The sequence below is a fragment of the Pseudogymnoascus verrucosus genome, assembly GCF_001662655.1.
Source record: "Pseudogymnoascus verrucosus strain UAMH 10579 unplaced genomic scaffold scaffold_64, whole genome shotgun sequence".
In the NCBI taxonomy this organism is placed as follows: Eukaryota; Fungi; Ascomycota; class Leotiomycetes; order Thelebolales; family Thelebolaceae; genus Pseudogymnoascus; species Pseudogymnoascus verrucosus.
In genome coordinates this window covers 1-125,041 of record NW_017263715.1, presented here as the reverse complement: position 1 = coordinate 125,041, position 125,041 = coordinate 1, and the positions used below count along the sequence as shown (strand labels likewise).

Here is a 125,041-nt window from a genome sequence, read left to right as displayed (position 1 = left end):
TGGTTCTTTTGGTGCTCGCTCTGTGCCTTATGAGCTATTTCTATTTTGTATTTGTACCTTTATATACTTTTATAGCTTTATACCTTGAAACCGTATATTTATATATAGATCTGGCTAGAAGTCTGTTCTCTTTCTCTATACCGCTTTGATCAATATACTCCGAGCACTAACTAACTAACTAACTAACTAACTAACTAGCTACTCAGACCAACTCCTTGTATGCGCCGAACTTCTCGAAGCAGCCCTATTTATCTGTTTTAGGTCGCAGCTTGTCTATTCCAAGTATCAGAGTATCTGAGTATCACATATTGTCCACAATTGTCCAGCCAGTCTAGGGGCAGAGCAACAGGGGACAAGCATCCCCGTACAGCATCCAGTACTACACCACCACCAGTACGCCGTCAATGCTCTGCCTGCACCTGCATCAACTACCAAAAATCACACCCAACCACCTCCCCAACCAGTTAGCAAGTTAGACCAACTTGGACCTGTTAGACCAGTTAGACCACTTAGACCAGGCCGACGGGGATCATCGACCTCTTCGAAACCATCATTCATCCCATCTTCGGCATCCTCGTCTCAGCCCCCATATATCCCACCCCCCCCATCCCCCTCGCTCGTCTTCGCTAGTACGGCCGCTCTGCCGTTTGTCGTCGTGCTTCTCTCTCCTCCAAAAAAAAAGACTGACAAGTAAAATCTTGACTTCTCGTCATCATCCCTTGATCCTCTTCATCCTCTTCTATCCTCACCGTCAAACTCGAACTGTTCGCGACAAGAGTTTCACTCGCTCTGCGCTACCGATAATACTGTAACTCGCAAAACCCACAGTTGGCACGTCAGCCCCGCCCATTCAAACCCCGCACCAGGGTCCGGGAGCGTCCGCCATCACGAAAGACATCGAAAATCAATCAACAATCTGGCCCCCTACATCAAACCGTCGTCGATTGAACATTTGAACCTATTCTTTATTCGGCTGGGAACTCGCTCGGGATTACAGCACAAAGGTACGAGGAAAGTCGAGGCCCGCTTCCGGGTTGAAACGCTTTCCCATCCCTTGTTTCCCCCCGTCGATGTGCTGTGTTTTGGGCTCTCGTGTTGGGACTTCCTCTCGTTCCTGGCGGATAGTTGGAAATCATATACTGACTCGTTGGCATGGAATAGGCACACAGAAATCAAGTCAAATCATATCACAACCCTACCATTATTACTACGGACTTAATCTAAAGCTTCTATTATACCCGCTGTAACGTTGGCGAGCTCGAAAGCGTTGGCGCCCAACCGACGAATTGCCAGCAAAGCACGATCCGAGGGGCAGCTCTATTGTTAACAACACTCCGGCGAAACTACCAACAAAGAAGCGCACAAGGCGATAATAGTATTTGGTTCGCCGCTGAAGCTGGGCCACCCTCTGTCGTAAGCTTCGTTGCAACTTCAGCAACTCGAACCACGGTATATACCAAGTAATCGACTTTAATCTGTCAAGATGGCGACCCGCGCACCCAATCCCACGGGATCGAGAAAGATTTCGTTCAATGTCAGCGAGCAGTACGATATCCAGGATGTTGTTGGAGAGGGCGCATACGGTGTTGTCTGGTATGTAATGTCCAGACGCTGCGACGAAGGTGAAGTTGTTAACATTAATCCTCCAGCTCGGCGCTTCACAAGCCATCCGGACAAAAGGTTGCGATCAAGAAGATTACCCCATTCGACCACTCCATGTTCTGTCTGCGAACCCTCCGCGAGATGAAGCTCTTACGATACTTCAACCACGAGAACATCATCTCCATATTAGACATCCAGAAGCCGCGAAGCTACGAGACCTTCACCGAAGTCTACCTGATCCAGGAGCTCATGGAGACGGACATGCACCGCGTGATCCGCACCCAAGACCTCTCCGACGACCACTGCCAGTACTTCATCTACCAGACCCTGCGCGCCCTGAAAGCCATGCACTCCGCCAACGTCCTCCACCGCGATCTCAAGCCCTCCAACCTCCTCCTCAACGCGAACTGCGACTTGAAGGTCTGTGATTTCGGCCTGGCTCGCTCGGCGGCCTCGCAAGAAGATAACTCGGGATTCATGACGGAATATGTGGCTACGCGCTGGTACCGGGCGCCGGAGATCATGTTGACGTTTAAGGAGTACACCAAGGCTATTGATGTCTGGAGTGTGGGTTGCATTCTCGCTGAGATGCTGAGCGGGAAGCCTCTATTCCCAGGAAAGGATTGTAAGTTTTTCCCTGTTTTTTTACTATCCTCCTTGATCACTGTAGCTAACACAATCCCACAGACCACCACCAACTGACCCTCATCCTTGACGTCCTCGGCACCCCAACCATGGAGGACTACTACGGAATCAAGTCCCGCCGCGCGCGCGAGTACATCCGCTCCCTCCCCTTCAAGAAAAAGGTCCCCTTCAAGTCCATGTTCCCCAAGACCTCCGACCTAGCCCTCGACCTCCTCGAGAAGCTCCTCGCCTTCAACCCCGTCAAGCGCATCACCGTGGAAGAAGCCCTCAAGCACCCCTACCTCGAGCCCTACCACGACCCCGAGGACGAGCCGACCGCCGCGCCTATCCCGGAGGAGTTCTTCGACTTTGATAAGAACAAGGATAACCTGAGCAAGGAGCAGCTGAAGCAGTTGATCTTCAACGAGATCATGCGGTAGTTTATGCACGGACTGGATGGATGGCTGGGCTGGGCTGGGCTGGGCTGGCGCCATGGGAAATCGGGATGGATGGATGGAGAACAAAGGGCGATGAAAGCTCGGGTTGGAATATTGATATTGCTGGACGGCCGCTACGCTCCCCCCTACTTCTCATTTTTTTGGTATTCTTGCGGGGGATGGAGATTGTGGTTGGGTTGTGATTAACGAGCGCCGCCGAGGGGGTTCATTTAGCATAGATCTCTTTTTATTTTATCCTCAACGGAGTCCCCACCCAATCGGACGTTTTATTTTTCGAATCTATGGAAATGGGAAGAAAGGAGAGACCACCAGCCACTTGGGGGGCAGAAAAAGATTGAACTGATGTTTTGCTGCGTCCTGCGCAAGTTACACAGTATAGCAGGGCAGATGGGAGCGTTGGTTGGTTGGTAACGAAAACGAACATATGCGAGAAATGGCAGCCTGTAGTATCTCTTTCCCCCAATGAATGACACATATCATCTCATGCCTCCTATATACGAGTAATATTGCCAACATAATCTCACCCCTATATCAATCATTCCAACCCCACCATAAACCTCCCAATCGCCTCCCCCACCCCCTCCGGACTCGGCACCTCCGCACAAACATCCGCCTCAAACCCAAACTCCCTCCTCAAGTAATCCCTCGTCGTAGGCCCAATAGTAGCGACATACGTCTGTCGCCTCCCCCTCCTGATCCCGCACCCGCCTCCCCTCTCCCCTGTCTTCACGCGGCCCGTGTCTTCGTCTAGTAATCCTAGTTCTCGTAAGGCGGCTTCGCACCCGGTGGGGGAGAAGACTACTACCCATCGCGTTTTGGCGGAGGAAGAGGAGGAGAGGATGGAGGCGAAGGCGGTGGGGAAACTGGATTGTGTGGTCGTGCCGTAGACTTCTAGCTCGTCGACACGGATTCGTTCGGTGGGTGGGAGGGAATCGCTCATGAGTGTCTTGGGGATTATGTCACGCCTGTTGTCGCCGACGAGAAAGAGGAGCGGAGGCCGTGGCTTGGGGGCGGAGGGGAGGTAGTGAGTGAGCATGTATCCGGCGAGGGCTTCGCCGTTCCCGGTCTCCGAGCCGTGGATTTGGAGGGGGGGTGTGGAGGGGATGGAGCGCAGGGCGCGGGTGGTGGCGGGGCCGACGGTGTAGATTGGGGTTGTGGAGAGGGAGGGCCAGGTGGTGTCGTCGGTGGAGGAGGGGGGACCTGGGGGGTTGAGGGGGTTAGCTGGCTGTTGGCTCGGAGCTGGGAGATGGGGGTGCTGGGCGAACCTTCAGCGACTAGACTTGCGAATGCCTCGACGGCGCGCTGGGATGTAAAGATCATCCCTCCATACGTTCCCTCATCACCGCTATCGTTTATCCGCCGCGAGCGAAGCAATTGGCGCACTGTATCTAGACCTGGCTCCAGGAGCTTATGTTCGAGGACCGGGACGAAAGTCGGTGCGAGGTCTTGGCCTGCGAGTTTGGTAGCGGAGAAGAACTCTTCATACCCGTCGTGGGGTGTTGATTTTGTCTTGAGGAGGAATATGGGAATTGATCCCGTATCTGGGGATGTGGTAGTCATGGTTGGATTGAGGCATTGTGGAAGCAGCCAGCCCGAGGTGATAGTGGGGAGGCAGGTGATGGAGGGGATAATCGGCGATAAGAAATTTGGGCGGAAGGTTCCGCCGTGCTTTTGTATTACAAACCTCGATGGTCTGGTCAGCGCGAATGCTTTCGTTCTCGTTCGTCTGTTACTTTTGTAAATATATACCGCTCGCACACTTTCATTTAGGGTTTTTATTCATTCATTTATTTGGTTTCTGATTTGATTATCTGTGTACTAGAGTAGAGGATGGCAGAGCCTGCACAGAGCGCCAGCGCGCCGACAAAGGATGCGCTGGTGACGCCGCCGTCGACACCTGGCGCGGTGCCGAAAAAGTACCCCAAGGGTGTCGTGTTGGGGAAAGATGGGAAGCCGTATGTACCCTTAAGAACCTGCCTGCTATATGCAGGCGTATCTATTGGATTGGATGCCTGGGTGCATGTGCAAATAGCTAACACTACCCAGTTGCCGTTCCTGTACCTCCTTCGCCGCCTGGTCCGCAATGGCCGCCACCGAAACCTCCAATTCCCCAGCTACGAAGGGCAAAAGCACAAAAATCCCCGCTGCCCTACCTGACGATTGCCCTCCCGATGTCGAAGCCCTCGGGCGCGCCTCCTGGACGCTCCTGCACAGCATCACCGCAGCGTATCCGGAGAAGCCGACACTCGCTGAGCAATCCAGCGCCATGTCCTTCGTGAAGTCGTTCGGGAAGCTATACCCGTGTACCTGGTGCGGTGAGGACTTTCAGAAATATATGGAGCGCGAGAAGGTGCGGGTGGGGAGCAGGGATGAGTTTGGGAGGTGGATGTGCGAGGCGCATAATGATGTGAATGTCAAGCTGGGGAAGAAGACTTTCGATTGCGATAAGTGGGAGGAGAGGTGGAGGACGGGGTGGAAGAATGGGAGGTGTGGATAAATGGGAAGCCAGGAACAGGGTGCTGGTGGTGTATGATATATGGCTGTGTATGCATTTACAATGGCGTTCAGGGAACCAGTGTATCTGGTATGGGATGGAGTTTTTGTTCCTTGTTTACATAGATGGCGCCCCCGCGGGGAATCCCTACTCACCTGCCTGGATATGGCTTTATAGTAACAATCCGAGAAATATTCCCCTTTCAATGCAGCAGCACAGAATCACAGGTGGGCAATTATTGACGGTGACACGGTTGTGTGGGCTGTATGTAGTAGGTGAGACAATGGTTTCTGTGGTGCTGGATAGTAAGAATGATACATGCCCCTCGTTATAATTTCTTTTGGGAACTATTATGATAAATATCTAGATGAGACTCTCAGTTATCTAAATCATGGCTCAGACATTGAGAATCTCTTATTCAGCCTCAATAGCTAAGCTTTTTTTTGCTTACCCAGACGGGCACGAGGGGTATTGCCAGTGACGGCGCCTGCAAACGGAAATCCCACATCCTCCATCCCGCCCCCATTATTTATTCCGCCCTGACAACAACACCTACCTACCTTATCAATCCCTGCCCCACTACTCATCCACCACAGCATCACCGATCGTTGCCATCTCGGAACAATAAATTCACTATTTATATATCGCAATTTAGCGCAATTACACGACACTAGAGCGCCTGCGAAACCAGCGCTTATTACCAGTTCCCCAGCCCCAACCGTACCGATGTCAAGTCCACCACCAAGCACCCCTCTCTCCCGGTCCTCCACCTTCGAAAACACCACCGACGACAACACCACTGCCACAACCTCATCGTCTGGCTATCTACCTTCGATTGGCAAATTCCTGCGACGACTCTCCTCTGGCCCGATATACGGATCCACGCCATCTACCCCAGCCTCCCCGTCCCTCGAAAACTCACAGACTTTGTTCGAGGAGCCTGATTCCGACATGCATGGCTCCATATACACCCCGCCATTACGGACCGCCTCGCCCTTCCAACCGCCGCCCCTCTACCCGCTCTCATTATGTGGATACTCCGAAAATACAGACGAGAGCGCGAGGCTGATGAGTAAGGCGATTGCCGAGGAAATACGACTCTTGATACCGCCGCGATTACAACTCTGCGACGAATGGCACCTGGTATACAGCCTCGAGCAAGACGGGGTTAGCCTGGGAACTATGTACAAAAACTGTGACCAGCTGATGGGGCTGCGGAACGGGTATGTCCTTGTGGTTAAGGACGGGGACGGCGGGGTATGATTTACCCCGCGATTCGTCTTGTGTTGAGACAATTGCTGATTGACAGTAGCTATTCGGAGCGTACCTAACGGAAGCACCTCATATATCACCACATTACTTTGGCACGGGAGAGTGCTTCCTCTGGCGTGCCTCCGTCTTCTCCCAGGCGGATCTGAGTCAGCTCCCCCTACCGCCCTCGGCGGATACGACGAACATGCAGCGAAATACCTCTCTCAACATCACATCACCGAGTCCTAGCCCTCACCCACGAAGCCCAAACACCCTGGCACCACCCACAGCGCCTCCTTCGCGCCCTACCTCGCCCTCACAGGTGCGCTTTAAGGCGTTTCCATACTCGGGCATTAACGACTACTTCATGCTTTGCGACGCGACGTTTTTTAGCATCGGCGGGGGAGATGGTAATTATGGGCTATGGCTTGACGACAGCTTTGATCGCGGGATTAGCAGCACGTGCCTCACGTTTGGCAATGAACCGTTGAGCGACCAGGGGAAGAAATTCGATATAATTGGCGTGGAGCTCTGGGCAGTGGGGAACCTGGGATAAGTACAAAAAGGAAGAGGAGAAAAGGAGGGAATAATCTGCGGGACAGAAAGGTAACTGTGGTTGGAAAATAATAAGGGCATAAAGATACCCCAGGCTGAAAAACATATTTGGCAAGTAGGAGTTCGGCCTTGATGGCCTTGAATAATGGGAAAGAGAGCAAATATAACGCCACTCAAAATAACTTTGGACAGAGATTGATGACTTCATGTTAAAAGGGGGATTTATAATGAGAACCTTACATTCCTTGAGATAATTGATACCAAACTAAGGGCACGTAGATAGTACTAACTAATGGAAGATGTTATGGGATACAATATGAGACTATTATGCTTACAGTGACCAAGACCTCATGGATTGATTCCAGGCTCCATCAGCCAAGCTGGATTGAAGAAGCTTGTTATTCGGCGAACCCATGCAAGTGTCCGAACTAACATGTTAAGCTTCCATCAAGCTCAGAAACAACACATCAAGTACGTAACGAAGTTTTGCTGTATCTGTTCCATTTTACACAACATTATCGTTGAACTACACAGCTACTCCAACATCACCCCGCTCATCAAGGATGAGCCAACCTAAATATTAAACAAAGCCCCCAATCCCTCCAATTCCGGCGTCCGCCTTCCAAGCCCCGACGGCGCCTCCTTCTGCTGCTCCGTCTGCATAAACTCCTGCTGCATCTTGCTCCTTTCCTTCCTCACCACCGCCGCAGTCTTGGAGATGCGCCCTTGCTCGCTGATACTCACTCCCTTGAGATCGCGCAGAAGATCAAGGACTATAGCACGTTGCTGCCTAGGCTGCACCCCTGGGCGGTTGACGTAGTCGATGCACTTGTCAACTGCAGTTTCCTGTAGTCCAGGGAGAGACATCAGGATCGCTTTCGGCGTGTTGGTTAAGTCGCAGTAGGAGACCAGTATCGCTGCAATCAGCTGAGCCAAATCCTTCTGCAACTCGACGAAGTAGGGCTCGTGTAGGGACGTGATAGAAGCCTGGAGGACCTCTGTGCTAATGAACTCGCGGATCGGGGCTGCTGTGGCTGGGTCGGTATCGCGATGGTTCCTAAATGCTGGGATGATGGAGCGGAAGACGCGTAGGACGACGCCGCAGCAGCGGGTGTCTCGCATGCGGATGGCGTGGGTGGAGAAGAGCATTAGGGATTCGAGAATGGATGATTCGGTGAGGCAGAATCGTCGCATTGTTGGCCACTCCTTGGCGCCGCCTGGGCCTTCACCTGGCGTGTATGTTGATGCTTCCTTGTTAGTGGTGGGCTGAGAGGTTTCGGATTCTTTGAAAGTTGTTAGTGAATCATAGTAAGTAGAAGAGGTGAAAGAAATACCATTTGCGCGTTGGGGGTCAAAGAGAGAGGCCACTAGCATCACCGCTGTGTAGGTAAGCTGGCGAAGTAAACTCTCTTCCTTCATTTCTTCAGTCAAACCGACTTCGTCAGAAGTAGTTTGCTGCCTCTGACCCAGTAGCTCCCACTGAGAGCTTATCTTGCCATCCATCTGTCTGAAGCAGGTAGCCAATATCGGAGGCACGAAGTGAGCTCGCAGCTGTATTGGACAGTCATCGACCATATATCGGACCAATGTCATCAAGTTAATAAGCTGGTGGGAGGAAAGGAAGTGAGCATCTGCGAATAAGGCATTTGCCAACGGGCCCGGGAGTTCTTGAAATCCATAGAAGTGAACGTTGAGGCGACTGAGACCATAAAGGATAGAGTAGCAAGCTTCTCTCACTGCTCGTACAGTCCCGCGGATAGAAGATGCGAATCCCTCCATCGTCGTTCTTGTTCCAGACACACGTGCATAAAAGTCATCTTTACTTCCCCCTGAAATACCAGACTGCCAGAATCGATCAGTCAATATTCGAGATACAATGGGCTGCATCTCCTGAGGAAGACCAGACCAGTTTGCCGGGTTATGGAATGCATGTGCATGGCCAAGGAATTTCAATAGGCCGGGAAGCATAAGAGGAACCGAGTCATGCCAGAGGGAGCATGTTGTATTGTATGGCTCTGTGTCCTTTTCTATTTTGTCGGTTGAGCACCCCAAGAAGGATTTGGTAGGACGCAGAGGTAGAGATTTAAGTCGTTCAGTAAGCTCAGTTTGAATTGCGATGCCTTCATCGTCGAGGGTAGAGGAGCCCCAGTCTTGGATTTTATGGACCTGTCGTGACACCAAATATTCCCGAACTTTTCCAAGGCCCAGAAGGTCGCAAAAGCCGTCAAAGGACGACAACGACGTATCCAGGGCAGGATTTTGCCACATTTGCTTAACCGGGACGATGAAGGACTGCAAGCGTTCTAGTCGTACTGCTGGATCGATCCCTTTTGCGCGGTGGATTATGATAAATAAGAAGGTTCTGTAGGAAATTTCCTGCCTGGATTCGATATTACCAGCAGCGATAATTTCACTGACTTTGGCTTCTAGTTGGTCATAAACTTCCAAGAGATGGTCCGGCATTTTCGTCGCTAGTCTTGTCAATTCGTGCATCGAATCGCTGGTCAATTCCTTGACTGCATCTGAATAAGCTCGATGTTCCGGGTGGTCAACGGGTCGCGTCATAAGTACGTGCTCAAGGACCTGGAGCATGAAGTTTGGCTTTTTGTCTAGTGCTGAAGTCGAGAATAAAACGGCAAGCTGTAGAGCTCGCATTCTAATGATTGGGTCCTCAAAGCTCATGCCTAATAAGCGTTCGCACCAGCCCTGGAAATCTTCTTCCATCTTGGCTCGCTTTTGCTCGTCCTCTTGCGGATTCGAGCCATGGGTATCTCTCCACTTCATGTAGCCCTTTAGTGCTGCTTCGACGACTGTGAACTGGGCATCGACACGGAGTATTGCTGGCGAATTTTTCGAATATGACTCGATAGAAAATGGTGGGATCCCATCATATAAATTCTCAATTGAGTGCCAAACCTGGCTCAAAATATGGTATATTGCGTCAGATGTCTTTCTCCGAACAATCAACTCAATGCATTGCACGTTGTAACGCCTATAATTTCCAAGGAAGGCATGTCGCTCTGGGATCGTGTCGATATCCTCCACGAGGAGCGCAAGTGAAGGGTCCTCGGAATCTGCTGGCAGGTTCTCATATCTGATAAGTCTTGAGCTGCAGAGTTCGAGGAGCGGAGCGATAAGGTGCGCTGTAGTAGGAGAATCGACGATAGTTTCAGAACGAAGTAAATGTGTCCAAGTAACGAGGACGGGTATCGCAACAACAAAGCTTTGATTTTGTACAATGGAAAAGAAAAGGTTTAGGAGATTTGGTAGATCGCAATCCTCTGGGATCGAAGATATTTTTTGGCCAATGAAGTTTCCCAATTTAGACATCATCTGCCAACTGTCAGTAAAGGCATTTAAAAGAGAATCAAGGTGAACATACCTCTGAGAATCTCTTCCCGAGCAGATATTTCTCGTCATCAATGTCATTAGGGTCGATTATTGACCATTCATAGACTTTGCGGAGGAGATTAACCCGCTCAGTTGTATACATCGGGCTAACAAGAGTAAGAAACTCCTCGTCTGTGAAATGAGTGCGGCTGTATAATGCGTGTAATGCTTCAAGTGAGGCCTTGATCTGTTAGCTGAAATTCTGAGACTGGAGAGTCAAAACGTACCTGTTGAACAGCAACGCTTGGTGAAGCCAAACTTCTGCTGATATGAAACACGCATGAAGCAGCTGCAATGGCCTTCGGAATAGCCCATGGCATTATTGATTTGTAAACAGAGAGAATCTTAACTGCACAGCCGCGGTATTGCTCATTGCTCTCCACGTCGTTCTCAACGCACTGGTCCAACAAGGCTCCAAGCCTGACAAGCCACCCTTCATCACCACAGCGCACATTGGCCCCAACCTGGCGGTTTGGGAATGCCTCTTGGAGAACTTGTGCGGGCGTAAAGATCTCGACGCATGCCTTGCTTAGAACAGTCTCTCTCATAGCCGTGATGCCATCTTCCCGGTTGAAAACTTCTTCCGATAGGGTTTCCAGTACGAAGAGAACAAATTCCTTGTGCACCACTGAACCAGGGACGTTCCACAGGCTCACCAGGAGCGTATCCATATCCAACCATTGTGACCCCCAGCTCCTCTTTGCCACTTCCACCCATAGCTCCGCAGTTTTGTTCCGTATGAACAGAGGGTCTTTCGGCGAGACATTCTCGGATAGCTGCAGGACCCACCCCCTCATGGCCTCTTCCTCGAATGAGTTATATTCGCTCCATCGGTGCTTTATGGCGTGCTCGAGTAGGGATAGGGCGTAGTGGCTGACAACCGCCTCTTGGTTCTTGTCGCTGGCTAGAGTAAATCCATGGTACGGTGCTGCGTTGTCCGCCTTAATCCCCTCGAGGTATGCAGAAGCTTGTTTCCGAGATTCGTTTGAGGAGTATGGGCTGTGGACGACAGTGAGAGCTTCGTGAATTTGGGCTAGAGGGTTCGAGTCACTCCCATTTGCAAGCCTCGTTTCTAACGCCGCTGGTGCTTGGTCGTGGCCGGCCGAGACACTCATCTTTGGAATAAGTCAACGAGTGTTAGGCCTCTAGAATAGACGTTTCGGTGTCAAACAACATCGATTGCGGGGATGTGAGGCCTTTGTGTTGGGGTGTCTATCTTATCGAAGGTGGTAAAACTGGATGCGCGTCAAGACAAAGAGGTGAGTCGTAGCTTGTTGGCGCGTCGTGGGACGAACTTGGGCAAATCTGCACCAGAGCCAAAGAAAGTTTGAAGAGCGCTGCTCCTATATGCCAAGACAGAATTTATAAGAAATCTTCAAATATAGAATCGTACACGAAGTGAATGCTTATTTTGATAACCACCTTGGGAAGTTCACGGTTACCCACCAAGATAGAAGATCTCGGTCATACGATTATCCGGCATAGGGACCGACTGTGAAACCCTTCTATCAAGACACTTGCTTATCCTCAAAGATTGTTAATATGTAAGAGTATGGTGGATATTGCGAGGAATACTACTTCTACTGATAATTCGTTCTAAATGACAGTAGAAACGCCGCAGGTGCATATATGGAACCCTATACTGTGTGCATGGACTAACTTAGATAGCTATTCGTTGACGCCCATTCTCACGCAATACTCTCGATTGCCTCTTTGAGTATCTTCTTCCTGTCCTTGATCCACACCTCATGCAGCGCATCGATCTTTCCTCCAAGGACCACCGTCGTTGCTGGCTCAAGTAGTACCATGCCCCTTGCTACCGTAACTCCCTTTAGCAAAATCTTCGTACCAATGCTCATCCCCAGATCCACCTTAGGCACGCCCACGATCTCCATGCCGTACACTCTCTGCCCCTTCCAATCCTCCAGCAGAAGCTTATGTGGTCCGCCTTTCAGCCCAACAAGTGGCGCTCCAACGCGAACTCCATTCTCCCCTTCCTCTCCTGGCACATCCCGGATGATCTCTCTTCCCTTCGTCTTTTCACCACGCTCCATAGCTTCAATAAGCTCGATCTGCTCCCAGCGCGACTTTGACATATCTTCCACAGCCAATACCTGAACCAATACTGAGTGTGCAATCTTCCGCTCCTTGACTACGGGTTCAGAAAGGCTAGGGGGCAGAGAAACCGCAGAGGGGTCGAAGAGAGAGGGCGTAGTGAGGTCGAGAAGCATCAGGCGGTGCTTCGCCGTTGCTGCAAGCACAGTCTGAGGTGGGTTGTTGCCACGAACACCCGAAATGAGGGACGATAACCATTGTGAGGAGGGCCTGGGAAAGCCGGCCGCGAGGAGGCCATCAGTAACAGCTGGAAGGCTAGCCATTGCATGGGTAGCTCTTGGGAGCTGCTGGCCGAACCTCGTATATATTTAACGGCACAGTCGTATAGTCATTTCTCATCAAGGTGGTGAAACCTTCAAGCAGGACTTCCTAAGACGCATATGCGCTGAGGGTCCAAGTAGATGTTGTTCCTTCAGAAATGGTTGATGACGAGTAAATGAAGGTCTCACAGCCTTGTTGGTAGCCTTGCGCTAAATATTCGAATGGTGGTACCTTGCATGATGCCTACCTCTAACTTCATCGTTGTCCCAACTCTAAATTCCAAGCACCATCCCGCCATCCACCATGTCGACTATTGCCTCCCCCCGCGAATCCTCTCTCCCCCGCCGTCAAATACCCCAGATTCATACCCCGACCGGCTCTTCGCGCGCCAGTATCGACAGCCCCCGGATCGGTAGCTCATCCCCCAATCGGGGCCCAGCACCACGGCGGAACCGCGCGGCCCTACGAGAATACTATAATATTAAATCTGCGGATGCTGAATCAGGGAAAGGGGATATCGACGATGCTAGCAGCGAGTACTCGATTAATGACCAGAGCGATGTCCAAGAGAGCGAGATGGACCAGGAGGGCTTTGATGGGGAGGTGTATGTGAAGAGGGTACTGGAGACACAAAATTTAGAGGAGCTGCTCAGAACATATAATGGGGTTCTGACAGGTTAGTGATGATATGTTCCTAGCCCAGGAATAATGACGAATTGGCGGCTGTCTGGATGGGCAAATGCTAACCCATTATTAAATAGACATCAGAGCTTTGGACGCAGAGAAGAAGGCCCTTGTTTATGACAACTACTCCAAACTAATTGCTGCGACCGAGACGATAAGGAAGATGAGGGCTAATATGGATCCATTGAATCCAATGGCCTCGACGCTGGACCCCGCAATTGCACAAATATATGAGAGAGCGAATGCTGCCAAGGCTGATCTGAGGGCTTCAATGACTTCCACCCAGCATGCCGAGGCAGAGATGAGCGAAGAAGATAGGGAGAAGGCGGTGAAGAGGAGGAAGACGAGAGATGCGGTTCGAAAGGTGCTTGATACCCCTGAGAGATTACGAACTTTGGTAGCGGAGGGCAACGAAGAAGATGCGAGAAACGTGTGGGAGCCAGTGCTCAGAGTTCTAGAGACTTGGAAAGAGCAAGGCAAAGGCGGAATGGATGTGCAGGATTGCATTGATGACGGTGAAGCGGCATTACGTGGGGAACCGCCGAACGAGCGAAGCTGGGTTAATATAAAGGCGAAAAAATAACCTCTACAGCCACAACTCTGATGCCAACTTCAAAACCTATCAAATAGTTGCAGGCTATGTGAGCTATTTTACATTTCGCCCTCATATCTACCAACCACTCGACCCTGCCACGATAATCTCATACGGATCTCTATCCACCTCGCTAACCGCCACCTCAAAGTCGGCGACATCAGACGGGGCCTCCCCAGCTACCGGCTTTGCGCCATCCAGCCTCGTACTCGCGGCCTGGGCCTTCAATGCTTCGGCGATGTGCGCCTGCAGGTCCTGCTTCATCCCTTGGCTCAGGAATTTCCTCTCCGAGTTACTATGGAACGCCGTGACAACAACCTTGCCCTGCTCGATCGCCCCCAGCGCCTCGTGGTGGCTCAGCTCCCCAGTGAACAGCAAGTCCACATCCTGCCCATTAAGCATCGAGCCAGAGCCAGCACAAATCCCAACAGAGGATATTTTAAGATCTGCCTTGGAACCCGTGGGGGTATCCTGTGGGACAGCTAGACAGATTCCTGATAGAGGGCCAAGGCCATTTGTGATCCGTTCTACTAGCGTGCCGAGTCGTTGAGGTTGCTCGAAGCGGACAATGCGGCCATAACCGGCGCTTTCGAAGCCTGGAACGGCATCTTTGACTGGGGTTATGACCTCCTTGGTATGTGCTGCGGCGTTGCTTTGGGAAGTTAGTTCTGGTACTGTGGTAGGCTTAGGAATGTTTGTTACCTTAGTCCTTCGCTGTTTGCCTTTCCTGTTACTACGTCTGCGAGCCAGTCATTGAGGCCGCCAGGCGCAGCATCAACCGCTGTATGCGGACAGTAAACACTGATACCCTCTTGAGCTAGCCGGAGGAGTGACTGTTGCTGGGTGTTTGCAAGGGTGATAGCTTTCAGGCTTCGGAAAATGATTGGATCTAGTAATAGTTTTTTAGCAAACTTCTTGGTTGAATAGGAATATAAGCCTCACGATATGCAATGACTACTGAGTCCTTCCTCCTAATTGCTTCATCTGCGACTCCCTTCGTAAGGTCTACCGTTAAAAGCACCGAGTTCTTCAGATGGTTCTTCCGATGTGGCGCCTCAAGGAGAACTGTCACGTGTTAGTTTTGATTCAGAGACGCGATAATTCTTTGTTATGAGGCAACAAAGAGCAATAATAAGGTGTATAAAACTCACGTCCGGTGTTATCAAAACTGCTATCCGCCAGTTTCTCGGGATACCTCCAAGGGAATTAGTCTCGTTGCTCACAACACATCGAATGGTGTGTTACACGTACAAGTTCCTCACAGCCGCCACGACAGCCTGCGTAAACGGCGACGATGAAGCATTAGACATTCTTGCAGCTGTCCCAAATCTTCTACTGAAGGTCGTCGAGTACATATCACCAAAGTCTTGTGGAGCATCGAAGCTCCGTCATAACTGCCTCCGAATCAACAGGGGTGCCAAGCTCCCCGCCGCTTACAGTAGCTCCCGCCCCGTAGCTGTTTGCACTGTTTGCTAAAATGACGATGACTGATTACAAAACTACTGTTGATAACGCCGCGGAGAACAAGGTCGATAAACCCACGCCGACAGAGGATTTTCGTATTATATTCGCCATGGCTGAGGCGTCGGGCGTTACAGAGGCAGGGCTGAAGGCCGCACTCACTGAGAAGATCGGCGCGACACATGTGGAAATTGAAGATATGTCAGGTAAGTAGCCCGACTCCCCACCACCTCCCTCTCCAGGCTACTAGCATAGAGGGCAATGGTAGATGAAGCAAGCACAAGATCAGAAGCTGACATAATTAGGTGGATGCGGACAAGCCTTCTCTGCTATCATTGTCTCCCCAGAATTTGCGAAAAAGACAACACTCGCCCGACACAGACTTGTGAACACCGCACTCAAGGCGGAGATCGCAGCAATCCATGCGTGGACGCCGAAGTGCTATACACCGGAACAATGGAAAGAACAGGCCCCTGGCACTGTTGCACCAGGCAAGGCGACGACGGGGGAAGTTGTGACGGGAACCTTAGCTTAGGTGGATGGTCATGCAAGGGGTCAAGGTGTGCATACAGGAGAGGAGCAGACAGCTACGAAATGACAGCTACTGGAGCACGAGGGTGATAGACAGGACTTCATGATTGATGCCTGGTGTCGTGGGAAGCCTCCGCCCACTTGAGACTGGGTATACGGGTTGATGAACATAGAAAGAGGGGTACATATACCTGAGCAGAATACAAAATTCCGTGTGTCATCGTTGTTGACCCAATTTATTCTTCTCCTATGGCGTACGGCACATTTATTTTACCAGAACCAGAGTCATATTATTGTTACTTGCCTCGCGATCTGGTGATATAACCTCAATCACCTCCATATGCCTAAATTAACCAGGGTAAACTCGCATGTTTTCACCGGGCACTCCACATACTCGATTTTAAGCTTATTAGACTAGCATGCAAAGTAGCTCTATATACTCCATTCCTTATACCTTCTATGAAAGCAGCTTTCAAAAAATCGTATGATTTTCACGCGACTACCCCGCAACCCAAAAAGTTTATTTTTGAACCCCGCCGAGACAATGGTCTTGGCGCAGGACCCTGAACCCCGCCATCATAAGCGCCTTTGAGCTAGCTTCTTGTGATGCGTTGCTACAGAAGTTGGACTTCAATACAAGTTATTAGCTGCTCTGATATGTGACTTAATAGGCAGTGTCATAACTCTATCTCGGATAGCTGTAAAACTCCTCTGAATTACACCATGCAATGATTTTACAGTGAGGGGTAGCTTTACAGCCTGGAAGTGTAAGTTCCCGTTCGGATCAAGCAAGGTCCGAATAAGGCATCACGCCTTATATGGCCCGTGCCTGTCATGCCGTATCATATCGTACAGAATTTGATCCGTGTGCTTGGTTTGATAGGATTGGGCAGCATGAACACCTCCAATGCACCATGAGGCCTATCTTGGTGCATTTTGTCACCACCTTCACCTCAAACAACACTCCCGGAGTATGGTGCCATCCCTATCTAAAGGTGACAATTGGCCTACCATGGTGCAATTCGCCCATTCAGTTGTTTGCCGGTTTAAAATGTCTACATTGGGGATGATCGACAGTATGGCTTCATCTTTCCCAGGTGCGACGACGGAAGCTTCTGTATGGCTAGCTATTATATAATAACAGGCATCCCGCGGTGATAATGCAGGTAATATGATAAAAAGGAACCCTATATAATATCAAGACGACATCGAAACCTTGGAACCATCCATCTCGTTACTCAAAGAAGCTCATATATACCCTGAAATACCAAAGCATTTGATCCCTGTCCCATCAGAAATCATGTCGGAGATCCAGAAGAACCTCGTCGACAAGAACACCGAATATTCCGCTGCATTTACCAAGGGTCATCTTGCACTGCCACCTGCAAAGAAGTACCTTGTCCTCACCTGTACGTTTCCCTTCAACCCAAACGTTTCTCATCTGACTGTCCTAAGGCATGGATGCCAGAATCGACCCCGCCGCTGCCTATGGTATTGACCTCGGCGATGCCCACGTCGTTCGAAATGCAGGCGCCAATGCCAAAGATGCTTTACGCTCAATCGTTATCTCGCAGCAGCTTCTCGGCACAAACGAGATCATCCTCGTGAAGCATACCGGCTGTGGCATGCTCACTTTCGACGACGACGTAGCGACGGGACTTGTGGAGAAGAACCTTGGTGCGGAGGCGAAGGAGGCTTTGGGTGCTTTTGGAGGCGACTTCAAGACATTCCCACAGCTTGAAGATGCCGTCAGGGATGATGTGAAGTTGTTGAAGGAAACGCCATTGATAAATGACGAGGTGCCCATTACTGGATGGGTGTATGAGGTTGAGACCGGCAAGGTTAGACAGGTTGTCTAAGTGGCTCGTAGAGTTGCACCATTCGAGTATGGCTATGCGACACTTGGGCTGGCTTTAGAGGATGAGATTATATGAGACTATGACAGGCGTAGCTGAGCGATACCTAATCCGAATTCGTATATACCCGCTTTGTCATTTGTTTCCTGGCGACTGAGTCTCTGATGGCCCACAATCCATTCGGTGCTGATGCTTCTTCTTTGCGGCCTAATCTTCAAAACGCAGCATCCAGCCGCTCACTGGTATCCATCGTGATATTCAACCTCAGAGCCGTGACTACGAACGCTCATAAATCCAAGGTAGAGGATACCCCCGAACGCCAAGCTAAGTCGACAGAGCCCACATATATAGTATCTGCAATACTCGTACCAGTGCCCGCCAGATTACAGCCAGAATCCGTCATAGGCCTAAGTAAGGGTATCCGACATGCTCATGTGACACCGTTAGACACTCATCATGGAGCTGTGACTTTCCCACCCCTGACGCGTTGAGCAGCAAGACTGAAGACAGTGACTGAAGATAGGAACAGCACAAGGTTGTAGAACTGTGATATATTAGCCTCGACTCCAAATAGGGGGTAGGCGCGAAATCTCACAGCTGTCCTCGAGTAGGTACTTTCTTCAGCATCGGTGCGAGCCTCCACAAAGAGGCGGCGTAGATTTGGGAAATTAGACTGCATTATATTAAAACTTGGATCAAGATATGTCTTGCTTTGCAACTTACCATTTTAGAGGGCGATTTACTTGCATATACTGTACGGTATGTTCTCTGGTTGGGTGTTGTGGTCCATGACAATATAGACAACCACAAATGCCAAGACTCCGCTCCGCTCCGCCACTAGCGTTCCGACGCATCGAGAAGGCTGATAAGTAACTCACGGATGCTATATCGGGCAACGGGTGGATAGCTTCGACAGTTGCCTCCTTCTTCCACATTGCCACCCTCACCTTTGTCGCACCCAGAGTTGCTCATATCTTCATACTCGTAGCCCTCGCGGTTAACTTCTACTGCAAACAGGCTTAAAACGTATGAGGGGTGGACCCTCGACTCGCCATCCACCGCATCGATGGCGGTAAATAAGATACGTGGGGCCTTCGCGGCGCCCAAGAAGGGAGAGACATTCGAGCTCAGGGCTGGCCTGGTGTCGCAGTACGCCTGGGAACGAAAAGAGTCTATTCAAAAGACGATTATGTCTATGACGCTTGGAAAGGATGTGTCCGCTTTATTCCCAGATGTGTTGAAGAATATCGCAACGCCAGACCTGGACCAGAAGAAGCTTGTCTACCTGTATTTAATGTAGGTCTAGCCTGATATTTGATGCTATTTGAATGCTGTCTGACAATTTATTATAGGAATTACGCAAAGTCGCATCCGGATCTATGCATTCTCGCCGTCAATACCTTTGTTCAAGATTCGGAGGACCCGAACCCCCTGGTGCGAGCTCTTGCCATACGGACAATGGGATGCATTCGGGTGGATAAGATGGTGGATTATATGGAGGAGCCGCTACGAAAGACTCTCCGGGATGAGTCCCCATACGTGCGGAAAACAGCTGCGATATGTGTTGCCAAGTTGTTCGACCTAAATCCAACCATGTGCATCGAGAACGGCTTTCTGGAGAGGCTACAAGAGTTGATTGGCGATCCCAACCCCATGGTTGTCGCCAACTCTGTCACGGCTTTAGTTGAGATAAATGAGGCTGCGCCCGAGACAAAGGCATTGAGGATTACTTCTGTCACACTGAAGAAGATGATCATGGCCCTTACGGAATGCACTGAATGGGGTCGGGTTACGATCTTGACGACTCTTGCCGACTACAAAGCAGCTGATGTTAAGGAATCTGAGCATATATGCGAAAGGGTATCGCCACAATTCCAGCATGTCAACCCCAGCGTTGTTCTTGCTGCAGTGAAGGTGGTCTTCCTCCACATGAGGAACCTTACACAAGAGCAGCAAATACAATATCAAAGGAAGATGGCCCCTCCGTTAGGTATGAAACCCCACCTTACGCTTGTTGGGGAAGTGCTTTGCTAATTTGGATAGTCACACTCGTCGCCTCAGCCCCTGAAGTTCAGTATGTCGCATTAAGGAACATCGACCTCCTCCTGCAAGCAAAGCCCGATATTTTAAGCAAGGAACTCCGCGTTTTCTTCTGCAAATACAATGACCCCCCATACGTCAAACTACAGAAACTTGAAATTATGGTACGGATAGCTAACGACAAGAACGTCGATCAACTTTTGGCGGAGCTGAAAGAATATGGAGCTGAGGTGGATATGGACTTTGTCAGACGCGCTGTTAAGGCCATTGGACAGGTTGCTATTAAAATCGAGAGTGCCAGTGAGAAGTGCGTGAATACGCTATTGGATCTTATCGCTACCAAGGTTAATTACGTCGTCCAAGAAGCTATTGTTGTCATCAAGGATATCTTCAGGAAATACCCAGGGTATGAGGGCATTATTCCGACACTATGCAAATACATCGACGAGTTGGACGAGCCTGAAGCCCGTGGCGCTCTTATATGGATTGTTGGAGAGTATGCGGAAAAGATCAGCAATGCAGACGAGATCCTATCTGGTTTCGTTGAAGGCTTCATGGACGAGAATACCCAGGTCAGTTGTTCATTTGTACAAGGTAAGACCACACTAGCTAACGTTGAGTTACCAGACACAACTCCAAATCCTCACAGCTGTCGTTAAGCTCTTCCTCAAGAAGCCGGACAACAATCAAACACTTGTGCAGCAAGTTTTGCAGCAAGCTACTGCCGAAAACGACAACCCTGATATCCGCGACCGTGCCTACGTCTACTGGCGTCTCCTTTCCGGCGACCTCGACGCTGCCAAATCTGTTATCCTCTCCGACAAGCCCGCAATCACCACAACGATGACCTCACTGCCACCTTCGCTCCTCGAGTCGCTCCTAACCGAGCTATCTACTCTCGCGTCCGTATACCACAAGCCGCCGGAGACCTTTGTTGGCCAGGGTCGCTTCGGTGCCGATGCCATCCAGCACGCTGCCATCCAGGAGCAGATGCAGAATGCGCGCGAGAACCCGATCGCTGCCTCCGTCGCAACTACCGCCGGGACATCCCAGAACAATGCGGAGAACCTCCTGGACATCGACTTCGATGGCGCAGCACCAGCATCATCGGAGGCACCTCCACTTGGTGGCGCTTCAGGTCTAGAGGGTCTAGCTGGCACGCCCCAACGGGTTGCAAGCCCAGACGCCGGTGCGCCGCAGACAAGCAGTATGAATGACATGATGGGCTTGTTTGACGCACCAGCGCCATCTCAACCAGGTGGTAACGATTTGATGAATGGGTTCGCGGGGATGGATCTTGGCGGATCATCCCAGCCACCGCCACCGCAAACGCAGTTGCAGGGCCAGAATGGAAAGAAGACGAATGATGATCTGTTGGGCATGTTCTAATCTAACCCGGCGCACATTAGTGGCGGGGTAGGTATTAAGGCGAAGCAATAGTCCAGTATCGTAGAAATGAAATAAAAAAGCGATTTGAAATCAATGCTATCTTTCGTCACCATTTCTATTTTCATGACCATACATAAATCTCGTTATAATGTCTAATCTACCATGATACCCAATCACGGCTCCACCAAGGCAGCCAGTGTATCCCACCCCTCTCTCCTCCACGGCGCAAACATAACCCCACGTTGCGCATCCCCCACTTTCCCTGTACCTGCAAACGCCCTTCCAAGTTCCGTTGCCTCCACAAGACCATAGGGTGGAGCAGACTTAACAGCAGTCCGCAGAGCCATCTCGCTCGCGTACGGATCTCCGCTCAAATCAGCCATTCTGGTCCATCCAGGGGGCTGGTTCGGGAACAAAAACACATCCGTCTGAACCTCTCTCAGAACCGCAGCCTCTGCATTCTCCTCCTCCAGAGCAGCGGAAGCCCGCAAAAGTTCCCCTACGGCTGCTTGCTGTTCATCCGTGATGTTGGAGCTTGTGCGTAGAGTGTGGAGGTCCTCGATTACGGCGACGAGAGACTCGGTGTCCTCGTTTAATAGAGAGATGGTGCCAAGAAGTAGCACGCTCTGCACGTGGCCTGGGTTGGCATCGATGGATTCAAAGAGGCTATCCGTTGCCTTATCACAAGAGACTTGAGAGCCAGTCGCCCATAGTACTTGGGCCAGAAGGCATATAGCGTCTGGATTGCCCGCTGCTTCGGCAAGGGCTGCCTCGATATAGGAGACTGCCTCAGTGGGATTCTCGGTATGGTAGTATGCGAGCCCAACTGTGAGATGGGCCGACAGCCTACACTTTTGGCGCTGGTCAGGTGTGAGCTCGTTTCCAGCGTCTTCTGCGCTAAGCTGGAGGGATGTCTCTCCGCTGTTGATCGCTGACGTGTAGTCACCCGCTGTGAACTGTGCGCGGGCAAGGTCTGCTCGAGCAAGCGCAAAACGGGTGAGAGATACCGGGGACTCGGTAACTTCGTAGTCAGCCTCGATATTAGTTGAGATAGTTTCCAGGATGGAAAGAGCCGCCATGGTGTTTTCGACTCGCTCGAGGAATACGCTTGCGAGATGTTGATAGGGGATTTCTGTTGGAGAGAGGATCTGGAGCTGATTGAGAGCGAAGATCGGCTGGACAAGATCTTCAATTCTGGATTGAGCAGAAGCGCCGAGGAGACTGTCAAAGGTCGAGAGGGCATATTGGCGGTTGGTAAGGGTAGAAGACGAATCGGATATTTCTATGGCATGGGTGAACAGAAGGCGTGCCTCCTTGGGGTCACCAAATAAGAGAGCAACGAGGCCTTGTCCAACCCATGCGTGGCCAAACTCAGGGTCTGTTGATTGCGCCCTAGTGAAGGCCTCGTTTGCCACTTGGTGGTCGTTTTGCAGCAAGGCCAACGTGCCTAGGTTTGTCCAGGCTTGGGCGCTTCTCTCATTCAAGAACAAACTTCTCACAAAGGAATGCTGAGCGACCCTCGGCGATAGCTCACTTGTGACAACGCCCAAAGAGTTCCAGAAATCTGCGTTGCTAGCCTCAAGTTCAATGGCTCGTTTGAAGCATCTGACTGCCGCTTTCAGGTACCTTGTAGATTTCTTGGCTTTCGGACGAAGACAAACGTGTGCTCGGTATTCCGACCAGCCCAGGTTGTAATATGCAACAGCTTGGGCATGGACTTCGCTGGCGGAAGCTTGTATGGCTCGCTTATGGCAAAGCAACGCGCCGTGCAAGCATCGTGTAAGGTTAACTGCTGCCTGCTCGTCATCAGGGAACAATCCATCGGCTAAGACGACATCCTTTCCAACACCGTCGATGTCTTCGAACAACGTAGAGCTCTCTCCGGCGTCTTCGGTCTGGAAGATTTCTTTTATCACAAGGTGAGGAAAGTCAGGTAGACGGCCTTGTACCCAGGAAAATATAGAGCAGGCATCACCAAGGGACTTCCAAATATTGAAAGCATCATACCCCCGACTAATGAGCGCTTGTGCCAAATTAATTGCGTCTGTGGCCAGCTTAGCGGATCTCCCAAACAGTCCCTTGTCGATACTATCCCAAGCACTTTCCACGTAGGTTTGAATCAAAGCCATTTCAACTCCCAATTCTTCGGGCTTCAGATCCAGAACTTCTGTGTACCGCTGTATAGCATCATCGTAAGAACCCAGCTCTCTTTTAACATTCGCCAGCATGTACTTAGCAAACCAGGTGTCGCCAGTGTTTTGCTGCTCGACCTCCTGTTCGAATGTTTCGGCATGAGTAAACGCCTTTGTTGCTGCGATATATCGCCCCGAGTTGTGATAGCTCTCCCCCAGGCCAACCCAGGAGTGGTAATCCTTAGGTGAGATTCGTAGCGCCGCTTGGAACGAGGCAACACTTCTAGCGTAGTCTTGCTTATTGAGTTCTGCAACACCCAGTGCAGCAAATGGCCAGCTGATTCCAGGCTTCTTGGATCCAGGAGCGGGCTTTACTTTTCCTGAATCGACAACTCTTTGTGATACTACTTCGACAAGCTCCCAGTCGCCCTGCTCTGCAAAGGCTTTAGCCAGGCGTTCGGCAGCGACCACTTCGGCAGATGATAGTTCAAAGGCTTTCTGGAAGCACTTCCGTGCTCGCTTCTTATCCTTCGCGTAGTCGCCAAAAAATATTCCAAGGCTCGTATATGCTGGCGCGAAGTTCATGTTCGATTTGAGAGCAGCCAAAAAGTACGAATATGCCCCAGACCTATCCTTCCGCGCTGCCTTGGATGTGTCCAAATTCCATATGCATATTCCAATGCGGTATTGGGTCTCGGCGCGTAATTCGCGGCTTCGTAAATCCGAACCATCCATTTTTTCCAGACAGGACTCCAGCCCATCGCGTCCAGTTTCGTAATCTCCATTCAAGGCTTTCACCCATGCTGCCTCTGCTCGGATTCTAATATTATTTGGGTCTCTCTGCAGCGCACGCTCGAGGAAATCGATCGCAGAAGGAAAGTCTTCGTCTTCTTCATAGATGAGGCCTACTCCAATCAATGCCGGTGTTGATGTTGGATTCTGTGTCAATAATTCCTCAAAAATTGTCTTTGCTTCTGGGTGGTTCTTGGGCGACTGGTAGTAGACTAAAGCAGTGCCCAGGAGAGCCCTCAGATATTGTGTCGAGTTGGTAAATGGCAGGCCAGACTTAGTACTTTCTGAAGTAATGAGTTTCAGGCCAGCACGCATAAGCTCCACCACACTCTCATGTTCATCTAAGAATGCATAGTACTCTCCCATTACACGGTGAGCAAGAATCGAGCCAGAAGCTTCAGACATGCCCTCTGTCATGAGCAGTAAGCGATCTTCAATTGGGGCACTCGGATCTAGAGGAGCACCCCCTTCATCGTCATCTTCGCTATCGTCAGAGTCTTTGTCCAGTTCGTCCTTCTCCGAGGGCGGCGGAGCTGGAAACGGCGATATTTCGCTCGTCATGTATCCGCTCAGAACCTTTGCGAGCCCACTGCCAGGGAAAAACGAGCTATATTCGCGAAGAATTCCCGCATCCCACTCAACTAAGGTCGGATAATCCGGCCATTCTACACTTATATCCCATGCCAGCTTGAAGGGGTGCTTGATGATAACCATATCACCAGCTAGCTTCTGAACCTTGGCCCGCTTCGACTCTTGGGAGCCCACTGGCGAAACGAGTAGCCCATCGTAACAGCGCTGCAAGAGCTTTTCTTCGTATTGCCGCCTGATATCGTCGTCATTTGACCAGTCGATAATTTTGCTGTAAATATCCTCGAGGGGGCTTTCACTGAATATCTCACGTCGGACTTCAAGAGTGACTTGGTTTATCTTGGCACCTAGTCGAGTTCTCCGTTCACCTATTTCCTTGTTCATACGCTCCTTTTCATCGGCCTCGGTGATTTGGGCGATTGTTTGGTACGTATATGAAGGGTGTGGGATTCTTCCCTCGAGGTAATCATACACTGGACTGGTGGGCAAGAGTACTTCCAGTGATTTGAGATGCTGTCTTCGAGTGCCTTGATTCTTTGCAAAGGCCGTAAAGGTGTCGATAACGGCTTGACACTTGTATCGGTCGTCCAATTCGACATATATTGTGGCCAATCTTGTAGCAGCATTTTGGTACGCGTCAACTTTTGCGCTACCTTGATTCTCATATAGCTTTATAAGGCCTTGCCATGCTTGGGGGTCTTCTGGCTTTGATTTTGTCGCTCGGTCATATGCCTGCTCTGCTTCTGCAACCTTATGTAGTTTGTCGTATGCAAAGCCCAAGAATAGGTTCCTGTTTGGTGTCAGAAATGGTCCAACCCCTACAGCCACTGAAGCCGAATGAAAGACATGTTGCTCAATAGCAACAATTGGTATTTCCTAACAGCCACAGTAAATATCAAGAATAAGGTGGTGACGAACCCTTGGTAGTGTTGTGGATCGTTAGCTAGGAGCTTCTGTGCTTGGGAAACAGCGTCATCATAATTGCGCGCCTGGATCGCTGAGCCGATGGATTTCAGCGCGGCCTTGTTCGTTGACATTGTCGAAAATTTCACCTTCGGACATGTCCGACGTTCAAATCGTACTGTTGTGCATCCCAATACTACGTCAATATTTGTTGCTCTGGCAAGTGGGGGGTATTATGAGCTTCATCCAGATCTCACAGCCTTGTCCCGCATCACCGGAACATCTCTTCCCCGGATTTCTAACCCATGGCTCGGTCATAAGGTTGCTGGTTATACGAGCGGACCAATCAGACGCGCGTCTTAGCCTACCTCCAGGGTCACTCACTATCATGGCCCAGACTTGGTTGACGACCTTGGCTTTGCTCCATCATGACTGCGCACAGAATTGACGACTACATCTTACGCCTGCCCTGACATTCGAAGTATTTATATAGCACACAAGGATTCCACGCTCTCTAGAGTCATAATTTCGACTCCTTATCCCTTAACGAAGAGAACGATCCAATCCTCACGATTCTTGGGTACATTAATGACATCCAGCGGCCCACGAACGATTTGAGTCCGAGAAACCCGCCCAATTTATACCTCGGCCTTCTGATGCTGTTGAGAGGCTCCCTGAATATCTATATATAACGAAAAGGCGCATCTGCCTTTCGGGAACCGTCGCCGCTCGGATACTACTTGCAGCTTCACGCAGCACGACATGTCGCAACTACGACTTACGATTGAGGATGGTGAATTTCGTGACTCCCACGGCAGACAAATAACCATACGCGGAATCAACGTTGCTGGCGATGCAAAATATCCAAGCAAACCCGAGCAACCATCCCATATATCAGCGGACTTTTTCGAGGGGGACAATGTCGAATTCCATGAACGCCCATTCCCGCTCGAAGACGCCCACATCCACTTCTCCCGCTTGAAACGCTGGGGCTACAATACTATTAGATATGTCTTTACCTGGGAGGCAATCGAACACGCGGGGCCCGGCATATACGACGAAGAGTGGATTCAGCACACCATCTCAGTGTTACGAGCAGCAAGGGAATATGGATTCTACATCTTTATGGACCCCCATCAGGACGTCTGGTCTCGCTTTTCTGGGGGCTCTGGAGCGCCTATGTGGACGTTATACGCTGCGGGTTTGAACCCGGAGGCTTTTGTTGCCACAGAAGCTGCCCTGGTTCACTGCATGTATCCTGAACCAGAGAAATTCCCGAAGATGATTTGGTCGACCAACTATACAAGGTTGGTCTGCCAAGTCATGTTTAGCCTCTTCTTCGGCGGGAAGGACTTTGCACCCAAATGCATTATTGACGGCATCAATATTCAAGACTATCTGCAGAATCATTTTTGTGGTGCACTGGGCCACCTGGCACAAAAGATCCACGAGGCCGGCGACCTAGAAAATGATATAGTCATAGGATGGGAAAGTATGAATGAACCCAGTAGAGGGTTGATTGGTTATAATGACCTCTCTGTCATACCGAGTGAGCAAAAACTCCAGAAAGGTACTTCGCCTACCGCTTGGCAAGCGATCCAGTTGGGATCTGGAAGGGCATGTGAGGTTGATACGTGGGATATCGGTGGAATGGGCCCATATAAATCCGGGCGAGCATTAGTTGATCCAGAAGGAAAATCCGCATGGCTGGATGCCGACTATGATGATTCTAGGTATGGTTGGAAGCGGGAGCCTGGATGGAAACTAGGGGAATGTATTTGGGCACAGCACGGCGTTTGGGACCCAAAAAATGACGTCCTACTCAAGAAGGACTATTTCAAGACGAATCCTCGAACTGGAGAGGTTCTTGGAAATTATGAGAGCTTCACCAATACCTATTTCATGGATTATTACAGAAAGAACAGGGACACCATACGGGCAATCCACGGGGATTCCATTTTATTCTGCCAGCCACCAACTCTCGAAATTCCACCGACTATTAAGGGAACGGTGGATGATGACCCAAAAATGGTTTACGCTCCTCATTACTATGACGGTATCACGTTGATGACGAAGAAGTGGAATCGCTTCTGGAACGTTGATGTTTTGGGAATTCTCCGTGGCCGGTACCTGAGCCCGGCCTTTGCGATCAAAGTTGGCGAGACAGCAATCCGCAACTGTTTCAGAGATCAAATGTCAGCTATGAAGAAGGAAGGTTTAGATAATATGGGCAATCACCCATGTGTCATGACCGAATTCGGCATCCCTTACGACATGGACGATAAGTATGCGTATAAAACAGGTGATTACTCGAGCCAGTCGGGTGCATTGGATGCGAATCACTTCGCTGTGGAGGGAAGTATGATGGCTGGCTATACCCTGTGGGTTTACATGTGCAATGTGAGCCCCTCTTTGTATCTTTGCGCCTAACAATTCACTGACAACCACTAGAACACACATGCCCTCGGCGACCAATGGAACGGCGAAGATTTCTCCGTCTTCTCCCTGGATGATCGTCTCCTCCCTCAATCTGCCCTCCCCGTCTCCGCCTCCAATGCCTCCATTGTCAATGCATCATCCGCTACCCTCGGCGACTCATATATCAACTCCCGGAACCTAAAAGACAACTTAAAGACACCATCAATTTCCTCCGTTCCCTCAAACGCCCCTGAACTCACTGCTGCGCCCGGTTACCGCGCCGCAGAAGCCTACGTCCGACCCTCCCCCATCGCCACAGCCGGAAAGCTTCTTCAGTCGGGCTTCGACCTGCGGAACTACACCTTCACTATGCGCCTTACTGCCGACAGTGCGACGGCAGAGGATACGCCAACCGAGGTTCTCCTGCCCGAATTCCACTTTCCGAGTGATAAGTGCGTGGTCGAGGTGAGCGGAGGAAAGTGGAGTATCGGCCATTTCGACGAGGATGGTGGGATGACGCAGAAGCTGAAGTGGTGGCACAATGAGGGTGAGCAGTGGCTGAAGGTCGTTGGCGTGCGGAATATTATTCAGGGCGCAGGACCGAGCGGTGGGGAGGAGGAGATGGGCTATTTGTCCCAATGCCAGCAGGCTGTTTATGGGTCTAAGTGCTCTGTGATGTGAGCAGGACGTTGACCAGGAGGATAGGTCTGGCACACGAAATGTATATATGAGTTTGGTGCGAATATGGATAGAGCACCATCAGCTACTGTCTGCCTTTCTTGTTTTGGAGCCGCTTACATGTTATAGAATGTAGGCGGCTCCCATAACGAAATTCACGAACATTCGCTCTTTACGTAGCTTAGTCGTTACTATAGTATTTAGTAACCAGCGATTCAAATATTGGTTATTGATAAAATAAATTGCAAAAATTGACATGGCAAAAGAACCAGATTTCTAACTGATGTACGAGCTAGCTGATGTACGAGCTACGGGCATGGCAACAAAAACTTGCTCACAGGCACCGCAGCAGTCCAGCGTGACGTAATGAACGACAGGAAAATAAACACTGGGATATATCATTAGTTAAAGCTGATGGCTAATGACATTGCCTGTATCGTTATTTAGTTTCCTGAGATTTAACTGTCTCAGGTGTATTGTATTTTTAGTTTATTTTAATATATGTTACCAAGAAAAATAAACCTAACGAACTACAAAAAACAACCAAGATGAAGCACAGAATCGCCACATTATTAAATAAAGTCTACATACGAAGCAAACGAGCCCTATATATTGGCCAAAAAAAGGACTACAGCTAACCTACAGCTAACCGTTGATCTGACAACTTTCAGCCCCAGCCAAACTTCTCCATATACGAACAGCTATTCCGATTTATCACCTCAGTAACTACTAGCAAACAAGCCTTCAGAATTGGAAAAACACAACAGCATAGTTAAAAAGCAACCCGACAACTCGAAGTTCTTATTCATCTCTTCTTCAAATGAATTCGATTGATCACATCAGTAAGTTCATCCTACCTAGCCATGTGCGCGAGATCAGACAGCCTCAGCTCCTATAGATGCCAAATAAGCACAAACACAAAAAGTAACGGGTAGCCCTTACCTCAGCTGAATAGTTTATACACTGCGGCATCGCTGAGATGTGTTGAAGCAACGTGGGGTGAGGTGTAGGTCCATGTCCATTTTCAAACTCATGTCGGCCATTGGACGCGTCCATGGTAAACCGTATGGGCAAAATGGGCTGCCAAGGCAAAGGCTTATTTTCGTTTTCCGCTCTGCCTGGAAATGATTAGCACCCTGAGGCCAGTTTAATTACACGGATTAAGTTATAGGAACTAACTCGGCGTTTTCTGAAGTTGACTGCTCAAAAAAGTTTGTTGCATAGGATTTTGGCGCGTTCGCTTCGGTAGAAAGCACGGATGAACTCGGTTTTGGAGAGATTCCACTAGGGCCAAAACCGCCAAAACCGGTCTGTGAAGTCTGAGATGATGATGGCGGCCTAGCGGCTGACCCAAAGAGACCGGTTTCAGGGGTTAAGCCTAAAGAAGCGCCAAATCCAGCATTGCTGGAAAGACCTTTGGATGGCGTTCCACCTCCAAAGAGGCCGGTTCCAGAAGAGGCACTTGGAGGATCGCCAGATGCAGAATTGGTAGAAAGGCCTTTAGATGGCGTTCCACCTCCAAAGAGGCCGGTTCCAGAAGAGGCACTTGGAGGATCGCCAGATGCAGAATTGGTGGAAAGGCCTTTGGATGGCGTTCCACCTCCAAAGAGGCCGGTTCTAGAAGAGGTGCTTGAAGAAACGGCCGATTCTTTAAATGGCGGGTTCAACGGAGCAGTTGCGACTAGGATATTAGTCTCATAATCTCGCCCATACAAGACAAAGATATACTCACAGGACTGAGGACGCATAGCGTACTGTCTGCATATCTGAGCCCCGGTTTCCAAGGTGCTTAACTTTGAAAGAATTTCCTCGCGCTCTTGCATCTTCTCCTCGGATTCTCCGGCTATTTTCGCCACGAGATCTGGTGGCATGCGGAAAACTGCGGTTGGGCACAGGACCTCATCTAGTTTTCGAACAATTGGCGCTTGGATGGCCAAGGTTGGCACATTGTCCATGAATAACTTCATTGCAACCTGCACCATGTTAGCAAACTACGTAGTGATGTTGTGCAAACTGTTATATTAACCTCGTAATAGGCCATCATGTTGTCAAAGGCATCTTCGGCAGCAATCGTGTCCATATCAGCCTTCACCTCGGGTTTCAAATTCATTACGAGTAGAGTGATGTCCTCCACTGATAGCTTTTGGCCGGCTTTTACAACACCTAGCAGTTTTTGTTGTATCTCATCCTTTGTATCCTTCTGCTGAAGCTTCTTCCTGTTATCCATGAAGTGGTGATTGGTGGTGAAGGGATGCTCCTTATGAACCTCAAGAAGTTCGTCCAGTTTGCCGTATGCCGTCTCTAGCTTTTGCGCCATGACGGGTTCAAGCCACAGACGCAAGATCTTTTCGCGAACATCATCATCGGTCAGGTGCTGGAGCACAAGGTCAAGAAATCTGTTCGTAATTTCCCAGGTATTCTTGATATGCATCCGAGCAAGTGTATCCCATGGGCGGCTATATTCACGGAAAAGTTCTCCCACCAAGAGTGGATTCGGAAGACCAGGCAGCTATATCCAAATTTGTTAGCATTCGAATCTACATAGGATTGCTTCTGGGCATAAAGTAGGGGAGCTTTCACCTCTCTTCCACGGCTTCTCTTTAACAATCTACAGGCATCTGCTATGGCCTCCTCACGGGTTCGACGTTTAGTATCGAATGTAAATCCAACGGTATCGAATGATCGTTCCCCGATTGTCCATTGACAACCCTTTTTCAGCAGGTTATCAGCAAACCCAAAGTGTTTGTCCATCAAAATGGCGCAAAGACGTTTCTCAGACAATTCATCACTTTGGAAAAGTCGTTTCTCCCGCAGTTCATCACTATGGAAGAAATCATTGTCATAATCGCCCCGAACGGCCGCTTGGCAAATTGTCTGAAAGGTTTGACTTAATTGTATCAGGAATGAACGCTGGTCGTCAATCGAAGTGCGGCTAGGTCCAAGTTTGTCCTTTGAAGCTCTGGCAGTAAGGATCCGCTGCTCGATATCATCCACGAGGCGGGGCAACTCAAGTCGAATCTGGTTGAAGAGGATCTTGCTTAACTGAGTACGCAGTGATTCAATGCCTACGTTCTGCGATGGTAAACTCTTGAAATTGCTACCCTTGAAGAATGCTTTCTCTTCAGTGTTTCGAGTCTCGAGTGTAGATTCCAGGGATTCCTTATGTGCAGAGTCAAGGTTTTTAACAACATGCCAGCCCAGTCGAAACTTGACTCGTTCGTTTCTGGCTAATTTAACAAATGAGTCTTCTGATTCTGATCCTTTTACGAGCGTATCAGGCTTGGTGATGATGCCTAGGGTTCGAATTCCTTGGGGATCGACCTCTCGAGCTCGATTGAGAATAACCTGGACGTTGATGTCGTACTTGGCAGATACGATAGCGAGAATGATGCTTCGAGGACTTTTCAAATAATCCGATACTAATTCAGTGACAAGTTTGACGTCTTCCGGTGTTTGTTGTTCAGCTTCGATGTGTGAGTGAATGAGGCCAGGAAGATCGACGAGTGTCAGCTGCGGTTGAGATGGTCCACAGAACTCGATTCTCAAGATATCTTTTGAGAATGACTTTCCCGGGACATTGAGCATGGCATCCTTCGCTTTGTCAAACAAGTCAGGAAAGTCGTCTGGTGTGCTTAGTTGGTGACGAAACTTCAACAACTTCTCTCGATCGGCTTGTTCTCGGTCTCTGGAAGGGACGACAGACACTGATATCCTGCTCTCTGGCGACCGGCGAAGTATGACTTCGGTTGCGAATCGAGTGCAGGTGTTTTCCTTTCTAGGAAACGGAATACCAGAAATGGCCTCTAGCACAGAGCTCTTGCCACTGGATTGATCTCCGCATACAATCAGTTGTGGAAGAGCTGTAATCTCGCCAAGGCCTTCAGCACGAAGAGAATCGACGATGTTGAGAAGCTCCATTTGTTCTCCAGTCTGCAGTGCTTTCAAAGATGGTAGCTCCATATCTGCGGAATCCGTCATGGTGAATTCCAGAGTATGATAGCAAACGAGTCGTGACTGATCTTGAGGAAAGTTGTGAACTGGGAGCAGAATATAGTACAACAACAAGTGAAAGAATTTAGAAGCAGTGCTAACAAAGACAAAGAAAATAGACGCTGGAAGCTCAAGTAACTACTTGTGTATCTCTCTACAGTAGCAGGTAGTGCAAATGTTTCGCTGGTTAAGAACTGTGGAAATTCTATGGGACATGAATCTTCATTTATACACCACGTCTGGAAAGATGATGGGTTGGATCGGTGGCATTGTTTTGTTTTTGGCGCCGGGCCAGGCTGAGCTGCATCGGACCTTGCTTCATACGCTTCATCTCCGAACCACTCCGCAGCTTCCTAGCATGCTAGTAGAGCTAATTATGAGGTAAACCTCAGCCGACGCTGGGGCATGAAACGGGACGAACCAACCCCTGTGCTGCGGGCCGCTGGGAATGGAACCTGGGTGTTGGAATATGCACGCGCTTAACCTACTTCAGACACGTTCCAACAATCCAACATCAGCCACAATCCACCGCCGGAACGAACTAAAATCATATCCATAGCATGAACCAAATACTTTACCTGTGCCTATATTCAAAATTAACACATTGGTCTCTGTGATGTATTCCAAGTTTTGTGGGGTCAACAATCCTTTACCAAAACAACTAAGGCTGGCGGTGGGACTACGAGGCTGACAGGCACATTGACGTATGAACAGGCACATTTTTCAGCCTCGTCAGCCCCCTGTCGTTAACCTTGTTGCTGCCTGGACCGCCACCACCATCAATCTTAAGAATGTCCAGCTCAGTTTCGAATCATAACATTTCGATGATCCATACAATTTAACGACCATTGCAGTTGGGTTGACATCAATAGGAAGAATTATGCTTTAATTTTCACCTTTTTGAAGGGATTCTTTGTTAGTGATTGTGAGACAGTTTGCGCTGGTGTTGCGACCAATCGCTTGCCTGTTGGCAGCGTTTGTTGTGACAAACTTTCTGCTGCCTGTTGTGACCTAATAACTTTACCTGGAGCAAACAACTTCAGTCGTTTTGGTTATCAATCTGGACATTTCCACGTGCGCGGCGTGCTGGATGGTCGATCCGTACTACAAGTCGTTTCATCAAAATCATCAGATCATATCATATTATCCTAGCTAGATCGGTCTTTGGACCCTGAAATCCTGGTCATGGCAGGCTTCCCGAATCTTGCACAGTATGTGGCCCCAAATTTCATCATATTATACTAATGCTATCTAGGCTCATGGGCAGTGACATTGTGACAGTATACGTCGGACCTAGAGAGAAGCGTTACTCTGTTCACAAGACACTCCTTACATCGCAGTCGGAGTATTTTGAAAAGGCTCTAAATGGCAAATTCAAGGAGGCCGATGAGCAGACGATCCGCCTACCAGAGGATAGTCCAGATGCCTTTGACCTTTTAATCGGCTGGCTGTATCAAAATCAGATCCCTGTTTTAGGATATGGACCAGGACCTTTCGACGAGTTTCCCAGAGGTATATTTGTGGGAGCAACCAAGTTAGGAAATGCTGCCCTCCCACCAAATCGTGGGACAGGCAGCGTTGCATATCGAGCGCATGAGGAGGTATCAGCAACAATATTCGTGCAGCCACAGGGAAATAATAATATGCGAGATCGATTCGACCACATTGGCACCCAGACAGATTATAATCAATATTCCCCAGAGGAGCTTCGATTAGAAGACTACGCTCTCAACCATCGCTTCTCAGATTTTTCACGACCATCGCCAGAAAATGCTGTCATACCTCAGCCCTTTCCAGTTTCGCCTGGTCGAATCGACGGCATCCCTTACTGTTCACCGATCGAACCGATTATGGAGTCCGAGGAAGCCCACCAACTGGCGCTTCTCCGCCTTTGCTTGTTCGCAGAGACAATATGCTGGACGAACCTTTTCAACATCGCTATGAGTACCTACATACAAGGCGAGAGTTTCCTGGCACCCCGCCCAATGCCCACGGAGCATATAGAACTCATCTACGAGCGGGCGCATCCAGAGTCCCCTTGTCGCAAGTTCGCAGCCTATGCAACTATATCGCAAATTAATGCTGCTGGTCAGATTGATAGGAATATGGACTTGGTAGAACAATGGCCGTCCTTCCTTGAAGACATCTTCAAGAGACTCCGCCTTGGTGTGGACGTGTCTCTTGCCCACAAGCCAAAGGTGAATGGAGCCTGTGATTACCATGTCCATGATGCCAAACATCGGCCAGAGGACTGTCCAGCGGTGAGTGAGACTCGAAGGTTCATACTAAACGCCAGGGCTCCAACGAGGCAAACGTTTGTTACGAAACCCCAAAATTCGGCACGTTCTAGTGGTGGTGGTTCTGAGAGCACTGGATCGGGAGATGGCGGCACAACTGTTGGATCATCTGGTGAAATAAGATATACAACGTATCTTCCAAACACTGGGTATACCACGAGAACGTTAGGATACGATGATACTACCGGTGGCCCTCCACACGACACCTTCGGCCGCCCCGGTGATACCATGGATTGGGGGGGACCGTGGCTGAAGGGAGCTGGCTTCGGCCAGACGCCAACACAAGGGTTTGGGACGGGTGGCTTTGGCAACAGTAGCGTTCCGTTTGGTACACCGAGAACAGCCTTCGGCACTAGCGGTCCGTTTAGTCACTTTGTGGGTGTTGCTGCTTCAGCTTCGACAAATCCAACGACAACAGGAGCCTCTTCGTCATCTGCCCAAGGCGGTGGACTTGATTCCAGTGGTACTAATATTTTATCTCCACAAGCATCAGCTACTGCACCCCTATCGGCGAACTCAAGCCCCCCACAGGCTCCAGTTTCTGTAAGTATTACGGCGGAGACTGGCCTAACATATTTAGCTAATATGAACCAGACCGAACCTACCGTTAGCCATAATTCGGCGGCTGCACCTAATACGCCCGCCTCCACTGCTGCGTCTCCCGCTATAACGACACCTGCGGGTAGCTCGTCTGAAGCCGGGGCATCGAACGCTGCACCCCAAAATGATACCGGCGACGGTACCGGATCTATAAGCCAGGGGTCAAACCCAATCTTTGGCAGGGTCTCCCCGCTCGCCTCCCCTCTTCCATCCCTAACGGCAAGATCGACCAGTGCCGGAGGTATCTTTGGTCAAAGGCTAGCCTCAAGCTCATCAACAACCAACCCCGGCTCATTCTTTCCAACTTCTGGACCCGCAGCTCGCACGAACATGCCCACTAGCAGCGGATTTACGATGTTTTCACCACCTCAGTCTTCGTCCACTTCTGGCTTTGATGCTAGTAGAGCTGCACCCCCAAGCACAAATACGGGATCGACATCACCATTCGGTTTGCTTGGAGCCCGCTCGACTCCGGCTCCCAGCTCGCATTCTCTCTTTGGGTCTACTTCCAGAGCCCCCGATGCGGGCGTACCGGCACAATCCTCATCGTCTAATCCTTTTGGATTTAGGAACGAGCCCAGTGTTTCACCATCTAATGCTGCCACCACTGCCACACCATCAAATGCCGGAACTCTTTTTGGATCTCCACCAACTAATCTATTTGGATTAAGAAACGCGTCCAATGTGTCGCCCTTGAACTCTGCCACCGGATTCGTACCACCAAAACCCAAAAATCTCTTTGGAATAGCTCCTGAAGACTATAATACGAACCTTCCAGATGAGGGTTCTGACCGATGATGCCACTGCCAGGCCACAAAATAGCAGCACTCCTACACTATTTTCCATTTATCTATAGCTACGAAGACTGAGGTTGAGACGAAATGAGCGGCTTCTTCTGATGATGTTTAGGATAGTGGTTATTTTTGGAGAGCAATAAATGAGCGACTTTATCTATTATAATCTGTGCATTTAATATTCTGGATATTCATATTTGTGAAGTACTGTAATTGTTGGGGAATCTTCGAACGTTCTCACATAGATTTCTAAGACGGCACAAGGCTGACAAGGCTGCGATTTCAATTTACGCGTCGCGTATCCCACGCTTCATCCACACGCGTCTCCACTTGACGAACTTCCATAAATTTATATGCCAACCCCGCAGTAAACACAAGCAACTTCCAAGAGTGAAATTCTTATATCACACCAGTATGCCCCATTCTGTCACTCCCGACTTGCAACCTACTGGAACCACGGGGGACGAAACCATGGAAGAAGCGGTGGACGTCCAAAATACCGAGGCCTCAGTGCCGACCAAGGAAGACGAGGAGATGGGCAACATCGATGGCGAAGAAACGAAACTTGTTAAGACCGACGACTCAGACGAAATGGACGAGCCAACTCCAGCACAAGAAAATATCAAGCCAGACCCGAGTCCAGCGAAAGTAAAACAAGAAATTAACCTCGAAAACATCTTCGACGACATGTCGTCCGACGAGGAATTCCCCAGCTCTGCCGCCCCAGACACCAAAGTCAGCCCGTCGCCTCAAGATGCCCCGTCACCTATAAATATCGGTCCCAGCGCGCGAGCTTCGGACCCAGAAGTCATGCGCTCGTTCTACCAGCGCCTGTTCCCCTGGCGCCCCCTGTTCCAGTGGCTGAACCACAGCCCGATGCCCAGCAACGACTTCGCGCACCGCGAATTCGCATTCACCCTGTCCAATGATGCCTACCTGCGTTATCAGAGCTTTCCGAATTCCGAACTGCTGCGACGCGACGTACTGCGCCTGATGCCGTCTCGTTTTGAGATTGGGCCGGTATATTCGACGAACCCGCGAGATAGGAAGACACTGCGGGGATCGACGGCGTTTAAGCCGATCGCGAAGGAGCTGTGTTTCGATATCGATTTGACGGATTACGATGATGTTAGGACGTGCTGCGACAAGGCGAATATCTGTATTCGGTGCTGGCAGTTCATCACGATGGCGATCAAGGTCGTGGATGTGGCGTTGAGGGACGACTTTGGGTTTAAGCATATTATGTGGGTGTATTCTGGGCGTCGTGGAGCTCACGCATGGGTTTGTGATAAGAAGGCTAGGACGATGGATGACAGTAAGAGGAGGGCGATCGCGGGGTACCTCGAGGTTATTAAGGGAGGTGCACAGAGCGGGAAGAAAGTTAATGTCAAGAGGCCATTGCACCCGCATCTTGCGTAAGTTTATCCCCCTATGAATTTCTGCTATCATTATATTCAAAATCTAATATACCTCCAGCCGGAGTTTAGAAACGCTTAAATCGCACTTCCAGGCTGATATCCTGGAAGACCAAGATCCTTGGGCCACTCAAGAGAAGGCCGACCGCCTGCTACAATTACTCCCCGATAGGACTCTCAACGAATCCCTGCGCAAGAAGTGGGATTCTGCGCCTGGCCGCTCCTCGGCTTCCAAATGGGCCGATATCGATGCCTTGGCCAAGTCTGGAGCCAGTAAATCCCTGGATACGAAAGCGCTCCTGGAGGCCAAACAGGATATCGTTCTCGAGTATACGTATCCACGTCTCGATATCGAGGTCAGCAAGAAGCTAAACCATTTGCTGAAGAGTCCGTTCGTCGTTCATCCGGGCACTGGGCGAGTTTGTGTGCCTATAGATACGAGAAAGCTCGAGGCGTTTGACCCGCTAGCCGTGCCTACTGTGACAGAGTTGCTTGGCGAAATCGATAAATGGACAGGCCCGGAGGAGGTCGGGGGGAGGAACGTCCAGGACTGGGAGAAGACTTCTCTCAAGCCGTATATTGACTACTTCCGGACGTTCGTGGCTGGGATCATCAGGGATGAAAAGGAGAGTGAGAAGGAGGTTAAGGTTAAGCGTGAGAGAGAAGAGGGCGTTGCTGCGCCGGAGGCTATGGAGTTCTAACGCTTTGATGTTTTGCCTAGGGGCTTGGGCGGGGGAGGCGGCGTTGGTATGGAATTGGATATAACTGCGTTTTTAAGAAGCAACGCCTTGATGAGCGAGAGTTCTTCCGTATCGTCCTCACATCTGGTGTTGTAATCGGTGACCGAGAGGCTCTTGTAGTGTGCCTTATCGCCTCGGACGATGTTGATATTTGTTTTAGGGACATTTAGAACCTGGGCCGAGACGTTAGATCAAATGATAATTGTATTATGCATTACCCTCCGTCTTGGGTAGCAATCTCTGGGAATTTACCTTGCTTAGGAGCAATTTGACGGCTGTGTTGGCTCGATCATTGACTCCTGGGGATTGGACTTGAAGCTTAATCTGATCTTCTTCAACAGAGAGTATAGAATCTTCCTTTGGTGGCTTAACCCCCGTCTTCACGTGAACTTGGAGGAGTATTGACGAAGTCTCTGGATACGTCACGGTCCGTAGAAGACGGATAGCTTGTCTTGGTAACCCGGTCGACATTCTTTTCCTAATTAAACCTCACGAATTCATAGAAATTCATAGACCATAAAGATTCGGATATTATAATTATTATTATGCAGGTCTGAACTTGGCCTCCTCAGCGTCCGGATGGTTATTAGAGCTCCTCTACCATTGGCCCAAATTGGTGTTTCCGATGGGCTTCACGGGCTTCCCCAACTTTTCCGGGCCCAAGCGAACCTTGCGTCGAGAATTGTCAGCCTCGCGCCTCCCACCCCACGCCTCACCACCAACAACGATCAAACAAGGTTGCAGCTTCGGTCCTCGAGTTCATCTGCTTCAGGCACCAGACCCAATTGTTTGACGCATACACGAGGCGCCACAATGGCCACGGGAAGCATGCATCATTCTTGGGGCAACAAGAGCCAGCAGGCCCCTTCGCAAACAATCCATACCACTACTGCCCTCAACCGCTGGTCTGTGGCGGACAAACAGCTGCCTTGTAGGTCTTCCCATCCTGCCTTTGGCTATACAAACTAACTGTTGTAGCGGTGGATAAAATCAAGACGATCCACGTCTACGACTTTGACAATACCCGTAAGACCCTCGATTTGCGCCCAGCCCATTGACGAATACTGACAGCTCATAGTCTTCAACTCCCCTCTACCGAACCCGAAGATATGGAACGGACCGACGATTGGCCTCTTTCAGACCCAGGATGTCTTTGCGACTGGAGGATGGTGGCACGATGTGCGCATCCTCGCAGCAACAGGCGAAGGAGCCGACCTCGAAGAGAAGCGTGGGTGGGCGGGTTGGTGGAACGAACAGATCGTACAGCTGATACAATTGAGCATGCAGCAAGAGGATGCACTCACCGTTCTCCTCACCGGGCGCTCAGAACATGGCTTTGCGGAGTTGATAAATAGGATGGTGGCGAGCAGAGAATTGGCATTTGACATGGTCGTACTGAAGCCCAAAGCAGGGCCGAACAACCAACGATTTGGTAGCACGATGCTGTTCAAGCAAGCCTTCCTTGAGACGCTGATGGAGACATATAAAGTGGCCGACGAGATACGCATCTACGAGGACCGAGTGAAGCATGTTAAAGGCTTCAGGGATTTCTTCATGGACTACAATAAACGTCAAAACGGCATTGGCGGATATCCAACACGCGGTCCCATAACAGCAGAGGTTATTCAAGTCGCAGATAGTGCGACGCTTCTAGATCCAGTCATAGAGGCCAGTGAGATCCAGCGGATAATTAACGACCACAACGGTGCCGTGACCAAAGACACGGCCACAGTGCGGTCAAAACGGCTGTGCATCAAGAAAACAGTTTTCTACACCGGTTACCTGATTACACAGCCTGACACGCAGAAACTACTGAGCCTGGTTCACCCTCCGCAAAACATGCCCGAGAGCGAACTCAAGTACCTGGCGAACAACATACTCATCACGCCGCGGCCGGCGCCAAATTCGATTCTGGACAAAGTGGGTGGCATTGGAAACAAGCTTCTCTGGGAAGTGACGGGCACAGCTAGTTTTGAGTCAAAGGTCTGGGCGTGTTCTGTGCGTCCCGTACCGCAGTCCTCGAAGTTCTACACTGAGAACCCAGTACCTATTGTTGTGTTGGCGTTGCGCAAGGGCGCCCGTCCAATAGATGCTGCGAAGATACAAAACTGGCAACCAGTGCCACCAGAGAAGCAGTTTATTTTTGAGACCACAGTTGGAGAGAAGGTACTGTTACGCGTCGAAGAGGAGGACAAACAAGAGGGCGAGTACGAGAGCCTGTTCCCGAATAAGTCCTACAAGCGAAAACATATTGAAGACGATGGGGTGCCAAGGGGTCCCAGTGGGCGTGGTGGACACAGAAATGACCACCGTGATGGAGGGGGTAGAGGTGGGAGGGGCGGCTTTAATCAACCGCGTCACCAGCAAGGGCGAGGCGGAGGAAGAGGTGGAAGAGGTGCTGCACCTGCTCCTGGACGAGGAAGGGGAAGAGGCGGTCACAACTACCGCAGCCTAGATGACGTTGGAAGTCAAGTGCAACAGGGCCATGCCGCAGGAATCACATACGAAGACTTCCCATCACTACCAACGGCATATCAAAAGCAGCAGACTGAGGGTCAAAGGATGAAGCAGGGCGAATATGGTCGCGTGCCATCTGGGCCACAAGGACAGGGGAGGGGGGGTGGAGGTCTGGGACAGTATTACTGAGTGGTATGCATATTGTACACTATTGTATATAGTATTTCCATTGTTCAAAGTCAGGTTGTGGCTATTATATGGCGTTGCGGAGGGGAAATGGATGTGTGGTATACCTTTTAAGTTGGCACAGGTGGCATGGCTTGCGGTGTTAGGTTGCAGGTTCATTTGAGGATGCAAAGGTTCAGATTAACGGGAAATTCAGCACTTAGTTATTGTTGATGGATGTGTTCGAACAGGTGTATTCGACAACCATACTGTAAATTGATTTCTGGAAGAATAAATTATGCAACACAATCAAATCTCGCAGAACGCTTCAAGAGCGGCGTCCATCATTGTCCAACATGCATCCAAACTGCCCCAATTAGCCAACAAGACTCCTCCCACGTAACAACATTCTAATCCTTCGTGAAATAGACCCACACCACTTCTCCCTTCTTCCCATCTCTCTTCTCATCCCACCCCATCTCGCTGACCTTCTTCTTCATTAGATCTCCATTGTCCCCCTTAATCGTCAGCCCACGATACCACTTCCCTCCTCCCCCAGGAACAACTTCATGGAGAACATTCTTCCCTGGATCTTCATTGTCGCATCCGAACTGCTGGAGCAGAGTCTTGAGCGTCACACAAGTCGGAACCACATGCGCTGTGTAGTTGAACGTTTCATTCCCCTCGTTTTGCCAGGGCGCTGTCGCGCTTTTGATGACGTGGATCTTGCAATGCTCTTTGGCGAAGATGTAATTGTATCCCGGCTCGAGTCCGATGCCGTCCGTGGAATTCTTGATGTTGACCCCAGGGATTCCGCCGTCGTCCACAGGGAGCCCGAGTTGTTGCCACGATTGCCCACCGCCACCGACACCTAAGTTCGGGAGGCCGGGGTATCCCATGATACCGCCCATGCCACCAATGTCGCAAGGCATCGTGCCGCACATGCCGCCATATCCCCCAAGTGACAAGCCGCCTGTGAAATCACCGAAATAGCCGCCCATCCCATCACCTGGGAGTTCGTACCAGCCAAATCCGGGCGGCGCGGGGAAGAAGCCATGAGCTGCGGGTGCCCAGCCGCTGGGATCTTGATAAAAGAAGCCATCGAAACTATCCCATGGGCCCTGGGCCCAGCCGTGAGGCGGGTTGTATCCCCAATCCGCCATGCCTCGTACTCCCTTTCGTCGCCGATATCGGGGGGAATGATTGTTGAGTAAGAAATATAGGGATAGGGTATATGAGAACCCTGGAATGAGCAGGTGTGAGATAATAAATGGTATTATAACTTAGTCTCTTGTTGGGTGGGCTGTGATTTTAGTATGTCGATGTGAAGGAATGAAATTCTCAAATCCCAGCTGGCTTTCGTCGTCAAGATATAGTAGGCTGCAGTGATTCAATGTGACAAGCATACGTGGCCATCGTACTAGCAAATGGTGAATGACAGACTGGATATTCATAGTCGCAGCTCCGAATCAGTTCTGGAGACAAACAATGATAGGATGATTATTCACGTGATGGCTTGTGGAATGTTGCAGTGTTCACTCGAGGCAATGGCGAAACCAAACCAGTGGGTTTTGAAGTTGTACAGCGTATTTTAAACAATGCTCGCTAAGCGGCAATAATTAGTGATGATACAAGCCGTTCAGAGGTTATCATCGGCTCCAGCTGTCATAATGACTCTCTTGGCTCTCCTAGCCGCCGGCCACAACCGCAAGGCCTTCGTAAATCTTCATTTTAACTGCGTAAAAGGTATTTCGCTGTTGAGGTATACCAGTCTGTCCTATCCCAGCACTCTCGACTTCGATCGCTCCCGTTCCTAGTTTGCGGACAGCAACGCAGCCATCAATCAAGAGTGTTCCTTCACCCCTGAATTCAGCCGTGTATCCGGCGGAGAGCATTATTTTCCTCAAGTCAGCAAGCCGGAGATCACCAACATGTAGCGGCTGAGCTACAGATCGAGTCGCTGATGCCATGCTCGTTGGTAAGGTATCCAAGACTGGCATAGACGCTTTCTCGGGTTCTGGGATGGTTTGAAGCGCCTGGGATTCGTTGTCTGGTACTTCTTCCGAATCCTTGTCCGAATCTATTTTCTGCTTCTTGTTTGCGTTTCCTTCGCTCCCATCAATTGATTCGGTAGATGATGGTAAAGCAGCAGCTAAACGCCCGCTCAGTGTCACAATGCCGAGGCCTTTGACCTTCTGCCATCGAAGCTGCTTGACAAGGCTATGTGTGAGCTTAACAGCCCATGCATTAGTATCGACGCTTGCATCAATAGTTGCGCCAACCTCCGGAGTATACACATCAACCTGCTTATCTCCTCCGCCTCCTAGTAATCGACGGCAGTCAAGTGCCAGAGCCAAAGTCTCATCCTTCAACCCCGACACCAGGATCAACTTTCTTGGCTGGATAAGGGGTATCAGCATGTGAAGACTTCGCTTGTCGTGTAGCCCTTCAAAATCGACGAACGCCAGGCGCAAGTTAACGGTGATTGATTCTGTTGAGAAAATAGCTTTCGCAGGTCCAACAACATCAAGCTCATCTTCAATAGCGTCTTCATCAAAAACGCCATTGGCAAATCCGCCGTCGTTGATTGCAGGAATATCCCCACTATCATTGAAGCCGGTCTGCTGTCGTTTGTTTGCGCTATCTGACGGTCGTCGGTCCGCTTTGGTAACTACGTCGTCCCACCTACGCTTCTTTCCAAGCGTGTCCTGGGTATCGTACTTGCCAGATTGGCGCGAATCTTGTGCCTCAGCTTCATCTCGCTCTTCGGCTCTGAGATATTCCTCAGGTCGAATCAAGTCTCCAAATTCGTCTGCTCGTCTGCGTCGAATAACCAGCGGGAACATCTTCTCACGGCCCTTCTTGCCTCGTACGTCGTAATCGTGAACGCCTTTCCGACGCAAGAGAATGTTGATGCCCAGGTCTTCATCGCTGAGGCCCATCTTCTTCCTTCCGGCTTGACCTAACGCGGTGGAGATATTGAGAGCCTTTCCTTGCTGCTCTGTTTCAGATTCTTCACTATCTGATGATGACACAGATGAAGCATCATCAACTGCGTCTGCAGATGTGTCTAAGGCGGTTGGTCCTCCTGGTTGAGTTATCGTTTGTAACTGACGCTGAGTGGCAAGCCATTGTTGGTATGATAGCAATTCATTTCCCTCCAATGCCTCTCGCTTTACATCCGTAAGCGTCAACTCTCGCCCACCCCCATATACCTGCTCCAAGCTATCTCCTGTTGAGCCTTGCTCGAGCGCAACACCATCCTTCCTCTCATCCCACCAAGACCATAACGTCCTCGAAACTCCCGAGCTTCGTCCCCCGTCAGGCAGCTTACTCATTTTCTCCGTCAAAATAACCAGGTTGCGGCTATCAGCAGCTATATTTCGCAAAATATCTTTCGAAAATCCCCAATCCAGTGACCTGTCACTTGCAAGAATAACTTTGGCCATCGGCTTGCCATCCTTTGTCGCGTCGTTGTTAAGGACAGCACTGACCCCCCCTTTCCTCTCAATCAGGCGCACATGTTTGAAGTCGAAAGGACCAGCCCCAGCCTGCCTTGGCTCTGAAGGCTTGTTCGGCTGTCTATCAATACCGCCGGCAATGGCTTCGAACTCTCTGATGATCCCATCGTCCATCCATTCCAACATACTTCTGGTATAGCGCATCGTTGCCCCGATGTTCTTGCTGCATAAATATAGATTCGCATTCTGAAATGGGCTTTCCGGGTTTGATGCGTCCTTGCGCCATGCGTGCTCTAGCAGATATGCCAGTTCCAGCACCCGCGCACTGGAGTCCGTCGGTATCAGAACAGTTCCTCCCTTGGCGATAGCGGACTTGATCATATCCAAAAGCGCCTCATCTCTTTTAGTCCGCCCCCCAGCCAAAGCTATCCGCTCAGCGCCCTTGCTGCTACAAATAAGAGCAGTAGGTTTTCGTAGTTGTTCGATGACCTCTGCTCCACCAGCACCAGCCCCGCCAAGCCATGCCGCACCTGCCAGAATATTCTCCCTTGCTTGATTCCAGTCCACGGCATAGACTATCGATTCTAAACCATGCTGGATGTGCCAGATAGTCCCACCTAGCGTATGTCCTGCATTGTAGGCTGTAATTGTGAGGCCGTTGAGTGGCGGCGAAAATGGTGACGGAAGCGGTTGGTGCGGTTGCGAGTATTTCAATGGGTGGATGAGGGAAAAGTAGTTCGCAATCTCTTCGTGGGTCGGAGACTGTAGGAGTATGTGTGAATCATCCTCCCCAGAACCTGGCTTCGAGTACGAATAGGACGTTTCGGAGAGCAACGAGGAAGGAATGATGGTCGATGCGAGTGGAGTTGATGCATACAGGTCTTGGAGAAGGGTGCGCCCGAGCGAGATGACAGGTGTTGTAGCATAGATCGGTATTCGAGTAAACAGCGGGAAATGCTTGCAGCAATGGGCATACGCTGCTAAATGGGCGACTGTTGCGTGGGTGAGGAGGACGATGGAGATTGTCGGAACGTGCTTCTCGAGATTCCGGAGCTTCTCTACGTCAAAGGTTTCGTCCCATCCGACGTCAATGAGGACTTTCACGCCACCATCAAGCTCAAGGAGAGACTGTGATGCGCTGCTCTCAGACTGAGCGCCTGCCAATGGAGTGAAGTTGAACATGATGAGGGTGGCGGTCCGAAAGAGGTTGTGTGTGTGATGTCACCTCTGGAGGTTCAATGTAAAGAATCCACGCCGACTTCCTAACCCTTCATCCTGCCGCATAAAGGCGCTTATAGTGCAGCGCAATGTCCTATTCCGGCCTTGTGGTGAAATAGAGGAGCTGCGTTGGTGTCGAACAATAGAATTTATTGAGGTTGGCGCAATAAATTATATGACAGTCCTGTCATTTGCACAAGCTTTCGAGCACGTCGCGTCCAGACATCGATATGACAGGGGTAGTGCCATGTTAGCGTTGAACCTCAATGTGTACTTTGTACCCCCAAAAAGCACAGGTGTTGATATCCCTTCCAAGATCTCCCCGCCATAATTTTTATTTACTTCCCTACCACTCCACGACACTTTGGCCATGAACTCACCGAGGGGCTTCTAAGAATTGAGAATTTGTTGCTCTGTAGTGTTACGATTTACGACGTTATCCCCCTCGCTTTCAAGTCCACGCAGAACCCCTCCTTCATTCAAGCGTCATTGTGGTATATGGCCAGATGTCTGATTACCAGCTCTACCACGCATTAGGGTCCGGCAGGCCTGGGGAGGATCCATTGCACCCAGAAGTTCCTCCGAACCAAGCACCGAATCAGTTTCGTCCGCCGGTTGCGCCGTCGCCTTACCAACAAGCTGGGTCGGGATATGGCGATGGCCACCAGTATCAACAACCCCAGCAGTTCCAGCAATACCAACAGCCCCAGCAACCCCAGCAACCCCAGCAATATAACGAAGTCGTTTCTCCTCCAACTCAGTTTAGTCCGACCTCGCCATATCCACAAGGACAGGGACAGGGCTTTGCTCCGCAGCATTTAGGTGGACAGCCTCAAGATGGTGGTCTGGCGCAGCAAATGGGGGGACTTGGGCTCGAGGAACCCGCGGCCCACGGGAGGAAGAAGAAGAAGGACCGCCATGCATACCATTCTTTGGAGGCGCCAGGTGGCTCTTCCGCTGCGTTCAATGGCATCCCGCCCGCTGGCACCTCGCAGACCGATTTCCTCAATGCCGACCCATCAATACATGGCCACAACGTGAGCCGACCAGTCACTCCACTCATGTCTCAATTCCCAGCGCAGGCCAGCGCTCCATTCAACCCTGCCAACCCTGCTATGATCGACCCAAATGCCAGACCTTTGGGCGACGCAGTATTCAGTGGTGACCCAGTGCAAGCTTCGGCGCAAGGAAAGGTTGACCCGGACCAAATTCCCAGCATTCCAAGGTCAAGAGACGTTGTAGCGCAGTATTATCTGGAGAACGTTTACCCGACATTCGAGCATCATCTGCCACCGCCCGCGGTGGTCCCTTTCGTGGCATACGACCAAGGCAACTCCTCTCCGAAATTCACACGGCTTTCGGTCAATAATATACCCTCAAGCGCCGAGGGTCTAAAATCGACTGGGCTCCCCTTGGGACTCGTCCTACAACCATTGGCACCGCTGCAGGCTGGCGAGCTCGAGATACCGGTATTGGACTTTGGCGAAGCTGGCCCTCCCCGCTGCCATAGATGCCGAGCATATATTAACCCATTTATGGTTTTCCGACAAGGGGGCAACAAGTTCGTGTGCAACATGTGCACGTATCCCAATGATGTCCCGGCAGAATACTTCTGTGCAACGAACCCACAAGGGGCTCGCGTTGACAGAGAACAACGGCCTGAGTTGATGAGAGGAACTGTGGAGTTTATGGTCCCTAAAGAATACTGGTCGAAACCACCGGTAGGCATCAGATGGCTGTTTATAATCGATGTCACACAAGAGTCATACAACAAGGGATTTCTAGAAGCTTTCTGCGAGGGTATTATGAGTTCACTATACGGCAAGGATGTCCAGGCTCCAAGTGAAGGCGAACAGGCAGATCCGAATGCACACAGAACAATCCCTCCTGGAGCCAAGGTCGGTTTTATGACATACGATAAAGAGATTCATTTTTACAACGTGAACGTAAGATACTTTTCCACTCCAATCACGAATAAGCTGACATTTATAGTCATCTCTTGAGCAAGCCCAAATGATAGTCATGCCAGACGTTGATGATCCCTTCGTTCCCATCAGCGATGGATTCTTCGTAGATCCCTATGAGTCCAAGTATGTAGCAACCTTACTCACGATGGCAAGGTCTAACATTATTCAGGGACATTATCACATCATTACTAAACCACCTGCCTACTCTCTTCTCCACGATCAAGAACCCCGAACCAGCATTGCTCCCAACGCTGAACGCCGCTGTGGCAGCTCTCGAGAAGACAGGAGGGAAGATTGTATGCTCGCTAGCCGCTTTGCCAACGTGGGGACCCGGACGTCTCTTCCTTCGCGATGAAAACAGGATAGCAAGCGGAGAAGCCGACAAGAAGATTGCGACGACAGAAAACCCTTTGTGGAAGAAAACCGCAGAGAGTATGCTTCAAAATGGGATTGGCGTCGATTTCTTCCTTGCAGCTCCAGGGGGAGGCTACTTAGATATTGCTACTATTGGTATGGATTCCGAATTATGGACGCGAATAGCATGCTAACAAACTGTAGGTCAAGTGTCCGCTTCGACGGGCGGAGAAACATTCTACTACCCCAACTTCCACGCTCCGCGTGACACCGCCAAGCTCTCACAGGAGATTAAGCACACGGTCACTCGCGAAACTGGATACCAAGCGTTACTGAAGGTCCGCTGCTCGAACGGCCTCCAGGTCGCCTCCTATCATGGCAACTTCATTCATCACACCTTTGGAGCGGATGTGGAGCTCGGTGTCATTGACGCCGACAAGGCGATGGGTGTGCTATTCAGCTACGATGGGAAGCTCGACTCCAAGCTCGACGCGCACTTCCAGAGCGCCCTCCTCTACACAACCGCTAGCGGCGAGCGTCGCGTGCGTTGTTGCAACGTCATCGCAAGCGTTAGTGACAACGCAAAGGATTGCATGAAGTTCGTCGACCAGGACGCAGTCTACAACCTCATTGCCAAGGAAGCTGCGACAAAGATGGCCACGAACACCCTAAAAGACATCCGCGCCAGCATCGCCGAGAAGAACGTCGACATCCTCGCCGGCTACCGCAAGAACTTCTCCGGCTCTCACCCTCCCGGCCAACTTGTCCTGCCGGAGAACCTCAAGGAGTTCAGCATGTACATGCTCGCACTTGTCAAGTCGCGCGCTCTCAAGGGCGGCAACGAACCCACCGATCGCCGCGTCCAGGATATGCGCATGCTACGCTCCATGGGCGCCCTCGAGCTCTCCCTCTATCTCTATCCCCGCATGATTCCCATCCACAACCTCGACCCCGCCGACGGCTTCCCCGACGCCACCACCTCGCACCTGCGCATGCCTCCGGCGGCCCGCGCATCCTTCTCGCGCGTTGAGCCGGGCGGCGTCTATCTCCTCGACAACGGACAAAACTGCTACCTCTGGCTGCACGCACAAACGTCACCGAACCTTCTCGTTGACCTGTTTGGCGAGGGCAAGGACACGCTCAAGGCGCTGAATCCGTTCGTGAGCTCGCTGCCGGTGCTGGAGACGCACCTTAACGTGCAGGTCCGCAATATCCTGGAGTATCTGCGTACGGTACGTGGGAGCAAAGCACTTACAATACAGTTGGCGAGGCAAGGGTTGGATGGGGCGGAGTATGAGTTTGCGAGGTTGTTGATTGAGGATCGGAATAATGAGGCGCAGAGTTATGTGGATTGGTTGGTGCATATTCACCGTTCTGTGCAGCTTGAGGTATGTCCCTTTTCCGTTTAGATGTGCCGAAGGCAGTTCCCTAGTGTGAGATTGGTGCTGACATTGTACAGTTGACGGGCCAGCGCAAGAAGGAGTCTACGGGCGACAACTCGCTCGCTAGCAACTTCTCGGGTCTGAGGCCATCGTACTGGTAAGCTAGCGCACGCGCGGCATATTGTCTATAGAGAAAGGGGGTCGTAGGAGTCACTAACTAGCATTGGCCGAATTGGTCGGGTGGAGGTGGTGGATATCAAAGCCAACGCCCTGGGGCGTTTGAGTGTAGGCCATAATAGGGCCCAAGTAGGAGGGAAAAGCTAGGGGCAGAGATAGAAGATGATGCAACGAAAATGATTTTGGACTAGACCGTCCCCACCACAGCCTCGTCGATGTCCGTAGTCTGCTCGTAGTGCGTCCCGCCGCTCGCTTTTCGAAGTCCCATTCGCAGATGTATACACGTCCCTGTATTCCCCAACGCCCCTTTTTGCATTCATATAGACCTTTCTTTCTTCCTCACCTGCTAAAAAAAATCTATACCTATTAACTAAATATTTCTGCATCGATGGCACTGTTGATCATTTGAAGGTTTATATTCATTCATTTTTTTAATAAAAATACTCGGAAATACAAGTAGGAGCTCCATAATATAACTACCTTACATATCATATCACATACGGATCAATCAAGTGGTCTCACCAAAGTACAGCATCCCAAATATAACAATACCTCGAGTCTTATCATCGACATATTTTGAGGGGACGGTTGTGGATGTGTTGAACAACACCCGAAATATAGCTGTTATGACCACACCAAACACATTATACTTTTCTGCACTCAGTAACTATATTTATACCCAATAATTCGCTGATGGCATAGCCAGCCTTCTCATGCATCCCCACCCGCTTTTTACTACATACTAGCCAATCGAGCAGGGAGAAATAACCAACAGTATCTACAGTACGTACAGGGAGGGGTACGAGCCAAATATTGACTTCCATACAGTAGACTCCAACGAGACCCCCTACTCCACCCTAACTAGACGAGCTGACGTTCACGATAACTAACATCCACGCCACTGTTGGGTTTGATCTTCTACATGTGCAAACTACTCTGAACCGCCTCGACAAAACCCCATCAGTCTGTTTGCCATAGTATTCTCTTTGGAAAAGCGCCTAACCTATCACGATGGATTTATGCCCAAGGCTTGATGGCTTGCCGGTAGAGATTATAGATAGCATTGTCGCTCTACTCACACTCTCTGACATATGCAGCCTTCGATTAACAGGGCGTGGAGTTAATGCGAAGTCATCTCAAGGCATTTTCAAAAGCCACTTCTATAACAAGACGGTTACGATGAGTGCGAGCGAGCAGCATCAACGAGCTGTGTCAGTGACTCAACGGCAGGGATTCGGTTACCTTCTTAAACATCACACTTTAGTTGGCCTTCCAGAACCTCGCAATCAAGAAGATGCTGCTATGCTCTTGGGCAGTCTATGAAGAACTTACATCTCGGCTTATCAGGTGCCTGCCTACCATCTGTGCGTCTCTTGTGGTTCAAGATGGAATCAAGTTTGAAACGTGCAGGTGGATAAAAGACAGTAGTAAGTGGACGACAGTCTGGGAGACTGCAGGAGACTGCTTCGAGGCCACGATGCATGCACTTAGTGCGAGCGAACTTCCGATCGAGTCTCTTGACGTTTTTAGCGGTGTCACATGCTGCAGTTTATCTCTTGATCGACTAGTGACGATTCAAGAAATCGATCTATACACTTCATTACAACGGTTAAAGCGGCTATCGATGAGCCTATCGCACCATATGGTGTATAAGCTAGGAAAAGACCTAGATAAATAAAGCGACGAAATGCAAGCTCTCATAACTGGCGAACGACACACAATGGCTATCTGCAATTTCCTAAAACATTGTAGTTCTGTACTCGAAGATCTTCACCTCCACTGGTTCAGGTTATGCTAATCCAAGTTATCACGTGCGATGTCCGAGGAGCAGTTTTTTTTCGACCGCGTTATACAATCGGGTCGATTTCCACTTTTAAAGCGATGCACTCTAAGGGGGATTAGGACTTCTGAGGCTGCACTCCTTTCTTTTCTACGCCAGAGGCAGCTCAACGGCTTAGAGATGGAAGAGGTACACCTTTGCCGCCCAGGCGAGTTTCGGCTCATCCTTGATTACCTAGTCAAGGACACGGAGCAACTAGATTATCTGCATCTTAATGACCTCTGGGAAAAGCGATTACATTACTTTGATGCACCTAGAGAGCCGCATTTCCCTAGTTCTGAGCCTCAGGTAGGACCAAATACTCTTACAAGAACCGGAGTCGACGTACGTATGCCTATCAAATATCAGCATATGAGGGGATTCAACCTGCAAACCCCCGAATGTTGGCAGTGGGCTCGGAAGAGGCAGATGAAGTATGGTCTTCCCTTTCTCTATACCTGGTAAATGAGATGGCGCCAGATAAGCACTCTTGCCCCGTTGAGCGTCAACCGCGCAGCATGGACCTTACAGAATACTTTGCCATAGTAATATCGTATGGGAATAAATTGTTTTGTCCGATGAGTATGTGTCATAACCGGGGCCAAGGCATATCCCGATATCTTCTCAGCTTCCCGAGCCTAGAGTTCATCGGACTCACGAGCAGACAGTTCTATAAGACTAATATTGAGACCAGCCATTCCATTAAGAGAATCTGCACCAGGAGAACTGATATCATTAAATACGTGACCATTTCAAATCGTTAAGTTAGATTTGTTTTAACATATATATGGATATATTATTTGATGATAAAATATACCAAAGAAACTACATAAAAGTCGCTCTCAACATTGAAATAAGAGCAATAAGTAACTGTCACTTCCTAGAATACGGAGACTTGCCGACTTAATCCAGACTGGCACGAAGGGGCATGTGTCGACTATGAGGATAATAGGTTGAAGTTGCAAGTCGAACAGAAGCCAGTCCACACTTATGTTCCTCCTTAGACCGATGTCTCAGCATGCTTGCTCTGAGGAATAACATCCTTCTCTTTCTCTATATTATCGATGTCGCCTTGGTGCTCTGTCACGACCGCATCCCCGAAGAGCTCCGCAATCTCTTCTAGCGATTTCCCCATAGTCTCCGGAAGGAAAAAGTAGTACACGAAAGCCGCCGCAAAATTTGTCGCAATGAATAGGGCGTAGTACCTCCATCCTACGTTCTGAATCGCCACTGGTGTGATCTGTGCCAAAACAATAGCAACGACGGACTTCGAAAATACCGCTAATCCGAGGCCTTTGGTGCGGAGAAAAAATGGGAATAGCTCAGAGGGCACAACCCAGACCATGGCGTTAAAGAATACTGCATAGCCGCAGGAGTAGATGAAGATGAACGCGATAGCGGCGCGGGGACCTGCAATGCTAGTTGTTCCTGCCGGAAATTGTGCGGACAGAGCCATGCAGATCGATATCATGACGCAGAGGAAGAATGAGCCAACCCAGAGTGTGCGGGTGCGCGGCCACTTATCAGCAACAGCGACGAGGTAGATTACTTGGCCTATAACGCCCATGATACCGTACACACCGCTGATTAGCAGCGCGGTCCGCCCAGTAAAGCCCACGGCGGCGTAGAACGTGTTTTGGTAATTCTGGATCACCGTTGAGCCGCTCAACTGGCCCATCATGAGAATGAAACAAGCCGTGCCGGTGCGCCGGATGTAACGTCGGGAGAAGAGCTCCCCGGCAGCTTTCAGGAACTTTGTGCGGCTGGCAGTCTGCTCGAGTTGAATTTGGTCGTGGATCTGCGAGAACTCTTGGCTGAGAAAATCTTCTCCTTTATCTCCGTAAAGGGCAAGTAGAGCTGTTTCGAGGTTAGCTAGGTTATTGCTGTTACAGGAGCTGGTTGATATACTTTTCTTAGCTTCCTCATAACGCTCCTTCTGGATTACTACAGCCTCCTATTAGCCATTGGCACAAACAGCGGAAGTCAATTTATACGTACACCATCGAGGACTATATGGGATAAAAAAACAACCGATGGAGAGACAAATGGCTCCTGGGATTTGCATAGCAAGCGGAATGCGCCATTGTGCGTCTCCCGTCGCAAAATCCCCTCCATATCCTATCCCTACAATCTACTGTCAGTTGTAATCGATGTATGTTTGGGGGAATTGAACACACAATTTGCTGTGAAGAAACCGATGGAGATCATCATTCCCTGAAGTCCCACAATCATACCTCGCTGTTTGGGCGGCGACACTTCAGCGATGTATACGGGAACGACTGTGAGAATCATCCCACAACCAAGACCGGCAATGAATCTACCAGCGATCATCATCCCAACATTTGCGGCCCCAGATTGCAAGGCTGCACCAATGGTTGCTGTAGGGTGTTAGAACTTGTTCATGGAATAAAAGCCTATTTTGCCCTTACATATAATGCCAGCTGCGCAAATTGTCCACCTTCTACTAAATCTGTCCGCTGAATAACCTGTTATAAAGGTTCCAAGTGCTTGTCCAGTATTGTATAGTGAAACGATTGCCCCTACAACAACGTTAGCCATTTGGTGTTAATAAATTGTCGAGAGTATATATACCAATTAACGATGGATTCTTCATCGTTGGGCCTAGCATATACAGCTTGAATGTATTATGACCAAGAGTTGTGCCCATGATGCCGGAATCAACACCAAACACAAAGCCGCCGATGGCGACGACCAATGCCACGATTATGATATAATAACCCATGATTAAACACTTAGAGATGCCTTGCGCATAACAAAGGCGAGAACATGCGGCGATCAACACCCTTTAAATATCAATTCTGATGATATCCAGACGTCCCGTCGCACGGCCAAAAAGGGATACTCTCTTAATTGCAGGCTTCGCATCATCGGGTTAATGTGCTTCGAGAGAGTTGTCCGAGAATTTGGATTGAGTAGCACGAGCATTATGGTACGGAACGCCTCATTCCCCCGCAACCTCACTTACACAACTACATCAATGGCAGTCCCAATTGACTCGAATCTAGCCTAGCTCTTAGACGGAAATGGGGGTAAGAGGGAGAAAAATCCACCAGACCAGGGATTTTCTATCTACCAAAACCCCACTTCCCCACACCAAACCTCCGGATCTCTACACTAAGGCGGTTAAGGGACAGTGCTCCTCCTAAAGGCGGCGTTTGTCCAGTAATATCACGATTTTGCCGCCCGCAAACCCCACCACACTAGGCGAAGACGAGCTACTGTGGGAAACAACAGGGGCGATGATGGATTGCATTCTAAGAAAGCCCAAGATCGCGGGTGAGATTCTCAGCACTCTGCACCTCCCCATAGTTCCCCGCATGATCGGCATTGCGCAGACATGTGGTAGACGGGGAATTTGGGGATCTGGGTTGGAATTCTGGGGGGTTCCCCGTTAAAAGCCAAGGACGCGCCATCGCCGGCGGCGAACAACCAATAACCTCAAGAGTTTCCCGCCCGAATATAATATCCCGGAGGGCTATGCACTACATGCGCGGCTCTGGAAGTCTTCTACCTTGCGGGGTATCTTGCAGGTCGACGTAATCTCGTTTCGACTCTATTCTGTGGCCAAAAGCCCAAAGAGAGCCTGCTCCTTTCGCAAGCTAATACACCGAACGGGGCCAATCTACATAATGTATATCTCATTGGCTAGTCTGGTACAAATTCCACAATTACATATTCCATATATGAAGAGTGTCTCTTAAGTCTTTCAAGTCTTTCAAGTTTTCTGTCATTCTGTCCAATCTTCCGTTTTATCCCCTTGTCCTCCTTTGAAATTATCACCGCAATAATCATGGCACCATCCGTTGCACAGCTTCCAGAGCAAATTCCAACCTCAAAGCTGCCAACCTCTCCCGCATCCACATCCTTCAATCTCTTCCCTCAAAGTCGTCTCCCTTTCTCCCCTTCACTTTTCGCAAATCCCACATCAGAATACCGCGGCACGCCACTATGGAGCTGGAACACGAAGCTCGACCTCGACCAACTGCTACGGCAAATTGATCATATGGAGGAGATGGGGCTCGGAGGCTTCCATATGCATTCTAGAGTAGGTCTCGACACCGAATATATGGGAGAGGAGTTCATGCATATGGTGAAAAAGTGCGTCGAGCGCGCTAAGGAGAAGGGCATGCTCGCCTGGCTGTACGACGAAGATCGTTGGCCAAGTGGTGCTGCGGGAGGGCTTGTGACAAAGGACGAGGATAAATTTCGATCTAGGCATATGTTGATTACTCCGTGGAAATATGGTGATCCGAATAGACCGGATCAAGCAGAGTATGTTACCTGATACCTTAATGTGACGCTTACTAATATTGCATTTTAAGGGAGAACCATTCGTGCTCAGCTGTCGCGTCTAGAAGCGAACTTGGCTTTCTTGCTGCTCGATACAGCATTATCCTAGATAAGGACGGATTTCTTGTTGAAAGCCGGCGACTTGAAGACAGCGAAGAGGATTTCGAGGGTGTTTGGTACGCCTATGTCGAGACCAACCCACCATCCGAGTGGTTCAACGGATCCTACTACGTCGATACACTATCGGCGCCAGCCATGCAGAGATTTGTAGATCTTACATATGAGCCATACAAGAAAGCGGTGGGCGGCGAATTTGGAAAGACTGTCCCGGCGATCTTCACTGATGAGCCACAATTCGCACTGAAGAATCAGCTCAAGCTTGCTCACGGAAAACGAGACATATTCCTTCCGTGGACTCTAGATCTACCACATACCTATCAAGATGCATATAGCTCCAACTTGCTAGATTTCCTTCCCGAGGTTGTTTGGGATACCAAGGGTCCATCGAAAACCAGATATAACTATCATGATCATGGTAATTAACTCTATGATGCAATCTCTAAGCCTCTGCTAATCTTGCTAAAGTTTGCACACGGTTCGTAACCTCATTTATCGATCTCCTCGGCAACTGGTGCAGCACCAACGGTATTGCTCTCACCGGCCACATGATGAAAGAAGCAAGTTTGAGATCCCAAACTAGCTCCCTCGGCGAAGCGATGCGCTGCTATCGCAACATGCATTTACCCGGCATTGATCTGCTCTGCGATCGTAGAGAATTCACGACTGCGAAACAGGCCCAATCCGTCTCTCGCCAGTACGGAAGGTGCGGGGTGTTGTCCGAAATATATGGCGTGACAAACTGGACGTTTACATTTGAAGGTCACAAAGGCTGCGGTGACTGGCAGGCAGCTTTGGGAATCAATGTTCGAGCACATCATCTAGCTTGGGTCACAATGGCAGGCGAGGCCAAGCGTGATTATCCTGCTGCAATTGGATATCAGAGCCCCTGGTATAAGGAGTACCCGCTGATTGAGAATCATTTTGCGAGAGTGAATACGGCATTAACGAGAGGAACCCCAGTGGTAAGAGTAGCAGTGATACATCCGGTTGAGAGCTTCTGGCTTTCCTTTGGACCGAACGAGACTTCTGTGGACCAGGATGAGCGAGATCGCCAATTCTCCGATCTGACAGACTGGTTATGCTACGGCCTTGTGGATTTTGACTTCATCTCGGAGTCTCTGCTGTAAGTATAGCATTGCACCCCCGGAAACGTCATAGACTGATAATTAGCAGGCCTGAACAAAACCCACGCACGGAGAATGGCAAATTGTGCGTAGGCGTACAACAATACGATGTGGTGATTGTACCAAACTTGAGAACTATCCGCAGCACTACGCTACAGATCCTGGAAGACTTCGCTAAGGGAAGTGGCAGGGTAATTGTCGCAGGATCAGACCCTTCGCTCGTGGACGTTGAGGCATCGTTACAGCCCAAATCTCTCTCTGCTGCACGCGTTCCATTTACCAGACTAGATATCCTTCGCGAGCTCGAGACTGTTCGCGATGTGAAGATCGTCCTAGACACTGGCATGGAAGCCGATAAGCTACTGTACCAGATGAGAGCTGATGGTGAAGAGGGCTATTTATTTATCTGCAACACTGATCGTGTTAAACCAAGCAAATGCAGGGTGGATATTCGAGGGGCATGGTCCGCAACGCTTTTGGATACCTTCTCCGGCAAGTCGTATAGCTTCAAAACCGACGTAGTCGAAGGATGGACACGATTCCACCATCACTTCGACGGCTGTGCCTCACTCCTCCTCCGTCTCTACCCCGTGACTCACGAGCCGTGCCTCTCGGCCCTTGAAATCCCAGCCTGGACAGTCTCACACGAGCTTGTGGACTGTGCAGCCTCACTATCCGAGCCCAACGTTCTGCTCCTAGACATCGCATCCCACAAACTCAACAACGATGTCGACTGGGAAGCGCCTGAAGAGATCCTCCGCATCGACAACATCGCACGCGAGAATCTCGGCCTACGCCAAAAGAAAGACGCATTCGCACAGCCATGGACGACTCCCAAGTCCGCGCCCACAAATACGATATCTCTGCGCTTCAACTTCACTTCGACCGTCGATGTGCGGGGCGCGCATCTTGCGCTTGAGAACGCTGCCATAGCTACCATCTCCCTCGATGGCGCTCCCGTCGTTGCCTCGTCCAGCGGTTACTGGGTCGACGAAAGTATCTCCACGATCCCCCTCCCACCCATCCCAGCTGGCTCCCATGAGCTCATCCTATCCCTCCCCTTCGGCCCCGCCACAAACCTCGAGCGCGTCTACATCCTCGGAGAATTCGGCGTCGATCTACGCGGTCGAAAAGCGACCATCGTTCCTCTCGTACTCGACAAACTAGCTGTGGGCGACTACACAAGGCAGGGGCTACCCTTCTACGTCGGGAATGTGCATTACGACTTTACGCTCCGTGTCGAAGGACCCAGACCCCAGCGCACCGCAATCCAAGTCCCGCGCTTTGTGGCCCCACTCCTCGCCGTGCAGCTCGACGGCCGCGACGTGGGCGCCATCGCCTTCCAGCCGCACACTCTTGATCTCGGAGAGCTGTCGGCGGGGGAGTATAAACTGCAGATTACGGCGTATGGGAATCGCGACCATGCGTTTGGCGCGCTGCATCTGCCGGAGGGATTGACGAAGTGGTATGGTCCGGATGCGTTCCGGACGGCGGGTGAGTGGTGGAGTTATGAGTATACGATTAGGGAGATGGGGGTGCTGACGGCGGTGAGGGTGTTGATGACGGATGAGAAGGCTGCGGCGGGGAAAGGATGGGATAGGGGGAGTATTAAGGGGTATCTGTAGGGTTATTTTTACTTGGATAGAATTATGTCGCTTGTGATACATCTTAAATTAAATTATATTGATATTTATACATCTATTATGATTCGATCTCGTATTAGTTCTAAATGCTAACTTTCCAGCGCCGTCGTTTAATTTTCTAACTCGTAAGACTGTGGTCAATATTCGGACGCCTTTAGATCTTGATCTAATAACCAATGTAGCGCATTATCTACCACTGCCTCGTTGCTCATACTCTTATCTTGCAACAGCGTACTTAAACTACTCGTAGCAAGTCCGCTGAGATTCTCAGGTTCCAGTTCTGACATACCAGCCCCTTCTCCTACAACCGGCTGGTTGCCAATCTGGAGAGGATCAGAGGGACCTGAAAATGGGACGACTTCAAGATCGAAATGTAGAGGTGGATCTTGAGTCTGTGGGATTGGGTGGCTGTCGGGACCCAGGTTCGCAGTGTGTTCCATGAGGAATTTGAGCATCCAGTTATCCAGCACAAACGAGTCAGAAACTGATAAGCGCCTGCTGTTTTGGAATTCTCGAAGGCGAGCCACCGAAGAATCAATGACCGGCCAGTACATCTTAAGCTGCATCAAGATCTCAAAATTCGAGACCAGTCGCTCGCGCGCAACATCCGCTGCCGCCTGATCCTCTCCAAACAGTAGAGTATGAAGGTGGATGCTAGAGCTGACGACCAGTATATGTCCCGTAAGGAAGTACACGGGGTTGCAGTCGCTGGTTTCGAAACCGAGTTTAACAAGGTCAGAGATGGCCAGGGCGTGCTTCTTGCAAAGCCGTGCATAATTCATGTCACCCGATAGTAGGCGAGGCGGGAGTGCTATATCGTGGTTGGCCTGAGAGTTGAGGAAAGGATAGTACAGTAGTTGGCGAAAATGGTGGTACCCCATGTGCATGCCAAGGAATGTGAGGCCGAGGCCAGCATTTCCAAAGTAAACCAGGTTGTCCATCGAGTACTGGAGTTCTGGAGGTAGGCGCTGGTCCCAGTGATCTAGCCGCTGTGAGAGATCTGAAATCTCGCTCCGGTAAGAATCCAGAGTGCGGAGAGTTAGACTGAGCTTCGAGATCATGGCGCTGATCTGGCGGAAAACATCGATGGTGGCTGCCATCTGGGCCCACATGCACCGTTGTGAGGACTGGAAGTTTAGCCCGTCCCTAAACGCGGCAGGTTGAAGAGTCAAGAACTCGACCTCGTCCATGATGGGGAATAGCATGTCGTGCTCACTAGATAGCACAGGCTGGGTGGACATATCCGTTGCGCTCCAATTTTCGGCTATGATGACGGACAGCCATGTTCGTCGCCGGACTTCTCTCGACACAATCGTCGAGTCTACCGGCATCTCCCATAGTCTGATGGCTTGGGCATGGAGTCGTGCAAGACCAAGGTAGATATGTTTACTCTTGACATCGCCCTCACCACCGAGGTAATGGCCGATAAGAACGCAGGCTTGGACAGTAGCAACCGAAGGATTCATCATCTGGATATGGATATGACGCCTAGCTTCGTCTGCGAATTCCTTACCCCGGGAACGCGGATCAAAGGGCCGAAAGCACTCATTGCGTGAGAAACTTATTGATCCAATTAGCCTCTGCCTAGGGACGACGTACAGCGCCAAAGACTCGTGAGAATACTTACCGCAGTGAAAGCGCAATCATACCTAGAAGGATCATCTCCGGGATCTCCCCGGACTCTACATCCGCCCAAAACCCAGGTTTGTAAAAGAGGGTATGGGGGTAATTGTGGATGAGCTGGAAGTAGATATCAACTACCTCTCTCAATACCTGGCCGCCAGGGAGCAGGCTCGTGGACGCCTCTTCCCGAGATTTAGCGCGCAAGTCGTTCTGGGATGACACCAGCAATGCTTGGTATGGGGAGGATGGGATTATCAACGTCGAAAGTAAAGACTGAGGAGCAACTGCAGTGCCTGCATCGACGCTGCTCTGCAGTGTCCGCGAACCACCATCACCATGTCTAACATGGGTCTGCGTATCACGGACAAAGCTTGTGACTAGATTGCACGGCATTGCGAGCTGGTTGCAAAGCTGGCAAGACCGACCTAGGGCCGTAGGAGTACATCGCCGTTTGCGCACCCTAAGAAGACTGATTTTAACTTTGCTCTCGTCTTATTATCCAGTGGCACAGGGGGCGATGATGTCGACCCGTCGTCACCTACCGGCAATTCTTGCACGCCCCTGCTCTCTCCCGCTTAGACATAAAGACTCCGGCGAGATCATAGCAAAAATGTCTTGCTACTAGCTCCTAGGAACCGAAAACTAGGGTTGATTGCAGCTGAAATCGAGTCGGTGTTAGTAACAGTGTGTTGAACGTTACTAGTTTCATGGGCACAGCCGATATGGGGCCGATATGGGGCTTTCGCGGGTCCCTGTGGCCTGAGAATCTAGGCTCATAACTGAGGGAGCTCACCCACACAGCTAGATATTACCAAGCAAAGAAAAAGGAAGTGATTGCTTAAATTGGTAGTGTTGGATGAATACTAGCGAATATCTACATGTTATCTGTCTTTTTGCCTTTTTCTTGCCGGATTCGATTGCAGGTAGTCTACCCTTTTCACTTTGAAAAAGGGGAGGGGAGGACCAGCAACACTCACACACCACCATGTCATACAACAGAAGGAAACCAATGAGTTCTGGGAATGGCGGTGTGATGGAGCTAGCTGGTGCCGCATTATACCATCACCACTCACCCTCATTCTTTTCTGTGTCTCCTATCGAGAACGAGAGTATCATTGCCAGCTCCGCTCCCACTTCAAGTACGAGTAGACTCCCTTCAGCACCGGCCACAGCAGACTTGGTCAAAGAATAAAAAAATATCTGGAAATTCAAAGAAGGCAGCCCCTGATGTATTCTGACTACAATCTACGAGAGAATCTGTATCACTGGCGCGGTGATGTGGTAGGATGGAAGTTTAATTTACAACAAATACGCTTATGGACGGATCACTTTTACCCCGCTAGTAATGACTATTTTGTTATAACTTACAAGCTTAAATACGCGTATAGCTTTAAATACGCGTATAGTCAATACCCATATGCAGGACTTACTTTACCCTTAAAGAAATTGGTGCGGGGATAAAGCCTATCTCATGACACCTTTGGCAGCCGTGTGCTAGAACCTAGAACCCCGAAGATCCCCCGCAATATCCCCAGATCCCCGCAAACCCCGGCAGATCTTTCAGAAGCCATGCTACGATGCTCATCTCAGTACAGCTACCCTCGGTTGCCATGGATAAAAGGTGGTAAATTCTATCTTGCTTCATTTATATCTATGAACTTTAATTAACGTACATGTATAGCGAATGTGCAAAACAAGCGAATGTGCAAAAATATCGCAACTACCCCATATGAATTGTGATAAATCTACCACAATACTAGAAATCAATTAAAACTACTCGGAGACCTCTTCCTCAGACGTGTCTATTTCAATCTGACAAGTGCGCGCATTATGCTTAGTCCCACCACATTTTCCACAGCGACGAGCACGGGTTTCTTCCCTCGGCTTGCGACGACCACTTGCCCTTATTTCCTGCTCTACTTGCTGCATAACGTCCCTCTCATCCTGTAGATCCCGCGCATCCTGTTGACTAAGTGATCCTCCTTGCCGTAGGCGTGTTTTTTTTGCCCTCCGGCGCTTGCTTAGTACTTCATTTGCCTGTCGTAGGTTTTGGTTCTCTGCCTTTAATAATGCTAATTGATGCATTATTTGCGATGCGCCCTTTGTAAACTGGTCAATAGCTGCATAGATTGAGGTTGGAGAGCTATTTTGATGGCGTGAAATCCGAGTTTTAATAAATGTAGACTGTAACATAGCTTTAATTAGGTTGTTTGGCGTCTGGGAAACCCAAGGTTGAGCGGTACTAGGGCGGGAGCTTGGAGGTGTTGGTGTCTTTAACTTAAGATCAAGTGTAGAGATCACTCTATTTAGGTCGAATGGAAGAAGTCCAGCACCTCAGAAGCCTCCTTGAATGTTACTTTCTGTCATTGCAATGTTAAATGCAGCGTGGAAGGCAGGAAAGAAGTCATCCTTAGTAATGTGAGAAATATGAGCTCGCATCATATCTTCAATTTGCCGACCGTAAGCCTTTTTTAAAGGGCCAAAACAGCTAATATCAAGCGGTTGGAGTATATGGGAAGAATGAGCAGGCATGCAGAGAGTTATAATGTTGTGTTCCTTGCAGTACTCCTCAAACTCATCTGAATGGTGGCTCTCATGACCATCAAGGACTAAGAGGCGATAACCACCAACACTCCGGGCCTTTGTATGCTTCTCGAAATGCTGAATCCAATCCATGCCTCTCTCGTTTGTAGTCCAGCCATTTTCCGTAACAGCAATTACCCAATCGCTTGGAAATCTACTATTCTTATACCAAGATGCAAGGTGGTTTTTGCCAGCAACAACGATGAATGGCGGTACTGCCTAGCCTTAAGAACTAACGCCTTAGATTACTGTAACCCATTCCTGATTGCTAGGCTGTACTTTCTTTGCTTTTGCCCACCCGTCTGAGCTTGTTACAACCATAGCAGTTGAGATAACACCCATTATAAACCCAGTCTCATCAAAGTTGTAGATATCTGCATCGTTGATTCCATACTTCGCAATTGTATTCTGTACAAGCTCAAACTAACCACGGATAACCTCTAGGTCTTCACACTTAGCCCTCTGGTAGTCGTATTTGCGCTGGAAGCGTGTCTGGAGCTCTATGTGGCGCTTTACAAAGTTTGAAGCCCAACGCGACCCAACGCGTGGCGCGTCGCGTGTTGCAAGTAGTCGATTTGCCATATCTTCAACAATAGACATCCGCGGAGGAAATCCTTTAGCAGCTAGGTTGAGTATGTGTTGAACAAGGACTGATTCCTCTAGGTTTGACAATTTCCGTGAATTGGCTATAATATCACGTCGTGGTTGCATACCATGTAGACGGCGAGCAAGCTTGCGGTGGTCTACAGAATAGGTCTTAGCTACAGCGTAAAGGCGTAGCGTAGGGTCTCTTTGAATAGCTTGGATAGCTAAGGTCAACTCTCTCTCGTCATTTTTAAAAGGCATGTTATGTTGTGGTGGAATTATCGAGTTTAGTTAGGGGGTAGGGTGGTCGCGATATTTTTGCACATTCGCTTGTTTTGCACATTCGCTATACATGTACGTTATAGGAAAGTGTATTTGCAGTCGATAGAACTACAATATAAGTAACTACGTAGCATGACCTGTTTTTGCGAATGGTGCCAACTCGCAGTTACCGGCTGAACAAAGCAAACAAGCCAGAGAAGACGATTAACCTAGGTATATCTTCTCTTCGGCATTATCACGGTCCTTATGAGCTGGTATTCTAGTGCCGGTCGATCTCTCGGTCAATTCTATACAATATTTTGCGCCTTATGAGGGCATTCACGTCTACCCCTCATGAGTTGCTATATTCAAAAAAGGAGTTGTGGGTTACAAATACCTAGATAGTTCCCCAAGAAATAAGAGTTCACAGCATCGATATTACTCAAGTCTTTCCTCCTTAATACTCTCAAGATGGTCCTTCTATCAAATGTTATTGCCTTCTTCATCAGAAATCACCTCTTGACCGTTGTTGAGGGACGAGCCAGCTCTCAGTCCCATAGTATCAACAATAACCCCCCTGCGATATGTAAGGATAACCAATGAAACACAATTGCCTCTAATTCTAATAAATCCTGATTAGCATATTCCACAGGGACTGGTGGATGGGAGCATGCACTAGTTAAGGCAAATGCCTTTATCGCGCGGCTAAACCTGACAGAGAAAGTGAGCATGGTCACCGGTGATAACGGGCCCTGTATTGGTAACATAGCACCAATTGAACGTCTTGGGTTCTCAGGAATCTGCATGTCCGACGGTCCAACCGCATTCAATCGTGCCGATTTGGTTAGCATCTTCCCAGCGGGGTTGACAGCTGCTGCAAGCTGGGATAGGGATCTCATCTACCAGCGAGCCCTTGCTCTCGGGTCCGAATTCAGAGCTAAAGGAAGTCATGTCGGACTGGGGTATGACTCCCACCCATTTGTTTTGCCCTTTAACTAACAATGATAATGCAGCCCTGTTGGTGGGCCTCTGGGGAGACATCCTTTAGGTGGTCGTAACTGGGAAGGATTCTCCGCTGATCCTTACTTAACTGGAGTCGCAATGGCCTCCTCTGTTCGAGGTTTTCACGATGCAGGTGTTCAGTCCTGCTCTAAGCATTTCATCGGAAACGAGCAGGAGACTCAGAGAAGCAACACCGTTTTTGCTGATGGAACAAACATCGAAGCAGTATCTTCCAACATAGACGACCGCACGCTGCATGAGCTCTACCTCTGGCCTTTCGCCGATGCCGTTAAAGCCGGGACAACTTCGATCATGTGCAGCTATAATCGTGTCAACCAGACCTACGCTTGCGAGAACTCTGAACTTCTTAATGGGATCTTGAAGAAAGAGCTGGGGTTTCAAGGATACGTTGTCTCTGACTGGTTCGCAACGCACTCTGGTGTGAAATCAGCCAACGCTGGCCTAGACATGACCATGCCAGGAACCATCGATGTAGAATCTTTGTCTGCAGGAACAGGACTTTCTTATTTCGGGGCAAACCTCACCACCGCCGTGAATAATGGAAGTGTACCCATGACCCGCCTCGATGACATGGTCCGCCGCATCATGATGCCATATTACTTTCTCGGCCAGGACAAGAACTTCCCAACGACTGATCCATCAGCTATGCATGTCCTAGCAGCCCAGTACGGCGCATCTCTCGGGGTGCCTGAGATCCCAGCTCGAGATGTCCGAAAGGATCATGCGAAAATCATCCGCAAGCTAGGCGCAGCAGGAACAGTACTCCTCAAGAACCTCAACTCGACTCTCCCCCTCAAGTCTCCCAAAAACATCGGGGTCTTCGGAAACGACGCACCTGATCCAACTGACGGCCTCACAATCATCTCCGACGGCTCCTTCGAGTCCGAGACATACGGTTACGACATCGGCACCCTGGATGTCGGCGGAGGATCCGGTACAGGTCGGCACTCCTCTCTCATCTCGCCTCTTTCGGCCATCAAATCCAAAGCCCAAGAAATCGGCGCCCGCGTGCAGTATATCACAAGCAATTCCCGCCTCGCCTCCAACGACTTCCGCAGTATCTTCCCCACCCCCGACGTCTGCATCGTTTTCCTCAAGACCTTCGCTTCCGAGGGGCGCGACAGAACATCCTTCGAGAACGACTGGAACTCAACGGCGGTGGTCAACAACGTAGCTCGGAAATGCCCAAACACCATCGTGGTAACGCACTCCGGCGGCGTGAACACCATGCCTTGGGCTAAGAATCCAAACGTGAAAGCCATCCTCGCGGCGCACTACCCCGGGCAAGAAAGCGGGAATTCAATCGTCGATATCCTCTGGGGGGACGTGAATCCCTCCGGCAAGCTCCCCTACACCATCTCAGAACACGAGTCCGATTATGACATCCCAGTTACGAACCTCTCATCCGTGACTGCTGTGGATGAATGGCAGGCCGATTTCACAGAGGGATTGATGATCGACTACCGCCATTTTGACTCTAAAAACATTACTCCCCTATATGAATTCGGGTATGGCCTCAGCTACACAACCTTCTCCCTCTCCTCGTTCTCCGTCTCCAAACTAGTCAAGAACCCCCCAGCAATCCCAGATGCATCAAAAGCCATCCTTCCAGGGGGAAACCCGGACCTCTACTCCCCCCTCCTCACCGCGTCGACAAAGGTTTCAAACACCGGATCGCTGGCTGGGAGCACAGTAGTTCAGTTATACATATCGCTCCCGCAAGATTCCGTTCCCGCTGGCACGCCATTGAGGGTTCTTCGGGGGTTTGAGAAGGTAGCGCTGAAACCGGGAGAGAGCAAGGATGTTAAGTTTACTTTAACGAGACGGGATGTTAGTTATTGGGATGTGATTGCGCAGACATGGAGGATACCGAGGGGGGAGATTAAGGTGAGTGTTGGGTTCAGTAGTAGGGATTTGAAGGGTGAGGGGTCAGTGACGGTGCTGTCGAAGTAGGTAGTATTGTTGTTGCCTGGCGGAATTGGATATTTTTCGGACAGTTGTGAGATTTAGGTATTGCCATTCTCTAGTCTCCAAATCAGCTCGCGAGTGTAGGTAGTTGGCGGGAGTAGAGCGTGTTATATGCAAATTCGCACTCAATATAATGATTACCTTAGAAATAAATCTACTACAGACGACCAAAAGTGCCACCAAAATTATATGACTTAACTAAAACCAAGTCGGCCGACTGTCGATAATACCTACTATATGACTCGAAGCAAGGCGATACACACGTAGCATACCCTCACAACATATAACAGAAAAAACCCAATGAATAGAATAGTCACGAAATATTGATTGATTCCATTAACCTGATCTACCACCATTTATCTCCCCTCCTCGTCACCAACCACCTATATACCCATCCCATCCCACCCCACTCTCCCCCCTCGTGAACAGTCTAAGCAAATAGAAAAAACAAACGCAAAACAATGCCTCAAAGCAAACCCCAAAAGCCACTACCAAAAAAAACCAAGCACAAAAAAAGAGGTTATCAAAAGCAAAGAGCGATGCCAATAGCCCCTCAGCCTCTCCCCGTCCCGTCCGTCCATCCACCTTGCCCTGCCATGCCTTGCGGCCCCAGCAACTCCTAGGAAAAACATAACGAGTCCTAAAAAAAAAAGGTATTCATATCCCCCTGCTCCGGTCCATTCGTGTGAGTAGGTCCCTCTAGCAAAGCAGTCATATCCATGTCCATTCCCCCGTCTCCAGTCTCCCTATCCGCGCATTTGCTCCTGATAGGAAACTGCGGAATCCCCCCTCGAAAAAGCGACGCAAAGAAAAAAGATCTTTGCCGCAGAAAAAAACAAAACGCAATGAGCGCTCCTCCCAAACTTTTGTCAAAGTCACATGGCCTCTCCATCCACCCCGATTACTTCCCATCCCTCCCTCCGGTAGAAAATCCGAGTCAATATTAAAAACCGCCATGCAAGGTGGAAGAAATCTCTCTCAGATACAAAACTTCCGATCCAGCACCCTCAACGCGCGCATATCCTCTCCTCCAAACCCAGGACCCGTGATATTCGCATGCGGAATCTCTCTCGGGATGCCATTCGCGCCCTTAGCCTCGTCCTCGTCGTTCCTGGCGGGGCTGACGCCCTTATCGGGCATTCTGCTCGACGGGCTCGGTTGCTGCGGTGCGCCGCCGGGGCTGCGCTGTTGCGACGAGGACGCGGATAATGGGGCGGAGGAGGGTGGCGGGCCTGAGGAGGGGGTGCCGTGCACCATATTCGAAATGCTGGGAATGCTCTGGGCCTCTCCGCTTCTCGGCTGGTGAGGCGGTGCACCATTCGATAGGGGACTCCTCTGTTGTGGCCTATCCTGTCCCAGCGAACCGTCCCTGCTTCCAGTGGGCGAAGAGAGGTGGTGCAGAGGCGGCGGCGCGTGCCCGTTCGACTGCTGGTGGTGAAGTGGTGGCACTCTTGGTCCTAACCTTGGATCTACAGACGGCGGCCCACGAGCTCCCGAATGCATCTGTCCCAGTTGTTGCGCCTGCATGGCCTGCGCCTGTGCGAGAGCGTGCTGGGCGTCGCGGGCAGCATTTGTCGCGTATGCAAGGGTGCTCATCTGTGGTGGTGGGCCGGAGGCGGAGAGGTGTCGCGGAGCGAGGCTATCGTGTGGACTGTGCGGGTGGTGAGGGGAGCGGTCGTATGGCTGTGGTGCAGGGTGGTGCTGCATATGAGGGGGGAGGTGTTGAGGCGAGTACTGGTGTGGACTCCTGTCGTTTGGTGGGGGAGGGGGAAGCTGCGAGCCGTACATTGAGGGAGGGTAGTTGTAGGGGGGGGTCGGGACTGGAGAGGGTGGCCAGGCGCCGTAGCCGGGGGAATAAGGGTATGGTGACCGGGAGTGAGGGGCGTTTCCGGGCATCATCTGTTGTGGTGAGGACATGTAAGGTCCCTGAATTTGCGCGCGGGGAGGAGGTGGCGCTTGGTCGTGGACTGTGGACTCGGGATACATGCCCTTGACGGGGACGATATGTCGCAGTGCCGGATCGGTCGTTGGCTGTGGAAGATCTGTTATGCTCGGATGCTGGCGCGCAAAGTAGCTGATTAAGTGAAGGTGCTGGCCATTAGATGTCGTGATGCTGAATGACTGCTTCAATAGTCCATCTGCCTTATAACGGTATCCGTCTAGGCTATCCTGGTCCATATCTGCGTCCTCGTCGCTGCCGCGCCCACTATCTGGTGTCTTTCCGCCAAGTCGCCGCGGTGCAGGGACGAAGTTGCCCCCGCCGCGCTTGCCCTCCATCTCGCGGTATGTGAGAAAGCTGCCAGAGACACGGCTCGCACTCCATGATTTGCCGTCAGTCCACCGACGCATGCCTGCCTCGCGCTCGTCCCATACGAACACCGAGCCAGATGTTATTGATTGCCTCTCCTTCTCCGATAATCTTCGTTGCACGCGGGGTAATAAGCCAAGTCGGCAAGCCTCGAATAGCTTTATGGCGTCCGCAGGGCTCCGAACGTGTCCTCTGTATGTTTCCGTCATCTTTGTATAGGCTGGGTATCTATCTCAGCGCGTGGTATCGTCTCTTCTCTATGGTTTATATTCGATCACAAGCGTAGTACGGAAGCTCGTAGTGTAGGATTGCCGACGGCTAAACGAGGGCAACTTTCCCAATTGAGAACGTTGTCACGCAGCCGCGTCCTTTCTGAAGCGCTTCTCCTTGTAGGTCTGTCGCACTGGCCGCGCAATTGCGTGGTGCGCTAATAGTCGTGGGGGGTATCGGCAGTTCTGTGCAGGGTCAAATCGCAAGATTTGTCGAGTATGTCAGGCGTTCGGCGTTTGATCTGTGTTCGCTTGAGAAGGTGGTTAGTTATGACCCTTCCACGTATAGTATGAATAAGTGCTGTGCAAGCCGATAGTCGGTGCTGGACACGCTGTAGAGCAAGTTGCTTCAAACGTCGTGTTGGCGTGCTGATTCTTCGTTTGGTGGCCGAGTTGCGGCTCTCTCTTGTTCAACGATGGGGGGTTTTTTTTTGTCGAGGACCGGCGCACGCGCGTATTGTAGAAAGCTCCGGCAGGCGATAGTTGGCCGAAGATACAGACTCCCGATGACGCAAGGTTACAAGCGACGACACAGGATTTGTATGTCGGGCATTCCTTGAGCTGATCCTTTTTTTTGGTGTGCGTGGATTTGCTTTGAAATTTGGCCGAAGGGAAAAGAAAATGCTGTACTCACTGTATGAAACACCAAGGCCGTTAAGTGTAGCGTCAGAAAACGAATTCGTTTGGTGTGGGTGGTGTTATGTGTGGTTACATGTATATATAATTAAATATATATACATATATATGCATGTAGAGAAAACGGCAACGGCTGTGTGTTGGTGGAGCAGCAGCTTTGTTCGTATGGGTATGAGGGGTGTCTGTTTGGAGTCGTATCCTATCTGTTTGGAGTGGATCCCAATATGAGGATCTGTTCGGCGCTTTATTTCGAAAGTTCCCACTTCTGATCACGGCAGATAGTGGACAGTGGGCTTATGAGCGTGGAAGGGGATAAGCACTATATGTTTCGTCGGCAACTATTTTTTTCGAGTAATCGTGTCTTGGTTGTCGAGTAGGTGCAGGTGCTTTATTTTCGAAATGGGCGAGGGTGGAGGGGTTGGTTGATAGTTAAATCCCGTTAAGCGCAAGGACGAGGGCCAGTGAACAAGCACGGAGTCAGATGGCGGCGGACGATCTGAGTGCGTGCGCGGAGTATGGTTGATAACGGCGTAACGGCACTGTTACTGTTTCGATGGCAGATGTGCAGCCAGTGAGAGAAGTAGCAGAGAAGTAGGGCCGGGGTGAGTTTGACGGAAGTTTTGAGATAATTGCCGTTGGTGGTGTTGGTGGTGTTGATCGGTGAGGATTAGTGAAGATCGGCGGTGGAAGGTGGAGGAAGGGTGAGTGACGATGGAGATCGGTTCGGGAGAATGGTGGAAAGAAGAAAGCCGGAAGACGGAAAGGAAGGTGGGAAGGAGGTAAAAAGGTGGAAATAGTTGAGATGTGTAAGGTACAGGGCAGGTCGAAAGAAGCTTGTACAGGGTGGAGTAGAGTATTTGAGTGTGATATTGTAATTAATTAGTGTGAAGAAAGAAGGCGCGATGCAGGGCGTGAATATGAGTGTGAGGGTGAGGATGAGCGGTGGCCGTGGGCGTGTGCTTCTTCTTCTGTTGCTTCTTTCTTCTTTCGTATGTTATGTTTATGTACAAATAAGAAGGAAGGAAGGTGTAATAAGGTAAGATCTGTGTACCATGTAGTATGTATATGTAGTACTCCCGTGTCTGTGTACGAGTAAGAAGATGGGTAAGATATGGGTAAGATGGGCAAAAGATGGGGCAAAGTTAGGATGAATCAGGTTGGATCAGGTTGGATAAGATGGGGATAGGATGGGATAGAATGGATAGGATGGGTCAAAAGACGGGTAAGATGGGTAAGAAGAAGGGTAAGAAGGGCTAAGAAGGGCTAAGATGGGTATAAGGTCGAGGGTTAGAGCGTCAAAGGGAAAGTTTAGTTGGTTGTTACAACAGTAGTCACAGGTAGTGTAGTATAGTGGGATTTTGCAGTGCCACACTCTGTCTTGGGTCTCGTCTTGGGGTCTCGGCCATTGAGGGGAGAGGGAAATGATGATTTATTTTGGATATTTTAGGTATTTAGGTATTCTCGTTAATATTTGATTATTCGGTGATTTCTATTGGGTCTGGGCGGAGCTGGGCGAGGCTTGGTGTGGCTTGCTTGGTGGTGGCACGCCATGGACTGGGTCGTTGCGAGAAGGTTTAGGGTTGGGAAAAAGGCGAAAAGGTAAAAATGAGCGAAAGAAGGTGGGTGTGTGGGGATAAAGAAGGTGGAACGGGGTAGGGGGTAGGGGGGAAGGGTAGGGGGGGTAGGGGGGGTTAGGAAGGGAAAGGGCGACTAGTAGTTGTTAGTCTACTGTAATCTGCTAGTAGTAGAGTTACAATCAACTAAAGTAGAGTACGGCTAAGAGCACAAACGATGGTACGAAGTATACAGTTTAGTAAGTAGCTTAGCATGGCATGGTATGGGCTAAGTATACAGTTTAGTAAGTAGCTTAGCATGAATGGCATGGCGCGAGGAAGGAAGGAGGACAAGGAGGAACACGAGGCTGGACAAGGCAGATGCAGCCGGCATTATGTGGAGTAGTTGTTGGTTAGTTGTAGTACTCTATTTTTGTGAAGGAGCATAAGACAGAGTAATGGCTGTTGGTTATGTATGGTATGGTATAGTGTTGCTGCGCCGTATGTACACGTAATATCTCTATTTCTGACTTACAGTAAGAGTATTGTCAACAGCTGACTCTAGATGAGAACGGTTGACTCCGTATCAAAGAGTCCTATCGCCTTTCTATATAGAAGGAAGGTTGGCATAGCTGACAGATTTGACCACATGTGCTATACTATGTTATACTATACTCCATACTATACATCCTATACTTATGCCCCCATACGAAACCAAGTACCACCACTCCTCCTCCACCGACAAAGAAGACTTTTCCACAACTTCGCCGAGCGGTAACTGTAACTTCGCCGAGTATTACATTACACACTAAACACAAATTAAACTCCGGTCATCAAGCCAAGCCTTCCAAGTCAAACCAGCAACGTGCCAAGCCAACAATGCCAAGCCAATGGAACTCCACATGGATACGGCGGATACATAGCAGATTAGGATCGGAAGGGAAGGGAAGGCCCCCATATACTTTACTTTGCGGTCCTTTACTTTATTTTGCTTTACGTTTGCTTTACTCTACCTTACATTACTCTATTTTACTCTACTTTACTTTCATTTGCTTTATTTTGCTTTTACTCTACCCTACTTTACTACCATATTACAGCACTCTACGCTACTAGTCTGCTTACTCTCTTACGTCGTCCCCTGCGTATCCCACTATACTAATCTACTGATTATTCCCACTCTATTGCCAGCCACATGCAGAGTGGACCAAGCACGGTTGGAGATACAAGTACAACTCTTATTCTTGTACCCCATACACTAATCGAGGTACTCGAGTCTAACTACATAACTACGCCTATACGCCTAACAACGGAGCACAGTCTTCCAACAGGGTACTCTCGTACTCTAATACATCCTCGAAGTACTCGACTGTTCCCTCTTGGAGCTAATTACAGTTAGTTGCGTACTCTCTACTAACTAACACTAACCTCTCACTTATATTCCCTCAGATATTCCCTCAGATGCTCATGCAGGTGTCTCCTAAGATACTATACTCCCCTCCGATGCATATCCCTTCCGCCTTATGGTCTATTTGTGGCTGCATACGACACCTTCATGCCTTCTTCCCTCCAAGCATCTCACTCCTTCATGCATAGAACCCAACCAACATCGAGATGCTTCGGCTTGCATGAGGCTGTCCTGCAAATTAACATACGTACTCTAACCCGCACTCAATGTATATTCTCCCGCAGATTGCCGCCGGTCGACGTAGATAAGGTACTTACTCAGATAGAGAGACCATCAATAAATACTCACTCTACTTTCAACTTTCAAAACATCTCCAACAACTCCCTTCTCACAAACGTGCCTTCATCTCCGCCTAGATATGCCTAGAAAATCTCCCCAAATAGTCACAGTTCCCGTCCACACCCGCCCACATCCAAGCGTTGCACATGTCGTGCCCATCCGTGCCCCATCCATCCATCTCCTGGTCTTTTGCCGCATATCCCTCTCGGCCTCTCTTCTCCAAGCAAGCCGTTCTCCGTAGGACGGGCCGGAATCTGTCCTTTCGGGCAGACTGTGGGGTTTCAAGAGGTAATAAATGGGCAAATAATAATGTAATCACAAAGGCCCAGTGGTATACGAGTGAGTGAGTGCCACAGTGATTTGTAACTCAACCAGTAGCAGCAGCAGCACGGCACAGCATAGGGAGGAACAGTGCGTACGTACGTGCAACGGGGCCAAGGCACCATGGTTCCTTCCTTTCAACGGCAAGTAGACTGTGAGTATAATAATATACATAAATAAGGTACAATACATAAATAGAGTAACTGTTATACAATACAATAAACTATGTACACTACTACAGTCAGAACTGTGTCATCCAGCCGCCGCCCCCATCTCGCATCTCACATTTCCCGTCTCTCATCTGCGATCACCATCTCCATGATCCCATAATCCCCATATCTCCCCAACCATAATTCCCCCATCCTCGCCAACCGGCCGCCGCCGTCTGCTCTCCCCATCGCCGAAGAATACCCAGCCAAGTCCCCCTGCCTTGTAAACGAAACCCAGCGAGCATCATCGCATCAATTCAAGAAAATCAGCCATCCGTCAGCAGCACCCTCATCTCGCCTCTCATCTCTCTCGCGCGTAACCCCCCCTAGTCTCGCCAACCCACCAGTGGCGTCCCGGTCTCGCGCGGTCGGTGGTGAGATTAAGATTTGAGATGATTTATCGAGGGCCGAGACAAGCAGCATGTAACCCTGGCCCGCAGTAGGTTTAGGTAAACGCCTTGTCTCGCCCGCCCGCTTCAGCATCCTTGTTCGTCCGCGGAAGGGGACTTCGGAAGAGGAGAGAGGGAGATCGGAGGGGATGTACTTGTTGGGGGAGGGAGGTACTGGGCGTACATGTATACTGTACGTATGGGACATGGGAGGGGGAGGTAAGCCCGATCTTAGTACTTTCTTACCAAGACAGGAGGGAGTGGACATCACGAAGCGGAATTTTAGTTGGGGGCTTGGTATACGGCGGTGTTGGATACGCGGAGTACATAAATTACAGATTACATGCTACAGCTTACGCCTTAGAGCTTACAGCAAATAAAGTACGGGTGATGGTGATCATTCATACGAGAAACTCTAACTCCGAAACAATAGAACAGAGTAGGATAGAGTACTCTCCTCGGAGATACTCTATCTATTACAGTACAGATGTCACAATCCACCCAACAAGCTCGCAACTTCCCACATTACTCTCTACTCTCCTTCCCCTCTGCCGTCCTCACCTTATCCACCGACCACAGAAACATCCAATATAGCATCCACCCAAACTCCACTCAAACCCACACATCCAACAACCCGCCAGTCCGGTTCCATTTACCCATTCGGCCCTCCCCCTCTCTCCCTGGCACCCAAGCCCATCCATGCCCAGCCGCACATCACCGGCAAAACGCTCTCAAACGAGCGAGAGTTAGAGCCGTCGTCGGCAACTCCCCCAAAAAATCACCGCCGAAACACCGCGCCTGTCTGACGCCGCCCACACAGCCAAGCCAAGACCCCAAAACCGCCCCCAACCCCAAGAGAAAATTCCAAGCCCGCCCAGCCTACCGCCGAGCCGCCATGAAGAGGGAGAGGGACACGGACACGGCAGAATCGGGAAAAAAGAGACAAAGGAAAAAAAAATGTAATTTTGTCGAGTGTGGGAAAAAAGGGAATAAGGAATACGAACCCTGTCTCGCGCACCAATAAATCCTATTCCTCGGGTCCAATAAGGCGTCCATCGTTCACCTCCCCCCCTACTAGCTACCCCAATCAACCGAACCAACCTATCCGCATCTACGTAGATGTCTGCACCTTCTCCACACTCCAACAAGAGGCACACAAGCAAATCACCATCCGCCATCCCCATCCATCACCGCAAATCCCTCCTTCATACTTCATATCCCTCGTGTAAGACGGAACCACAAACCACCCGCCCAGTCCAGCGCCGCGCGCCGCCGTTTCAGCTGCACCACTCTAACACACTCGTCCCCTCCCCCTCCCTGACCACAGTTTTTTTCTCAGGCCGCATTTACACACCTGCTTTCTTGGCACGCCCCACCCCCTTTCGCCCCATTTAAGCATGATTCTTAGCCAAGCGGCAGAATGCTTGGCAGGCCAAGCTTTTTAGAGAGTGTGTGCGCGGGGGATGGCTACCTGTTTTGGGGGGGGATGTGTGGGAGAGGGAGGGTGATAGGTATGGATAGGCATGGGAGAGGGGAGAAGTATGTTGTTGGATATGTACGGACGGAGATGATGATGGTGATATGCGTGGACGGTGTGGCTGGGGGGGTGGAATGGGTGGATGAGATGGGATGGGATGGGTTCCTCCGTCCGTTGGTAATGTCCGTATCTTCCGTTTCCCTTGGTACATCCTTCAGTTGGTAATGTAATGTAATGCAATCCGTGTGTGTGTGATAAGAGCGACCAAGCGGCAGGAAGGAGTGACCGACCGACCAACGGATCCAACCAAGCCACAGACGGGAACCACGGCATCATCATCATCACGAACGACCTGGCTAGCCCAGTCCATCGCCATCCATCCAAGCCACGATACCACCGCCACCACCTACCACCAAGCCAGCCTATCTATCTATCTACATACTTCAACCCGTAACATTCCAACCATCATTCCGGTCTAAACACGCTAACACAGCCATGCACCCTAAAACCCATCGTAAAACACTCCTCGTGGCCACCACCGCCGCCCAAGCACCCTAAATCCGTCTCCCCCCCCCCCTAGCAGTCACACTATCGCCAACGATAGCTTGGTATGGTATAGTATGCGAAAAGTATGACCCCCCTAGCCAACAGCTAACCATACCCTCCCTCCCACCAAAAGGCCACGCGCACACCGCGTTAACCATAAATCCCGTGGCGCCCAATCAGCACCCCGCGCAGCCACTGCGCACACACACACAGCGCTGCTTATTGCCGTCCCAGCAGTAGCGCTGAAGACCGAGGGAGCGAGGGGAGGCCATCTGACAGCTCCCCCTTGGTCGCACGCGATGGGCCCTGCGCGCACTCTCTTGCTATGCCCGCATGCGGATAGGACTAGACGAGGAGGCAAGCATGATTCCTAGATACCGGATACTTACTTGATACCATACCAAACTACATCCCTGGTATGATATGATACGATACGGGGACAACACAGCTAGCTAGCCAGGCAGATACTTTAATCCCAGCAACCAATGCGCGCATCGCGCGGACGATAATCAGCATTTCTTTCCCTCCCGAGAAAATCCCCCGCGACCGACCGGCTATCTATTTTTCTACCTACTGTATGCCATGCCATGCCATGCCTGCGCGACTACGCATGTCCGTATTGTATATATATGTAACAGCGACCCCAACCGGTGAGCAACCCACAGGGAAAGTCCAGCCGCGCAGTGCAGCCGCCAGGACCCCAAATAACGTAGTGATGTGCTTGGCGCGCGAGCGCGGAATTGGGGAGGGCCGAGTGACCGAGGGAGGGTGAGGGAGGGGGAGGGGTAACCGGCTGGTGGTAGTGGTGGCGGTGGTAGTGGTGGTGGTGAAGATGGGCGGGATGGCGATACCGAGGGGTGGAATCGCGGAATTCTTCGTGATGTGCTGGTGATGCGATGGGATAGGAGGTGAGTGAGGGGTACAGATAGAGGCGGGCTGGAGATGTATGTAGGCTGGGAAGAGGGACGGGCTGGGCTGGGCTGACTGCGAACGCCGAGGCTGTATTGAATGGGAAAGACGGCAGTAGTAGACATGCCACGTTGGACGTTGAGCGGTGCAGAAGGCGTAGAGAGGAGGGGAGAAGGAAGCTGAAGAAAAGCGTATGGTAAGTAAGGCGCACAGGGCGTCTTTGGTGGCATATCCCATCCCATCCATCCCATCCCGCCTCCTTCTCGCTCTCTCGTCAGTCGCGCATCTCGCTCTCTCGCTCGCTCGTTCCCATTCCATCCTGTACCGCATGTACGCCCGCCAAGCCCAATATTGGTATAGCACATTCGATAACTCCATCCACCACCCGTCGATAGGCACACTCTTATCCACACCACACCAGGTCCAACCCCATTCAATAGCCTACAATTACAGCTTACTTTACTTTACTGGCTTTGTCTCACCAGCTGTCTGTAAGATACTCACGGACCCCCCCACCCATCTAAACCCTCGCTGCGCATCTCCCGCGCCACCACCACACGCTCGGGGGCCAGCTCTCTGACCTCCTCCTCCGCCTATGATACTATACTTACCTTACTTACTTACTTAGCCTGGAAGCGGTGGTGGTGTTGTATTGGGATTGGGAAATGTGGCCGAAGACGCACATAGGCACGTAAGACGCTCGCTCGGAGATGGGTGCACCGTTTTTTGTGCTGACAGCTCGCTTCCGTGAGTTTCCCGAATAACGATGATGCGGTTGGGGTGTGAGTGGGGGGGGGGCCGCGTGGTCTTGGCGGTGTGGGAACAGGGTAGGTAAGGGTGGTGTTGGTGATTGAGTGTAGGTGCGAGAGCTGGGGGGGGTGGTGTATTTCTGGATTAGGCTCCAGGTTTACGGGGGTTTAGATTTTTTTGATAGTGTGTGAGTAGGGATTGCGGAGGGGAGATTAGAGTAGGATGCGTTGCGTGTTGGTGTTGGTATTGGTATTTTGGGATGGGTTGGTTGGTTTGTTGGTGGAGTTTATTTGATTTTTACATTGGCTATTTTACAGTTTGTGGTTCTATTGAATACTGAAGCTTACATTGTTTTGTTACGTTGTATTGTACAGTACTTCCAGTCGAAGTACACCCCCCCTTAAAGCACCGAAGCAACCACCACTCGCTGGATAATCAGCGGAATGATGGTTACGGATCGCGTGCGCGCGGAGGAGATTGAGCAGACGCCGAGGGGTTGAATGAGATGAGGCCATTATTGCGCTCCTTCCGGGAAGGCAGCCGCATAAGGCTCGACAATGCGCTGCGTCGAGTGTATTTATACATAGAGTAAGGCCGGTGCGTTGTCGTGATCCCTGAAGGAATGAATGAAAAGGAAGCGAGCGACGAAGGAAGGAAGAGATGAGCGGTCTGGTAGGGCTGCAAGCTCAATCCTTCGCCGCCGAGCGAAGTGGAGATGATTGGCGCGGACGAGGGATCGAAAACCCGGTGTTGCAATGGTGTTCGGAAATCCTTCAGCGCCGATGGTCGAAGGAACGAGGTGAGGTGAGGGATTCGCGACCAACCTCCACCGCTCGTATAGACATCACCTCCCACCCAAACCTCCCCCTCCTCCCCTTATTAATCCTCTAACACTCACACCGTCCCACCCACCGCGGAAAAGCAACAACCTCGCGAATATTCCCCACGCCCCCCAGATACACGAGCAGGCGATCGAAACCGACCCCAAACCCGCCGTGTGGTACACTGCCCCACCGCCGAAGGTCGGTGTACCACTCCATCCCCTCCTCCGCCACGCCGTGCTTGCGCATCGCGGCCTGGAGAGGCTCGAGGCTGTGTTCGCGCAGCGAGCCGCCGGCTACTTCGCAGACGTCGGGGAGGAGGAGATCGAAGCAGTCGACTGTTTTCTTGTCCTCTGGAACTCCAGAGGTAGAGGAAGGAAGCATGTAGAAGGGCTTTATCTCAGCTGGATACTTGGTGACGAACACAGGACCCCCTTTTCCTACTTCCCGTGCCAAAAAGCGCTCATGTTCTGCCTGTAGACCAGCGCCCCAGACGGGAGCATGCTCAAACGTCTCGCCACTCGCGACTAGGGCATCAATGGCCTGCGTATACGTGATCCGCGGCCACGGTCCCTCTAGAATCCCCTTCCACCGCCCCTCTAGATCCATCCCTTCCTCGCCCTCGCGCCTCTGTCCACGTAGCACTTCCTCCCCGATAGTGCTGTCGTTCAGCCCCTTCGTCACGCTGCGTATCATGTCCTCGGCGAGATCCATAACCTCATCGAGCGAGGACACGAACGTCGCCTCCGCCTCAAGCATGTAGAACTCGCTCAAATGGCGCGCCGTATCGCTACGCTCCGCGCGGAATGTAGGCGATAGCGTCCATACTCCTCCAACCGCCTGTGCGAGTGCCTCGAGGTGAAGTTGCGACGAGACGGTTAGGTATTTTGGCGTGCGGAAAAACGGCACCGCTGCACTGCTAGGAGCGGTTGCTGCCTCCCCGCTCGCTGCCGGGTCATAAGCATCGCTGGGAGATTCTGCTGCGGTGCTGATGCCGAATACTTCACCCGCGCCCTCACAGTCCGACGAGGTCAGAATGGGAGGGTGCGTCTGCGTGAACTCGCGTGCGGCGAAGAAGGTGGTTAGGTGCGCGATGGCATGGGAGCGGAGACGGAGGAGGAGGGCGTTGGAGGGTAGGCGGGCGCGAAGGTGCGGAAGGGTGCGTAGGTACTCTACGGTTTGAAACTTCTTTTGCAGAGGGTAAGTCTATTAGGAGTTAGCATTTTGCTTGCGTGGTAGGGGGAAAAAGGGGCGTACGGTGGCATCTGACGCGCCGATGAGGTCAACGGCGTTCACGTGTAGCTCGCTGGCCTGGGTGGCTTTGGCGGGGGAGGCGGTCCACTGGCCGGTGAGGTGTACGGCGGCACCGGTAGTGAGGCTACATAGAGTAATTAGTTTCGTAATGAGTAATTGGAGATTGGGAATCGGACTTCTCGGCCTGCGCAGGCGTCAAAAGCGCCTGAAGGGGTTCGAGGCTGGAGCCATCCCCAATGGCGGCAAAGGCACGTGTTTTCTGCTTCCGTATCGAGCGAACGAAGCCGTAAACCTGTCTCTCGCCGTCATCGGCCGGCGTGGCGAGGAGTTTGGCTACTGAGAGCGGAGATGCGGTGGGAGAGGGGGCCGAGGAGTGGAATCGCTGCTGTACCCTGCCGTGCGCGCCGAGTCGCAGGCACCGTTGGAGCCCCCTTTGGGCCACGGGCATGATGGTGGACGACATGCAGAGGGTTCAAGTTGGGTACGTCACAGGGCAGATGCGCTGTGCTCCTGTTACCTGTACGCGGCAGCAGCAGCAGCAGAAACAAAAGCGCTGAATAAAGGTCTGATTGGGAGTCACTGCTCCGACCCCTTTTTTGCGACAATAATTTTTCTTTGGATATGCGTTACGCGGATGGCGGTTGGGGTCCAGCCAAAAAGCGATCACAGCCTCGCGCTAAGCGACAGGTCAAGTTTTTGCGCGTAACAGTCTCATATCAAATGCCGCCATCCATGTCACCCTCGATTCCCCTGATTGTAATATGTTGTCCTACCCACCCCCCAAAAAAATTGTGCATATTTACGCATTCCTGATTCCATATTATCACTCCGGTATATCTCCCCTTGCTACCGTTCTCTACTCTCTACTGGCTGGCTCTGTCTGGGATACTCGAAACAGACTTTCGCGTATCGAGCCGGCGGCGGGCGGCTCCGCTGCATCATGCAAGGCTCAAGCGGCAACCGAGTCATGTTAATTAGGGGAGATCGAGATCTGAATCAGAATCAGATTTGGGAAGTGACAGATCTGGAACGCATTGGTGGCTTAATTGGACCTATCGCATGTCGTCCCACACATAATAGTATATGTCCGCCTTGGAATATATATCCCTCTCCCTGTCAGAATTCAGAATCTCTTATTACCCCTTCCCTTGTCATTTCTGACCGCCTTTCCTTCGTCACTCAGGAAGTGGACCTTGCCGCCGGCAATCGCAAATCAGGATAATGATAGGCGGCCACTATCAGATAGTTTCAGTCTTTATTTCCCCTTCCCTCATGTTTCACAGCGCATCTGTACTTTTTCCGGCTGCGTCCCCCACCCAATTTCCGGTGCACGACAGGAACTTCCAATATTGCAAACAGGCAGGATGCCCGTTGAGATCCGGACGTGCCAAATATCTCACCCTGTGTCCCGTAGGACCAGATTCAGTGGTACCAGATCGATCTCGCATGACCGGTTGTTTGCATGGCCGTTAGGTCTCAGCCTGGACGGGTATTGGCGCGTTGGGGCCATAATGTAACCTACAAGGCGCCAGGGACCTCGGTCAGGATACTGGCATGGAAGCAGTTTCTAGATCTGTCTCTTTTTTATTGGAGGTCATCCGACCTTAGGGACGTGATCCAGCTGCCCTTGCGACTTATGGAAGATCTGCAGAGATGAGATTTCCTGTTGGAAATGGTTATTATGTTTATTATTTCCGCTCTTTATAACAAGAGTTTTATTTTTCGTGTCTCTTGCCCTCTCCGCAAAAACGTTATATTCTTCACAACTCTGTCATATTTCATTTTATGGGTCGGACCAACCACCGTATTCACGGATCTGATACAATTTAATCGTCTTCTGGCCAGGAAAATCCTCACAGATTCCCATACAACCACCCCCTCTCCGGCATAGTTAACCTTCTACCGGAATCTTAGTGTGGACAATATGCCTCCAGCAAGGGTCAAACCATCCGACGTTGCGGCAGAGGCTAAGAAGACTTATATTCCATATATCGAGTCGAAGCTTTCGGAGCAATGGCCGGCACACTCATATCTTGTTCCTGAATCGACTCGAATGCGCTGCGACCCTCCAAGCCAGCCATCACGTTGCCGGATGAGTAAGTGGCTGTAGTACCCCTATTTTTACGACAAAGACTCATAGTGCTTTAGCGGCGATAGAAGGCGACCCGGTTGATGTGGCGCTCGAGCTAGCTATTACTATTGACAAGCCTGATGGGGTAGCTCTTGTCAATATGGCTAATGACAAGAGGCCTGGAGGAGATTGGGAAGCAGGTATGTCAACAATTCTCACTCCTTAGACTTCTAATAACACGGAAAAGGGGTTCTGGCGCCGGAAGAGAGTATCTGCAGGAGGAGTAACCTTGTGGCTACCCTGAAGAGACCCGCACCAAACGACAATTTGTGTCCGGCGAACTATCCCATCCCTACAACCGGTGGCATCTACTCTCCTTATGTCGGTAAGAAATTTGTGCCCTTGTCGTTGAAGTCTTATGTTTTCGGCGCTGACAACATATCAGTAATTTTTCGATCTGGTCCTGACCGGTATCAACTATGGCAGAAATTCAAAAGTGGGTGATAGCAGCAGTAAGACCATTCAAGACACGAGACTAACAATTCCCAGCACTGCCTGTCATCTCTGTACCCCCAGTGCGTCGACCGAAACTCGACCCGACAGGGCTGAAGTACTCATTCGAGCAAGAAAAGGAGCTCATGCGTGAGAAAATGCGTACAGTTCTCCGCATGGCCGTATGGTGGGGCTATTCCGACCTTGCACTTGGTGCCTTTGGGTGTGGACCAGTCTTTCGCAACCCAACGCGCGAAGTAGCAACGATGTGGCGAGATCTCCTGTACTTCGACGCGGAGTTCCGCGGACACTTCTCCAACGTCGTCTTTGCCTTCGATCCTCTGGATGGCAGCAACCCAAACCCAAGTCCGGACAAGTCGTCCAAGAAAGACGCTAGCTCAAAGACTAGCTCGAAGGCATCAGGAAGTAGCTCAAAGGGGAAAACGAAAGCGAAGGCGGCATCAACACATCTTGAAGACATGGAGATTTTCAGGGATGTCTTCGACCCAGCGAAGATGTTCCCGAGGTAGAACCCGGAAGGAGTGTCGCCCCGAAGCCGTCTGACCGCATGATGAATGCGGGTTACAGAGCTTTGGGGCGGGAGGAGCTGAAGATCACGGCAGACGAATCCTTGCTACGTCTTAGCCAACGACCTGTCATAGATTATGCTTAATATGAACCCTTCAACTGTTCATTCGTCCATTCCTCGCACGTCTTGACTCCGCGGCCATACCGCATGACCCCGGGGGGATACTCTAGGCCCTGTCGGCGAGTGGCGCCGACTAGCCTCCTATCTTCCTCCCACAAGCGGCCATTTTCATCACAACATCGTTGGACAGCCATCAGGCTGTGGGATTCCTGGTACCACACAACTGCACTGAATGGAATGGTCCACGGAAATAATAAAAACATGCTATCCCATTCCCAACGATGAAGTGACAGCTGGAAAGGGGGGTACGTTAGATGGAAAAGTCATGTATTTCTACGGTGAAGTTTGTATGCAGTACTTTGGAGTACAATGTCTAGTCTATTAATGATGCCTAATACCAAGCTACTGGTCCTTCCAAAGTAACCAACAAATCGATCGAGCGTCGTAAGTGCTGCGCAGAGTTGTAGCCTTTTGAGTCCATCATGATTGAGAGACAAAAGTTGTGATATACCATATTGGAGCCGTCCACAACAAGAGTGCCTCAAAGGTCTAAAGAAAAATGTGATCTGCTTAAGAAAATAATAACGGCTTGGCTCTTCTCAACCTCGTGACATGACAGGAAAGATAGTAAGCCGGGGGGTTTGAATCGCGATCTGACACGCCCTATTTCCCCACTCCCTCCAGCCACCTGCAAGACCAAGGATAGCTCGCCGCCACAGCGGACAGATATTTGACTTTGCAGCAAGTTTATCCCGTGCGCCGACCATGCGCTGCAACACCAGCTAGCATCGTGCATGTCGGGATTCCGAACCACTGCCATAACTTCGGCATCATCGTCCGGGTTTAGGCACCCTCAGTTGCACATGTTGGTTTTTCGTTCGACACTGCATCCACCGGCCCCATCCCAAGAAATCAATCTATGGGTCTACACCCGTGCCTTCTGAAAGCACGTCGTATTTCGCAAAGTTGGTTGGAATTGGGAATCATTTTTTGTGTAGCCTTGGCGGCAATAGTCCCAGCAAATCTGCCTCACTCTTCATGTCCACCCCATCGTTTTAGTTGGTAAAACTACGTACTTGCAGACTATTGGTATTTGATTGATAGGCTCCACATGTGACGAGGTGTTCGCCATAAGCCTTTGAAAAGATGACAACGCCATATAATCGACGAATAATTTTCAGGGGGCCAAACGAGCAGTTGGCGAACTCCCTCTACCAAGCAGTGCAGCTAATTTCAAAGTTTCTTAAACGAATTTATTACTCATAGAAATAATCATTTCCGTCCATCGCCTGATGCGAATCGAGGTCTGCAAATAACTCGTTCCAGCGGGGTATATCCATGTTCGGCCCAATATCGATATAATTTTGCATAATTTCATCAATTCCTGTATGGTCGTATGTCTGCGTCATATCGTATTGTTGGCCAGAGCGGTTAACGGGCGCCATTGAACTGGTGTTATCAGTGCATTGGTTCGCACCAGTCATGGTGGAGAAGTGCAATGGTCGTTGGAGAATGGTGTTGGAAGACCCGCGATTTGTTTTATGCGGTGAGGCATGAGAATTCCTTGCCCCTGACGGCGTAAAGGACAATGACTTCTGGTCACTGAGTACTATTGCCCTATGTTTTTGTAAGATATCCATGAGAGGATCGAGAAACATCTTCGACAGTACGGAGTCTTGTTTCGCTTCCTGCAGCATTCTGCAAGCGCGCATGACTTCGGCCTGTCTTTGTTGTTCTTGACCCTCGATTTTGTTAAAACAGAGATCCATAACTAGTACAACAGTAGCCATGAATACATGGTGCATAACTGTCCCAAATCTCGCCGGGGCACAACCCAGGTCGGATTTCGTTTTTTCCAGTACACGGTTTACCTCCAACGCCTGGCGTGCAGAGCGCAAGCACACGTCTCTAGAATAGGCGTATTTTGATTCAACGAATCCCCTTATTAGATAGGGTTGGTGGAGCTTACAACGTCTATTAAGAACTCCGAGATGGATAAGATAGCGCTGTGTAGCTATATGAGGAAATCTATGATCAGTCCCGCGGCTCATAAGCCTGCTCTCTTCGTCGAGGTGAAAGAACACCGGGAAGCTCTTAGTGAGATCCTCGAATTGGTCATCCAGGGCAACTATTTTATCATAGTCTACCATGTCGATATCATCCAAAAATCGAGGTATAGAATCCACGATGGTCCGACATATCTCGGATAGACGAATGCGTTGGAGGAAATAAGACATTGATGTGGGAGTCGACTCTGAGCCATTGGACTGATCACTTTGGGCAACGAGGTCTCCACTAACAATCTGTGGGTATCTCACATGCATATGTGCTGGGTGTATTAAGTAGGTGCCCTCTTGTGGACCGCCAGAGAATGCCAATAGCCTTTGCTATTCATTAGATTTGTCCGGATTACGAGTAAGGTGTTGGTTGCACTTACCAGTCCGTCGAAGCAACATACCACCAAATTCTCCTCTTTGTCTCATCCTCAGCCATATCAGCCTCTGAGTCTGTCTTGTTCCTTCTGTGGGGTATGTCTATTCTGTGCAATGACAGATCTCTCGCCATCGATATTGTGTTGCTATGAAGTAAACGACAAGTTGCCGAAAATCCATTATTATTGTATATGAGATATTCAATAATTATCGTCGCCTGAATATTTTCAATCGAACCCGAAGATGTGCGTCGTGAGTAATCCGCTACATCAAGGGCGGCATCACTCCACGCCGACGACGCTAGGATGGCCACTTTGGAGGTAGAAAAGACGACGAGTTCGTCATTTTCGTGCGAGCTCCAGAGATAGCCTGTACTAGCAAATATGCTGAGTAATAATGCAATATGTGCAGCTTCTCTATAAACACGTCCTCTCGGATATGTGTATACAGTCTCCACCATGCGCCGCACGGCCAGTGCATCTATGACAGGGTGGAGATAATGGATATTGTCCATGTAGTATTTGAGCAAACTGAGAGCTTCAGCTTTGGTTGGGAGCCAGATAGTGCCCAAAGACGTTGTATTTCCAGCACGCCTAATATATGGCTCTGCGGCCCACCGATTTACAGGTTCCACCTTCAGTGATATCCCATGCGAATCGTCGGAAATCTTGTGACCGGAATTAGAAAGGTACTAAAATAAACAGACATAAGGTATTGATATATAACTTACATTGGAGTCATAACAGGCACCGACATTGACTAGTAGTTCAGAGGCTGTTCTGTAGTCCTCATCAACAACGGTTCTCGCTGTCGGCGTTGAAATAGAAGTTTTCGACATTGGCGTGGAGGGAGAGAGCTGCTGAGGCGACTGGGTAGACAGAAAAGGCGCATTGCCCATAGCCGAAACTTTATCCTCCAATGTTTTCAAGCGTGCAAGAATTTCGACATTTTCAGGGAATGGGGAAGGCTGCTTGTCATCCCGAGGTGCCTGGAGAGTATGCCGTGCCACAAGTTGGCAGGTAACACCACGGGCGGAACAGTTGGAACAAGGTTGCCGCCGGTCACATTTGAGCTTCTTTGACCGACAGAACTGACATGAAACAGGGTCCTGCCGGGGACAGCGGGTTCGCCTATTAGACTTTGGTTGGTCCATCAGAGTCTATAATGTCGCGGTGTTGGCCGCCTCACATCTGTAAGTACGAACTCATCAGTCACGAGGAAAACATAAAGGCATAAATCAACAAGCCCAAATAGGATACCTTGGGGCAAAATGCCAGACAGTATTTAGCCAGTATGGGTATCATACACATACCCGATAGACAGTTACATTGGTTGCAGAAGGGCCACAAAGGGTGCTTTGGAGTAATTCGTGGTGACGGTCACGTGCGTCAGCCCTGATCTTCCCTCAGATATCGATACAGTAATCTGCCACCAACATCAAACCCCCGACCCTGCAAAAAGGACAAAATGGGTACTCTGGTTGCACAGTATATCGGAGTGAGTAAGTAGACCAGGCTCATTGAGATGTCAATGAACTAATTACATGCAGAGTGCCCTTAAGCCGCGCAACTGCCGCCCATAGCCGTCCGGACTCTCCGCGGATAGTCCGAGGTGGGTCCCAGGCCAATTGTAAAGCAATGCCGTCCATGTATAAATCGCGACGCTATGCGTTGTAATTGCTATCATTTATGAGAGAGAACATGATATACACAGTATGGGCATTCCTCTAGTAAGTACGTCCCGGGCTTCCGCTAAGGCCAACAAAATCTCGACGTTAACGGCGAGCGACTCAACTCCGGTGAACGGAGCGAACACACGTCAGTAAAAAAACAGAGTTATTCACTTCCGTAAACTAGTAAATAAGTTAACGGCCTAATAGATTCAGAGCATGGCTGGCAGTGGCAGGATCTTTTTTGGTGTTTTTTTGTAGCATTGGCTTCGTAAATGCCTTTAGTGTCTCAGCAGTAGTACCGATCCCACCAACTCAGTAACCACTGGAACTTCGACATATCCTAGATCGCTTCGTTTTCTACATTTGTGATATTTGGCGGCGCTCCAATCGCTGGCGTTCTTGTCGACAGATTTGGGCCTACTGCAAGTGAACTCTCCCTGAAGAAGATAGCAAGCTCTAATGTTTCTCAGCTTCTCCTTATCGGAGGTAGCATTTGTTTTATAATTTCTATTTTCATGACTTCCCTCTGCTCGGAATTCTATCAGATTTTCCTCGCCCAACCCTTTCTTCTGGGTATCTCGGTGTTCTTTCTCTATTGCCCGGCGATGGCCACTGTCTCACGCTACTTCGACAAGAACAAGGGACTTACTGTGGGCGTAATAATTGGCCGCTCTTCATTGGGAGGGGTCATCTGGCCTATAGTTCTGAACAAGTTACTGAACACTCATGGCGTTAGCTTTGGCTGGACTATCCGGGCGGTGGGATTTATTATGGTCCCGCTCTTGATCCTAGCCATTGTAACTGTTGTCCCCCCCCCCCCCCGGAAATCAAACATCACAGCGAGCAAGCGATTGTCCAGGAAATTGAAAAGAAACGACCAAAACAAGATCTATCAATAGCCAAGGACCCCACTTTTATCATACTCTGCGCCGGTCTGGCCATATCAGTCTTGGGGATGTACAGCCCCATGTTTTACATTACTACTTACGCACGTAGCCTCGGCTACCCAATAGATATATCTTTCTACCTTGTCTCTGTCACCAATGGCTCCTCGTTGTTTGGTAGAATCCTGCCTAGTTTCCTCGCAGATCGCTATGGTCATTTTAACCTATGCGCTTTGGCAGGCCTGGCGTCTGGGATAACGTCGTTATGCTGGACCGCGGCGACGAGCATTCCAGGACTCGTGGTGTGGTGTCTTGTTTATGGCTTCACCTCTGGGGTTTGTATTCACTACAAGATCTAGACCTATGCTAACCGAGCAATGATAGGCAATCCTAAGATTACAAGCTTCATGCGCGGGCATCTTAGCAACGCGCCAGACACAATGGGTTTCCTCATGGGAGCACTCGCTCTGACGTAGGGATCTGGCTTTGTCTTCTCAATATCGCTCTTTGCTAATTTGTTCTCCACAGGTCTCTCTTTGGCACTCCAATTAGCGGAAAGCTTGTCGGCTCGTACGGATATCTCTCGTTGTCGATTTTCACTGGCATATCACTTGTGGTTGGCTCAATCTTGATATTCTGGGCGCGGTTACGTCTGAACAGGAATATTTTCGCAAAGCAATGACCATGTAATACGTTCTTTAAAGGTAAATGGATAAGGGCAATGCCGCCATCGTTCATTTTTCATCTTGGCATACTTCATGAGAATCTTGTTTATAATGCTAGAATACCTGTCACTGTTGGAAGGGAATGTGGCTAGAAAGCCCTGAAACGGCAATACCGTCTCTGGTTATACTTCATTTAAGGAGTTGACTTATGTGCGAGAGCAGGGTAGGGAGAGAGGTTTTGATGGCGAAGGCTAGATGGAATTTTCAGGCTGCATTACGTATTTAGTACTTGGGGCTGGAGCGGTTGTAATTAGTGCGTGTGGGGATGCACCCCAGGAGGCGGGGAAGGCTTTTTTAAGGTTAAAACTACTGTCCGTAGCGCGAAACCCCACCAACTTGAATCCAACCTCGAAGGCAAGTTCTAGAGCTGGAAGGCCAATTACGTCGACTTCCTCCGTCCCACGACTCTGTCATTTGTATATTAACGTCATAGGTGCCTCTCTGTTTATTATAAAATCCTGCTTCTGTTGTTGCTGTTATGTTAAATTTATATCTTTAATATTGAAATCACATAATTTTCGCATTCGTGACGCAATATAATGACGCTAATACCCACGTACATCTGAATGGTTGTGCAATTATTACGTCGTAGGTATTGATCGATAATAAAAAAGAGGCGACCAAGGTAGACATGTTATATATTGTTTGAACTAGGCCCCTTCATTTTTATTAATCATATAATCCGAATAATAAACGTACCCAGCCATAGACTCAACAACATCTATTCGGGAGTCAGATCAACAATATGGATAACGCCGTAAATGCAGTTGGCAGGCTCTTTGCCAGACCCGACCAGGCACAAGGAGGGAGCAGCACCACCAACTCATACAATTCCTCTGCGTCCACCTCCACCAACCGCGAAGCAAACACCAGCCGCACTGGAAACAGCAGCCGTAATGAGAACAGCAACATCAACCGCAACGCAAACAGCAACCGAAATACAACCACCAGTAACGAGGAAGACACAACCCTTGACTCCGAAGTTTCACCTGCCGTTGAGCACAGACACGTCAAAAAGCAACACGAAACTCGCGAGCAGACCTTCATTCATAAAGATAAACATCAAGATCACTACCATACCACCATCCAGCCTCTCAAAGACTCTGAGACGCTGCCCGAGAAGCACGATCGCACCCAAGAGACCAGGCGCCGCAGCATCAACAACGATCACAGTGATGCGAAGAAGAAGGCCGAGGCTGGTCGATCTGGATTCAAGAACACGACTGACCAGGAGCAATTTGAAACTAAGACCAAGGAGCGGACGCAAGAAGATGTGCATATTCACAACCACTGGCATGAGACTGTGCAGCCAGTCATTGAGAAGGGTAAGTCAGATTGCATGCAAAGAATGAAGAGTATTGAGAGTTTTCTTGCTAATGCGTCTTTGGTAAATAGAGGTCATTGACCCATCGGTCACTCACAAGAGAATTGACGTCGAGGAGAATATCCAAGAACCTGCAAAATACCATGGTGTGACGACTAATGCCGCCGTTTCTGCTGAGGAGTTCATGAAGAAGCATAATGTAGAGAAGAAGTAGTTGGGTTGTGTAGAGTTTGTTATGTAGGCATACAATGATTATTCTTCCTGCAAGGAGTAAGATTAATCTGGGCTGTGACTTCTATGTTTTTGAGCGAGGTTCTGTTACGATGGGTTCTGTTTCACAGCGAGCCACGTTCCCTAACGGACAAGTCTTATTCGCAGGCACTTATTATTGTATTTCTAAGATGCCAAGATACAGCCTGCGAATCTGCCAGGTCACTGCTTGGATAATGCTCATCAGTGGTCTGGTAGCCATGGCCTTTAGCCGTGTGGTGAGGGATGGCTTCCTTAATTAGTGCCTCTCAATCCTCAATCCCGGCACCCATTCCCGTCGCAAAGCGAATCGAAAGCTCTTAACTCTAGAGACGACGATAATACCTGCGACCAAAAATATATCAAAGACGCTTCTGATCCTTGGGACGACGGGAGCTATATTACGGGCCGGCCAGGACGCCACCATGCCCAATGCCAGCTTCTTCTAACCTGGACCTATATTGTGACCGTCGCTGGTTCGACCAGCATTGTTCGTGCATTCATGGAGGTTATTCGTCTATATTAGTCTCAGTACATATCCTAAAGGGTCCATGTGCAACACTATGGATGCTAACTGTATGAGCAGCTACTACTCGCTAACTTTCATCTATGCCATGCGTACTGTCCTTTCCATCATCGCGTGTCTACTATACCCTGCTAGCGCTATTATCCTACGAAGATGTCCTCATCATTAGCCCAGCTTCTGAAGAAGGTATTCGTGCGTTATATTCTCTCTGTCTGGCTGCCGTATGTGGGTCTACCGTCCTGTCAACACATCAAGCATTCTACACAGGGCAAGCGAGTTGGCGCATGTGAGGTTGAAAGCGGTATATACCTTCCTCATAGAAACTAAAGACTTATATAAGTTGCCAGTAATGAGAAAGAATGTCGACGTGAACATAGTTCTCCGTTCAGTAACTATAAAATATCCATAGGGGGCATTCATACCAGACTTAAATTATATTATATGCATTTGGCTCTATTATCTACAGAGAATTGGGTGGGATTTGCCTGTTTCGTGAAGTTTATATTGGAAAAATAGTTGGACGGCACATGCATATACATCGAGAATGGCCAGACTTGACCCCAATACACATAACTCCGCGCCGCCCGCGATATAGAATAGATTCTGCTCTAGATTCACGACATTGTAACTCATAAGAAGTAGACATATCGGGGAGTAACTTTCAATTCCATACACCTCCTGTTAAACCCTTACTTCAGCAGATACGTAAATTTGATCCTAGCTAGAATAGCTCAGAAACTTTGATCCCTTCGCTACTCAAGCAAGGGTTGCGTCTGTCTCTGCATTAAGCCTTGCGCTCTCCTTCTTTGCCTTCTGTATATTGAGAGACATCGGAACTGGATTGACTCCGTCTGTCTCAAACACGGCATCGATTTCCTCGAGAGAGAGCCCGGACGTCTCAGGGAATACGAAATACGACATGACCAACTGGAGGAGGTTGTATCCAACATATACAGCCCAGATCTTATACCCCAATGGTCCAATCCCGAGGGAGATACCGTAATTCTGTACGGTGCCAGCGATTCCCTGAATAAGACTGAAAAAACCAAGTCCCTTCGCACGAAGAACGAGCGAAAGGCATTCAACGGGGTAGAGGTTGTGCATTGTTGCAATGAGGGTCGCGGAGCAGATTTGGAAAGAGAAAATCCACAGCAAGGTCAACGCGGCAGCTGCTGTTGTTGGGTCCACAGAATATCTAAATATCATTGTTAGCAAGGTTATGTTGAAAGTAATTGAGGTTGTGTCTTACCTCCATCCTGTGATTGTTGCGGCAGTTTGTAAGATAATGAATGATATTAACCCAGCAAAGATCAAGTTTCGACGACTGACAATATCCACCAAGAAAGCTCCAGCGACAGTAAAAACGCAGTAAACCCCTGTCAGTCCAAAATTGATTCCCGCAATATCGGTAGGGTTTGTAATCCCCACAGTTTCGAGTGCCGGGACGAGATATGTTGTAATGATTCCGCCGCCATTCCATTGTTGAAAGACGGAGTATAGAACCAGAATCAACAGGCGATATCGAACTGGCTTGGTAAAGAATACTAAGAAGTTCCACCACTGGCGATTAATAACACGATCTTGCTCCAAAGAATCCTCGATTTGAACAATAACCGCGTTTACCAATTCACTGTTTTCATCATCGGAATTCGTCTGGTACTTCGCAATCACTCTCCTTGCCTGTGTTATTTTCCCTTTCATCACAAGGTATCGAGGTGATTCAGGGGTCAAGAAGTATATTGTGAGGCACACAATCGCCGGGAACAATGCTTCCAGGAGTACTGGTATCCTCCAAGCCAAGTTACTTTTTTCCATCTTGGAGAAGCCGATAAAGCCAGCGGTCATGCCCAAACTTCCGATCTGGAAACATGCCCCAAACAATCCAACTAAACGACCACGATAATGGGCAGGTGAGACCTCAGCCATGTATTGCGGGCTAGACATAATGGCAGATCCGAATCCTAAAATGAAGCGGCCAGCCATAAACGTTGGCATATTGGTTGCGCATCCTTGGAGAATAGCGGCGACAATTACAATAGCGTTTCCAGTGAAGTTGATACCCCGGCGTCCGATATGGTCCGAGAAGGTCAGGAATGGCGCACCGCACATGGTGCCAACATTCATCAGGGCATTCAAAGTTCCGTAAGTTGATCCGCTGGTCCCAAAATTGAAATACGCGTGCCATGATGACATATTGTTGATACCACTGATAACCTGCCAGTCAACTCCGTAGCCAGCCTGTAACAAATTAGCTGTCGCCCTTTTCTCGGTCGGTTTCCTTACCTGGTTGCATCCCTGCACGAACATTATCAACATGATGCGAAGTCCGGCTCGAGAGCGAAACTTAAACGACTCCCTAGAGAGTTTGTATAGATCCTCATCCGTAAGGCGTGCGATGGCGACCTCCTCTACATGGGCGTCGGAAACCTTCAGGTCATCTACATCATTGGTGGTAGTGCGGCCCAGGTCATGGACCGTCGTTTCTTTGTCGTCGGTGCCCATTGTGCTTGTGTGAGATTCGTAGGTTGAGTCTCTCGAATCTTGGAAATCCGAGCCGGAGACGACTTTGAATACTCTCTCTTTTGGAACTGGGCAACCATGGTGATCTTATCCTGCATGCGATGCAGGGTCATTGGATCGCCGTGCCACAATTTCAGAGGCTCCATCCTTGTTGACGGGCCCGCGTATGCCTTCTAGTTTCCCCTCATTACCCCACAGGTCAAGATATATTTCAAAAAAGTCCCTCGGCCGTAGTTAACCCACCAATTACCCCACATTGTCATTGTGGCGCTTGTCCACTTGACAAGCGGCGACAAGGAATGAACCTAGGAGTCGCAGTGTGATCCGAGCCCACCTGGTATACCCCATCGGGTAAAACGGGATGTCGAGGCTGAATGCACCCCATCCAAACTAACAATATAAACTCCGGCGGGAGGTGAATTTTGCCGCATGCAAGCTCCGAGATTATAGTGAGGTATGTGCAACTAGGAACCTATTCGTTACTAGTAGTTCGGCGCGTATAGCTCCGCGATTTCCTTGATGCTGTATGGTGGCCTCAGTAAAGCAAAGCAGACGACTGTCTCAACCTGGGAGTTTTACCTCGGTATCTTTTATTGAAGTTATCAAGTGAAAGGAGTCAAATGGCCCAACATAGATAAGGGAATAAATGTCGAAGCTTTGGTACAGCACCCCAGCCAAAGAATGGTCTGAGAGCCTTCCAATTGGCAATGGAAGGCTTGGGGCTGTGGTCTATGGTCGTACTTCAACAGAGCTTCTCCAACTCAATGAGGACTCTGTCTGGTACGGTGGCCCCTTGGATCGAACTCCCAGGGATGCATTTCGCCATCTGCCTCAGCTGAGAAAACTCATTAGATGCGGGAACCACGCCGAGGCTGAGAAGCTCGTGCGACTTGCTTTCTTTTCAACTCCCCATTCCCAACGGCATTATGAACCCCTGGGTTCCGCTACCCTCGAGTTTGGCCACGAAGCTCTAGATGTTCAAAGCTATAAGAGGAGTTTAGATCTTGAGACTTCTATTGTCAAGGTCGAGTATGAGCACCAAGGCATCCAGTATGTTCGCGAGACTGCCGCTAGCCAGCCGGATAATGTCCTTGCAATGCGAATTAAAGCATCTGAGCCGGTTACATTCATGGCACGCTTGACAAGAGTCAGCGAGTGGGAATACGAGACCAACGAGTTTCTGGATAGTGTCACCGCAACAGACGGGGTGATCACCATGCATGCCACGCCTGGTGGCAAGGGTAGCAATAGACTCTGTTGCATTCTCAGCATCAAGTGCGATGGTGAAGGCTCAGTGTCTGCGGTCGGAAACGCACTGGTTGTAACAGCCCGAGAAGCTTTAGTCGTCATTGCAGCTCAGACGACCTATAGGCATGATAACCCAGAAGTTACAGCATTAGCAGATGCCACGAAAGCACTGAATATGCCAAATCTTTGGGAACGGCACATTGCCGATTATAGGTCACTCTACTCTCGAATGGGCTTGCACCTCTACCCAGACGCGTGTGACATCCCCACAGATCAAAGGATATCCCAGGCTCCAGATCCAGGACTGGCCGCCCTCTACCACAATTACAGCCGCTACCTCCTTATCTCCTGCAGTAGAGATGGGTTCAAGCCGATCCCGGCCACCCTTCAAGGACTTTGGAACCCTTCGTTTCAACCCGCCTGGGGAAGCAAGTACACCATCAACATCAATCTCCAGATGAATTACTGGCCCGCGAACGTCTCCAATCTCGCTGAATGTGAACTCCCTCTTTTTGATCTACTTGAGCGCGTTGCCGAGCGGGGCAAGAAAACAGCGATGACGATGTATGGATGCCGTGGTTGGGCTGCCCACCACAATACCGATATCTGGGCCGACACAGATCCGCAGGACAGGTGGATGCCCGCCACCCTCTGGCCATTGGGAGGTGCCTGGCTATGCGTGCATGTCTGGGAAAGCTATCTCTTCAACCAGGATACGGAGTTTCTGGCGCGGATGTTCCCAGTCCTCAAAGGCTGTGTGCAGTTCCTTGTTGATTTTCTCATTGAGGACATCTCAGGTGACCACCTCGTCACATGCCCGTCCCTCTCTCCTGAGAACTCCTTTTTCGAAGCCGACAAAACCCGTGGTACTCTATGCGAAGGCTCCACAATTGACATTCAGATAATTACATCTGTCTTCGATGCCTTTATATCCGCCTGCGCCACCCTATCCCTCCCTGCCGATGACCTGCTTCCCTCTGTCAAAGCCTCCTTGTCCCGCCTACCCCCGCCCAAAATTGGCTCTTTTGGTCAGCTCCAGGAGTGGCGAACAGATTACATGGAAGTCGAACCGGGGCACAGACATATCTCACATCTCTGGGCCCTTCATCCTGGCTCAGCCATAACCCCTTCCGCCACTCCTGATCTGGCAGCGGCGTGTACAGCTGTCCTAAACCGTCGCGCCGATCATGGCGGAGGCCACACTGGTTGGAGTCGTGCGTGGTTAATTAACCTGCATGCACGGCTTTGGCAAGCTGCAGAATGCCTGGGACATGTGAAGAAGCTGCTGCGAGACTCGACATTACCAAATCTCCTAGACGTGCACCCGCCTTTTCAGATTGATGGGAATTTTGGGGGCGGGGCGGGAGTTCTAGAGATGCTAGTACAGTCGCACGAAGGTTTTATTAGGGTGCTTCCTGCATGTCCCGCAGAGTGGGAAAGGGGTAGTGTGAGGGGAGTTAAGGCAAGAGGGGGTTGGGAGGTAGATTTTGAGTGGGAGGGTGGAAGGGTGAAGGGACCAGTGGTGGTGAGGAGTGAAGGGTCTGGAGGGAAAGTGGTATTCATGAACAGTTCGAAGGTAGCCTCATTCCCGGAGGGGAAGGGAGAGCATCTTGTTTATGAGCCGGAAGACGTTTAACACAAACATTCTTGTATAGACGCATTCATTTTATCTCCGCATCTATGGTAAATCATTTTTTATGAAGGATAAATTAAACGTGTAAATTCAGTCTATATAACCTTAGATGCATGCTCCAATTTACTTCTCACTGATAAGCTTCTGGAACATTTCTTTCAGCACAGTTGCGGATCGTTTTGGATAGCGCGTTTTCTCCTTCGACTCGAAGTCAATAAACGTAACTCCAAACCTATCCGAATAACCTGCTTGCCATTCTACGCACGTCAGTATCACCATTCATTCCATAGGCCACAAACAGAATAGGACACTCACCCCAGTTATCCGTAAACGTCCATGCAAAATAGCTCCTAATATCCACGCCATCCTCCTTCACTGCCTTTGCAACGGAGCCGACATACCCTTCAAAGAATTCAACTCTAAACGTGTCATTCAGAACCTCTTTTGAAGGCTCCGTCTCACCCTTTGCCGTTGTACCATTCTCCGTAATATAAATAGGAACCCCATATCTCGTCCAAATCCAATTCAACAGTTTCCTGAACCCCTCAGGACATGTGCGGAGCCAATAAGTATCACTAACTGGTCCGCGCGGCACGCCTTGCTTGTTTGTCTCGCATTGCTCAATGTTTCCTTTGTGATCGTTGATGTCGGGGGGGGTAGTCTTGTGCTTGACGTAGAAAGTGGTGTAGCTGTTCATGCCGTAGAAGTCCGACGACCCCTTCACCAGCGCCGATTCCTCAGGTGTGAACCGCGGTAGACGGTCACCTAGCTGAGCGCGCATGGAGGCAGGATAGTCACCGGTCTTATGCACTGGATCAGCAAACCACCCAATCTCGAATTCGAGGGCGCGCTGCGCCGCTGCAACGTCGAGGGGATCCTCTACGTCCCATGGCTCGCTGAAGTTTCCATGCAGAGTGATTCCAATCATGCCCTTCTGCGACGGCTTAAATTCCTCGCGGTACATCTTTGCGACATATCCGTGGGAGACGAGCTCTGTGTGTCCGACGGTAAAGGGCTCAGTGGATGAGTCGCCCTCGGCATTACGGTCACGGAATGAAGAACGCGCCGGCGCATGAACACCAGCTGCGTATCCAGCAAGGGTGTACACGCCTGGCTCATTGTAGGTAATCCAGTGCTTTACTCGATCACCGAGGCGCTCAAAACAGACACGAGCGTATCGGACAAAATCAGGCGTGTAGGCTTCTTGGTTGAGGAGGCCCCCGTAGCGCTCCTCCAGTGCCTGCGGCGTATCCCAGTGGAATAATGTTACAAATGGGGTGATTCCATTAGCTAGAAGCTCGTCAACTAAAGAAGAGTAGTATGCGATGCCCGCTTCGTTGACAGGGTCTGCAGCGCCGCCGAGAGGGATGATGCGTGACCATGAGAGGGAGAAACGGTAGGCCGTTACGCCGTAGGATTTAAGCAGTGCCACATCCTCTTTATATTTGTAGTAGGAGAGCACGGCGTCGTCGGGGGTGCTACCATCCTTCACTTTGCCAGGTGTGTGCGCGAAATGATCCCAGATCGACTCGCCTTTCCCGTCGGCATTCCAACCACCCTCGATCTGTGCAGCGGCAGTGGCATAGCCCCAGTAGAAGTCGCTCCTCAGCGTTCCCTTGAGGTCTTCAAGTTGTGCATTCATCGTTCTCTATTGTGGCGCTTTCAGGACAGGACAGGATGTTCGGAGCCGCACATGGTACTCTAATAAAGGTAGAAAAGAGGGACAAACTATCACGGATAAATCACTACCCCCATCGTGCTATCCATGCTGAAACATTCCCGCCAATGGTTCAAATAATGCCTGGACATTTGTCGGGAAACATGTCCCGGTCACAAAAGGGTAATACACATCTCGAGAAGGGACCAATGTTCCCCACCCCCGCCGGAGTTGGGGCAGTCACGAAGCGATAGGTGGAAACCACACGTGGGTCAGCGGTCCGGTATTGCGGGGGTAGGAGCGATCAACCCCATCCAAGTTCTTTCGAAATACCAGCCAAACTTCAACTTCGAGGCCCACATAATACTCATTACAATGGCATACCAAATTCTCTGTTGTAGAGTGAAGCATTTGATGCAACTTCAGCAAACGAGTAAGCTGGTCTTATTAAAGTTTAAGTCCGTGGCGGATATATTCTAACTTTAGAGTTTACTTATGCCGACTCCTTCGTGATGGGGATTCAGGAATGATTTTTCTTTGAAAAAATGTAAACAACACAGATAATATAACAAATACCTAATCTTAAAGAGAAAAAGAACTCCGTCGCCCAGGCTTGACAGGAACCTTCGTTTTGCTGAGCGAGTCGAGGAACCTCTTCGCGTTACCTCCATCTAAATTAAGATGTTCAACCACCATGGTCTGTGGAGTCTGAGCGAGCCACTGCTCAAGTGAAAAGTCCTGAAATGTAGACGCGCGAAAGACCTCCAGCATCTCGACAGGCTCGTCACCAATATTTTCTACAAAGTGCGCCATGTTTCGAGGGACTATGCCGATATCTCCTGCTTGGTAATTGAAGGTGCGGGCCGTCCCGTTCGAGGCAAAGATAGTTACTCGCGCCTTTCCTCGAATAAAATATGACCATTCAGAGGCATTCGGGTGCCAATGCATGGTTCGCAGGCCATGAGGATTAATGAGTACGTGCGCAGCGGCGACAGATTGCGAGATAGGGAAGTTCTTCGTGTCTGCTATTCGTACTTCCCCTCCGGCGAATTTGATAGGCTCCTGCTCTAGCATACGGTGTGTGAATCGGTGCTTAGAGGGGTTGACTTGCTTTCTGTCTTCGTCTAGAGGCGGTGCGATTGTGCCTCGGAATATGTATTTCTCTACCAAAGATCAGCGAGGTTTTGCTTACAGGGTTAAAAATGCTCACCCTTCTGGGAAAGGTTATTGAATACTCCTCGAGGGATATTAAAATTCTTTGCTAGAACGTTTTTATCAGAGTGGGCAAGCCAGTCTGTCAGAAGGAAAGTCGAATCCTCAGAAAAGTTGCCGTCATCGAAGATAAGCAAGAACTCTGTGCCCTCTTTCCCAATTCCTAGTCCATATTTGTGGGAAAGTCATTATCAAAAGCCCTGAACCGCACCTTGAATGCTGTGTGGGAATCCAGTTGTAAAATACCACAGATTGCCTTTTTGCAAGTCATCAATATAACAACCACCCTCTGTGTCGAGGACAGTGATCCGGCAAGACCCTTCCAAAACATACGCCCACTCGGCCTCTGTTTGCCAGTGTAACTCACGATAGACACCTTCTTCGAGTCTCATATTTACAGCGGCTAGCTCGGTCGACGTAGGAAGCTCTCTAACTGTAGTCTCTCGGGCCCACCCTCCTTCTTCTAAACGCATATGAGAATCTGCGAACGACCTTTTTCAACAGTTAAAAAAACACTGAATTATGTTAAAGGTGTTTTGTTAAACGAACCATTTCATATTTGCGAGCTTCCCTATAAATATCAGTAAGTATTGTATCGTCTCCAGTGGCTTCGTTACTAACCTGCATCTATTGATGGAGGAGAAACCAAATCGGGCTCCTGGTGCTCTCGATTAGGATTCCGGGGCCCTATGATATCAGAGCCTTTATGGCCTCGGCGCGGGTTTATTTCACTATAGCAAATTTTAGCAAGACACCCCGATAGGTACTAGCCTACTACCTACTCTTTAAATTGTGGGGGTGAAGCCATTATCAACTTGTTTGACATGCGTAAAAAATAAACAGTAGATGAAGAGAAAAGTCACGGATTTAGGAGTGCAATAATATTGTTAGCTGATCGCTAGAGATTTTCAATCTATTTATGTCATTGGGAACTTTTAGTCTATTTATGTCATACATAAGTTTTGGATTTGGCACATCGTACGATGTTGTCGATTGGTAGGAGAAATAGCAATGTGGTCTAAACCAGGGCTTTGCCACATTTAGACCAGCGAAATAACCAGCCAGTGGCCTAAAATATGAGCTCGATGCCCATATCTGCTTGCCCCTAGGTCTGTCATTTTTTGGGTGATGTAAGTGTAGAAAGAAGGCCCTGTTGCACTGTCATACTAGCTGATAGGCATGGTTGAGTTGTGAGGCCGAGTCGGGTTCGCGTTTTGGCGACCATGGCGGCCGTAGTAGCGGCAGTAGTTCACGAGAACCATCATGACTTACAGAGGCAATCGCCAATTTCTTAAGGAATTCATCATATATTTCTGAGTCATGGTTACATATGCCGCCATCAAATATCAGCCAGCAAACAATGGCTGGTGTTCATTGCTTTAGGCCAGTGCCAAGGCTGGCTCGGACGGCATTCTAACATCCTTCAGGGGTCTTTCACGAAAGCCTGGCAAGAATCAACCTCCAGTACTACTCTCGGGACCGTCCGAATAAATCCCAGTCGTTATCTCTACAAAACCTCATAGCTCTAATGTAATTCGATATAACACAGTTCTATCCCACAATGGACATACTATGAGACTAGGTTCCCCTCAATTGTCGGGCGGTTTCTCGTGAATATTCGGCATGCAAGGGTGGCTCTAACACGCTAACGAATAGAGTAACTGTTACCCCAGCCCATCACACACCTTATTTTTGACAGGTTGCATCTCATGTGCAACGTACAGGGGCTTTCCCGGAATCCGCTGAGCCATTCAAACTTCTCCTTGACAGGGGTATCAAATGTTCTAGTATCGAAGCCAAGCCGTACTATTTCGTAGGTGCGACAGCTTAGAGAATCCCTCAGTAGCTAGCCGCACGCATGGCTTAGATTGAAGGCTAATAAACACCTCTCTATGTGGGTTTTATTGCGCTGTGCCGGTATTCCGCGTCATGTTCTTGCAGTATGTTTCTTAAATTTCTAAGCCAAGTTTTGTATTCGGCGTAAAATCTCGAGAGCTTCTGCCCAACTGCATAGCTAGCTTGACACTTCTAATAATTATTCAGCCTGGTGACCTTTTTGTGAACCCACATTCCATGATTTTGGTTTGTGTTCATCCCTACATTGGAGAATTTCTCTGTGTTCATAATTTATAATCTTTTGGCGCACTTATAAGAATATTTAATGTCCCGTTAACCATCTCGTTATCTGGCTTCATTTTTTCTATGAATGACTATAGCATTCTTGAAACAAAGTTATATACTACACCTACCGTGATAAATGGCACCAGCATGGTCTTTGGCGGTAGCTTCCACTGTGGCTTTCAACTTAGTGCAGCCAGCTTTTGGTTTCTGGCTAAGTGAGAATCAAAATTAATTAACCAAAATTCTGTTCAAGTGATACTAACAACTAACAGTGAGCTGTGGTGTTGCTCAAATGGGCCGAATTGTAAGTTTTGATTGCATGCAAATAATGCGATCCACTGATCGTATTATTTGCTGATGATGGTTTACCAGGACCCCGTCATTAGCTATGGTGGAGTCAGTCAGCATGTCCACAAAATTTCAGGAGCTAGCAATATCAACATCAATTCTACTCATTACAGTCTAGCAGCTTTGCCGTGCACAAGCTGTCAAGTTCAAGGTGCTTTCTTCCCCCAGTTATGATGACTTGTGCAGATAAAAATGATAAAACAGCCGACAACTAGGGTCATCCAGCACAACCACTCCAAGATATTGGCTTCTAATGGTGCTCAGGAGCGCATATTGGAATCCGCAATTATACTATCTGCATTCCAATGGGCAATTTGAAAAAGTGTAAGCTATATTTGTATTGCTAGGACATTGCAAGGTGCTGACTCTACCATCAGTCCTAACGGAGGTATGGCCGTATACTACCTTGGAGGAGTAAGCCTCGATGCGTATCAGTTTTACTTCTTAGCTTATCTATTTTGACAGGGCAAGAACGCAGCTGGCAGCAATCTGGCAGCCCCATTCCCAAAGGGGCTCAAATTTCTCTCTAGTAATAACAACGCCAGATCCTACGATGCCAGTACAATGGCCTACGGCAATGCCATGTATCCAGATATCCCTATTGCAAACCGAGTCACATTCGCATGCGTTGACTATAACAATCCAAGGCCAGAGACTCATTACATGTCGGATACCAACTGGTAGTAGCAACGATGGCCTGAGGTTTACTGCATTGGCTAATTTCCATGTAGTCCCAATGGCATCGAGCGCAGATTACCTTCTAATCCTGCTGGGATGGTGTTAATTTGTGAGTTATTTATCAAAATAAGTCGAAAGGCCTACAGAAGAAATATTAACGTCGTGCTAGGTACAAGGTCAGCCTCTTGAAAGCCACGATTTGACGCCATTAAAACTCCGCTGAGTTTTAATTGATGATACCGTTGCTAATACACATCGGCAGGACGATCAATTCCACATGGCCTATCTATAGGAGTAGGTGGGCAGATTCCATTATCCGGAATAGATAATGGAATCTGCCCACCTACTCCTACCTGTCTTGTTCATAGAAGTTCCCTACACAGTGAGCGACATAGTCCAAGACGGGGGAAATTTTGTTTTCGCTAACGGAGATGAGACTGGGTACGGGTTCCACGGTATGTCTATGTCACATCTACCACTTAAAATACCAAATTAACATCCGAAATAGGTGACTTTATTAATGTTTGTGGAATGGAAAGATTCCTACAGTAATCATTATCTGACCTCTATTTAGGCTGGGATATCCCGACCCTCACATCGGCTATTTCAGAGTGCTTGCTTGCTAACGAAGATGGGTGAGATAATTCTATCTGCTACTTAAATTCTAGGCTGATACCGCCTTTTAGAGTCGTCGAAGAGTGTCCTCCTTTGCTTGTGAGCAATGATACCGAGTTTGCGGCAACCTTTCCAGAGACAAGCCCAGTCTATTCATGCGAACCGGTCCAGGATGGGATTTCACAGCTTCCTGGATGCATCACACCAACTGGCTTTAATCATGTTGTAGTACCTTCTGATAATACTTGGTCGTCTTTTAAGCATATATTTCAACGGAATAGAAGCCTTTGATCTAATAATATTATAGCCTAGGCGGAAATGTAGCTGCCTGTAGCCTAAACTTTTTGAATACACCGCCATTGCCCTTCCCTAGAAACAATCAATACAAATCCCTGGGATGCTACACTGAGCCAACAGTTTCTCGGGCTTTGACAGGCAACAGCTAGTCCAGCACAACAGACATGACTGCTGAGGCTTGCATTAATTTTCATGCTGGATCGAACTATGCTGCGGTCGAATACGCCTCCGAATGCTAATGTGGCTCTGGTATAATCACTGCTTTCCAACTTGTTCAAGCTAGAGCAAGTGCTGACCTCCTATACGTAGATCTTAATTCTGGATCAGTTCCTGCACCATCAGCTGACTGTGGTGTATGCGGTGGCAGTAGACAAATTAACCATATGTTACCGTTTTCCCGCATTGAAACAAGCTAATCTTACTGTTCAAAAGTATATCGACGCAACTGAAGAATTAAGTTGCGATACTTTGTCTTGCTGGTCAGCTCGCTCGAAGCCAAGTTACACGGGCCAGAAGAGGTTTCGAGAGTTAAGATAAGTTAAGCTCACGTATGTGTGGAATTTTAAGGCTTGTTTGTGAATTATTTGAATGGATGGAGGTAACTTGTACTTTCATTCAGCTATTTTGAGCTGCGTATTTGAAATTAAATTATTTAACTTGTCGATAATTTGGCGGCGTTGGCCCCAATCACGGCAATAAGCTATAACGGCCAGCTTACATATAGTTCGGAGACTGCAGAGATATTATTGGATATTATTTGAACGGTACATATTCTGTTTTTCTCCATGCAGTTCCTAGCTGGAGTGCCTTGCCCTGCGCATACAAAGTGATAGCCTGAAGTGAGAACGGGTTGATGTCACCGATGATTACGTCAGTCAGTCAATGGCAACAACACATGACCAACTTGTACAATATCAATCGCTGTCATGACCCCGCTTATTCCCTTATTGTTCTTATACGCTGTATGGCGACTAATTCCAGTTCCAAGTTACAATGATGTCATAATGTTCAAAGTGCCATTTAATGCTGCTGCAAACGGACCGATTAGCGTCAATGTAGCACCAGGACCCGAGTAGACCCCAAGTCTGAATCTGTCAGGCCGGGCGGATGCCGCTGCAGGGTCGCCGATAAGGTTTGAAATCCACCGCGGATATAAATGAAAGGATGCGTTGCGGTTAAAGTGGAGTCTGAAAAGATGATCTGAAGGAATCAGTTCATTTGGCCAAGTTCATCAAACCTGCAGTTAAAGAGTATACTTTTATACATACCCAAAATACTTCTTAAACGTCATCTAACTTAACTCTGCTTCTGATTTGACCCCGATTCCAAACGGGATGGCACAACGTAATTGTAGGGCGCGATTACAGCTACACAAAATCTGCCTTTGTATGCTGCTGAAGTCCTTATATCAAGGCAGTGGCGAGGCATGGGATGAAAGAAGCTGTTGGTTAGTTGGCCAGCAGTCTACGATAGAGGACAAAACAATTTTGATTCCCACGCTTACATTAAAGTTTCATAGCTATGCTGTCATGGGTAGCTTGATCTACCACTTATGAGTCTCAAGGAGGTCAAACTGATTAGTTAGGTTAAACATTTCGTCTATCTCCCGCCATATTTTCTTGGAAGTTGAGGATTCTGCGGTCTAGCCAACTCCTCTTTTGGCAATACGAAGATACCAGGTTCTCACGCTGCCGAACATGCCTGCGAGTAGCTATATAGCCAGCGAGCCTCCCAATGTATAACTTTACCGGAAGCTCTCTCCTTTAATATTGCGGCTTCAAATTTCGAACAACTTACCGAGTCCAAAACACCACATTATTTTCAACGATGGGTCTTTTTCCAAGTGGTGGTAATAGGTCCAGGTCCTCCGATGGGGGGTCTAAGGGATCAAGATTTGCATCTGTATTCTTTCGTCTCATGCAACTCATCTCTGCCGCCATAGTCGCTGGATTGTTAGGCCGCTACCTTCATAACCTTCACGAGGGAGGTGGTTTCAATAGCCGTCGAATCATATATGCGATCACCATTGCTGGAATCGCTATATTCTTCTCTTTACTCTTCATGCTACCTCTCAAATACCAATTCTACGCCTTCCCTCTCGATCTCATCATGTTCATCTTATGGATGGTTGCCTTTGGACTTCTTATAAATGTGGGTTACTACCTATCCAACGCTAGTTCTTATTTGGTTCATAAAGCTAACATATATGAATAGCTTGGAAGCTCAGGCTGCAACTCAAGCTGGTTCAGAACCAGCTGGAGTTGGGCATGGGGAAGATGGTATCTACAACCTGCAGGGACATTTAATCGCTTTAATGGCGCTGGATGTAGCAGCTGGAGAGCAACTCTTGCATGGAGTTTCATTGGAGGCATCTTCTGGCTCCTCAGCTTCCTACTGGTAAGATTTCTCATTTCAGTATTCTCACATCTCAACAAATAACTGATATCTCCATAGGGCCTTTACTTTTTGACGAAACACCGCTCCCGCCGTGAAGTCCACGAGGAGACTCCAAGGATCAAGAGACAGGAAGACACCCATGTCAACAGCGGCGTAGCCCCCGTTTACCATGAGAATTTCAACCAAACCAGAGAGTACCGAACCACACCAGCGGAAACTGCCCAGTACCGAACCGAACCTGCAACATATGTCCAGCCACAGCAGACTCAAGGCACGGCGGCAACATCTACATATTCCCAACCGTCACAGCAGTATGCAACAACACAGGAATATGCGACACAACTAAATCCTACGCAGCAGTATCGAAACACGACAACGGGAACAGTTGGCTAGACAGCACAAGATTTGCTTTACAACTAGCACCAACCTTCGAGCGGGTTGGGGATTAGGTACTAGGAAATGACAGCTAAATAGAAATATAGGAGGGAAGACGAGATAAATGCGAGAAATGGGAGGAAGGCGGGCGACCTGCAAAGACTCATCTGTCGAGAAGAAAGAGGAAGGGGGGGGGGGGGGTATACCGTTGTATTTTACTAATTTCTTATCAACTAATATAATGTCATTCCTTAACTGCCCGAAAAATAACAAGGCTGAATGTGAAGTAACTTGATCTACACTTTTGTGACTACCTCATGTATCCCGTAATATTCGATCCGAACCTAAGCCAGCTAAATCATGGTCTCAGTCAGAGTTTTTTGGAATCGAGATTAGTATGTTGTTGTGGCGAGGTAAATTTTCCCACCACATTCCCACTACAACACAACAGCACCTCATATTCCCTGTATTCACCTACCTCCCACATACAACCACAGACTCGAGGAATTAGCAAGAACTTAGAATAATAGCTGAAATGTGGAGAAGTTAACATGATTGTTGAGGATATTTGAGCAAGCATGGGTAGTTTTAGAGGTTTTCAAAGTTGAATGCAATCATATTTCTAATTAGAACGCACATATCAATCAATCCCTACAAGCCTACTTGAGAAAATAACAACTCAAGATTTTGGGCACAATCAGATCCATAAAGTTGATGAACCATATCGAATGGCTTCATTAACTGGCCTCCATCACCACCATGCTCCGATAAACGAGATAGCATAGGAGCTATGGGCATAGGATCTTGATGGTACAGCCGGTTCCTGGTTTTATTGCCGTTGACGAAAACCCTTCTACACAGATATACCTCGACCAGTGTCGAATTTGACATGTTGCAATGAGATTGTCGGATCTTCATCAGCATTTCCTGTGACCAGGAGTAGATTCGACGTTCTGCAGAGTCATCAATGTTTATGATCAATCGACGAGAGTTTGATTGAACTTTTGAGTTCCTCTTCTTCGCAGACTTCACAACTAATTGATCATTCAATGGAGGCTGGGTGTCGCTTGTTCTATCGAGTCTGGAGGCGGCTTGATATCCTGTGTTTGACTCGACAAGCGCTGACTTGATCACCTCAAAGACGTAGAATAGGTAGCTCAAGTCTTTCCAATCTTGAGGCTTCTCCTTTACCGGAACGAACTGGTAGAAAGCTCGCCAGAGCCCATCTTTTTCAGAATCAAGTATTTCTAGAACAGTTTGCAAAGAAGGGCATTTCTGATCCTGCAAAGCCTCCCTAATTGACAGAGCAAAGGAAGTGATTCTCGAGGGTATATTGATTTCATAGCTGTCAGGGCTTACGCCTCGCCGTCGAAGCTGGTGTTGGACAGAGTTCGTGAACACTTTGGCTATCTGGCCATGCCGAATATCAACGGCCTCCATCCATATTAGTGCTTCTATGCCAGTACAAAGATGCTTCTCGAACTTATCGACAACCTCATGATAGTACTGAAAACTGGGATTATCCAACTTGATGCGAACTAGTTGTTTGGAGTTTTGTTCTCGGATCCTGGCGGTAAGCATTGATGCTATATCCGCGATGGCAGATGATGACCGAGCAATATAATCCGTCTCGTTAATTGTAGGCTTGATGTGTGTGATTTTGTCGGGATCCACGCCACCCTCTTCTTCAGAAATACTGGTTTTTAGAATTGTTCCGTTGAAGAGACACATGCCAGATACTATATCCATATTGTCGTAGATTAGGGTCCCCATTTTTGTGAAGAGAGAGTCATCGGATTTTAAATTCGGACAAGATATTTGCATGAACTGAGTGGACGTAGACGTGAGGCCGTATTTCCAGCCGATTTGGGCCTTCGGAAAGAGAAAGTTCATTGATAAGAACATGTTCCAACTATGAGCGCCTACTTCTTGCGGATTAGAGAAAGTTTCATCCGCAATGATGACTGTATCTCCAACAATCATAGAAGGTATATTTCTTTCCGTAGAGATCTCTGTCTCTTCTTGGCGAGTAGTGACTTGTAGCCTCCCATTGAGAAGTTGTGACAATATGGTGGCAGTATGGAAACTTTTTGACATTGCTTTGCAGTGTTTCTCGTGAGAAACGGAGTTGTGGTCATTTCTCGCCTTCACACTGCGATTGCGGAGCTTATAGAAGCCAATAACAGGATGGTCGTCATGATTGTGCAAAACGGAGCATAGCTGAACATCTTCAAATCGGATTGAAGGCTTCTGGCCTTCCATGCGTAGAAGATCGGCCACAACTACATGAGTGTCCATGTCGTTGACCAGATGATGAGAAAATAGAATGAGAATTTTGAGAAGTATGGGAAGTGGTATAATACTACCTGATATGTTTTAAACGGCTTCAATTGCACCACGGTCTGCCAGGCGTATGTTATTTCGTCATTCACGTTTGCCAACGGATTTCTGAAGACGCAGGGGCGGTATGCGGGTTGGTACGAAAACCCGATACGTTTCAAAGCAATGAACACGACATGCCACGGCAAGTCTTGAGTAAGCTGAAAATTAGATGCAAGGCAATGAATGCAGTTGCTAAGCTATATGGCTCTGAAGTCGCAGGGGCGGTATGCGGGCTCCTAGAAAAAAACCAATATATTTCAAATACAATAACCACATCACGCCATAACGAGTTCTGAGTAAGCTGAAAGGTGAACGCACCACAGTGCATCTGCTATAATATGGGGTTCTATAGACACAGGTGACATGCAGGTTGCCAGAAAAATCGATATATTTCTAGAAAAAATTGATATGTTTGTTTCAAATGCAATGAATACAGTACATTTCGCAAGTTTGAAGCTGAAAATTGAATGCAAGACAATGCACTTGCCGATCTATGTCAGTATTTACCGCTGTTATTAGTATTTATGTATATAATTTCTCTGAAAGCTTTGCACTGTAATAATAACCCATCAGCCCTTTTGCCGTAGCCGTGATACTTGACAGGTATGCTTTATGATCCAGTTACCAAGGGCTTTCCATAGTGTCAAGATCACTCACACATATATAAAGCTCACATTGACGCCCATAAGACGGTTTTAAACGGAAAGCCAATTCTATATCCCTACTTTACAACAGAAAATTATTTTCACAATGACTGTTTCTACTCAGACTGTTGAACCCGCGAACATTCCTGTTGTCGATTTCAACTTGCTCTCTAGCGGAACACCACAAGAGCGCAATGCAGCACTCAAGCAGCTCGACGATGCGTTCCAAACTTTTGCATTCATCTACCTATCAAACCATAGCATTCCGCAGGAAATGGTCGCGGAAGCTTTCGCATAGGTAAGTCTATCTTCCTCCTCCGTTTTTTTGCCCTCGCTAATCCTTCCAGTCCAAACGCTTCTTCGATCTCCCACATCACGTCAAGCAACTGATTGCCCACCCCGGAAGTGCAACTGATCACCGAGGGTTTGCAGAGGTTGGTCTCGGCCTAGTCAGTCAAGGAATCTGGGATGCCGAAAAGGTTGAAAATATCCGCAATACCGCCAAACCGGAACAAAAGGAAATCCTCGAGATCGGTAACCCATACACCACTAATGATCCAACTGCAAACCCGTATCCAAACCGTCTACTGCCCGAGGATATTTTCCCTGGGTTCTGAGGCTTTATCGAAAAGTGGTGGGACCATTGTGTTCGTCAGGAACACCAACTGATGGGTTACCTTTGTGAAATCTTGGAAATCAAAGACCGAGAGTTTCTGTCCAAGCAACAGACTCCCGGCCGCAACTGCAGCCACATGAGCTGGTTGCACTACCTTTCCATGCCCACCTCCCCCCTGATGAACCGCGAAGCAAGACGTCTGAACGCCCACACCGACTTTGGGCAATTGACCATACTGTTCCAAGACATGGTGGGCGGCCTGGAAATTCACGATGATGAAGCCGGCATTTATAGGCCTGTGCTTCCAAAGGCAGGAACTGTAATTGTGCATATTGGGGACATGCTTGAGAAACAGTCCAATGGGAGGTGGAAGAGTGCTCTACACCATGTGACTGGTCCACGGCAATCTATGTATGGGAAGGAAGTGGACAACGACACAGTGGTTGATAGACATGCAATTGCTTTCTATGCGCACCCTGATTATGAGATGTTGGTAGAGTCACTGCCTGGGTGCGAGAAGAAGGGGAAATGGGAGTCTTTGGAATGGGAGGACAACATGACCGCAGGTGACTGGATGAATAAGAGAGTTACTCTTGAGTATGAACGTCAAGAGAAGCCAGGTCCTGTTGCTGCGTCATCTTAGCACAAATCTTCGTTTTTAGGAAATAAAAGTTTTGAGCAGTCATTGAAAATACAATTTTCAAAATAACGTATAATCTGACTAGTCATACATAATACGGCTAGTCGTGAGAGATATAAAACCGCGCTCCTCGTGCCACAAAGATCGTCGCATGGATTATCGCGTTAGGTACTACAGTGGATTCATATTCTCTTACAATGCAGTATATTTCCAATATTATATTACTCATTTGCGTTTTCAGCTTACCTTGGAATTGTCCATTCGCAATAGGGCAGGATTCCGATGCCGGCCGGAGCATATTGTGCTACAACGCACACTACAACAAACAGCGCCTTTAGAAAAGACATATAGATCCCAATTTCTCCGCGGTTACTAAAGGGCTCCACACAAATAGGCACCTACATATTATAGTGGTAGAGAGTGGTATCATAGGTCTAGTAAGAGACTTATATGCAGTGGCCACTTATATTGGCCAATTTAGTCCCCGGAAAGGGGTTTGAGACAAGCTGAGCTTGCACCGTAGAAGCGCAACCCCAGTTGAAGTTCTAGGCGATGAGGTAATATTTGCAGCAATAAGTCAACTAAGACTCAATTTTTTTCCAGGTTACTAGTTTCGTTCGAATCCAGCCCAGAAGTCTTACTTTAGCTGTGGTGCTACAGTTGCTGTGAGACGTGCATTGCGTGAGTGACCCCAAAACTAGGAAAAGCTGTTCAGAGTTTCTAGCTCGACTTCCGGACCAGATCAAACCCAATTTCCGTTTAAATGGACTATTTAGAATTGTTAAAATTATAGGACCATATCTATTCTCCAGCAACACCTTAGTCCTGTCCCACACATCACCTGCCAAACATCACCAAATATGCATCGTGTCGAAACATATCTCGATGAGCCCGCAGACATTCCCGTCATTGATTTCCGCCAGTTAAATGGCACTCAAAATGAGCGCTCAGTGGCCTTCAAATACTTGGACGATGCCTTCCAGTCTTTAGGTTTCATATACCTCTCCAATCATAGTATTCCGCAAAAACTTATCGACGAGGCTTTTGAATGGGTAAGTAGACGCCATGGATTCTCATCTTAGAATAATTGTTAACATATCTAGTCGAGACGCTTTTTCGCGCTTCCGCATGATGTAAAGAAACGCATCGCCCATCCCCCAAGTGGTGCCGTCAATGACTATCTAGGATTCCTCGAAATTGGACAGGTATTGGTCAGCCAGCTGGTTTGGGACACCGCGGAGCTAGAGGAGCTACGCAAGACCACACCGGAGAGGCACGAGGGTCTTGAACTGTGCAATCCACATGACTTACAAGTCGATGTTGGCCGAAACCTCTGGCTCCCTGAGGACATCTTTCCTGGATTCCGAAGCTTCTACGACTCGTGGTGGGACGCATGTACTCGCCTGGATCACCAGCTATTGGAGAACATTTCGGAGTTATTGAAACTTGGTAGTCCGAAATATCTCTCAAACCAGCACACCTGCGATTTCTGCCACATGAGCTTCAACTATTTTCCCTCAATGGAGGTTGGCCCGCTCAAAAGCCGTGAGGTTCACCGGATGAACGCTCACACAGACTTTCAACAGCTGACGATCGTTTTTAACGATAGTATCGGTGGCCTCGAAATCCACGATGGTGAGGCTTTCAGGCCCGTGATCCCAAAGCAAGGGAAGATCATTGTCGACGTCGGCGATATTCTTGACCGGCAAACAAATGGGAGATCGAAGAGCGCTTTGCATCAAGTCGTGGCTCCGAGAGAATCTATGATAGGCAACAGAAAAGATTCTGTTCCACTTGCTGCCGGCTCAGTTGTAGATCGATATTCCTTGGCTTTTTTTGGGATGCCTGACCCAGAGTTTATTATTGAAACTCTCCCTGGGTGTGAGGCGAAGGGTAAATGGGCTCAGAATATGGTTGGAGAATGGGGTCAGACGGTGACAACAGACGAGTGGCTTGCTAAAAGAGTTTCAACTGAGTTTCCAGCGGAGGCTTCTTAGGATGTTTTGATGGATCTATTACTTTCACATAACTTATTTAAGGCGAATTCCATCTTCGCAATTTATATAGTCACCGTCAAAATTTCCATTTACCTTACTTGCTCCAACTGCAAACATGATAACAAATACGATGGTCAGAGTCCTTTCTCTCCAAACAAGCCAGTATTACTCTCATCGTCACAGATGGAGACAGTCGTGTCCAGTGGCAGTGTATGTAAAGCAATGACCCTTTGGCGGGAATACGGGAGCAGAATACTGACAGATGGTTTTAGCCGCGGAAGCGACCCTGGACGATAGACGTCGGTTGTGTTCGAAGGATTCCTGTCAATTCGCAAACTCGTCCCTCTGATAACGTCATCCTTGATCCCAGAGGCTCTCACAAGCAGTCACGGTCATAGCCGCAGTACATGCCTAGTAGGATGAGAATTAATACTATATCAGGGCTAGGCAATACTCACTAGTGCATACTTTGCCTTGAAAGTTTCCTCTACTACATCTTTCAGAGCAACCACAGTCACAGGGTAGGACTCTAGATCTGCAGCTGCCTTACTATCAACCTGGACTCCCTTGACTTCGTAACCATGTGATTCGGGGATTTTGCACCGAAGCCCATATCGGGCGAGCCATGTTGCTGCGCAGATCCCAGCAGAGCCGCTACCACAGATCAGGACGTCGACATGCTGAGTCATGTTTCCTGTAGGGCGGGAGAAGGGTGTATAAGGGACACACTAAAGATGTGCTCAAATATCTGCCAGCTGCGGCTTATTTTTAACAGCAGATATCTACCTTGAAACGTATACAGCATTGAAAGAGATTCAAGGTTTATACGTTGGAGATGTCGAATTTTTGATTGACTACCGATGCCGAGATTTGAGGCTACATTTACCCCGGCTGAGAGTATTGCCGGACATACTCTCAGCCGGGGTAACTGAGGTTCTTGGATTCTGGTTGTGGCTTACGCCTTCACTGTAATGTCAATTGCCGTATTTTCATGCCACTACGGAGAAACCGCGGGGTACCGGTTGGTTCCACTTCTCCACTTCCCAGCCTTCCTACAATATCGCTGGGGGATGTGCCAAGCTATCACTAAACTAAGCATAGTCGCTTACCATTTCCCTAAGTTCTCCATACAGCTCCCGTTATTCTTCGGTTGTGTCTGTTCTGGCCCGCGTCATATATAGAGCACCTACCCCATCAACATCATTAGCTCAAAGAAAGTCGTTCCAAAGTCTCCATATAATTCATACAATATATACCCAATATAGTTGCACCTGCACCAGGTGGATCTAACTATTCTCACCCCATGGTACCACCCGATGGTATCTATGATATCTCACCACCCGATGATCCCGTTGAGAATCATCGAGTGAGGATAATTGGGTGGAGGGTCAGTGGATGGAGGATTATTAGGTCGTGGATCACTGAATTTCAGGGAAATCAAGACTACTATGCCGGACCAAGAGCTTAATGTCGTCAGATATGGCTTTCCCGAGACACTAAGCAAAGGTCAGGTGACCTGCTTTTGTGTAGCTTCGTATGTAGAATAGGTTTCGGGGCCACGGCATAAGTAAAGGCTGTAGCCCTATAGAATTCAACAAAGTTGGTTTGCGCTCAGGAAATCACAATTAGGGTCAAGGCTGTAGGATAAGGTTAAATTGCGGTATATAGGCCCTACATGTGAGTCTATCATCTGATAGGGTGATTAATATCGATTGACTCGTGGACTACACACATCCCCACCGCGGAAGTTCTCCGCAGTGTCAATATCCTAACGATATCTTTCCCTAAAAAAACGGCAACTACCCTGGGATAGGAAAACAGATACTCAGTTCAGAAATGGGGTATTCCGAATCTCCCGCCTTCGAAGTTCACTGTATCTTCAAACACTACGGACCCAAGGTGGGTATACGTCCAATAAAGTCCATTTCCGTGCTTGTCCTCCACCTCCACACTCCGTCTTCCTCCACCTCCACACTCCATCTTCCCCTCACAACTCTCCACAATCTATCCCCTCTCCCCCCATTTCCAACTTGTGAGTGCGGAGAGCAGAGAGACCTTTCCAATGTCGTGCATAAAACTCTCGTTGCTCCTTATAAAATCTTCCTCCCGTCAGCTGTCATATTCCTGTTCCTCCATTCCTCTCCTGAATCGTGAAAAGACCCTAACTTCTTCCGCTACTCTCACTTAGCTTTCCTTGTCCTTTCTCTCGTTATTCCCTTTCTCTCTTGGAGTTCTTGACAACCTTTAACGCCTCGTCAATGGAGGAAACCCGCCAATCACCCTGCCCTGAGGGCAAGGAGATGATACACACCCATAACGAAGACGCCACCCAAACATGCGGCTCATACATTAGCGAAGAGCTCAAAGCATACATTGTGCAACGACACGGCACTCTAGAGCTTGACCCTCTCCCTTCCTCTTTACCACAAGACCCCCTTAATTGGCCGCTGTGGATGAAGAACATGAACATGCTAATGGTCGCTTTCCACACCATGATGGCAACCTTTTCCGCTGCTGCCATCATCCCCGCCTACTCCGTTTTCGCTGAAAAGTACGGCATCTCTATCCACCAAGCCTCCTATCTGACATCTGTCCAAGTTGGTCCCCCTCAATACATCACACATCTCATCCTAACCACTCCAGATCCTTACAATGGGTATCTTCCCCCAAATCTGGTCACCCATCGCCGTCCGCTTCGGCCGCAAACCCATATTCCTCGTCTCCGTCCTAGGCGCCTGCATCTGCAACATCGGCGGCTGCTTTTGCCACACCTACGCCACCCAAATGGTAACCCGTATCCTCAACACAATCTTCATCTGTCCTCCTCTTGGTATCGGTAGCGGCGTTGTCACCGACATCTTCTTCCGCCACGAGCGTGCCCAAAAGATGGGATGGTGGACCCTGATGACCACCATCGGCACACCCCTCGGCCCCTTCCTCTACGGCTTCCTCATTCAGCGCGCGCCCTACCAATGGATGTTCGGTATCTTCGCCATCGTCAATTTCTGCCAATTCCTAGGCTATCTCTTCCTCGGATCCGAAACCATGGGCTTCCGAACCCCCACCTCTTCTACTAGCACCTCCACCTCGACAAGCCCAGCTGCAACCATCAAAGCCGCCAAGCCTGCCTCATGGGCCGATTCCTTCAAGATCCGCCGTATTAACCCCGCCCCCTTCACTCTCACATCCTTCCTCTCCTACCTCAACCTCGCCCTGCACCCCTCCGTCCTCATCCCAGCCATCGCATACGCACTCGTCTTCTGCTACGCCAACATCGCAATCATCGTCATGATGCCCCTTGCCGTCGGCGAGAAATTCCACCTCGACGCCCAAGGTGTTGGCCTCCAATACCTCGCCATCATCCTCGGCTCCATCCTCGGCGAGCAGTTCTCCGGCCCCGCCTCCGATTGGTTCCTAGCACGTTACTCCGCGCGCGCCGGCGTCCGCGTCGCCACCCAGCGCCTCTGGCTCGCCTACCCCGGCTTCGCCGCCGTGGTCACCGGCCTCGTCGTGTGGGGCGTGCAGCTACAGAACGCGGAGGATGGCGTGTGGAATGTCACGCCTATGGTGGGGGCGGCAATTGCGTCGTTCGGGAATCAGATTATCACTACGACGCTAATCACGTATGCTGTCGATAGCTGTCCGTTGAGGTCGTCGGAGGTGGGACTCTTTGTTAATCTGTTGCGACAGATCTGGGGGTTCATTGGGCCGTTTTATATCCCGGTTATGTTCGAGACTCTTAATTTCGCAGCTACGGCGGGAGTGTACTGTGCCATTATTGCCGTGGCGGGGTGGATGCCTGTCGCTGTCCTACATTGGTTAAATAGAACGCGAAAGGTCGCTAGGGAGGCTAATATAAGAGTATAAACACTTATAGCGGATAGAGATAGCATTAAAAATACTATAAATACTAATGTGTTTAACGTATTTCACATGCCAGTGGCCCACCCAAGCGATGGCCCACCCCATTATACATCCAATATCATAGATCTTGTACCTGAATATCTTAACAACTATCTAATAATAAATTACAAAATATATATTTAGCCTTTTATAAGGAGACGGGCTTTTTCTGTAAGACTTCACTAATATCGCTGGTTTAAGGCTCTGTCTCTATGTACTATCAGTTTCGCCTTCTATCGAACACTTTAATACTTAGTTTTGTCCTTCTAATCAAGGCATTCCCCCGCGGATGCTTAGGCCGATACTCCCTCGCTCTATTTCCATCGGGATATGAACCGACGATGAAAATCAAGGTAGAAGAAAATTATGGCCGTAGGGCCTTCCAACCAAGAAGCCACCATCCTCTTAGAGCCAGAGCTCTTTCGTCCTTCGCTATGCATTAGATGACAAGTTGTGACGATTAACGGAATTGAAATTATTGAGCACCTTCAAAATAGACCAAATAGGCTAGATAGACCCCTCCGATCCGTTTTCCCTCAGCTAATATTTACTGCTAAGGAAGACAAATATATCTTCATTCTTGGCCATCCTCATCCAGATTCCCATTTGATGTTGTTAACTGAGTCGACTCCAAGTACTCTGGCGTTTGCATGACATGGAAGTCAAAGGTCAACTCCCCAACAAGTGATTTAACATGACTAATACATTGTCAACAGATGAGACGATAAAATAAAGTGCTTTCGATACTTACTCTAGGATATTCTTCAAGCTGAACCCGATTTGCGACCGTAATACCTCCAACGAAACGAAAGCAGAGAACGCAGGGTCCTCCACGTGCCGGATGTTGAGCAAATCGCTATCGGTCTCCTGCAGTTGTCGTGCGAGAGGGAATGAATGTAATGTGGACAAATACGGAGGCAGCGGTTCACCACTCATGATCGAACCAGAGAGGTGACACAGTAGTGACGTGGTACTATGAGACTTAAAATCAGCAGATTCTAACGCGATCCTCGCTAGCTGTGATATCCACTTGTCATCTTCGCTCATAGAATTGCCGCCCTCCGATTCGAAGGGCAAAGCTTTAAGGTTTTGCGTTGTATGGGCCATTAAGGACATGTTGGTGAGAATCCTCTGTATCTCCAAGATGATGCTATCATAGACCTGCTTCGGGAACTTTCCACCGATTGCGGGTTCGAATGTAGTAAAATGACTGTGCACACGAAGGCTATTCAAAAGCAGCATTTCTTCTTGGAAGAGTTCATGGCGAGCAGCTTGAAGTTTAAAAGACGGTGAATGACGGTTCTGGATGTCGCCTAATTCGTCGCTCATCCATAACTCGATGGTAGTATGCATGGCGGAATAGAACTTTGCAAGGACAAAGAGACTTCGTCCAAGGAGCTTTCTTACTTTCGACTTGGCGGTGATGGGGTATGGGAAAATGGCCCAGAAAAAGGAGATGGCACATCCTGCTGCCACAGCTGCTAGTTTATAAGGAGCAAATAGGTAAATGGGATAGTATGGCTGGCCGTTCGAGGTGGCAACTTCAAGACCTAGCTTTCGAACCTATGGAAAAGGTCAGTCAACTACTGTGGTATGGCAGTATTGCTCCTAAAACTAACCTGGAGCTCATATCCGATTATGACATTCAAAGTAACAATGGCAATCACAGACGGACCAAAGAACTGTGGCTTCTTGACGTAGAAATAATACTGTTTAGGTGAAAGAAAGATTAGCAATAACTTGTATTGAACAGCGCTGATGCGTATCCTACCTCGAATATATTTGCGAGATAAAGAAAGATAATCACTCCTATTGTCTTCCCATCGACAATATACCAAACGAAAATGCTGAGTACTACTGAAATAACTGTGGCCGCAATTCGCGCTATAAATCCAAACATCGACTGTCCGCTCGTCGGGCTCATTCCGATGACAATCACAATCATGGCCCAGATGCACCGTTGACGGATAAAAAAGGTCTGCGTTTGATGCAAAAAGGCCAGAATTGCGACTGAGAAGGAAGCAGCAGCCACGCGAAAGCCGAACATGCTGAACTCAGATCTACCCTTATGTGATATCCAACGGAGCACATTACTTCCCTTTTCCCAGGCGTTCGCTGGTGGGAGATGTTCGGGGTCCGGAAAATGTTCCATTTCTTGACCCTGGCGAACCGAAGATGGGTCAACGTGATAAGACTGTCTACGAACTGAATCGGACTGTCTTCTTTCTGAAGCTAGAAAAAACCATCCTCGGATGATGTTCTGCTTAGGGAATATTAATCGGTTTCGTTTCTTTGTCCCATGCGATACATTACTGCTCGCGAATGTTATAAGCTCAATTGTGGCGTTAAGAAGGCTGTCCTGCAGGTGACCAACGTAGAGGACTAAGAAGAATTCTTGCCGAATATCCGGACCTGATGTGATGAAGCTCGAGCGGTTTCTTGAGGACTCAAGTTCATCGGGTAACTTGTCTGCTCCTGAGAATGCTTCCAATGACGATAACGCCTCTAGGATGTGCTTGCGACGGAAATGGAACTCATGAACAGCTCGTTCAAACCGAGCTGCAAAGTCAGGCTGCAGTGGATCAAGATATTCTCCATTTGACTCCTCGTCTCTTCCCTCCGACCCCATATTCTGAGACCTTCGCTGCTTGTCCAACCGCTCAGGTTTGATAAATTCGAATACAAGCAGGAAGAACTGGAGACCGGTTGTGATAATATTAGTAGAGTGCATCAGACTCTTGCGTAGCGTATCCACAACTTTCCGCGTTTCCATCTGTTTTGTAGTTTCATTATCTGACCCTCTAGCCATGGTACAGATCTCGCAAAGAGGTTTGTTTTGCACAATCATCTCAAGAGTCTCCGGTAAAATCGCCATTCCAGAGAGCGGTAACATAATGTTTTGGAACATGTCTGCTATTGTACTGATATCCCCAGCAGATAGCTTTCCCCATGCAATTTCATCATTGGCATAAAATAGATCCTCTCGAAGCTTGCTGTGCAGGGCGTTCAGCTTATCCATCGACTCTTTTAGTTGCTTCTGCTCGATCTCCATGCCCGACGATGAGGTGGAATCGTTCTCGTTTCCTATCTCGCGCGTGCTTCGAGCTGTTCGTGGTCGACTTAACAGACCATGATCCGTGCACAGCTCCGTCGTCGAGCTTTCTCCAACAAAGGAGATTAGTAACTGAAGTATCACTTCGACCTGGGCGACAGATTCTCTGAGGTCTTGAAAGACGTGGTCTCTGCTAGTAATAGGGAGGATCAATAATGAAACGCCAGTTGAGACGGCAAACCCGATTAAAAAGCCTTTGAGTAGTCTTGCAATGAATTCCAACCCTTGGCTTACTGTCAGGAAGGTTCCAGTCCTAGTGATCGTGACAACAGAGAAAATCGAAAAGACAACCATCGGATCCTGCATTTCCATAGGTCGCCAGGCGCGAAGGGAATTTGCGCCCCTATAGCGTAACGAGTTAATCCTATCCTAGCAAGGTGCCGTGGGAAATATATGAGGGAGTAATAACATACCATATGATGACAATCAGGAATACAGCAGAAATAGCGCAAGCATCGCTGTTGTATCCAGATTTAACACTCTCTAGAGCGTCTGCAGGTGTACTGTTCTGTCTACCCTTAACAGCACAATAACTGACCAAACAACAAAGTGAGGCAGCTACGCAGGCTGCGATTAGATTAAAAAACATGATCTTCATAAATTTGGCACGTGGCATTAGACATTGCGATGTGACTGCAATCAGCGCAGCAAGGTAGCCGATTGTCAATGTGATTCCGGAAATTGCATCGCTTTGAGATCTATTGCCTGGGTTAGAGAATCAACTAAAATGAGATTTGAGGCGGTGCTTACATGGCAATAACAATTGTGGGTGGCAAAGCGCCTTTCATCATCAACAACAGGGATCAGGGATTGCAAATCCATATCGAGGCTCGTCCACCACCTTGACGGCTTCAAAATGCTGATGCAAAGTCAGCTTTATGATCGCAATCAATAAGATTGACTGTCTCGACAAACCTAAGCATCTCCTCGGACTAAGAGCTCTAGATCCCACTTGGGGAAATTTACACGCCAACCCAGCAGTCGATAGGTTTTTCACTTGGTTGGACAGTCAGTACCGTAGATGATAGATAGTGAGAGGCCATATAACTATTTGGCGGAGTAATGGCATAGACGGTGTGCTGTTTATGTTACGACGTAAATCAAATTCGATTTATAATTTACATGTTCTGGCTCATGTGGTAATAGCTCATGTGGTAATAAAGCCACCCGTCGATTAGCTCACCGGCAATTACCTTACCAGCACAGTGCCGTTAGGTCCGTTTTCGCGCTCTATAGAAGGGTAGCTCCCTCCCCGACTTTCACCATCTGTTGCAAATACTGGCCTCCGTTGTTCTCTTGTCTCCTAGCTAGCCTGCTAATAGTCCTAAGCAAAACCCTCTCGCCTTATAGTACTCTTCTCTAATCTACTCCTCACTAAGCACCCTTGGAAGGGAGATCGATGCGGTCGGCCATGGAGTCGTCGTTAATGTTCTTCTATTTCGGTTCTCGAACTCAATCGACGTCCTCGATATCGCAGTAGAAAACATAACGAGCTACTTAACGAAGCTGTTAGAAGAATTTTCGTTGAGGGGAAAACTGTACTACTACTACTTATAGCCACCTAGACTTCCTTATTCGCCGTCTTCTCATCCTTGCCATCATCTTTTCCCTAACCAGCCCGGGTCTCATCCACTCTAGGAATCTTCTCATCATCCGGCCCAGCTCCCTCTGGGTACTCCATCCTCAATTCCATGCCAAGATCTCCCACTGGCTCCTTGAACCCAAACTTTCCATATAGCGCCTGTCCCTTATCATTCGCAATAAGATTGACATAGGCCCCCGGTGGCGCTTCCTTCCGAATCCTGTTAAGTATATCCGCCATTAGTGCCTGGCCCAACCCCTTTCTCTGATGTTTTGGCAATACAGCAAAATCAATAATGTGAAAGTACCACCCCCCATCGCCAATTACCCTCGCCATAGCAACGGCAGTCTCCCCTTCATTTCTGTTCATCAAATCGGCTTGCGACTCGTTAAGGTGCTGTGTGGCATCAGGATTGGCTTTAGTGGAGACGATGTAGGCGGCGTACCAGCTTCCACCCATGGCCTTTTCAGCTTGAATTGCGGTCTTTGGGGAGAGACCTCCAGCTTGGCGGCGGAGGGCGAGGTATTCTGGGATGGAGGGGTGACCGGCAAGTATGCGGTAGCCTCGGGGAAGGTTGGCGTGCTCTTTGTGGGGGCTAAGACTTTGGTCGTCTTTGTGTGCGTGCGGGTCTGACATTTTGAAGTCGTGGAATTAAATGGTACAGGAGAGTTCGAAATCAGCTTCACACACGTATACTCATTGACTTTGGTACTTCTTAGCTTGCTAAGAGAAGAAGGGACTTCGAAAAGCTCACGGGAATTTTCAAAGCCAAAACCCGGGTCTAAGTTACGCCGAAACATGGTCGGAAAATGCTTTACCCCTATCACAGTTTTCTCCCAAAATGGCAGCTCATATGCCGTCGCCATTCGAGCATATGCCGCTCACATAAGAAATTAGGAAAATAAGAGCAAGACAGCTATACAAGGTACGTAAGCCAAAACGGCAGTACTCTGGTACTATTACGAAGCTAATACGAGAGTGACACGAAATTGACGCGAAAACATAACCTCGCCTCACGCTGCTCACCCTGCTCACCTCTCGGCACACCCCAAGATGACCCTTAAGGCTCGGATTCCACGCTATGCCTATTGGCACGATTGAGACTATCGTCCAGGTGTTACGCGAGCTTAAAGTGGATTTATACTTAAGACGGTGCCATTTGGACTAGCGGGTGAGCGTCGCCGCCCTTCGGTTTTTGATGGCTCATGATAATCCGGTTGTCCCCCTCAGCTACCTAATGGCGGCTACGTCGACACGCACGAAGTAGGTCTTCTATTAAGACGTGATGAACGCGATGCACCGTGACTTTATATGGCTATGGATAATCCGGTACCTAGGTGAGCAAAGGTGAGCGAAGGTGAGTAGGGTGTGCGCGTCTGGGTCGGAAAACGCCATTAAAGGTACTACAGGCCAGCTAATTGACTCGATTTCTAGTTTCTTTTGCCACATATTTTCGATCTTATCATCGATGACCGCGTAACCAAGAACCTTCTATAGCTTCGTCCGTAAAATAAACCAATCAGACTCGTAGTCGTCAAAGTCAAGCCCGGGCTCACTTAGTGACAACTCTTCATCAGCACTCACACTGGCCCAGTCTCTTTCTGATTCTTCGTCTAAGTCTAACATCTCTTCATCAGCGGCCACACTGGCCATGTCTCCTTCTAATTCTTCGTTCAAATCTGACATCTCTTCATCAGCGCTCACACTGGCCCTGTCTCCTTCTGATTCCCCGTTCAAATCATCTTCCTGCATATACGGAGAGTAGATATCCGCTGGACAGGGCATTCCTCAAAGCTTTGGAAATATTCTGCGCCATTCCGTTGCAATGGCCCGGATACTGTCCAATTCCATCAAGCGTCGTGGATCCTTAAAGAATATGCTTGCGAAGTACATGATCTCTAACTGCCAGAAGGGATACGCTTTTGTCAACAGTGCAAGAGAGAGACATAATCGAGTCCGAGGTAGCGCAAGAACAGTGAGTCTGAGTTTTCAGGAAACGGACCAATGTCTCATTGTGTAGGCTGGGAAGATCTGACATCGTCAAGGTCATTGTCTTCGCCGAAATCCGCTCGCGGTGCAGATGCGGGGGAGGCACTGTATGGTGAGAACGATCCATGCACCGGCTGACGTAGACGGGGACTAGATCTGTCGGTGGGTCTGCCATCATTCTTGCCTGCTGCGTAAAACTGGTGGAACGGGTTGCGGAGCAGTTGTGGAGGGGTTGCGAAGCTATTGCTGGATGTTTTTCACGTGGTTGCTGGATGGTTGGACAGAACGATGTAGAGTTAAAGTGTGCGGGATACAGGATGGCAGAGACCAAAGGAAGCGTTAGACTGTTTGGACGTTAGGGCGGTTACTGAGCGGTTGCAAAGCTATTACTGCAGGGTTTCTGGGCGGTTTCTGGAAGGTTCTTAGGTGGTTACTGGTTGATTACTAGGTAGTTGGTGAAAACCTTAGACCAACGGCATGTAGAGACGTAGAGACAACACGAGTCGGATTGCTGGATTGAATTTTTGGTACAAAGCAAGTCATCTGTGCACCAACCATGCCCCCTCATGCTCGTCTTGGAAAGAATATGCACAGCATCCGCCTCGCTCGTTCAGTAGCGAGAGTGGTTGTGCGTGACCTCAGGAAGATAACAGTTGAAACTATCCAGATTCGATTGCTACAGCATGAAAAATCTGCAAAAGACTCTAATGTCAGTAAGCGGAATTACTGCTTACTGCGTGGCTACAAGACGTCTAGACCTTGCTACAGCTAGAACCCGTCATGTAAAACGAGCATCCCTTCCACCTAACCAGGCACTTAGCATTTGCTTAAAGGTACCTATCAAAAAGGTTTGTGATTTGTTAGGTCTCTAATCTTATGTGTACTAATCTACTTCTTCTCCTAGAACAGATCTACGTCTATTAATGGTAGCACGGGAGAGATACTTGCAAGACAATGTATAACCGAGCTTTGCAGAGGCTGGCCAGTCTACAGAGACTTTTCTAAATGGCACAATTACCGTAGCCTCTTCACTAGGGATAGCGCCTACGTTTGGACCAGTAAGTCGACGAAGTTCCGAGAATGGCAGTACCCCCATCCGTTTAACGCGATTGTACAGCTTGGTCTGGCGGACTCCCGATTGAGAAGTTCATTGAAGTCTCCATTAACGGCCGTGCAAATGGCGGCTTCATCGCACATAGGGAGACGGGCACCCTTGCTAATGTCGATCTTAGCAATGGTCGAGGCATCGGCAAGATGAAGGCTACGATCACGTAGCGATTCACAATGAAGGATATCCCCATCGACATTAACTGCGACTGTCGATTCATCTTCTTCTGCAAGCTGGAGGGCAAGGAGTGGAAGGTGCAATACGTCAAGCTGTTTTACGAGAAGGATAAGGTTGTTCCGATTAACGGTAAGACTGCTCCCGATTTTCCTAAGGAAGAGTTGGTGAAGTACACTCTAAGGTATCAGTATTTAGCTGTGGCACAGCACTCGTTAGGGCATCCTATCCTGAATAACCTGCCTAACGCAAACAACGAAGGGTTTCGTGACTAAAGTGAGATGCTTAAGGAGGCAACTAAATCCGTGCCATTGCGTCATAGAGACAGCCCGGTGAAGCTGCTCGCTCGAACTCGTCGTAATCGTCTTGTTATAGAAGTGGCTTTTGAAAATTTCCTGAGATGACTTCGCACTGACTTTACGCCCCGTTAATCGAAGGCTGTATTGTAACGCTAGGTCTTAAACTATAAGACTCATAGAGGTTTCGTTGCGTTAGTTTACTTAACAGAGGAGGTAGGGGATTAGACACAAAGACTTTCGTAAAACATGTTATAGTATATAACAAATACTATATTAAGTTGAGCACGAAGCTCCTATCTAAGAACTATCTATCTACTTATATAGTAGTGTTATGTTAAAGGGAATAGTTAGAATAGTAGACTCTCTAACTATTCTTACTATTCCTATTAATCT

The 125,041-nt window shown here is 49.2% G+C and overlaps 47 protein-coding genes across 47 annotated transcripts; 25 read left to right on the top strand and 22 right to left on the bottom strand.

Annotated features, from left to right (window-relative positions):
* Nucleotides 1-607: 607 nt before the first annotated feature.
* Nucleotides 608-3,166, top strand: PMK1_2 (MAP kinase Pmk1). Its single transcript, XM_018278828.2, has 4 exons — nt 608-1,004; nt 1,162-1,593; nt 1,650-2,227; nt 2,290-3,166. Exons 2-4 carry the CDS (start codon nt 1,484-1,486, stop codon nt 2,664-2,666), a joined length of 1,065 nt encoding a protein of 354 aa, XP_018126065.1. The 5' UTR covers nt 608-1,004; nt 1,162-1,483; the 3' UTR covers nt 2,667-3,166.
* VE01_09413 (uncharacterized protein) lies at nt 2,932-4,311 on the bottom strand. Its single transcript, XM_018278827.2, has 2 exons — nt 3,950-4,311; nt 2,932-3,884 (listed from the first exon to the last, which is right to left on the bottom strand). Exons 1-2 carry the CDS (start codon nt 4,242-4,244, stop codon nt 3,220-3,222), a joined length of 960 nt encoding a protein of 319 aa, XP_018126048.1. The 5' UTR covers nt 4,245-4,311; the 3' UTR covers nt 2,932-3,219.
* Nucleotides 4,312-4,382: 71 nt separating this feature from the next.
* Nucleotides 4,383-5,456, top strand: VE01_09412 (uncharacterized protein). The gene is made up of 2 exons (XM_018278826.2): nt 4,383-4,639; nt 4,731-5,456. The coding sequence occupies exons 1-2, from the start codon at nt 4,515-4,517 to the stop codon at nt 5,179-5,181; spliced, it is 576 nt and encodes a 191-aa protein (XP_018126064.1). The 5' UTR covers nt 4,383-4,514; the 3' UTR covers nt 5,182-5,456.
* A 282-nt stretch (nt 5,457-5,738) lies between these two features.
* OXR1 (oxidation resistance) lies at nt 5,739-7,295 on the top strand. Its single transcript, XM_018278825.2, has 2 exons — nt 5,739-6,435; nt 6,491-7,295. The coding sequence occupies exons 1-2, from the start codon at nt 5,905-5,907 to the stop codon at nt 6,983-6,985; spliced, it is 1,026 nt and encodes a 341-aa protein (XP_018126046.1). The 5' UTR covers nt 5,739-5,904; the 3' UTR covers nt 6,986-7,295.
* A 154-nt stretch (nt 7,296-7,449) lies between these two features.
* VE01_09410 (uncharacterized protein) lies at nt 7,450-11,786 on the bottom strand. The gene is made up of 4 exons (XM_018278824.2): nt 10,602-11,786; nt 10,367-10,555; nt 8,319-10,317; nt 7,450-8,267 (listed from the first exon to the last, which is right to left on the bottom strand). The coding sequence occupies exons 1-4, from the start codon at nt 11,487-11,489 to the stop codon at nt 7,558-7,560; spliced, it is 3,786 nt and encodes a 1,261-aa protein (XP_018126047.1). The 5' UTR covers nt 11,490-11,786; the 3' UTR covers nt 7,450-7,557.
* Nucleotides 11,787-11,900: 114 nt separating this feature from the next.
* Nucleotides 11,901-12,964, bottom strand: VE01_09409 (uncharacterized protein). Its single transcript, XM_018278823.2, has one exon. It carries the CDS (start codon nt 12,750-12,752, stop codon nt 12,063-12,065), a length of 690 nt encoding a protein of 229 aa, XP_018126041.1. The 5' UTR covers nt 12,753-12,964; the 3' UTR covers nt 11,901-12,062.
* A 28-nt stretch (nt 12,965-12,992) lies between these two features.
* Nucleotides 12,993-15,004, top strand: VE01_09408 (uncharacterized protein). Its single transcript, XM_018278822.2, has 2 exons — nt 12,993-13,426; nt 13,512-15,004. Exons 1-2 carry the CDS (start codon nt 13,054-13,056, stop codon nt 14,015-14,017), a joined length of 879 nt encoding a protein of 292 aa, XP_018126103.1. The 5' UTR covers nt 12,993-13,053; the 3' UTR covers nt 14,018-15,004.
* On the bottom strand, nt 14,041-15,529 carry VE01_09407 (uncharacterized protein). Its single transcript, XM_018278821.2, has 5 exons — nt 15,278-15,529; nt 15,178-15,221; nt 14,969-15,091; nt 14,729-14,915; nt 14,041-14,678 (listed from the first exon to the last, which is right to left on the bottom strand). Exons 1-5 carry the CDS (start codon nt 15,379-15,381, stop codon nt 14,105-14,107), a joined length of 1,032 nt encoding a protein of 343 aa, XP_018126102.2. The 5' UTR covers nt 15,382-15,529; the 3' UTR covers nt 14,041-14,104.
* Nucleotides 15,504-16,022, top strand: VE01_09406 (uncharacterized protein; the record flags this gene model as incomplete). Its single annotated transcript, XM_018278820.1, has 2 exons — nt 15,504-15,693; nt 15,793-16,022. The coding sequence occupies 2 exons, from the start codon at nt 15,504-15,506 to the stop codon at nt 16,020-16,022; spliced, it is 420 nt and encodes a 139-aa protein (XP_018126101.1).
* A 1,296-nt stretch (nt 16,023-17,318) lies between these two features.
* On the top strand, nt 17,319-17,877 carry VE01_09405 (uncharacterized protein; the record flags this gene model as incomplete). The annotated part of the gene is made up of 2 exons (XM_018278819.1): nt 17,319-17,427; nt 17,474-17,877. The coding sequence occupies 2 exons, from the start codon at nt 17,319-17,321 to the stop codon at nt 17,875-17,877; spliced, it is 513 nt and encodes a 170-aa protein (XP_018126089.1).
* Nucleotides 17,878-18,328: 451 nt separating this feature from the next.
* Nucleotides 18,329-18,809, bottom strand: VE01_09404 (uncharacterized protein; the record flags this gene model as incomplete). The annotated part of the gene is made up of 3 exons (XM_018278818.1): nt 18,329-18,418; nt 18,470-18,547; nt 18,753-18,809. The coding sequence occupies 3 exons, from the start codon at nt 18,807-18,809 to the stop codon at nt 18,329-18,331; spliced, it is 225 nt and encodes a 74-aa protein (XP_018126088.1).
* Nucleotides 18,780-21,395, top strand: APL2 (beta-adaptin). Its single transcript, XM_018278817.2, has 4 exons — nt 18,780-19,170; nt 19,227-19,864; nt 19,918-20,486; nt 20,542-21,395. The coding sequence occupies exons 1-4, from the start codon at nt 18,941-18,943 to the stop codon at nt 21,301-21,303; spliced, it is 2,199 nt and encodes a 732-aa protein (XP_018126085.1). The 5' UTR covers nt 18,780-18,940; the 3' UTR covers nt 21,304-21,395.
* Nucleotides 21,396-21,408: 13 nt separating this feature from the next.
* On the bottom strand, nt 21,409-25,940 carry SKI3 (SKI complex subunit tetratricopeptide repeat protein). The gene is made up of 2 exons (XM_018278816.2): nt 25,734-25,940; nt 21,409-25,605 (listed from the first exon to the last, which is right to left on the bottom strand). The coding sequence occupies exons 1-2, from the start codon at nt 25,850-25,852 to the stop codon at nt 21,477-21,479; spliced, it is 4,248 nt and encodes a 1,415-aa protein (XP_018126084.1). The 5' UTR covers nt 25,853-25,940; the 3' UTR covers nt 21,409-21,476.
* Nucleotides 25,941-26,046: 106 nt separating this feature from the next.
* Nucleotides 26,047-29,074, top strand: VE01_09401 (uncharacterized protein). The gene is made up of 2 exons (XM_018278815.2): nt 26,047-28,118; nt 28,170-29,074. Exons 1-2 carry the CDS (start codon nt 26,481-26,483, stop codon nt 28,815-28,817), a joined length of 2,286 nt encoding a protein of 761 aa, XP_018126087.1. The 5' UTR covers nt 26,047-26,480; the 3' UTR covers nt 28,818-29,074.
* A 249-nt stretch (nt 29,075-29,323) lies between these two features.
* Nucleotides 29,324-33,011, bottom strand: VE01_09400 (uncharacterized protein). The gene is made up of 6 exons (XM_018278814.2): nt 31,395-33,011; nt 30,841-31,323; nt 30,547-30,787; nt 29,994-30,495; nt 29,757-29,932; nt 29,324-29,706 (listed from the first exon to the last, which is right to left on the bottom strand). Exons 1-5 carry the CDS (start codon nt 32,790-32,792, stop codon nt 29,911-29,913), a joined length of 2,646 nt encoding a protein of 881 aa, XP_018126086.1. The 5' UTR covers nt 32,793-33,011; the 3' UTR covers nt 29,324-29,706; nt 29,757-29,910.
* A 595-nt stretch (nt 33,012-33,606) lies between these two features.
* On the top strand, nt 33,607-36,658 carry VE01_09399 (uncharacterized protein). Its single transcript, XM_018278813.2, has 3 exons — nt 33,607-34,015; nt 34,060-35,644; nt 35,696-36,658. Exons 1-3 carry the CDS (start codon nt 33,990-33,992, stop codon nt 36,497-36,499), a joined length of 2,415 nt encoding a protein of 804 aa, XP_018126040.1. The 5' UTR covers nt 33,607-33,989; the 3' UTR covers nt 36,500-36,658.
* Nucleotides 36,659-36,735: 77 nt separating this feature from the next.
* VE01_09398 (uncharacterized protein) lies at nt 36,736-38,925 on the top strand. Its single transcript, XM_018278812.2, has 2 exons — nt 36,736-37,910; nt 37,972-38,925. Exons 1-2 carry the CDS (start codon nt 36,910-36,912, stop codon nt 38,609-38,611), a joined length of 1,641 nt encoding a protein of 546 aa, XP_018126039.1. The 5' UTR covers nt 36,736-36,909; the 3' UTR covers nt 38,612-38,925.
* A 430-nt stretch (nt 38,926-39,355) lies between these two features.
* On the top strand, nt 39,356-41,577 carry VE01_09397 (uncharacterized protein). Its single transcript, XM_059464062.1, has 3 exons — nt 39,356-39,581; nt 39,629-39,676; nt 39,729-41,577. Exons 1-3 carry the CDS (start codon nt 39,464-39,466, stop codon nt 41,294-41,296), a joined length of 1,734 nt encoding a protein of 577 aa, XP_059319307.1. The 5' UTR covers nt 39,356-39,463; the 3' UTR covers nt 41,297-41,577.
* A 105-nt stretch (nt 41,578-41,682) lies between these two features.
* VE01_09396 (uncharacterized protein) lies at nt 41,683-42,435 on the bottom strand (the record flags this gene model as incomplete). The annotated part of the gene is made up of 1 exon (XM_018278810.1): nt 41,683-42,435. The coding sequence occupies one exon, from the start codon at nt 42,433-42,435 to the stop codon at nt 41,683-41,685; it is 753 nt and encodes a 250-aa protein (XP_018126098.1).
* Nucleotides 42,436-42,960: 525 nt separating this feature from the next.
* Nucleotides 42,961-45,915, bottom strand: VE01_09395 (uncharacterized protein; the record flags this gene model as incomplete). The annotated part of the gene is made up of 1 exon (XM_018278809.1): nt 42,961-45,915. The coding sequence occupies one exon, from the start codon at nt 45,913-45,915 to the stop codon at nt 42,961-42,963; it is 2,955 nt and encodes a 984-aa protein (XP_018126068.1).
* A 312-nt stretch (nt 45,916-46,227) lies between these two features.
* SFB3 (COPII coat Sec23p-Sfb3p heterodimer component) lies at nt 46,228-50,292 on the top strand. Its single transcript, XM_059464061.1, has 5 exons — nt 46,228-47,897; nt 47,944-48,041; nt 48,088-48,428; nt 48,477-49,660; nt 49,732-50,292. The coding sequence occupies exons 1-5, from the start codon at nt 46,458-46,460 to the stop codon at nt 49,813-49,815; spliced, it is 3,147 nt and encodes a 1,048-aa protein (XP_059319306.1). The 5' UTR covers nt 46,228-46,457; the 3' UTR covers nt 49,816-50,292.
* A 2,103-nt stretch (nt 50,293-52,395) lies between these two features.
* Nucleotides 52,396-54,683, bottom strand: VE01_09393 (uncharacterized protein). Its single transcript, XM_018278807.2, has 6 exons — nt 54,243-54,683; nt 54,080-54,190; nt 53,828-54,028; nt 53,649-53,774; nt 53,559-53,594; nt 52,396-53,507 (listed from the first exon to the last, which is right to left on the bottom strand). Exons 1-6 carry the CDS (start codon nt 54,391-54,393, stop codon nt 52,651-52,653), a joined length of 1,482 nt encoding a protein of 493 aa, XP_018126070.1. The 5' UTR covers nt 54,394-54,683; the 3' UTR covers nt 52,396-52,650.
* A 230-nt stretch (nt 54,684-54,913) lies between these two features.
* On the top strand, nt 54,914-58,830 carry VE01_09392 (uncharacterized protein; the record flags this gene model as incomplete). The annotated part of the gene is made up of 4 exons (XM_018278806.2): nt 54,914-55,943; nt 55,994-56,496; nt 56,547-57,204; nt 57,255-58,830. The coding sequence occupies exons 1-4, from the start codon at nt 55,462-55,464 to the stop codon at nt 58,828-58,830; spliced, it is 3,219 nt and encodes a 1,072-aa protein (XP_018126069.1). The 5' UTR covers nt 54,914-55,461.
* A 72-nt stretch (nt 58,831-58,902) lies between these two features.
* Nucleotides 58,903-61,160, bottom strand: VE01_09391 (uncharacterized protein). Its single transcript, XM_018278805.2, has 3 exons — nt 61,014-61,160; nt 60,476-60,931; nt 58,903-60,408 (listed from the first exon to the last, which is right to left on the bottom strand). The coding sequence occupies exons 1-3, from the start codon at nt 61,052-61,054 to the stop codon at nt 58,986-58,988; spliced, it is 1,920 nt and encodes a 639-aa protein (XP_018126072.2). The 5' UTR covers nt 61,055-61,160; the 3' UTR covers nt 58,903-58,985.
* A 3,211-nt stretch (nt 61,161-64,371) lies between these two features.
* On the top strand, nt 64,372-66,985 carry VE01_09390 (uncharacterized protein; the record flags this gene model as incomplete). The annotated part of the gene is made up of 3 exons (XM_018278804.2): nt 64,372-64,486; nt 64,541-64,862; nt 64,914-66,985. The coding sequence occupies 3 exons, from the start codon at nt 64,372-64,374 to the stop codon at nt 66,874-66,876; spliced, it is 2,400 nt and encodes a 799-aa protein (XP_018126071.1). The 3' UTR covers nt 66,877-66,985.
* A 255-nt stretch (nt 66,986-67,240) lies between these two features.
* VE01_09389 (uncharacterized protein) lies at nt 67,241-71,504 on the bottom strand. The gene is made up of 2 exons (XM_018278803.2): nt 70,103-71,504; nt 67,241-69,719 (listed from the first exon to the last, which is right to left on the bottom strand). Exon 2 carries the CDS (start codon nt 69,406-69,408, stop codon nt 67,870-67,872), a length of 1,539 nt encoding a protein of 512 aa, XP_018126082.1. The 5' UTR covers nt 69,409-69,719; nt 70,103-71,504; the 3' UTR covers nt 67,241-67,869.
* A 6,777-nt stretch (nt 71,505-78,281) lies between these two features.
* Nucleotides 78,282-80,850, bottom strand: SLM5 (asparaginyl-tRNA synthetase). Its single transcript, XM_018278802.2, has 3 exons — nt 80,254-80,850; nt 80,081-80,201; nt 78,282-80,029 (listed from the first exon to the last, which is right to left on the bottom strand). Exons 1-3 carry the CDS (start codon nt 80,538-80,540, stop codon nt 78,890-78,892), a joined length of 1,548 nt encoding a protein of 515 aa, XP_018126083.2. The 5' UTR covers nt 80,541-80,850; the 3' UTR covers nt 78,282-78,889.
* A 792-nt stretch (nt 80,851-81,642) lies between these two features.
* Nucleotides 81,643-83,640, top strand: VE01_09387 (uncharacterized protein). Its single transcript, XM_018278801.2, has 5 exons — nt 81,643-82,173; nt 82,226-82,348; nt 82,396-82,533; nt 82,594-82,644; nt 82,698-83,640. Exons 1-5 carry the CDS (start codon nt 82,002-82,004, stop codon nt 83,168-83,170), a joined length of 957 nt encoding a protein of 318 aa, XP_018126073.1. The 5' UTR covers nt 81,643-82,001; the 3' UTR covers nt 83,171-83,640.
* On the bottom strand, nt 83,616-87,227 carry VE01_09386 (uncharacterized protein). Its single transcript, XM_018278800.2, has 4 exons — nt 87,034-87,227; nt 86,452-86,911; nt 85,727-86,388; nt 83,616-85,671 (listed from the first exon to the last, which is right to left on the bottom strand). The coding sequence occupies exons 2-4, from the start codon at nt 86,872-86,874 to the stop codon at nt 84,546-84,548; spliced, it is 2,211 nt and encodes a 736-aa protein (XP_018126077.2). The 5' UTR covers nt 86,875-86,911; nt 87,034-87,227; the 3' UTR covers nt 83,616-84,545.
* A 1,458-nt stretch (nt 87,228-88,685) lies between these two features.
* Nucleotides 88,686-89,081, top strand: VE01_09385 (uncharacterized protein). Its single transcript, XM_018278799.2, has 2 exons — nt 88,686-88,749; nt 88,806-89,081. Exons 1-2 carry the CDS (start codon nt 88,718-88,720, stop codon nt 88,957-88,959), a joined length of 186 nt encoding a protein of 61 aa, XP_018126075.1. The 5' UTR covers nt 88,686-88,717; the 3' UTR covers nt 88,960-89,081.
* A 666-nt stretch (nt 89,082-89,747) lies between these two features.
* Nucleotides 89,748-90,540, top strand: VE01_09384 (uncharacterized protein; the record flags this gene model as incomplete). Its single annotated transcript, XM_018278798.1, has 2 exons — nt 89,748-90,327; nt 90,398-90,540. The coding sequence occupies 2 exons, from the start codon at nt 89,748-89,750 to the stop codon at nt 90,538-90,540; spliced, it is 723 nt and encodes a 240-aa protein (XP_018126076.1).
* Nucleotides 90,541-91,775: 1,235 nt separating this feature from the next.
* On the bottom strand, nt 91,776-93,758 carry VE01_09383 (uncharacterized protein). The gene is made up of 3 exons (XM_018278797.2): nt 93,385-93,758; nt 92,351-93,339; nt 91,776-92,296 (listed from the first exon to the last, which is right to left on the bottom strand). Exons 1-3 carry the CDS (start codon nt 93,601-93,603, stop codon nt 91,858-91,860), a joined length of 1,647 nt encoding a protein of 548 aa, XP_018126080.1. The 5' UTR covers nt 93,604-93,758; the 3' UTR covers nt 91,776-91,857.
* A 272-nt stretch (nt 93,759-94,030) lies between these two features.
* On the top strand, nt 94,031-96,552 carry VE01_09382 (uncharacterized protein). Its single transcript, XM_018278796.2, has one exon. It carries the CDS (start codon nt 94,268-94,270, stop codon nt 96,503-96,505), a length of 2,238 nt encoding a protein of 745 aa, XP_018126081.1. The 5' UTR covers nt 94,031-94,267; the 3' UTR covers nt 96,506-96,552.
* A 33-nt stretch (nt 96,553-96,585) lies between these two features.
* On the bottom strand, nt 96,586-98,341 carry VE01_09381 (uncharacterized protein). The gene is made up of 2 exons (XM_018278795.2): nt 96,818-98,341; nt 96,586-96,759 (listed from the first exon to the last, which is right to left on the bottom strand). The coding sequence occupies exons 1-2, from the start codon at nt 98,142-98,144 to the stop codon at nt 96,626-96,628; spliced, it is 1,461 nt and encodes a 486-aa protein (XP_018126078.1). The 5' UTR covers nt 98,145-98,341; the 3' UTR covers nt 96,586-96,625.
* A 400-nt stretch (nt 98,342-98,741) lies between these two features.
* On the bottom strand, nt 98,742-100,179 carry VE01_09380 (uncharacterized protein; the record flags this gene model as incomplete). The annotated part of the gene is made up of 6 exons (XM_018278794.1): nt 98,742-99,322; nt 99,370-99,534; nt 99,583-99,863; nt 99,921-99,942; nt 99,993-100,102; nt 100,154-100,179. 6 exons carry the CDS (start codon nt 100,177-100,179, stop codon nt 98,742-98,744), a joined length of 1,185 nt encoding a protein of 394 aa, XP_018126079.1.
* A 1,914-nt stretch (nt 100,180-102,093) lies between these two features.
* VE01_09379 (uncharacterized protein) lies at nt 102,094-102,707 on the top strand (the record flags this gene model as incomplete). The annotated part of the gene is made up of 5 exons (XM_018278793.1): nt 102,094-102,164; nt 102,218-102,254; nt 102,306-102,520; nt 102,572-102,627; nt 102,700-102,707. The coding sequence occupies 5 exons, from the start codon at nt 102,094-102,096 to the stop codon at nt 102,705-102,707; spliced, it is 387 nt and encodes a 128-aa protein (XP_018126055.1).
* A 2,550-nt stretch (nt 102,708-105,257) lies between these two features.
* Nucleotides 105,258-106,343, top strand: VE01_09378 (uncharacterized protein; the record flags this gene model as incomplete). Its single annotated transcript, XM_018278792.2, has 3 exons — nt 105,258-105,581; nt 105,645-105,827; nt 105,885-106,343. The coding sequence occupies 3 exons, from the start codon at nt 105,258-105,260 to the stop codon at nt 106,218-106,220; spliced, it is 843 nt and encodes a 280-aa protein (XP_018126054.1). The 3' UTR covers nt 106,221-106,343.
* Nucleotides 106,344-106,853: 510 nt separating this feature from the next.
* VE01_09377 (uncharacterized protein) lies at nt 106,854-108,500 on the bottom strand (the record flags this gene model as incomplete). The annotated part of the gene is made up of 1 exon (XM_018278791.1): nt 106,854-108,500. One exon carries the CDS (start codon nt 108,498-108,500, stop codon nt 106,854-106,856), a length of 1,647 nt encoding a protein of 548 aa, XP_018126094.1.
* An 834-nt stretch (nt 108,501-109,334) lies between these two features.
* Nucleotides 109,335-109,845, top strand: VE01_09376 (uncharacterized protein; the record flags this gene model as incomplete). Its single annotated transcript, XM_018278790.1, has 2 exons — nt 109,335-109,505; nt 109,576-109,845. 2 exons carry the CDS (start codon nt 109,335-109,337, stop codon nt 109,843-109,845), a joined length of 441 nt encoding a protein of 146 aa, XP_018126093.1.
* A 159-nt stretch (nt 109,846-110,004) lies between these two features.
* On the top strand, nt 110,005-110,487 carry VE01_09375 (uncharacterized protein; the record flags this gene model as incomplete). Its single annotated transcript, XM_018278789.1, has 1 exon — nt 110,005-110,487. The coding sequence occupies one exon, from the start codon at nt 110,005-110,007 to the stop codon at nt 110,485-110,487; it is 483 nt and encodes a 160-aa protein (XP_018126045.1).
* An 857-nt stretch (nt 110,488-111,344) lies between these two features.
* Nucleotides 111,345-112,481, top strand: VE01_09374 (uncharacterized protein; the record flags this gene model as incomplete). The annotated part of the gene is made up of 2 exons (XM_018278788.1): nt 111,345-111,536; nt 111,588-112,481. 2 exons carry the CDS (start codon nt 111,345-111,347, stop codon nt 112,479-112,481), a joined length of 1,086 nt encoding a protein of 361 aa, XP_018126092.1.
* Nucleotides 112,482-112,550: 69 nt separating this feature from the next.
* On the bottom strand, nt 112,551-113,429 carry VE01_09373 (uncharacterized protein). Its single transcript, XM_018278787.2, has 2 exons — nt 112,940-113,429; nt 112,551-112,892 (listed from the first exon to the last, which is right to left on the bottom strand). The coding sequence occupies exons 1-2, from the start codon at nt 113,168-113,170 to the stop codon at nt 112,836-112,838; spliced, it is 288 nt and encodes a 95-aa protein (XP_018126096.1). The 5' UTR covers nt 113,171-113,429; the 3' UTR covers nt 112,551-112,835.
* An 845-nt stretch (nt 113,430-114,274) lies between these two features.
* Nucleotides 114,275-116,348, top strand: VE01_09372 (uncharacterized protein; the record flags this gene model as incomplete). Its single annotated transcript, XM_018278786.2, has 4 exons — nt 114,275-114,380; nt 114,670-115,078; nt 115,125-116,245; nt 116,342-116,348. Exons 2-4 carry the CDS (start codon nt 114,740-114,742, stop codon nt 116,346-116,348), a joined length of 1,467 nt encoding a protein of 488 aa, XP_018126051.1. The 5' UTR covers nt 114,275-114,380; nt 114,670-114,739.
* Nucleotides 116,349-116,717: 369 nt separating this feature from the next.
* Nucleotides 116,718-120,284, bottom strand: VE01_09371 (uncharacterized protein; the record flags this gene model as incomplete). The annotated part of the gene is made up of 7 exons (XM_018278785.2): nt 116,718-116,811; nt 116,871-117,082; nt 117,136-117,947; nt 118,004-118,093; nt 118,156-119,839; nt 119,910-120,194; nt 120,247-120,284. The coding sequence occupies 6 exons, from the start codon at nt 120,282-120,284 to the stop codon at nt 116,959-116,961; spliced, it is 3,033 nt and encodes a 1,010-aa protein (XP_018126095.1). The 3' UTR covers nt 116,718-116,811; nt 116,871-116,958.
* Nucleotides 120,285-120,623: 339 nt separating this feature from the next.
* On the bottom strand, nt 120,624-121,818 carry VE01_09370 (uncharacterized protein). Its single transcript, XM_018278784.2, has 2 exons — nt 121,045-121,818; nt 120,624-120,989 (listed from the first exon to the last, which is right to left on the bottom strand). Exon 1 carries the CDS (start codon nt 121,712-121,714, stop codon nt 121,106-121,108), a length of 609 nt encoding a protein of 202 aa, XP_018126097.1. The 5' UTR covers nt 121,715-121,818; the 3' UTR covers nt 120,624-120,989; nt 121,045-121,105.
* A 751-nt stretch (nt 121,819-122,569) lies between these two features.
* On the bottom strand, nt 122,570-123,242 carry VE01_09369 (uncharacterized protein; the record flags this gene model as incomplete). The annotated part of the gene is made up of 2 exons (XM_018278783.1): nt 122,570-122,824; nt 123,081-123,242. The coding sequence occupies 2 exons, from the start codon at nt 123,240-123,242 to the stop codon at nt 122,570-122,572; spliced, it is 417 nt and encodes a 138-aa protein (XP_018126074.1).
* A 381-nt stretch (nt 123,243-123,623) lies between these two features.
* VE01_09368 (uncharacterized protein) lies at nt 123,624-124,624 on the top strand (the record flags this gene model as incomplete). Its single annotated transcript, XM_018278782.1, has 4 exons — nt 123,624-123,776; nt 123,972-124,125; nt 124,185-124,288; nt 124,343-124,624. The coding sequence occupies 4 exons, from the start codon at nt 123,624-123,626 to the stop codon at nt 124,622-124,624; spliced, it is 693 nt and encodes a 230-aa protein (XP_018126042.1).
* Nucleotides 124,625-125,041: the final 417 nt, after the last annotated feature.

Bases quoted from the DNA above. Each gene is read 5' to 3' on its own strand.
- PMK1_2 (XM_018278828.2), top strand. From the start codon at position 1,484: ATGGCGACCCGCGCACCCAATCCCACGGGATCGAGAAAGATTTCGTTC. The intron at 1,594-1,649 runs GTATGTAATGTC...TTAATCCTCCAG, and splicing joins GGCGCATACGGTGTTGTCTG to CTCGGCGCTTCACAAGCCAT. The intron at 2,228-2,289 runs GTAAGTTTTTCC...ACAATCCCACAG, and splicing joins TCTATTCCCAGGAAAGGATT to ACCACCACCAACTGACCCTC.
- VE01_09413 (XM_018278827.2), bottom strand. From the start codon at position 4,244: ATGACTACCACATCCCCAGATACGGGATCAATTCCCATATTCCTCCTC. The intron at 3,885-3,949 runs GTTCGCCCAGCA...TCAACCCCCCAG, and splicing joins CGCAAGTCTAGTCGCTGAAG to GTCCCCCCTCCTCCACCGAC.
- VE01_09412 (XM_018278826.2), top strand. From the start codon at position 4,515: ATGGCAGAGCCTGCACAGAGCGCCAGCGCGCCGACAAAGGATGCGCTG. The intron at 4,640-4,730 runs GTATGTACCCTT...AACACTACCCAG, and splicing joins TTGGGGAAAGATGGGAAGCC to TTGCCGTTCCTGTACCTCCT.
- OXR1 (XM_018278825.2), top strand. From the start codon at position 5,905: ATGTCAAGTCCACCACCAAGCACCCCTCTCTCCCGGTCCTCCACCTTC. The intron at 6,436-6,490 runs GTATGATTTACC...GATTGACAGTAG, and splicing joins TTAAGGACGGGGACGGCGGG to CTATTCGGAGCGTACCTAAC.
- VE01_09410 (XM_018278824.2), bottom strand. From the start codon at position 11,489: ATGAGTGTCTCGGCCGGCCACGACCAAGCACCAGCGGCGTTAGAAACG. The intron at 10,556-10,601 runs GTACGTTTTGAC...TAACAGATCAAG, and splicing joins CAAGCGTTGCTGTTCAACAG to GCCTCACTTGAAGCATTACA. The intron at 10,318-10,366 runs GTATGTTCACCT...GACAGTTGGCAG, and splicing joins TCGGGAAGAGATTCTCAGAG to ATGATGTCTAAATTGGGAAA.
- VE01_09409 (XM_018278823.2), bottom strand. From the start codon at position 12,752: ATGGCTAGCCTTCCAGCTGTTACTGATGGCCTCCTCGCGGCCGGCTTT.
- VE01_09408 (XM_018278822.2), top strand. From the start codon at position 13,054: ATGTCGACTATTGCCTCCCCCCGCGAATCCTCTCTCCCCCGCCGTCAA. The intron at 13,427-13,511 runs GTTAGTGATGAT...ATTATTAAATAG, and splicing joins ATATAATGGGGTTCTGACAG to ACATCAGAGCTTTGGACGCA.
- VE01_09407 (XM_018278821.2), bottom strand. From the start codon at position 15,381: ATGTACTCGACGACCTTCAGTAGAAGATTTGGGACAGCTGCAAGAATG. The intron at 15,092-15,177 runs GTGAGTTTTATA...AACACGTGACAG, and splicing joins CAGTTTTGATAACACCGGAC to TTCTCCTTGAGGCGCCACAT. The intron at 14,916-14,968 runs GTGAGGCTTATA...AACTATTACTAG, and splicing joins CTCAGTAGTCATTGCATATC to ATCCAATCATTTTCCGAAGC.
- APL2 (XM_018278817.2), top strand. From the start codon at position 18,941: ATGGCGGTAAATAAGATACGTGGGGCCTTCGCGGCGCCCAAGAAGGGA. The intron at 19,865-19,917 runs GTATGAAACCCC...TAATTTGGATAG, and splicing joins GAAGATGGCCCCTCCGTTAG to TCACACTCGTCGCCTCAGCC. The intron at 20,487-20,541 runs GTCAGTTGTTCA...TTGAGTTACCAG, and splicing joins TCATGGACGAGAATACCCAG to ACACAACTCCAAATCCTCAC.
- SKI3 (XM_018278816.2), bottom strand. From the start codon at position 25,852: ATGTCAACGAACAAGGCCGCGCTGAAATCCATCGGCTCAGCGATCCAG. The intron at 25,606-25,733 runs GTTCGTCACCAC...GACACCAAACAG, and splicing joins GATCCACAACACTACCAAGG to GAACCTATTCTTGGGCTTTG.
- VE01_09401 (XM_018278815.2), top strand. From the start codon at position 26,481: ATGTCGCAACTACGACTTACGATTGAGGATGGTGAATTTCGTGACTCC. The intron at 28,119-28,169 runs GTGAGCCCCTCT...GACAACCACTAG, and splicing joins TGTGGGTTTACATGTGCAAT to AACACACATGCCCTCGGCGA.
- VE01_09400 (XM_018278814.2), bottom strand. From the start codon at position 32,792: ATGACGGATTCCGCAGATATGGAGCTACCATCTTTGAAAGCACTGCAG. The intron at 30,788-30,840 runs GTTAATATAACA...AACATGGTGCAG, and splicing joins ACATGATGGCCTATTACGAG to GTTGCAATGAAGTTATTCAT. The intron at 29,933-29,993 runs GTTAGTTCCTAT...AATCATTTCCAG, and splicing joins TCAACTTCAGAAAACGCCGA to GCAGAGCGGAAAACGAAAAT.
- VE01_09399 (XM_018278813.2), top strand. From the start codon at position 33,990: ATGGCAGGCTTCCCGAATCTTGCACA. The intron at 34,016-34,059 runs GTATGTGGCCCC...AATGCTATCTAG, and splicing joins GGCTTCCCGAATCTTGCACA to GCTCATGGGCAGTGACATTG. The intron at 35,645-35,695 runs GTAAGTATTACG...AATATGAACCAG, and splicing joins CCCCACAGGCTCCAGTTTCT to ACCGAACCTACCGTTAGCCA.
- VE01_09398 (XM_018278812.2), top strand. From the start codon at position 36,910: ATGCCCCATTCTGTCACTCCCGACTTGCAACCTACTGGAACCACGGGG. The intron at 37,911-37,971 runs GTAAGTTTATCC...ATATACCTCCAG, and splicing joins CCATTGCACCCGCATCTTGC to CCGGAGTTTAGAAACGCTTA.
- VE01_09397 (XM_059464062.1), top strand. From the start codon at position 39,464: ATGGCCACGGGAAGCATGCATCATTCTTGGGGCAACAAGAGCCAGCAG. The intron at 39,582-39,628 runs GTAGGTCTTCCC...TAACTGTTGTAG, and splicing joins GGCGGACAAACAGCTGCCTT to CGGTGGATAAAATCAAGACG. The intron at 39,677-39,728 runs GTAAGACCCTCG...GACAGCTCATAG, and splicing joins CTACGACTTTGACAATACCC to TCTTCAACTCCCCTCTACCG.
- SFB3 (XM_059464061.1), top strand. From the start codon at position 46,458: ATGTCTGATTACCAGCTCTACCACGCATTAGGGTCCGGCAGGCCTGGG. The intron at 48,042-48,087 runs GTATGTAGCAAC...AACATTATTCAG, and splicing joins GTAGATCCCTATGAGTCCAA to GGACATTATCACATCATTAC. The intron at 48,429-48,476 runs GTATGGATTCCG...AACAAACTGTAG, and splicing joins CTTAGATATTGCTACTATTG to GTCAAGTGTCCGCTTCGACG.
- VE01_09393 (XM_018278807.2), bottom strand. From the start codon at position 54,393: ATGGGTTATTATATCATAATCGTGGCATTGGTCGTCGCCATCGGCGGC. The intron at 53,775-53,827 runs GTGTGTTCAATT...AGTAGATTGTAG, and splicing joins CGGTTTCTTCACAGCAAATT to GGATAGGATATGGAGGGGAT. The intron at 53,595-53,648 runs GTACGTATAAAT...AGGAGGCTGTAG, and splicing joins CCCATATAGTCCTCGATGGT to TAATCCAGAAGGAGCGTTAT.
- VE01_09391 (XM_018278805.2), bottom strand. From the start codon at position 61,054: ATGTCTAAGCGGGAGAGAGCAGGGGCGTGCAAGAATTGCCG. The intron at 60,932-61,013 runs GTAGGTGACGAC...CAGTCTTCTTAG, and splicing joins GGGGCGTGCAAGAATTGCCG to GGTGCGCAAACGGCGATGTA. The intron at 60,409-60,475 runs GTAAGTATTCTC...TGGATCAATAAG, and splicing joins ATGATTGCGCTTTCACTGCG to TTTCTCACGCAATGAGTGCT.
- VE01_09389 (XM_018278803.2), bottom strand. From the start codon at position 69,408: ATGACGGAAACATACAGAGGACACGTTCGGAGCCCTGCGGACGCCATA.
- SLM5 (XM_018278802.2), bottom strand. From the start codon at position 80,540: ATGTCGTCCACCATCATGCCCGTGGCCCAAAGGGGGCTCCAACGGTGC. The intron at 80,202-80,253 runs GTCCGATTCCCA...TACTCTATGTAG, and splicing joins ACGCCTGCGCAGGCCGAGAA to CCTCACTACCGGTGCCGCCG. The intron at 80,030-80,080 runs GTACGCCCCTTT...AACTCCTAATAG, and splicing joins TCGGCGCGTCAGATGCCACC to ACTTACCCTCTGCAAAAGAA.
- VE01_09387 (XM_018278801.2), top strand. From the start codon at position 82,002: ATGCCTCCAGCAAGGGTCAAACCATCCGACGTTGCGGCAGAGGCTAAG. The intron at 82,174-82,225 runs GTAAGTGGCTGT...ATAGTGCTTTAG, and splicing joins GCCATCACGTTGCCGGATGA to CGGCGATAGAAGGCGACCCG. The intron at 82,534-82,593 runs GTAAGAAATTTG...ACAACATATCAG, and splicing joins CATCTACTCTCCTTATGTCG to TAATTTTTCGATCTGGTCCT.
- VE01_09386 (XM_018278800.2), bottom strand. From the start codon at position 86,874: ATGGACCAACCAAAGTCTAATAGGCGAACCCGCTGTCCCCGGCAGGAC. The intron at 86,389-86,451 runs GTAAGTTATATA...TCCGGTCACAAG, and splicing joins GTGCCTGTTATGACTCCAAT to ATTTCCGACGATTCGCATGG. The intron at 85,672-85,726 runs GTAAGTGCAACC...TGAATAGCAAAG, and splicing joins TATGTTGCTTCGACGGACTG to GCTATTGGCATTCTCTGGCG.
- VE01_09385 (XM_018278799.2), top strand. From the start codon at position 88,718: ATGGGTTTCCTCATGGGAGCACTCGCTCTGAC. The intron at 88,750-88,805 runs GTAGGGATCTGG...TGTTCTCCACAG, and splicing joins ATGGGAGCACTCGCTCTGAC to GTCTCTCTTTGGCACTCCAA.
- VE01_09383 (XM_018278797.2), bottom strand. From the start codon at position 93,603: ATGGGCACCGACGACAAAGAAACGACGGTCCATGACCTGGGCCGCACT. The intron at 93,340-93,384 runs GTAAGGAAACCG...AATTTGTTACAG, and splicing joins TCGTGCAGGGATGCAACCAG to GCTGGCTACGGAGTTGACTG. The intron at 92,297-92,350 runs GTAAGACACAAC...AATGATATTTAG, and splicing joins GCAACAATCACAGGATGGAG to ATATTCTGTGGACCCAACAA.
- VE01_09382 (XM_018278796.2), top strand. From the start codon at position 94,268: ATGTCGAAGCTTTGGTACAGCACCCCAGCCAAAGAATGGTCTGAGAGC.
- VE01_09381 (XM_018278795.2), bottom strand. From the start codon at position 98,144: ATGAATGCACAACTTGAAGACCTCAAGGGAACGCTGAGGAGCGACTTC. The intron at 96,760-96,817 runs GTGAGTGTCCTA...TGACGTGCGTAG, and splicing joins GACGTTTACGGATAACTGGG to AATGGCAAGCAGGTTATTCG.
- VE01_09373 (XM_018278787.2), bottom strand. From the start codon at position 113,170: ATGACTCAGCATGTCGACGTCCTGATCTGTGGTAGCGGCTCTGCTGGG. The intron at 112,893-112,939 runs GTGAGTATTGCC...TCATCCTACTAG, and splicing joins TCAAGGCAAAGTATGCACTA to GCATGTACTGCGGCTATGAC.
- VE01_09370 (XM_018278784.2), bottom strand. From the start codon at position 121,714: ATGTCAGACCCGCACGCACACAAAGACGACCAAAGTCTTAGCCCCCAC.